This window comes from Camellia sinensis, chromosome 1 (genome assembly GCF_055761805.1).
Source record: "Camellia sinensis isolate YWXY chromosome 1, ASM5576180v1, whole genome shotgun sequence".
NCBI lineage: Eukaryota > Viridiplantae > Streptophyta > Magnoliopsida > Ericales > Theaceae > Camellia > Camellia sinensis.
This window is the reverse complement of record NC_138961.1, coordinates 17,350,678-17,494,856: the sequence shown is the minus strand read 5'-3', so window position 1 is coordinate 17,494,856 and position 144,179 is coordinate 17,350,678. Positions and strand designations below refer to the sequence as shown.

Genomic DNA, 144,179 nt, shown 5'->3' with positions numbered 1-144,179 from the left:
TGCTGGTGTATGCTGTTGGTTGGCCACTAGTCTGTTGCATGGCATAGGAGGTCTATTGGTGTATGAAGATGATTGGAGGTTGCAAATAGGTATGCTGCTGCCTACTACTGGTAGTCAGTGGTTGTCATTGTTGAAAATTGCTTTTGCAATTGTTGGAAGCTCAATGGTTGGTTCTGGTGAAAGATCGTAGGGCATAGGGGGACTTGCTGCTATTGCTCTAGTCTTTTGGGTGTGGTTGTCTTTTTTTACAGTTGGTTACTCACCAACTTGTAATGGTGTGCTAGCAGATGAAAGGGCGGACTTATCGGTGCCAACCTAGTTGGGATTGGTTTGTTTCGTTTTAAAGATCTTTGCACTCATCACTTTTTTTATTGATGTAATACTCTTTTGTTTCATCAATAAAATTTACCTTTTGCTGATCAAAAAAAAATGAGAGCCTTGTATGGATGGATTTGAAATAATAAGGTAAATAGCAACTCAAAATCCTCTACCAAAAAAAAAAAAAAAAAAAACTACAATGTATTATAGTTTCACAAGAATTGTTTTAGAGCGGCAATCAAAACAAATTTTATTAAATAATTAAAAGATACAAAAGTTTGGGGGAGGAGTTACATCATTTTCAAAACTAAGCATCTGAACTATGTTGGCACTCAAAACATGACTAATCATGTGCATCACCAAAGCTCCCAAAAGGAGTTAGAGAGATTCGAACTCCAAATACCCCATAACCAATGGCGGAGGTATAGAGAGTCTAGTGGGGTCATGGGCCCCCCAAGTTTTGGATTTTTTTTTTTTTTTTTTTGTAAATATCAAGAAAATATATTAAATAAAAAAATTTATAAAAATATTATTTAGAGTGAAATGTCAATGACATTTTTAAAATTATGAGAACAATAATAATTGTTTTGATTGAAAATAAAGATTACGATAAGTCATATTATTATTTATGAAAATTTCAATATAATGGTGATATCTATCATTATTGACATGCAAACATAATTAATCTCAATGAAGATATGAAATTTATTGGATTGTTAGTTACATTTCAAATGTGGGATTCATCCTCCATGTGTTTCTTTACTATTGATTGGTGATATTACATTTCAATGATGGTGGTATTACTATTATATTGAATTTTTACTTGAATTTTGTATAAAAAATTACTTTATCATTATATTATTATTTTAAAACTTATATCCATGACTTTTTTTGTATTGACCATGATACACTAGTTACAAGTAACATTAATTTTTGTTTGTTTGTTTGTTTTTTTAATCTTTGTTGAAGTCAATCGTAAAAATTTATGTGAAATTTTTTATAAAAATTTTGAATGTTATAATTGGTAAGTGTCCCCTCTAATTTAATTTCTTGACTTCTCCACTGTCCACAAGCCTCCTCCAATACAATTTCAAATTTTCAAGACACCTCAAACGCCCCAAAACATGCACTCTTGTACGCTTCCACCTATACAATATCTAATATGTGAAATGTTGTATAGAAAATCATTGATCGAGTAGTAAAACTCCTTTGTTGTAGCCTTTAACCAAATTGCAAACCTAGTGATGATAAGCTCCTGCAACTCATGCATCTTTAGTTGAATACTCTCAAAAAGACATTCATTCCTGTTACAACAGTTTTAGGAACTATAACAAAATCTATTTTTCTTAATTACCTAAAACTCCCACTGTCACGACCCCATTCCGCCCCTAGTAGAATGGTGCCGTGATGGCCAGTAATCCGAGATTACCGAAGGCCAACTTTCAAAAATTCACACACAATCAGAGTATTACATATGGGGCTAACAAGTGCGGAAGCAATAATTTACAATACAAGTGGTCCATAAGAGCAGTGCGTAGATCAAATGAAATGGCATACATCTTTACATAGCTTTACAACTTGAATACAAATAAAATAAAATACATATTACATCTTGACTAAAAGGCTTCTCAAGCCGACATATACAAAATACATGAAATACAACTAAGAAGCATAATCTTCAAGATTGCCGACATCCTCACTGCCGACATAACATACATGCAAAACACACATCTCGGTGTAGCCGACTTCTTACTTGTTACCTACATATATATAAGGGGAGGGTGAGCTTGGATACTCAGTGAATGGTATAAGTAATAAAGGGGTTGAATGAATGATTACCGAGGTCCTTGCAAAACATACATATCATAGCTTGTACAAAACGTGGGATGAATCTAGTTCATCAACTTGATCTTACAAAACTTACTTACTTACTTACTTTGGATGTTAATAGCATCTACATAATACAAGGGATGACATTCTGGACTTACAAAACCCACGCGGTAAACCGTCAGTGGCAAAATAAGGGAATAATCGACCCGGAATCGATTAGACAAACCCACTCGCACAAGGCAGTCGGTGGCAAGGGAGATATCTCAAACAAGGGTGCTACAAAAGTTTAGAGTCCTCTAGCATAAAGGACCTATGTTACAAAGGCCCGTAGCCCCCTAACACGAGAGTACTGCGAAAGTTTAGAGTCCTCCAGCATAAAGGACTTTAGTACTGCGAAAGTTTAGAGTCCTCCAGCACAAGGGACTTTAGTACTGCGAAAGTTTAGAGTCCTCCAGCACAAGGGACTTTCCGAGAATGTCATCAAAACAAAACTTACTTGATACATAAAAATAGAGGTAATCATTCATGCTTGATCAAGTGCTTTTATCAAAACGAAACAAGGCTTTATCAAATCTTTATAACATAACTTTATTAAAAATACCACTCACATAGTTCTTGGGACGTCGGGATCAAAGCAAAGGTCCAAGTCCTACAAACACATGGCAAAGCCTATTGAATGCACTCCTCAAAACAAGTCTCACATGCATGCAAATGATCTCGGGAAACATGCTGGAAGTCAAAACACTGTTTTACATGTCAGGAAGACATGCTGGGTACCAACTAGGTCTTTGCCGAGGTCCCACACCTCCTAGCAGAGGTGTGGTTACCAAGGCTTCGGCGTACGGTTGCATGCCGAGGTGCGCACAAGACAAACTAAAGGTGTAAGTGATCATGCAAGATAGGCCAAGGTGAGATACGATGCTTGGCCTAAGTGTGAGGCCTAGGTAAGAGTGATCTCAACGACTACACTTAGGGAAGTGAGGTCTGGAGATCTGGGTTTCCACCCGTGAAGAACATGAACATGAAGAACATGAAGAATATGAATGCTAAAATCATAACTTCTTTATTACAAAATCTGGGATTTCATGCTATGAGTTCAAAAACATGGACCTGGGTACCCATACTTGAAGATCATAAGGAAACAAACACAAAAATATGGATCTAGGCATGAGCTTTTCAGATCAAAACATGGCTTTTCTTGAAGAACACATGAATTCTATTTTCTCTTTCTAAAACCGAACTTCAAAGCAATGCATGGCTTACAAATCATATTCAATCATGCAATGCAATAACATGAACATAAAGAACAACATGGGTAGATCAAGAATCTAACCTTAGAACACGGATCTAACGGTTCGATCTCTAGGGATCAAGCTTGGAAATCTACTCTCCCTCAAGAACTCTTCTCCCTCTTCTAGAGCTTCTCTCTCCTCTTCAAAACAAGGATATAGAAATGATAGGTTTTCTCCCTCTGCCGGCTGACTTAACACTCAGCTCGAACACGTGGCAACGGCTGGTTGGTTCTCCTCAAAAAGGTGATAGATTGACAAGACAAGACTATGACAAAGTGTATCTAACAAGCTACCCGGCAAGGCACTCCGGCAAGTGATGACATCGGCTAAGGACAAAGCTTCGGCAACTAAGGTGACAATGACCTCGGCTAGGAAGGACAACACTTGACTAAGTTGTGCCACACCTTGGCCTAGATGTGCCACACCTCGGTCTAGGTCATACCACTCCAGGACAAGATCACTGAGGTGCAAAGATAACATCTCGGCCTAGATAATACACATCTCGGCCTTGGTGATGAACACCTCGGCTTAGATAATGACATCTCGGCCAATATGTCAAGGCGAAGGTGGAGGTCAAACAAAGTGGTTCCAAGATAATTCTAGACTGAAGATGACCTCAGCTTGGAATGATCTAGGTGTGACATGACCTAGGCTTGGCATGACCTAGGCTTAACATAACTTAGGCTTGAGACACCAAGGAAGGAACATAGCATGCACACAACACTTGGGCAAATCACATAAACACAAAACAAGGCATGGACCTTACTTAGGCAAAACAAGTCATAAACATACAAATGCAAGCTTAATGAGTCATAATCATACAAATGCTCATGAACATGACTAAGACATAAATGTGGGTTGTTACACCCCTTGAGGGAGGTCTCTCAATTCAACATTAATAACAACCATTATAATGTGTTTTTTTATACTTGATTCATGGTTTTAAGTATAATTTATTGGATAACATATTTAATGTATTCAAAGTTATTAAACACACTGCTGATCCCAAAAATAAAAAATAAAAAAGTTATTAAACACACACCAGCAAAACATTATAAAATTAAATAAATAAATAAAAAGTGATTAAACACTAATCACCCCAACTATATATATACATATATGTGCTGTTAAAAATGTAGAAATTACAAAAGTTTATGCGAGTTTGATCTAGGCAATATATGAGGCAAGACAATACAAAGTAACTGTCCATGTTTTCATCTCTCACTACCATTGACCGAATAAAGAGAATAGTGAAAAGCAATAACTTAGTAGAACATAACAGTTTATGCACCAAGTGGAATGAATTTGTGTTACAAATTACAATTATCAGATTAATTTAAAAAATAATAAAATAAAAACAAATGTGATAAAATCACATACTACAATTATTGAAATAATTTAATGTTCTATTTTTACTTTTATGAATAATCTATCCACGGAAACTTTAAAAATCAATAGATCAGATTACTAAAATAAGCCCCTATGGTCCACGAAACCATACTGGAACGTGAACAGCCCACAAAGATATGATGGTCAATGATGGAAATAACTTAAATAAAAAAATTATGGTAATAACTAAAACAGAAACTCTATTAACCTATAAAATAAATCAGAAAATGATTCAAAAAATAAAAAGCATATTTAAAATTGTTATTATGGGTCACGTCAATTCTGAATAAATTTATGATTCTTTTTTTCTAAATTCCTAAAACTTCTTTAACTAGAAGTAGGAAAGTTACCTAAATGGTGGACATCCTTCCATTCTGTTCTTGGTACATTTTCATTGCTTAGCTAGGACATAGATATTTATTGACTTTCCATGAAAAAAAAAATGTATTTATAGTAACTTTGGCATTAAAAATTTAGGGGTTTTTTTTTTTATATAGGTTAATTTGCCATAAGTTGAAAAAATTGGAGGCGTTTGGGAACCAAAAGTTGAGACTAAAATAGCCTCAAATACAACAACAACAACAACAACAACAACAACAACAACAACAACAAAAAAAAAAAAAAAAAAAAAAAAACCAAATAGCCTACTAAACTAATAATTTATATTTATAAAAAAAATTAAAAAAAAACAAAAACCAATGCACTGGCAACCAGTAGTGGGTAGGCCCAGCCTAGTCCCACAGGCCAAAAAGACACTTTTGCCCCTATAGAGTAATTTTGGAAAAAGTAAAGTTAGGGACAAATTTGTCATTTCAACCTCAAACATCATTTCAAACACATTTTTCAATACAACAACTCAAATAAAAATCCATCCTATCTTCTCAAATACAAAAACTAAAATAGCCTACTAAAATAGCCAAAAAGCCTCTAAAATAGCCACTTCCCAAACACCCACATAATCACATAGGTTTACCCCATATTCTCTGTGGTCCCTTACAATTTTATTGATTACATACTCACTATTTTTATTTTTATTTTCTTATATATTACATAAAATAATCAATAGAATTGAAAGGACACACAACTTAATTGAAATTTCTAGAAGATTGGATAATTCCGACATAAATTGAGCCTCTTTATCCATAACAATTCACTTTGATTTATCAACAAGAAAAGAAATAGCAAACTTGTGGTTGGAGAAACTGTTAGTCACCGTTACATGTTTTGATACACTTTGATTCCATAATCTTTTATGATGCAACGGTTACTAAATTTTAAAATCATTATTTTTATTTGGCCATACAGTAACCGTTAGATGCTGTGATCTTTCATCATTGTTCATGAGATTGCATTTTGTTATGATTCTTCTAGGTGGCTTCTAGGTAATGTGATGGTGCAAATTATATGTATATAACTTATAAGACTCATTTATTTACTTTTAAAAATAAAATATATATATATATATATATATATAATACAAATAAAATTATATAGCCATACAAACAAAAAAATTCATATATAATGATGATGTGGTTCATTTCACTTCAAAATAACATACCATTAAAGATAAATTTATTTATAATAATAATGTCAATGTCATATATTGTAACGCCCTCAAAATAAAGAATAAGACAACCATTCATAAAATTCATAAACATAGGAGAATTATTATCTTTTCATTCATCAGAGTCTTCTTTACAAAATGTATCACGTACATTACATATTCATAAATATTCATAACTGAAAATCAACAAAATAATGCCCTACGGGCTTACAGCTTTCCAAGTTGTCACTTGGTTACAACAAAAGAAGAGTTCTAACTTTTTTACATACAAAGCCCTCGGCTTGAAATTTTACAGTTAACACCAAACAAAATATACAAAATGGTGCCTTCAACCCCTCAACTTCCCAAACTATGTCCTTGGAGGTGGCATGTCACCTGTACCTGAAAATGGTGTCCCAAGTAGGGTGAGCAAAGCCCAGTAGAGATATGCTAAACAAAATATGAGAATTAACTAAAATATGAGCATCAGATAAATGTGTGATGTTCTTAACCGACATATATATTCTTTCCAAGACCAGTCAATATAGATAACCAATATCTCAATTCATTTCCATTTATCCATTCCGAGTAAATTCATTAACCAAATTCATTTTTATCAAACAACCAAAATAAGACTACAACTCAATGGTTCACCATTCAATACATTCAACAATCCAACACTTCTATTTCTTGCCATTTTACGGAACCACGTTCGAGGGAACCGACACCCATAAATATAAGATTTCGGGACTTTCACCCTGGACACTCCGGCCAACTTAATTATCAATGGAGTCTGTAGACGCGCCCCGAGGGGCTTTATGCTGTGCTATAGTTTGGACTCAAATGTCACGGTTCTTAATCTGATCTCACAATGTGCAATGTGAGATTGATAAATCACCAAAGAGTCCAAATCTGGCAAATCATTTTGGAAAACTGATTTTTGTAAAGAAGTGCCAAACATGGACTGCTTTGCTAGATACAGAGTCGCCACCTAAACATTTTATTTTGGAAAATTTAGGAAACCCTGACTCGTGCCTAAGGCCACTTGTCCGTCATCACCAAAGTTGCCTGGGCTCGGGAACTTGGGTACGATTAGGAAAGGTCATCTATGAGCACCTCCGCTCGCCCGATCAAAGATCGGCCTTTACTAACATGATATCTTGTTTTTTTTTTTGAAAACACATGCGTTCTTATTCCGGTTATTAGCCTATAATTACTATGTGATGCGCACAACACACAAGTATAAACTAGATCGCCTAAGTTGGAACAAAACATCTCATGTTTGTTTGAAAATGGTTTGAAGGTGCTACTCGCAAGTAGGCTAAGACGTGGATTTGCCACCCTCAAGTGGGCTTAGAAAAATATGATTTTGCCACCCTCAAGTGGGCTTAAAACGCGCATTTCGATGAATTGTTCCAATTCAAGTAATCTATCCTTCACCCACAGGCATTCAAACAGTTGATCATATAAGCAGTTAGCCTCATGGTAAGCATGCAATCATATTAACACTCACACAAGTGCAAGATGCTAAAGCATAAAAGCTTACCTAGTACTCCAAGCCAAAACAATAGCTAGTTAGTAATCAATACATGATCCTAGCTATGTTAAGATGCCTAATGCAACACATACAAAATGCAACTAGAAATAGGCTCGGCTATCTAAGAATGGCATGCGAAATGCGACAACTCGATACATGTATTCAAGTTGGAATTGAAATACTATGCGGTTAGTATGATACGCCGAGCCTGGTGCATGCAATACAGATGAATGATGTAAACATGCGAGCATAAGGATGCTAATTGAAACATGACCTAAAACTAACCATTGAAAGCAGGTAAGTAAAAGGGAGAAAGACGTGGGGTTGGAAGACATTCACACACTCACGCACACTTATTACAAAATTTGCCCTCTCGACGGAGGGTCCGAATAAATAATACAAATCAACTAATTAATTAACTACCCTAGCTAATTAATTATTACAGCTAATTAAACAAATTAATTAAGCTATGAAGAATAGGAAAGTGGCCTCGGGAAGAGGGACGAATGCATGCTCGGTCGCCTCACTCAAAAACTCGTTGCCATGCTACATGTTGCCTCTCTTTGCACTATTCTGCGCCTCTGAAAACTGCACAAGTCCCAAATATGCTTCTGAATCACTCCCTGAGCACTGTGAGATGTCACCGGCCAAAACATAAGAACACCGGCCATATGGAGTTGGTCACCGACCATTTGTGAGGATATCGGCCAACAATTTTTAGTCGATCGGCACTGAAGATGGCCGGCCGGCCATATCTTCCTGTAGAATGCTGTTTTGCTGCAGCAGAGAACAAACAGAGCATGGCAATGCATTTGCAAGGCAATGTGTGCACAAACACCTTCCCTATCATGTCATGAGCACAAGGGAGTGTAGTACTCGACCCTCAGGCCATCAAATGTGCATTTCAATACGTGATGGTCAAAGGAGCCAAGTGTGCAAATCAATATGGAATGAATGCACAAAATCACATGAATGCCTAGAGCTCTATCATGTTGGATCAAGAGTATCGGTGATCGAGGATCGAGGCATATTTCGTCACTTCAAGAACAAACGTCCCTCGATCCTCGTGTTTTTTTTGACACCCCAAACTAAACACAATGCAATGCATGCAACCAAGGAAAGCTATGCGATGCGGCATGAGCATGCCAAATGCAATGCAGTTCAAGCATGCACATAAGGTTAAGGTAACAAGCATGCCAAATGCAATGCAACCTAAACAAGCATGTGACAAAGTGCTAACTAGTAAACATGCAAAATGCAACTTAGACATACAAACATGCAATGTAATAGGTATGCCGCAACAATACCAACAAGAAGCATGCAACAACATGCAATGCGATGAGCATGCAACAACACACAAACCGCATGATCCATGGACTTACACTGAAGATGGATAGGCCTCAGCCACACCAAAAACAGTGGCCAAAATGCTAAGGAATGATGGAATGAAATGCAAAATAAGCATGCATGCCAATTGACCTATCACTTAGGCATAAGGGCGCAACTCTCAAACATGAGCAAGAAGTGACAAACATGACAATGTGGCAATGAGGTAAGCTCTGAAATCATGCAAGGAGTGGTGCCAAACCACTCAAACAAAGCAAGCATAGCATACGAAGAGGCACAAAACTCAAGATTGGCAAAGGGACTTACACCATGGCTATGCAAGGCAAGCCCCAAAGGGCCAAGGGAAACTAAAACAGTCCCAAAGCATGCCAAATTGAGTCTAAAACATGCAAAGAATGAGGCCAAAACATGCTAGAAAGGTGAGCACAAAACATGAAGCATGTAAGGCTACAAAGGGGTGTTACACTACACCCACTACAACCGAGCATGGCATGACTTAGCCAATGAAAATCAGAGTTATGACATGTCAAAACAAGCCCAAAAATCCACTTAGATGGTATCCCAAAGGCCTAAGCATGGTGGCATGCACAATGACCTATTCTTAAGGCATAAACACAAACTATCCAAAACATGGAATAGGTGATAAATGCAAGTGTGTGACTATGAAACATGGACTGAAATCACATTTCACATGATGCCAAATCATGAAAATACTTCAAGTAACACATGCTAATGAACTCAAGGCATAAAGCTTACAAGCTAGAATGAACCAAGGCTATGCAAAACAATGCAAGCATGACCAAGACCACACCAAACAGAGTTCAAACATGGTAAAACATGACCAAAATCTCCTTTGAGTTGAGCCAAAATATGCAAGCATGATGGTCCAAATGCATGATGCATGTTAAGACAAATGAGAGGATTGCAAGGCAAGTATATGATGCATGCAAGAGACCATTAAACCACTTAAAACAGAGGTATAGCATGACCAAATAACACCAAACACTTGCTGAAATGAAGCAACAACATGCTAGGAAAACATGCTACTCTTATAAGCCAACAATACAAGCATATAAGACACAAGGAGAGGGGGGGTGTCCCTCTCCTATTCAAGACTCTAAAACCACCTTTCCACCACTAAAAATCCTCTAGATTTCAGTGGTAGAAAGGTCAAACCAAAGCAAGAACAAAGGCCAAAAGAGATGGCTTCAAACAAGGCCAACCCCCAACCAAAAAGTGACCTTAAACAATCATCTAAAGCATACAAAATCAGAAATTTTTTCAGTTTATAGTTAAGCTTAAAACAATATGCAAATAGGTCTAAAAGCTTAAGCCAAAATGAGGAAACAAAAGGTTAGTTGCTCACCCTTGAAGAACACGTTCAAGAACACAACTTCAGCCACCCCCTTGGATCAAAACCAGCCCAAGAACTCTGAAACCAACTTCCTAGTGCCTCAGCAACCAAAGGAAGGTGCTCCACTAGGTGCTCTAGTGCAAAAGTATGAACAAAAACACACTTTAGGTCACAAACACACACACAATATAGAGAGAGAAAGATATAGAGATAGAAGGATATATGAATTCTATATCTATTTTGTTGAACCTCCGGAAAGGGAGGAGACGCTCCCCTCTTATAGGAAATCAAGTTCAAAGCTTCTTAGAGAAGCTAAGCTTTGGTTCAAATCCCTCCATATACGTGTATGGAGGGGAGGGTCTGTGCTCACCAACTGGCATAGCTGGCATGCACAATGCCTGAAAAAGGCAAAGAAAAGGCCTCAACCAGAAAATATGGCCGATCGACCAAAATAATGGTAGGCCGACCAACAAAAGTGCCGACCGGCCAACACTTTTGGCTGATGGAAAGAAAACAAAGCCGATGGCTTCAAGCCTTGGCCGATGGGTTGAGGGGATGGCAAACAAGCCACCCTCTTCCCTCAGAAGCAAAACCACAAGTCCTTAGCCCACAACCAAGCACAAAACAGACAAGTTGAGAGATCCTAAGGCAAGGCGCGCAGCCGAGAACTTCAGGAACTCAAAACGAACACGAGCATGGATGATCATCGAGTGTTTAAAAGATGACGTCCAAGTCTTGAGGACGGTCAAAAATGGGGTGTCTACAGAGTCCATCCCCTATCTCCACCCAAACAATGGAGTACATCCCCTATCTCCTCCTATTCAATAATACATATACAATGCATTTAAACACATGTCATATACAATGACTCATTCATCCACATATTCAATGGTTTAAATCAAACCGTCATATTCAATGACAAAATCCAATTGATTAGTTTCAATTTTCCTAATCCTCATGCATTTTCTACAACAAACATGACTATCCTCCACCGATAGCCCAAAACAGATATTTCTAAACAGATAAATAAATTTATCAACAGATAATTTATCAAATTTTCCATAGGTGAGTGATTTATCAATCCAACTACACCATTTAATCACATATTCCCCCAATTTCATAATTCTCAAACCAATTTCATATTTCCACATTGATTTCACTATTTATACAAAATAGTTTATTTAATTCAAACTAGGGCATTTTTTTCCCTTTTTCCAAATGTTGCACCCAAGGCCAAATTCCACCCGTTATACACAAATAGCCCAATTTTCAAGACCTCACAAACACCTATGGAGTTCAAAAATAGAAAACCCCTCTTTCACAAATGAAAACCCAAACCCTAACTTTACTCAAACTTCTCAAATTCCACCATCTATACAAAATGACCAATATCTAGGTTAAAACTCATAACAAAGAGTAGAATATCCCTACCTCAAATGGAGAAGCTCAAAGGAGAAGAGAAGAGAAACCTAAAGATGCTCCAAATCCCACCTTTTTTTGGATCAAAAGGAAGCCCACGCAAAACTCTAGCTTTTTAACAAAGGAAGTACCATAATATGTTAATTGGTCCTTAACATGAATGTGATTATGTGTTTAATATTATTTTGTGTGCCATTATGTGAACATATGTGGTTTTGAATTTCTATCTGTTCACCGTAAGAATATCTATTTGATTATCTGCTTTGGAAATTAATTGAAGGCCCTATCGGCCACAGAAACTGAAATTGATTACGCCATTGTGGTTGGCATAATTTTTAGAGCCTATGGTGAAGTTTAATTGAAAATTGATTTGGATCAAATTAAATAGATTAAATTAATGGGGTAGTGCTCAATTATTTAAATATTAGGAATTTTGATTAGAGGAGCTTATTTAGTGTGCCACTTTCACCCAAATTCTCTCTTTAGCTTCATTTGACTGATTTTGAACTCAAGAGAAGAGAGAGAGCCGACCTTGAGAGTGAAAAGAGGCATCTTGGTGTATTTTTGCTTATGAATTGTGAATTGGGAAGGCTAGGTGCAAGGGTTGGCCATAAATTGTGACGATTAAAGCTCCTTGGTGAGTAATTCATGAGTTATAGTTGTAATTTTGTGGATTCAAGTTTGATTAATGGTCAAGAACATGAATTAGTTTGATTATAAGGGAATTGAGTTGTGTTTGTTGAATTTAAAGACAATAGATGCATGCATGTAGGAAATTACTATGAATTTCCATGTTTGGGCATAAAGTATGTAATCCATGTTGAGTTTTGATTAATGACCATGTATTTGATCATCTCTTCACCAATTAAGTTGAGGATATTGTGTATATTTCGTATGCAAGTGCAAATCATGGGAGTTTGAGTCTTACATGTTTGAATCTAGTGTGTTGGTGATGAGTTTGAGTTAATTTGAGACATGTATGTGATTAAATTGTGAAATTAAGCTTCATTGTGTTGTAATTTGGTGTTTATACCATGTTAGAATATGTATATGTGAAGTTTGAGCCAAAATCATGCATTTGGAACCTTTGAACATCAAATTTGAAGCTCAAGAACATGTTCTGGATTTTCCAGAATTTTGATGTCCGCTCGAGCGTGAAATTCATGTTCCCAGTATTTTCTGCAAGCATGGTGTCCGCTCGAGCGGGTAAGTTCACGCTCGAGCGGGGAGCCACGTAGAGAGGCCTTCCGCTCGAGCACCATAGTTCGCGATCGAGCGTAAATTTAACATATCCAATACTTTTGCAGGCCTCGTGGGTCCGCTCGAGCGGGAAGTCCACGCTCGAGCGGGGACCCTATTTTTTGAAATTTTGAAAAGACATTCTGTGTTTCATTTTCTGTTCTCTTTCACTTCCAAGGACTCTTGGGCATGCATTGAGCATTGTAAATGAGTTAAAGAGATAAGAATGAAGCCTAAAGAGAAAAATGTGAATTTCGAACGGATCGAATTGTTTGTGACCCTTTTATGTTCATGGAATGTGTAGGGTCGAGCTCCAGGGCAAACCAACCAACCGATCACTGTGAGTAATATCTTAACAGAGATATCTGAAATATGTTGTTGTCCAATTGTTTACTTCTATGTAAGTTTTATAAGGTCATTAATTCGATTGGTGGACAATGTTTACTATACCGAAGGAGTGGGCCAGAGGCTAGTCTGATCTGAATAATAGAATGAATGGGCCAAAGGCCGTTTTGACACGAATGGATAGGCCAGAGGCCGTTTTGACATGAATGAATAGGCCAGAGGCCGTTTTGACATGAACGAATGAATGGGCCAAAGGCCACTTTGTTATCTGAATGGGCCAAAAGCCGTTTTGACACAAATGAAAATTTGAATGGACTAAAGGCCAGTTTGTTTGGAACCGCAGTCACTTGACCTAAATTGTGTATATTTGTTAAATAGAAATATGAATTGGGCCTAAGCCCATTTGAAGCATGTTGTTCTATATATCGTCTGTATAGCTTCTTTAATTGATATTATTCACTGGGCTCTCGCTCACGCTCATTCATGTGTTTGTAGGTGAGCCAAGAGAAGTCCAAACCCAGCCCCAGTGAAGTCTATATGGAACAACAAAGGTTTTGGGAGAGTCAGCCCTTGTGTCTCACGCACGAGACCCGTCTTCTCCCTTTTGTTATGTATTTGTATTCCGTTATGTTGGCGAAGGCTTTGCATCTGTTGTATATAGTCGTGATGGGTTGACTTAGACTTATATGATCCTGTATGTACAGAACCTTATGCAGTACATATTTTGTTGTGAGTTATTAATATGCATATGTATGGTTTGTTATGATGTGTCATGTAAGCACAGCTCTATGGACAAAGTTTTAAATTGCTTCCGTTTGGCCCCTATTAACTCTGTTAAAATACGTTTGGTTTGGTTTGAGGCCGTAGGTAATCTCATGATTACTGGCCGGTTATGTCCATAACCCACGGGGGCGAGTTCGGGTCATGACAGAGTGGTATCAGAGCACGAGTTAATAACTCACACACTTGTCCAAAAGAGCAATAAGCGTCTAGAAAAGATCTAGGATGCATTCATGTGATAAGTATGAATTTGGAAGCATCGAGAATATGCTTAAGTGTTTTGATTTGAACAATTATGTGCTATAAGTTTGTGAATTGCTTGCATTGCAATTGTTTGAATATGTGTGCTTCCTAGTATATGCATACTTGTGTACCTTTTGTATAAAATATAATGTAAGTTTAATCAGATGGTGAGAACAAGAGGTGATGAGATAAATGAATCCTCTACTGCCAGAATAGACAGAATGGAAAGACTGTTACAGGAAATGGCAGAAATTTTGAGACAGCAACAGGAGTGGCAACAACAGTGGCAGCAATCACATCCGCTACCCCCACCTCCGACACCACTCGTGCCAGATAATCAGAATGATGATCGGATAATAGCTCTCACCAAAGAATTCAAAAAGATGAAACCACCACAGTTCCATGGTGGATTAGATCCGTTGAAAGCCGTGGCATGGGTTCACGACATTGAGAAATTGTTTGAAGTGTTCCCCGGCTTGGAGACACAAAAAGTGCTTCTAGCCACTTTTATGCTAGAAGACGAGGCAAGAAGATGGTGGATGTTAATCCGAGAAAATCACAAGGATGTTGACTGGGTGAAATTTTTGGAAATTTTCTATGACAAGTACTTCCCACAATGTGTTCGGGATAGGAAAGTAACAGAGTTCATGGAACTTAGGCAAGACAGCATGACTGTAGCTGAGTATGAGGCCAAATTCACTGAATTGGCCAGGTTTGCACCACATGTAATTGATACTGACTATAAGAAGGCGAGACATTTTGAAGGTGGACTCCGAAGTGACATTTTAGAAAGAGTGAATGTCTTGAAGCTGGAGACCTACATTGGGGTGCTAGACAGGGCTATTATATCATAAGCTAACATTGCTAGACAGACTAAGTCTACAACTGACTGGAAAGGCAACAAAAGGCAAGACTTCTTCTCAAAGAAGAAATTTTCGAAAAAGCAAAACATGGGCTCCTCAAATACTTCGAATTCTTCCCGAGACACAGCTCCCATGTGCAATATTTGTAGCAGAAAGCACCGTGGAGTTTGTTACTGTGTGTCAGGAGCCTGTTTCAAATGTGCGAAACAAGGGTATATGGCCCGAGATTGTAACCAGAACGGTAGAAAACTAGCTGCTAGCTCAACTACATCAATCCTGAAGCCGGGAAATACTATGAGACCTGCCATCACCGGGGATACCGTGAGACAAGGAAGAGTTTTTGCGCTTGTTCCGGGCGATACACGGAATGCCAACGCAGTTGTCTCAGGTACTATTTCTATATGTAATCAGGATGCTTTTGTGTTAATTGACTCCGGATCCACACTCTTTTGTGACATGTGCATTTGCATCTAGACTGAATAAACCCCTAGAATTACTGCCATACCTGCTATGTGTGTCTGCTCCATCTGGGGAATCTGTATTGTGTGAATCTATATACCGATTTTGTGATATGCGTGTTGAGGATGCTATCCTATATGTAGATTTGCTGCCCTCAAATTTTAGACATTTTGATGTAATTTTGGGCATGGATTGGTTGACCAAATATTGTGCCACCATTGATTGTGTGACAAAACGGGTTGTGTTTAAACCACCAGAACATAAGAAAATTGTGTTTGTGGGTAATGGGGTAGTGCCTCCACCTTATTTGATATCTGCAATGAAAGCATGTAAACTGATCAAGAAAGGGTGTCAGGGTTATTTGTGCTATGTGTTGTCTGAACAATCTGCGAATGTTGAATTGAACAGTATCCCTATTGTTAGAGAATTCCCAGATGTGTTTCCAAATGAATTACCAAGGGAATTGGTAGACAGGGAGATAGAGTTCACTATTGAAACTGTACCAGGCACCCAGCCCATTTCTAAAACTCCCTACAGAATGGCTACTATCGAAATGAAAGAGTTGAAAGAACAGTTTCAAGACCTGCTTGACAAGGGGTTTATTCGACCTGGCACTTCGCTTTGGGGTGCACCAGTATTATTTGTGAAAAAGAATAATGGAACCCTACGCCTGTGTATCGATTATCAGAAATTGAACAAGGTAACAATAAAGAACAAATATCCCCTACCCCGTATTGATGACTTATTTGACCAGTTGTAGGGATCACAGGTGTTTTCTAAGATTAATTTGAGATCCAGGTACCACCAGTTGAAAGTAAAGGTAGAGGATGTTGAGAAAACCGCATTCAGAACGAGGTATGGTCATTTTGAATTTCTTGTTATGCCATTTGGGGTGACTAATGCTCCAGCAGCGTTTATGGACTTAATGAACCAAATTTTTAAAACCTACCTTAACGAATTCATTGTGGTTTTTATCGATGACATTTTGATATATTCTAAAAATAGACTTGAACATGAACATCATTTGAGAACTATCCTACAAATACTTCGGGAAAGGAAATTATTTGCTAAACTAAAGAAATGTTAGTTTTGGTTAGATGAAGTTGTCTTCTTAGGGTATGTAATCAACAAGGAAGGAATTTCAGTGGACCCGCAGAAAATAGAGGCGGTTGTGAGTTGGCCTACACCGACCAATGTGACAGAAGTCCGTAGTTTCATGGGCTTAGCTGGATACTACAGGAGGTTTGTGAAGGACTTTTCGAAATTAGCTATGCCTCTTACCCAATTGACACGTAAAGGGCAACTGTTTGAATGGAACGACGAAAGAGAATCTGCCTTCTATGAACTGAAAACAAGATTGACCACTGCACCAATTTTGACACTACCTTTAGGTACGAAAAATTTTGTAATTTTCAGTGATGCGTCTTATAAAGGTTTGGGTTGTGTATTAATGCAGAATGGAAAAGTTATTGCTTACGCTTCCCGACAGTTGAGGCCACACGAGAAGAATTATCCAATGCATGACCTAGAATTGGCCGCAGTTGTTTTTGCTTTGAAAATCTGGCAGCATTATCTGTATGGAGCAAAGTGTGAAGTCTACATGGATTACTAAAGTTTGAAATACTTCTTCACGCAAAAGGAGTTGAATATGCGACAGAGGAGATGGCTGGAACTGATAAAGGATTATGATTGAAAGATTCAGTATCACCCCGGGAAAGCTAACACAGTTGCTGATGCCTTGAGCAGAAAATCAACGGGGAGTATGGCTTGTTTTCTTACTGAATAGAAAGAGATCTTGCAAGATTTTGAAAAATCTAAAATTGAAGTGGTAATGTGTGAACAGAGTGGACTGGTAGCCGCTATTACAACCGAGCCGGCAATCATTGACGAAGTCAAGCAGAAGCAGAAAGAGGATGAATTCCCCAAGAAAGTGATTGATGAATTTGAGACAAGTCCGAAAGCAAAGTTTGGCATTGAGAATGAAGTGTTGAGATTTTGGAACAGAATGTGTGTCCCAAATATTCCGAAACTAAAGAAGAGGGTTTTAGATGAAGCCTACAGATCCGTATTTGCTATGCATCCAGGTAATAATAAAATGTATCGGGATTTGAAACAAACCTATTGATGGCCTAAAATGAAGAAAGAGATTGCAGAATATGTGTCCAAGTGTCTTCAATGTCAGCAAGTCAAAGCTGAACATCAGAAACCAGGCGGTCCACTTCAACCTCTCCCTATTCCTGAATGGAAGTGAGAGCATGTGACTATGGATTTCATTGTTGGCCTACCTTGGACTTCTCGAGGTATGGATTCTATTTGGGTGGTAGTTGATAGACTGACTAAATCTGCACATTTTCTGCCTGTCAAAACTACATTTAATGCTTATAGATTGGCTACTATTTATGTTGATGAGATCGTCCGTTTACACGGAGTTCCGGTATTTATTGTGTCGGATAGAGATCCAAAATTTGTATCTAGATTGTGGAAGAGTTTGCAGGAAACTATGGGGACGGAACTAAGGTTCAGTACTGCATTCCACCCACAGACAGATGGGCAATCAGAACGAACAATACGGACTTTGGAAAATATGCTTCAGATGTGTGCTTTGGATTTTCAAGGGAGTTGGGAAGACTATTTGCCACTTGTGGAATTTGCTTATAATAACAGCTTCCACTCCAGCATCAGTATGGCACCATACGAGGCTTTGTATGGTAGAAGGTGTAGATCACCGAATTGTTGGACAGAGGTCGGGGATAGAGCTTTACTTGGGCCTGAAATTGTGCAAGATACTTCTGAGAAAATCAAAACTATTCGGCAAAGACTCAAAACAGCTCAGGACCGACAAAAGAACTATGTAGACGTTCGAAGAAGACCTCTTGAGTATGAGGTTGGTGACCATGTGTTCATCCGTGTGTCTCCAATGAAATGCCAAGTCAGGTTTGGAAAGAAGGGCAAGTTGTCGCCCCGTTACATTGGGCCGTTTCAAATTTTGGAAAGGCTTGGCCCAATTGCCTATAGAGTTGCTTTGCCACCGGGATTTGAACAAATCCATAATGTGTTTCATGTGTCAATGTTAAGGGGTTACCTCCGAGACCCGTTTCATGTGATTGGTTATCACCGGGTAGCCATTGATGAAAATATGGAATACGCCGAATGGCCGGAACGAATTGTCGACCGGCAAGTGAAACAGTTGAGGAGCAAGTCCATCCCAATGGTGAAAGTGTAATTAAGGATTACGTATGTTTTATGACTTTTGTTATTACTATTTTGGCAATGGGATTTAATTCCCTAACTTATGTTTTGTTTTGTCTATAAGTGAATTATGGACTTAAGTGTTGGTCATATACAAGTATAAGAAAGATTATTTTGTTCATTTAAATCTTCACAACTCATTGGACGATATATTCTATTATTGATTGGCTTCCGCCAGGCCTTTTTTATTGTATTATTGTCATTATTGATAAGCAAGCCTTTGGTAATCACAGATTACTGGCCGATTACGATGCTAAACCCATAGGCGCAGGTTTGGGTCATGACAAGAACCAAATAATGAACACAATTTAGACATTCTGCAGGTAATTTGCAGAATCTTGATGGGCAGAAGATGAGGGAATTCATGAACATGTGAGCACAGTATTTGCCTATGCCAACCAAATAATGTTTTATGTAAGTCTGTGGACAAAGCTATAGTGTGAATTGGTTGGTGGTAGTGGTGGGTTGAAGTAATACCAGTAGTGCATTGGCAATGAAAAGAGTATAAGCGGTGCTTTGGTAAAATGGATAATAGACATAACCATTAGCCAAAAACAGACATAGCCATTAGCCACACACACCAAAAAAAAAAAAATTTGAGAGAAAATGAGAGGCAAAAGCAAAAACAACATAATACTGTACTGAACAGCCGATATTAAAAGTAAACAAATCAATTACCAAATAAACTATCAAACTTTTTAGCACTCGCATTACAACCACAGAAATAGCCTCTCTCTCTACCTTAGGAAAATGGTAAACCGTGCATGTTTTTGTAAGTTATTTGCTGCAGTAAGTGGGGTTGATATGCATTTCAATCAAATATCCTTTACACATGAGTAGTCTTGATTCATTAAAACATATTGATAGCATATAATAGGATACTCACCCATTTCCTAATACTTTAATAATAATGTAGCTCAAAGAGTTTTCAGAGTTTAGTCAATGGGAGAATATGACATACTTGCACCAAATAGCATTTTCAGCATCATAAAATATCGAGATTAAAGAAAATGGCACTACCATCAAAGGTGAATTTGTATTTAGATAAACCAACAATCAAAAACCCAGAAATCGCACATTCACATGTCCCTATGTATGCCCATCTAATTAAACTGACAATGTCAAATATACAATCCTGCTTCAATTTGATTCAACAAATACAACTTTCCATAAACTTTTTTAAAGAATGCCCCATAAAATTCTAAACAAACCCCAAGAATTCTAAACTACAGACTACCTGAAGATGCATTATGGTCCAAAGAATAGGGAGTGAATTCACAAGAAGAAGAAAAATTCCTAAATGAAGACATGAAACTCAAATGAACAAATTTATAGAAATAGAGCATTGATTTCCCAAGGAAACACCAACTTTACCAGCACTTCAACTAAACCCTCAAAAACTTCAAACATTCCTAAACAGCAATCATGAGATAGAACGAAGAAAATCATGAAAGAAAGAGAGAGAGAAATCAAATTACCTTTGAACAGCGGTACAACGATGATGTGGTTCTGGCTGGAACAAAGAAATCTAGGAAAGAAGAGCCATGAAAATCAGGAAATAAAAACACAATTCAATTACCTCATATCCATTTTAAACAAGATAAACAATCAAACCTTCTCTGCTAACCATACCTACTGTTTTCAATGGAGGTTAGTGGACAAAGCTGTAGTGGTGCATTGGTAGTGAAAAGACATGGGTAGTGTATACATGGATAACAGAATGCTTTAGCCATGGAACAGACATGCATTATGGTCCAAGAATTTTTTGTTTTTCTTTTATTTTCAAAGAGTAGGGAGTGAATACACTAATTTATAGAAAATTCAACAAAGAAAATTCAAAAAATTTATAGAAACAGAGCATTGAACAAAGAAAATTCAACTAAGAAGTCAGCGAACCCTATACTAACACTTCAAACAGGAAAAATCATGAGATTGAACAAAGAAAATCATCAATTACTCAAAGGGAGAAAGGAAGAGAAAGAGAAATCAAATTACCTTTGAATAGCGGTACAGCGATGATGTGGTTGTGGTTGGAACAAAGAAATTTGGGAAAGGAAAGCCATGAAAATCAGGAAATAAAAACACAAATTCAACTGCCCCATATCCATTTTAAACCCAGATGAACAATCAAACCTTCTCTGGTAACCATACCTACTGTTTTCAATGGAGGTTAGTGGACAAAGTTGTAGTGGTGCATTGGCAGTGAAAAGACATGGGTAGTGTCTACATAGATAACAGAATGCTTTAGACATGGAATAAACATGCATTATGGTCCAAGAAATTTTTTTTTTTTTTTTACCTTTTCAAAGAGTAGGGAGTGAAATTCAGAAAATTTATAAAAATAGAGATTGAAGAAATAAAATTCAAACAATTTATAGAAACAAAGCATTGAACAAAGAAAATTCAACTAAGAAGTCGGCGAAAATTTATAGAAACAGAGCATTGAACAAAGAAAATCCAACACTTCAAATAGCAAAATCAAGAGATTGAAATGGAAAAAGAGAGAAGGGAAGAGAAAGAGAAATCAAATTACTTTTGAACAACGATACAACGATGATGTGGTTGTGGCTGGAACAAAGAAATCAAGAAAAAAAAAATTCTTTTCAAAGAGTAGGTAGTAAATACACCAATTTATAGAAAATTCAGAAAGTTTATAGAAACAGAGATTGAACAAAGAAAATCCAACACTTCAAACAGTAAAATCATAAGATTGAACAAAGAAAATCATCAATTACTCAAAGGGAGAAAATGAGAAAGAGAGAGAATGAGAAATCAAATTACCTTTGAACAACAGTGCAGCGGTGATGTGGTTGTGGCTGGAACAAAGAAATCTGGGAAAGGAGAGCCATGGAAAACAGGAAATAAAACCTCAAATTCAATTGCCTCATATCCATTTTAAACCCAGATAAATAATCAAACCTTGATGATAATGATGAAACCCAGATAAAACTTGAAGCATAAAGAGAAAAAGAGAGAGGTACCGGAGGGGGTTCGAAGCAGAGATGATGACAGTGGCTGTGGTGGTGGTGAAGTTGGTGATAAGGAACAGAGGAGCCAACTCAGTGAGCCAATCGAAGCACAGTTTCGCGGTTCTAAATCAGAAACCCTACCAAAACACTAAAGCGAGGAAAAAAACTTACCTTGTGAGCAGCGAATGGGAGGGTTACGACTTGAAGCCACTGAAAGAGAATGGGGCAGAAAGGGAGAGGTATAAAACGAATGAGAGAGAATGTCGAGTTCGAGAGGGAGGATAGGAAAGAAGAAGAACAGAGAGGGGAAGAGAGAGAGAGAGAGAGATAAAGAGGGAATGGGGAGGAGACGTGGGTAGATGGGAGAGGGAGAGAGCACATAGTGTTTGAACGGGAATCAAAGCATCATCTGAACCATTGATGTTTAGCAGAATTGATTTGAGCCTTTGAAACTAAATGTATCTCTGATACATTTTATATATTTTCAAAAACCGTTCTACTTTATTATATAGATTTATTTATTTGTATATCAAGATAAAAAAATTTCAATTGTCATAATAATAATTAAATTAAAATATCAATTTTATGAAAGAAATCTGACAACAATAAAATTGAATACACTATGAAAAATATATATAAAATAAGTATTTCTCAAATAAAGTTCATATAAAATTGGCTATTATTATTGAAATTGAATTTGTGTAGAACTTTATATATAAATAAAAAAAGGTTTTAGAATGTGCCACATAAAAAAGAGAAAACACTACTTTTATATATATGATATATATGGTGTGATATTTCAGAGTATCTCCACCCGATACTTCACATATGATGTGGCACTCCAATGATCATAGTTTGGCAATAAGTATCAACTCAACCAGGTGTGCCAAAAGATAACGTGGCATTTGGCATCACCTCTTCATGCCAATTTTGAGATGTTCCTACTTCAAGCATTTTTTTGATATAAAAAACTTTTATGTAAAATAAAAGAGTTCAAATTTAAAAAATTATTTGACATATCGGGTGAAGAGTTTTTATATCAAATTAACATATGTTAATTTGCCACCTAAACTTTTAAACATACCAACTTTTGAATGTTTGAGCGAAAATGCTCTCGCTGTAAATTTTCACGGTATGCCATGTAAAGTGTAGACATAGAAATATTCGAATATCAATCATCTTATTTAGTTTGATTGATTTTTTAAAGATTTTATTATACTTTTTACCTCTAAATTATGGTCAAATTATCTATTTAGTCCATGAATTATCAATTGAATCTATTTAGTCCCTAAAATATATAAATCAAACTCTATTTAGTCCATAAAATATTTAATTCAAACCTATTTAATCCTTAAAAGGATTACAAAACTAAAATATATACTCATACGTATTATAAATTAGTAAAAAAAAACCGTCCCAATTAAAATTTTATTACAAAAAATCTTTTAAATTTTTAATTTGTCTTTAAAAAGTATATTATTTTTTTGTGTGTTTAAATTAATATTAGAGTTTGATTTTTCAGTCTTGTCAATAAATTATATGAATATTAGATATGCTGAAAAGGTAGAATTAGATAATTTAAATAATAACATTTTTCTACAAATAGTAATAGAAAAAAATAATACATTAAATAAGTAATAAAAAGAACTTAGCGAAAAACTTAAAAACAACCAATTAAAAATTATAAACGAAATCTGACATATAATAGTAAATAAAGACAAACAAGCATCCATTGTAGAAGATAAATAAGAAAATATTATAGGACTTAATGGATTTAATCGATAGTTTAGGAACTAAATAGATTTTGATTTAGATACTTTAGGGATATAGTGTACACAATCAATAATTTAGGAACTAAATAGATAATTTGGTGATAGCTTAAGGGTATAAAGTGTAATAAATTCTTTTTTTTTTAAATTAGTTTTTATTTTTATGTTTTATGTTTTTGTTTCTATTAAAAAATAATATTTGTGAAAAAATATATAAACAATTAACAAATAAATAAGAATACGAAATGTGTTGATTTTTTTATATTTTTTATATGAAATGTACTATTTTTTTAAAATATTTTTTGAATATAAAAATAATAGCACCTTTTTATTTTTTGGACATGAGCCTTTTTATTATTTGGCATTAAATTTGAATTTTTTAGTAGAAAATTTCATGATATGCTCATACATATATAAAATTATAATATATTCAACAATGATTCATCCCTCTTTTCCCCCACCCCCTTTGACCCCCTCTCTCTCTCTCATTGGTTACTTTTTTTTTTTCTTTTTTTTCCTGCTCTTCCAATCACCACCCGCCACGTGCCAAAGGGGGGTGAGGGGGTGACCCCTAAAAGGGGGTCCCAAGCATTATTCTAATATATTATGACGTGAAGTACGTACCGTCTTAAGTGCAAATATCTCATGGCAAATTTTTGTAAATCTTACAAGTATAGAATTTTTATAACATATTTTTACATACTATAAATATATAAATTAATAACTTATATGATATATATATCGTTAAAGATAAAATATTAACGACTTACAAAAAAAGAAAAAAAAAATCATAAGATACATTAACTACTACATGCATGGAATGCATGCCATAAACTTAGACTCATGATTCATGAATAGTCAATTCTGTTGGAGTGACAAAGAGACTTAGAGAAAATATTGAGAAATTTCACAAAATAAGATACAAATGTAAGACAAAAGTATATGATTCACTGGTGTGAAGTCCACATGTAGTAATTATTTTTTGTTTCTCATTTATATCTTACTAGCATATCACCCGAGCTATGCACGGATTGTGTTTATAATTATTTATTTATGTGAATTGCGATTTTTAAATGTCTTCTTTTTTTTCTTTTTTATATTTATTAAAGTTTAATATTTTGATAATAATCATATGTGTTAGACTTTTCAAGGAATTAAATGTCTTTTTTTTATTATATTATATTAAAGTTTAATATTTTGATAATAATCATATGTGTTGGACTTTTCGAGAAATTTTTTTTATGCTTGTTCTTAATACATTAAAGTGTTATTATAAGGAATAATAATCATATGTGTTGGGACTTTTCAAGGAATTCATATGGGTTGGATTTCAAAGAATTTTTTTTATACTTGTTCTTAATACATTAAAGTGTTATTATGAGGGTAAGACTTAGGGGTTAGGAGAAGTTAATAAATGCTAATGTTTTTTTTAAAAATCAAAAAATCAAGAAATTTAGATTGAAAGATTGGAGCTCCTGCAAAACTTAGGGTAAAAACTCCCTTTTACTTAATAAATAGTATAGATTTTGTAAAATTTTTGCGTACTCCTAGCAAACCTGCTTCCATTGCCCTTTTGTCTAGAATCAAAAAATAGCTACGCACGAATCCAAAATATTTACAATTATAATTTTAAATGTTTTATCTCACATTTGTGCATTCATACAGCACTTTCCGTGCACACAGTTTTTTGATCACAAATGAAAGTTGATACGTATGTGCATTCTGTCTGTATCTGTCCTAGAAAGTTTCTTGATTACTATCACCTGAAACCGAACATCTTTTCTTGAATAGTAAGATACCACCTCTTCTTGCACAATGACAAATCCATTCACTGGGAAGCCAATTTCAAACTCTTGTTTTAGATTCACATATTACATATTCATCTGCCACGTAACCCCCACTCCACTCCCTGATCCAAAATAAATAAATAAATAAATAAATTTAAGAAAGTGTTCATCAATCCCAATTTATGGCGTAATTTCAAACTCCTGAGTAATAAATCTTATATACACATTTCAAATTTGGTACTTTTTGGGCTAGTTTTTTAAAGGGTAAATTACATTTTTAACTCTTATAATTTTCCTCTTATGTCAATTTAGTCCTTATAATTTTAAATATATATTTTATTTTTAAAATTTTTATATTATGTCAATTCAATTAAATTGATAAAATTTATTTTTAAAAATTGGACTAAATCAAGGGACAAAGTTGTTCATCAACTCTCTTCAAAATGATTGGGAAATTAAAGCCTAATTTAAAAGATTCATTCTCTTTTAAATGAATCATTTTTTTGGACTAAATAGATATTATTAATTGGACTAGATTGATAAAATGTACAAAAATTAAAACATAAAATATACACAATTAAAACAACATAGAGAAATTTCGCATAAAAACAAAATACAAAAGGAAAAAAAAAAAACAATTGCCCTTTTTGAGATATGTGACATTGTTGTACTTATCCATCATTGCATCAAACTCATAGAAAATGATATATATATATATATATAGGCTTGTTTGGAAAGTTGGCTATTTTAATAGGTTATTTTAATTTTTGACTATTTTAGTAGGCTAAAATTTTTGTGTTTGGGAAGATTATTGAATTTTTTTTAGTTAGATGTGATGTTTGTGAAAGAAAAAGAAAAATGATTATGTATTTGATGTGACATTTTATTTTATTAGTTATTTTAGCCTATTTTGTCTTTTTGTAAATTTTAGCCTAAAATAGGCTAAAATAGCCCTTGCCAAACAAGGCCTATATATAGAGGCAGAGCACATGCCTAGCAAAGGATATGTCTATGTGTGTGTTTGGATAATTATGGTATTCACAGAGAGAGAGAGAGAGAGAGAGAGAGAGAGTTCATGGATCCAAGATAGAGCAAAACCAGTATGAAGATTCTAATGTTGCCATGGCTAGCTCATGGTCACCTATCTCCATTCCTAAAGCTAGCCAAGTCCCTATCAAAGAGAAATTTCCACATTTATCTATTGGGTCGGTGGACCCTAATAAGTATTGATCACTCAAACACTAGGTTTTAGGTACTTTCATAATTCTCATGTGCTTCCGTGTAACCCTAATTCTATACTTATAAATAGATGAGGGAGCGCCTCTTTTAGAAAAAAAAGAAAGAGTTGTATATTTCTGATCATAGTGAAAATCGCAGCAGCCATGGACGTAACCATATTCTGGGGTGAACCACGTAAATCTTTGTGTTCTTGTGTGTGTGACTTCTGTTTGATTCGTTAATTTCTTTATTGTTTGTTATTTTATGTCTCACCAATCTTGGTTAGAAAAGGGTCAATTCCTAACAATTGGTATCATATCATTGGTTTGAGTGGAAGCGATGACTACAGACGAAAAGGTTAGAATTGATAAATTCAATGGCACAAATTTTGGCTTTTGGAAGATGTAGATTGAAGACTATTTGTATCAGAAAAAACTGTATGAGCCCCTTTCAGGAACGAAACCAGAAAAGATGAAGGATGATGAGTGGACTCTTCTTGATTGCCAAGCGCTAGGTGTTACTCGGCTAACATTGTCTCATAACGTTGTGTTTAACATAGCGAAGAAGAAGACTACAGTGGGTCTCATGGCGGCACTCTCAAACACGTACGAAAAACCCTTTGCCTCAAATAAAGTTTATTTGATGCGTAGATTGTTTATTCTGAGGATGACAGAAGGTGTTTCAGTGGCTAAGCATCTGAACAAATTCAATAATGTGGTAACACAATTGAGTTTTGTATCTATCGAATTTAATGATGAGGTTAGGGCTTTGATTCTTCTATCTAGTTTGCCAGAAAGTTGGAGTGGTACTATAACGGCAGTAAGTAATTCTTCAGGAAAAGAAAAGTTGAATTACAATGATATTCAAGATTTAATTCTGAGTGAAGAAATTTGCAGGAGGGAATTAAGGTAAACATCAGGTTTTGCCCTTAATGCAGAAGCCAGAGGAAGATCAGCAGGAAAAAACCCGAACCGTAGCAGATCAAAATCCAAACACAGAAGCAAGTCAAGAACTAGAGAGGAACGGAGTTGCTAGAACTGTAGAAAGAAGGGACATCTAAAGGGAGATTGTCTGACATTGACTAAGAACAAAGGTGATCAAAATCAAAAGTCTGCTAATGCTGCAACGGAGAAGATTTATGATGCTTTGATCTTGAGTATTGACAACCCTCTTGAATCTTGGATTTTAGATTTTGGGGCATCATTCCATTTTACTTCACAGAGGGAAATCATAGACAATTACATTGGTGATGATTTCGGGAAGGCTTATCTGGCTGACGATGAACCTTTGAAGATTATGAGTAAAGGGGATGGAACAATCAGGTTGCCAAATGGATCTGTTTGGAAGATACAGAATGTCAGTCATGTGCCTAGTTTGAAAAGAAACTTGATTTCTGAAGGACAACTTGATGATGAAGGTTATGTTGTAAACTTCATGGGTGGTTTGTGGAAAATCACCAAAGGAGCCATGGTTGTTACTCGTGATAAAAAATAAGGCACCCTTTACATGACTACAAACATTAAGGATGCCATAGTAGTTGCTGGTGAGAAGGAAGACTCAAATCTGTGGCACCAAAGGCTTGGGCATATAAATCAAAAATGGATGAAGGTACTTGCATCTAAGGGGAAACTGTCAGATTTGAAATTGGTGGACATTAACTTTTGTGAGGATTGCGTCTTTGGCAAACAAAAGAGGGTCAGTTTTTCAAAGGATGGCAGGAAACCAAAGTCAGAAAAATTGGAGTTGGTTCATACAAATGTGTGGAGACTTGCACCAGTTTCATCTCTTGGAGGATCATCATACTATGTTACCTTTATCGACGACTCAACGAGAAAGGAATGGGTTTATTTTTTGAAATATAAATCCGAAGTTTATACTACTTTTAAGAAGTGGAAAGCCTTGGTGAAGACTGAAATAGGTCTGAAAATTAAGTGCTTGAGATCAGATAATGGAGAGGAATATGGAGACAATGAGTTCAAGAAATATTGTGCAGAAAGTGAAATTAGAATGGAGATGACTGTTCGAAAGCTACCTCAACAGAATGACATTGCAGAACGCTTGAATAGGACTCTGAATGAACGTGCTAGAAGTATGAGGATACAGGCCGGATTACCAAAATTTTTTTGGACAGATGCGATTAACACTGCAGCATATCTGATTAACCGTGGTCCATTTGTTCCATTGGATGGAAAGTTACTAGAAGAAGCTTGGAACGATAAAGATGTAAATCTTTCTTTTTTGAAGGTATTTGGCTGTGTTTCTTATGTGCATATAAATTCTACTGATAGAAGTAAACTTGATCCGAAATATGTTAAATGTACTTTTATTGGGTATGGCATTGATCAATTTGGTTATTGATTTTGAGATGATAAAAATCGAAAAATAATCAAAAGTAGAGATGCCATATTTAATGAGAAAGTAATGTATAAAGATAAGGATAAGTCTGCATGTGAATCTAAATCTGAATCTGTTACTTGTCATGAGCATGTTGAGCTAGAGAAGATTAGTGAGAATGATTTGAATAGTAAGATTCAGAATAATCCTAAAAAACTTATTCCACAAACTGAGCCACAAACTCCTACTCCTAAGTTGAGAAAATCATAAAGAGAGTCTAAACCTACACAGCGTTGGTCTCCATCTTTACATTATTTGTTGTTGTTTGATGTGGGTGAACTTGAAAGTTATGATGAGGCTTTGCAGGTTGATGATTCAATTAAGTGGGAGTCAGCTATGCAATGGTTTCACTTATGGCAATCCGGACATGGGAGTTGACTGAATTATCAGTGAGTAAGAAAGCTTTGCACAACAAGTGAGTTTATAGGGTCAAACAAGAACATGATGGGAGTAAACACTACAAGACCAGATTGGTTGCAAAGGGATTTCAGCAAAAAGAAGGGGTTGACTACACTAAAATTTTTTCTCCAATTATGAAGTTGACTACTATCAAATTGGTATTGGGAATTGTGGCTGCTGAAGATTTGTATCTTGAGCAGATGAATGTGAAGACAACTTTTCTTCATGGTGATTTGGAGCAAGAAATTTACATAAAGCAACCATAAGATTTCATGGCACGTGGCAAAGTGGAGTTTGCATGCAAACTTTGAAAAAGCTTGTATGGTTTGAAACAGGCCCCAAGGCAGTGGTACAAGAAGTTTGATGGGTTTATGTATAGCAGTGGTTTTACAAGATGTAAAGCAGATCATTGTTGTTATTTCAAGAGGTTTGGCAAAAGTTATATTATTTTGCTTTTATATGTTGATGATATGCTTATCGCAAGATCTAGCATTGAAGAGATAAAAAAATTGAAGAAACTTGTGTCTAACCAATTTGAGATGAAGGATCTTGGAGTTACAAACAAAATCATTGGTATGAGGATTCACAAGGACAAGGCAAATGGTACTTTAAGTTCTCAAGAGGTTAAACATGGATGATGCAAAACCAATAAGCACTCTATTGGCTAGCCACTTCAGATTTACCAAAGAGCAGTCTCCGAAGACCGAAGAAGAGCAGGCTTATATGGAAAATGTTCCATATGCTTCAGCTATCTATAGTATAATGTATGCTATGGTTTGTACTAGACCAGACATTGCACATGCAGTGGGAGTGGTTAGTAGGTACATGAGTAATCCAGACAAACAGTATTAGGAGGCAGTGAAGTGGATCCTTAGATACTTGAGTGGTACAATAGACATGGCACTTTGTTTTAGATGAACCAGTATCGGGTTACATGGTTATGTTGATGCAGACTTGACTGGTGATATAGATAACAGAAAGAGTACTGCAGGTTATGTTTACACATTGGGTGGTACAGCAGTAAGTTGGATTTCACAGTTACAGAAGATTGTGGCCCTTTCTACAATAGAGGCTGAGTATGTTACTATTACTGAAGCTAGAAAGGAGATAACTTGGTTACAAAATTTCTTAGCAAAGTTAGGTAAGACACAAGAGATGAGTATTTTGCATAGGGGCAGTTAAAGTGTTATTCATCTTGTAAAGAATTCGGCTTTTCATTCTAGGAGGAAACACATTCAACTAGGATACCATTTCATTCGTTCACTTGTAAATGATAGAGTCTTGTCTCTTGAGAAGATCCAAGGCAGTAAGAATCCAACAGATATGTTGACCAAGACAGTCACCGTTGGCAAACTGAAGTTGTGTGCAACTTTAGTTGGTCTTCAAGATTGATGAAAAAAGATCGAGTTGTTGTGGCGTTCCTCTATGTGATGAAGATGATGGAGAGCTTGTGTTATTAGGTTCCAAGTGGGAGATTATTGGGTCAATGGACCTTGATAAGTACTGTTCACTCAAACATTAAGTTTTGGGTACTTTCGTAATTCCTATGTGCTTCCATGTAACCCTAATTCTGTACTTATAAATAGATGAGGGGGTGCATCTTTTAGGAAAAAAAAGAGAGCTGTATTTTTGTAATCATAGTGAAAACTGCAGCAACCATGGACGTAACCCTATTCTGGGGTGAACCACGTAAATCCTTGTGTTCTTATGTGTGTGACTTTTATTTGATTCATTAATTTCTTTCTTGTTTGTTATTTCGTGTCTTACCGATCTTGGTTAGGAAGGGTCAATTCCTATGTTCTATACCAATCAATTTCACTTCCATCAAACAAAAGCTCATATCAATAGAACTAGTAGAGCTCAACCTTCCATCATTCTCTAATCTTCCTCCTCACTACCACACAACCAATGGCCTCCCACCCCACCTCATGCCCATTCTCAAAACAGCCTTTGATATGTCAAAGGCTATCTTCTCCACCATTTTAGACACCATAAAACCAGACTTGCTCATCTATGATTTCCTCCAACCATGGGCACCCAAAGTGGCTTTGTCGCGCAACATTCCAGCAGTTATATTTCTCAGTGCTGGTGCCACCTCAACTTCTTACTTCATTCATCTCCAAAACAACCCAAGTTCTAAATTTCTATCTCCAACGATCTATATCAAAGACTACGAGCGAGTTAAGATCGATCGTCTCATTAACTCTATTGCAAATGATCTCAAAGATCAAGATAGATTCCACCAGTGCACCGAGCAATCGTCGAATATCGTGTCGATCAAGACTTGTAGAGCCATAGAGGAAAAATTTATTGATTATCTCCCATCTATAACCGAGAAAAGAATGGTCCCGGTGGGTCCACTTGTTCAGATACTAGTTGTCAATGATGACGATGAGAAACCAGAGATCATTCAATGGCTTGACAAGAAAGAACACTGCTCGACAGTGTTTGCTTCATTTGGGAGTGAGTACTTTTTGTCTAAAGAAGAGATGGAAGAGATAGCTCATGGGTTAGAGCTTAGCAATGTTAACTTCATATAGGTTGTTAGGTTTCCTATAGGAGAGAGAATTAGGGTTGAAGAAGCACTGCCTCAAGGGTTTCTTGAGAGGATGAAAAGAAAGAGGAAGAGTTGTGCAGGGGTGGCCCCAACAAGCAAAGATATTAGGACATGGAGGGATTAGAGGGTTTGTGAGTCACTGTGGATGGAGTTCAGTGATGGAGGGTATTGCGTTTGGGGTTCCGATCATAGCTATGCCTATGCATCTTGATCAGCCTCTGAATTGTAGGTTGGTGGAGGAGGTTGGTGTGGGTGTGGAGGTCAAGAGAAATGAAGATGGGAGGGTTAAGAGAGAAGAGGTGGCAAGAGTGATTAGAGAGGTGATGAAGGGGGAAAGTGGAGAGATTATAAGAAAGAAAGCAAAAGAATTGAGTGAGGAAATGAGAAAGAAGAGGAAAAGATGGACGGAGTAGTGGAAGAGCTTGTGGATTGAAATGGGAAGTGGCAGGAAGAGATGGACGGAGCAGTGGAAGAGCTTGTGGATTGAAATGGGAAGTAGCATTATAGTCAGTGGAACCTTGTAAACATGTTTTATTATAATGAAAGGTGTAATGTTTATACCTATTACCCACCTTTAGTGGCAAAAATGTTTATACCTATTACCCACCTTCAGTGGCAAAAAGTTTAATAAAAAAGGTGTAAATTACTCAACCAATTATTATTATTATTTTTTCTCTCTTTTCTTGAATGTCCTTCTCTTATTTTGTGTATGAAAAAAAAAAAATGAATCTATTGGTATTTGTGGACAGTAAATAATCAAGAAAAAAGTTTATATTTTTCTAATTCTTTTATGCAGAATATTTTATTGTAGTAGTTAAAAGGCATCATTTTTGGGCCTAACTAGTCAAATAAAGCTCCAAAAAAAGAAAAGAAAGAGAGACATCATTTTTGGGCCTGGTTATGATTTTTGAGTGAAAATACAATTTAAAGAAAGGAAAACTGTAATAAAAAACAATGTTGGGCGAGTGAAAATAATTTTAGTTTATTTGTGTCAAGTAATTTTGTCATCTATTTTTGATTGGTGTGGACACAAAAAAAAAAAATAAAATAAAATAAAAAATAAAAAAGAAGTTGTCATGTAAAAGTAGGAGTGTAAATCAACTGGCTTAATGATGAGTTAAGCTTCTACGATATAATAAGATTATGTGTTATTTCAAGTCTAATCCAACCTAACATCAAGCTTAATATGGTCATTTTAAATCTGGCTTTAAAAGAAATTTTACATATTGCAAGCTCACTATTTATATAAATTATTAATGAATTAATCCTTGAATAATTAATCATTTAACCAGATTTATATAAATTATTAATGAATTAATCCTTGAATAATTAATTGAATTTAGGCTATTAAAAAAATTCAATTATAAATTATTTTGAGTCTTTTAACCATTATTTCAATGTAAATCATTATTGAATAATTAATTGAATTTAGGCTATTAAAAAAATTCAATTATAAATTATTTTGAGTCTTTTAACCATTATTTCAATGTAAATCATTATTTAACTAAATAATATAAAATCATATATAAATTTTTGGGATAATTACAAAAAAGAAAAACCTAAAGTCAGAGCCTTTTAATAAAATAAATCCAGAGTTTTTAATTTTGTCAATTTAAACATTAAGTTTTTAATTTGTTTTTAATTTCAACCATGAGATAATTTTTTTTAGTAAAATCGATAAAAAAGAGCATTTTAGTTATTAAACTTAATATTGATATACATGAAATGTCTCAAATACATTTTTATTGAATTTAATGACTGAAATACAAATTTTTTCGATCGATTTTATTTAATGAAAATAAGTAAATAGTTTAAATTAAAAACAAATCAAAAATTTAGTATTTAAATTTACAAAATAAAAAAATCAGAATTTATTTTGTTATAAAAGTCAAAACCGAAGATTTTTTTATTTTTATTTATTTTTAAATTTTTCCTAATTTTTATTTTTAATAAATGGGCTATTTGAGCCCACAAAATAGGTAACCTCAAAGTCAAGCGAAGCGAGAGGGGGAGAGAGAGAGGGAAGAAGATGCATTACTGGGTTCGAGCTTCGTCTACGGATTTCAGTGGAACTCTTCCCCAACCTCGAAGGCAATTCTCTATCTCTCTCTCTGTTTCTCAATTCTTTTGTTAATCTTGGAAATCTATGTCACAGAGATTGTTCTGATTTGATTTTTCAGCGGCCACACAGCTGTGAATATTGGGAAATCGAAGATCGTAGTGTTCGGTGGACTTGTTGACAAGAAATTTCTCAGCGACATCACTGTTTATGATACCGGTATTCAATTTTCACTCTATCTATCTAACTATCTATCTATTTCAGATTCTTCTTCTACTTGGTTGTTTTTATATTCGTATATCTTGATTTGTGAGTATGTTCTTTACAGTCTAACAACCTTCTTATTTCCCATTGTAATTTCATGCCCTTATGGTGTGTTGTTGTTGCTCTTTGATCATACATACGAACACATACATAACCCCTCAGGGATACAACTTTTTCCTTCTTTGGCTGTTGCTGGGCATTAAATTCTTTGTTGAGCAGTTATTCTCTTTATGTTTTTTAATGTTATAATGTTTAGTGTTTATGTTTTTGTTCGATATTGGTATTTGAAATTTGGATTTTGTTGCATGTTTTCCCATTTCTTTATGGATAATATCTGGAATGTTGGATGCATCATGTTTTTTAGAATTACTGAGATTTTTATTTTTTTTTATTTTTTTTTTATTTTTCATGTTATATAGTTTTAGAAAGAAATATCCTACCCTAGCATTCGCGTTGCTTCAATGAAGCCATTGCGTTTGTCTTTTAGCCTCGCACTTAGGGTTTGTTTGTGAATTTGGTTTTTTAGTAGCTTTTTACATAAAAGTAGAGATAATGGACTGATTTTGTTGCGGCTTTTTGACTTTTTGGCTAAAACACTAACTTCCCAAACAACTCCTTAGGCCTCGGGGGCCTTGTTGCCTCAGATCAATTTTCACCTTAAAAACACACTAATTTTGGAAGTCCAACTCTTTAATCCTTTTGGAACTAGAGTTATTTTAAGACTATTTAAAGCTATGTAACTATCTTAATTTGATAAAGAAAATTTTCAGAATTTCTGGAACCTTTTTGAGAATGTGTGATGCAACCTTAATGCTAGATCTCTAATGCCTACTGAATTCTAGGTGTGATGCACGGATTCTTCTTCTTTCTTCTCCTCTTTCCCTTTTCTCTTCATTTTATGCAGTTTAGCCTTTAAGGCACTCACAATCAGATTTGAATAACCTTTCTTTTAATCTTACCTCTGTTGGTCAAGTGTATCTATCCCCATTCAATTTGATTTTTTTTTTTTGATAAATAAAATAATGTTAAAAATTCAATTTGATTTATTAGACGAAGTATGTCTACTTTATAGCTTAAAGCAAAGCCTATGGCCTCTATACCCCGCAAGAAGATTGTTTGGTGTAAAGTGAGTTGTCCTTGGTAATGTATAGAGTTTTAGTTTATATAGAGTTAATGTACTACTTCTGATTACATTTGTTCTTTATTTTGAGAGTTAAGGTTATTTTGGTAGTTTTACAGTTGTGGACATGGATTTTAGTTGTTGTCCATCAGTTGTTATATGAGTCAAGCAACTTCTGGCAATTCAATATACCTTGCATCAAGATATTGTTGAATCATGTCCATCCCTCTCAGCACTATTGTTGTGTGATCATGACTTTTGAAAATGTACTTGTGAATATATTTGACACATCTCATTCCTACACCACATTAATTTTCACATTTATATGACAGTGGAACTATTTAGAAAGATATACATTGTACCACATCCCTATTATCAACTTCTACATGAATTGCTACTAAAGTTGATATGTGTAATAAAAAAAGGCAGACCCTCCTATCTAGCTCCCTAGTGGGTAGGGGCTACTATGCTCGTACCCAGATACGTTTTCCATGCACTAATTACTCACTCCTACCATTTTGTCTATTCATTACCTTGAAAATAATGCCTTCAAGAAAAAATTGTTACTTGTAAAAATAGTACTTATTGTTCTCCACTCATCCCTATGGTGCTAGCACTCACCTGCATAGCACATACATTGGTAAGCTCACTCACATTTGAAATGTCAGCCAGCTCTTGCTCAGCTACACAGGTTGCTCCTTGGAATTTAGGTTTCGGACAGACTGCAATAAAACTATCATTGATTGGAAGTTATGTTATTTTTTCTCACATGCTGACACGCAGAACAATTGATTTAAAAGTTGTCCACAGGTTCTCAATTTGTGCTTTTTGTTGAATGTTTCAGACAACAAATTATGGTATCAGCCAGAGTGCACTGGCAGTGGAACCGATGGGGAGGTGGGACCTAGCCCACGAGCGTTTCACATTGCTGTTGCAATTGATTGCAACATGTTTATTTTTGGTGGGCGTTCTGGTAGTAAAAGGTCTGTACACATCCACTACATATTTGTGTCTTTGCAAATCTATGTTACATTGGTAATATTACATGCATGTTATTGATGATAATGCTGTCCTTCAGGTTGGGTGACTTTTGGGTCCTAGATACTGGTAAGAAACTACGATGCATTAACAAAAATACATGTAATAATAAACAAGTGTTATTAACTTATATATGGATAATGTTTGTTTCATCTCCTGGTACTGTTTTGTTGAGGAATAATTAGTTTATATCTGTTCCAGATATATGGCAATGGTCAGAGCTTACTAGTTTTGGTGACTTGCCTTCACCACGGGATTTTGCTGCCGCTTCAGCTATTGGAAACCGTAAGATTGTTATGTGGGTATTGATAGATTTTGCGGATTTGATCAATTTTTTGATATGGGTTTGTGTCCACCTTGCGATTAAAAGGGCATCAATCTAATGTAGGTATGGAGGGTGGGATGGTAAAAAATGGTTGTCAGATGTCTATGTCTTGGACACAAGTAAGTTCTCCCCAGTGATTTATTTGTTTATTTAATGTCTTACACATGTAATTTCTTTATCTTTCTGTTTAATCTTTTCTTTTATTCCAAACAGTATCACTTGAGTGGATGGAGCTATCAGTTTCTGGGTCATTGCCACCACCTAGATGTGGCCACACAGCTACTATGGTTGAGAAAAGGTTGCTGGTCTATGGTGGGAGAGGTGAGATAATCCCTTCCTTCCTTCCTGATTGTTGCTTGCATCCATCTATTTGGTCTTCAATTGACACGGCAGTTTTTTCAACTTATGTAGGAGGTGGAGGGCCCATCATGGGTGATTTATGGGCTTTGAAAGGTCTTATTGAAGAAGGTGTTGTGTTACTTAACCGTCTTTTCTTCTAATTATAAATTCATTTTTAGTCTATTTCCGTTTCAAGCTACTGCACGTGGGATATATTCTGTGTTTCATCCCATAGTTTTTGCTTCATGCTATGTTTTTAAAAGTTCTCTTCCTTCTCTTCCTTCTCTGTTATTCTATGCTTATTGCATGTCATGCCTTGATAAATTATGAAGTTACTTCTTTTTTCAATGGAATTTAACATGATATCATCATTTCTATTCAAGAGGCGTGACACACTCATGTCAACAATAATGTGATTGAAAGCAAGTGAATTGTGCGACTAGCGCATCTTCTATGGTCTTCTTTATTATTTGAATCTAATTAGAAGCTATAGTAATGATTCCAAGTCAAGGATTAAAGATTACCTTTAAATTGTCATCACCTCAATGCAGTTGATTGTAAAGGTAAAGTTCCATTTTCATGGACAAGTTTGTTACATGATGTTGACTGCCTCAATGAAAAAATGATCGTAAGAGATTGAATTGGAGGCATTTCATGATTATTGAACTGATCCTGGCAGCTGTCGTGTGAAATTCCATTTCTTTACTGGCCTCATTCTTCATGACAGATTTGTGCCGTCCCATATACAAAATCACAATGGTCCCATCAGATTTTCATGTTGTCTGATTTGTGAGTCCCTATGAAGGGTATAAGGATATGAGTAGAACACCTTATCAAAAATAAAAAATAAAAAATAAAGGGGTAGACATAGCACACAATGACGTTGGGCCTTATATGTACCTATCAACCGGGGGCAACAGATGCATGAAGAAAATAGTCCTCCTTTAGATGTATGAGTTACTTGGATCAGATCAGTTATTTTTACCAAATCCTTTCATGCCTCTTTTATCTTTTCAATATAAAGTTTAAATAATGTCTGATATTTAGTTACATCTGATCTATGTCTATCTTCTATTCTATCTGGATGACACATTTCTATTGTTTTTATTGTCTGTTTGCCTGTTGCATATATCCGACAAAATTCTTTTCAGTTGTCAGTGTGTCTATCTCTTTCTATGTATGTGTTTTTTTTATTAACTTATTGTTTCATATTTGTTAATGTTCTAGTGTCAGCTAGATAGCTTTGGGTTGTTTTATCTTCGAAAAGAAAATCTTGTGCACCTTTGTATTCTTTTTGTTGCCTTCTTGTTGTGTCTTTGTTGAATTATGTTTAATGTTTGTTGGGTAAGGAAGAAAATGAAACTCCCGGATGGACCAATTTGAAGCTTCCTGGTCAAGCGCCTTCTCCTTGCTGTGGTCATACTGTAACGTCTGGAGGGCACCATGTAACTTTCTCTATTATAACCCTTTTCTTTTCACTATGATGTGTCATTTTACTTGCTAATTCTCCAAGTGTAAAATAACTTGATATTGGTGTTGTACGCATTGCTGGCAACATTTGAAACATCAATAGCAGTAGGAATCTTGCTTTTTGTTTATTTTATTTTTCTTATCTTATAATGGTCCAAAAAATGTGGTATTTTATTATACACATTGTCATGTCTACTGGTCTTCTAGTTCACTTCATCATATTCACTTCTACTCAAGGTTCTGAAAAGCGGTTGCGGTCGCCGTAACGGTGGCGGTGACGCGGTTGCGGTTGCGGTTGCGGGGTGTAAAGGCCGTAGTGTAACGGTTGCGGTAACCGGAACCGTGAATTTTTTTATTTTTCGCACAATTTAAAAAAAATTTACCGATACGCATATTTTTTTTTTCCATGATCATATTTATTGGGTTAAAAATAAATATTGATCAATTTTTGTAAATTTTTAAGTATGATCCAATATATTTCATATTTTTAAATCATTATAAATTGAGTTTTTTACATTTTATTTTAATAATTAATAACTTTATATTATACAAAAAATCAATTACTAACTATTATATATAAGATAAACAATGACAAAAATAAGAGAATAAATAAGAGCCTAAATATATATATACATATTTTAACCAAACTAAATAGATAATGACCACACTTATTATTATTATTATTATTATTTTCAAACAATATATAGATAGACACACACAAACAAAATGGTTTAGTGATAGCAGCTAAATAGAATAGCATAGGTCTTACAGTTTCAACAAATCAATAACATGTTCTTCATCTTCCCTCTTCTCTCTCTCTATCTCTTGCTCCTCCATTTTCTCTCATTGTCTTCCCTCTTCTCTCTATCCCTCTTCCTCTATTTTCAGCTTTTTTTGTGTGTTTTTTCGAAAGAAACAGTTTGAAACCGTTACGTAACGGTGCGTAACAGGCCGTTACGACACCGTTACGATCGCTATGGCAGCCGCTACGGCCGACATACCTGTGAATCTCAATCACACTGCAAAAGCGGCCGTAACGGGTGGCGGTAAACGCCAAAACCGTTACGTAACGGTTGCGGCCGCTTTTTAAAACCTTGCTTCTACTTCATAGACTCAGATGTTTTTTAACTTGTATTGTTTTGTCTTAGAGAAGTATCATGTAATGAATTAACAACGGGTTTCAGTGGGGCAGTTAGCGAAATTTAAATAAATTAAATTGATTACAGGTTTACAAATGACCATACTAAAGCAGTGAGCTAGACTCAAATCTGCATCAAGCAGCATGAAGTCAGGAAAAAAAAAAAAAAACCTCAAGAATGGAAGCAGTCATTATAATACAGCCAAGTTTGATTTGCTTGTAATTTCGAATCTAGGTTACTGTATGAGTCTTTGTTCCTAATTGGTGATAGTTCCACTGTAATTATATTGAACTACAGTTGGTTATAGACCATATCCATTATGTTTGCAGTTCTAAACTTGGAAATTCGACCTTAATGGTGGTCTTGCAAGAATGTTCTGGTGATTACAGTTATGTTGGTTGGTAGCAGTTGAATTCAGTAGTTAACAATTTTGATTCTTCCTGTGGCCCAATGAGAGCTGATGATCTCCTTTGAGATGAGACCACTGCCTCTATGGTTAATCAATAAGACATAATGAGGTATAATCGTGTAGCTTCTTTTTTGGATGCTCTTGAAACTGTTTTTGGATTTGTAGAGAGATTGTGGAGATTGGCCCCTTTACCCAATATTTCTGGTGAATGCAGTTGAAATAGCAACTTCTCTATAAATTATAAGCCCTTACAGATTTATTTATTGTTCTTGGCAACTTGGAGAGAGGGGGAAGGTTTGTTTAAAGAAAACTAAGTAAATTTTGTTCACACATAGATGCATGTGTCACCATTTGTATGCTGTGACAAATTATTACTTGTCACTATTTAATCTTTCTTTCTTTTTTTTTTCTTTTTTCTTTTTATTTTTATTATCTTCTCACTTCTAGCAACTGGTACCCAGCTCAGTAGATTTTTTTTTTCCCTTTCAGTTACTGTTGTTATTATTATTCTCATTATTTTTGCAGCTCTTGTTATTTGGAGGGCATGGGACTGGTGGTTGGTTGAGTCGTTATGACATTTATTACAATGACTGTGTTGTCTTAGACAGAGGTGAGTGCTCCTATTGTACATAGTTGGGATCAAAAGTTTTTGTTCATGAAAGTTGTGTTGAAGATGAAAAGTTTTAAGTGATACAACTTGAAGGAAACTAACAAGTAACAACAATTTTTTCCTTCTGATTGTTTAGTTTCTCCAATGGGTAATCAGAAGAAGCCGTGTAAAACAGTCCAAACACACTTTTAACCTGAATATTGAACGGTCTAAAGTCTAAACACAATTTAACATGATTATGGAAACAGTCCAAACATGTTAGATTTGTAAAAACAGCTGAAACATCTTGGTTTGTTGAGTCGAACTGCACCATGTGGAGGCAGTGCAAACAATCTTTGACCTAAATATGCAGTTGGAAAATTATAATAGTGCATGCCATAATTGTTTTTTGGTTACAGTGTAAGAATGCCCATGCCTGCAACATGGCTTTATGGAAAGCTTATAATGGAACTGAAAACATGATATGTTATTTTCTCCTCCGTAACTAGGACTGGAACCCCCTTTAAATTAGATATTAACATGGCATTAGATGTTAAGTCTTATTTAGCTTTCATATAGTTGCAGTAAATGTTGGTTTAAACTTCGTTATGTTGCTTTGGTTGTATTTAGTTTCTGTGCAGTGGAAGCGCCTACCAACAAGCAATGAACCCCCTCCTGCACGAGCATACCATTCTATGACATATATTGGCTCACGATATCTGTTATTTGGTGGCTTTGATGGCAAAACAACATTTGGTGATCTGTGGTGGTTGGTTCCTGAAGGTACCTTGCTTTCAACTAGTATGCTAGTATGTTTTTAGTTGTTAAAATTTCTACTGGAGCTCAATACTAGTGTAATTATCTGAAAAGATAAAAGGTTTTATTGAGGGTGCTTCAATCCATTCCTTGTATACTAAGAAGCATTGACACTTCTAAAAAGGTAGCATGTCGTGTTCAACACAACACAACACTCAACACATTATAAGTTTGAATATAATAACTTAGAATTCAATTATAAAAGAAAAACAATGTAAATTTAAACCTATTCTTCTCCTTTTAACTTTAAAAATTATTATTTTTGTCTTAAATATTTATGTATATTACGTATAATAATTACTTATCATTATATATGACATATAATAAATATATAAAATTATATATTTTGCACATGTTCCCCGTGTGTCATGTCATATATTTTTCGAAATTTGCATGTCGGCGTATCTATATCATGCCCATGCTTCTTAGATGGTATACTTATTATGTTTCAATGTTTGGGCATTGCTAACATGTGATGTGGCATTTGTCATATGCATGATGATTCATGATATCCGTAGAACCTTGGAAAATGTCAAATCAATTAGAATGGATGTTGATGTTTCAAGTGTCTTATGGAGCTTTTGGTTTTGATTCATGTCACCTCTTTTATCATTTTGAACATAGAATATCTAGTGTTTGAGGCAGGTCCTGTTATGAATTGACTGACTTTCATCTTTAAATTCTTTCAAAGTGAAAATATAGAAGAGAGAAGGCTTCAAATGTGAGTTTGTTGAAGGGAATGAGAGGTGAATGGATCGGATGGTGGAATGGATGCTTAAAATGGAAAATGTAGAGCAATGCCATGAAAGGAACAATTTTGAGAAAACAAGTAGATGGTGCCAGAAATTTTCATTTCCCAATTGATGTATCCAAGACATTGCATGCATATGTATTTATTTTATTGTACTTTATTTTGAGGTTTCCTGTGGAGTTTACTTCAAATCTAAAAACTGGTTATTTTTTCTTGATATGTAGAGGATCCTATTGCAAAACGGTCACCGGCATCACCACAAAGAAACGTTCTTGAAAAAAAGGATGTTGCAATGGCAAATGATGCCCTCCAAACTGCAGTCAAGGTAATGTTGTAAAAAAGTTTACGGGACCCTACATTTGTTCTTGTTTTGTTCTTTTGGTACTGCATCAATGAGTTGGTCAAGTTTTCGATTGGCTGGTGGAAATCCTATTTAAAGGCTCATTCCAGGGTATTCTTGTATCCATTCCGTACCTCTTGAAGAGGATTCAATGACCATTCCAATATTTTGTGGGATTGGGTATGCGGTCGGTTTGGCCAACCAAATGAGGAAGCTGGGATAGGAGTTCCATTACAGTGCATTCCCATGTATGAAATGTAGGAACTTAATTTGTGATGATTTTGCTTACATGATTTTGACACGACTTTATTATATCTTTCCAGACTACTTTTATCATTTTATAAGAAAATATGTAAATTGTTCTCTGTATCTTCTACAGGAAAGCGGAATGAAAGAATCTGCAGTCTCAGAGTTACAGAAAAGGTTAGAAATTTCTGTCTCACTTTCTAGCCCCGAGATTCAAATCATAGAAGAATTGGAAGACAAAGAATTTCTTGAACTAGCATCACGGTTGATTGGAGAAAATGTTGCTGGCAATGAGCAGATTTCGCATAGTCTGGTAAGTTTTGTGTATTGTGTAATGTACCTGCCTCTTCTACAACTAATTGCACCCTATGTGGTGATATAAAGGCAGCTGAGGCAGTTCGTGACCATTGGAGAAAATCCACTCCACAGTCAATACAACTGAAGGAGCTCAGCCCCCTACTTCGTGACTACCAACGCTTGATTGCACGCCATCATACGTAAGGATGAACTTTTATGCATCATTACTTTTCTTTTTTCCATTTTTTTTTTTTTGATCAGCAAGAATGAATTCATGGAGGTTTGGTGATCAGTACCATACCCTACTAGTCAAATCAATTTACCTTCTGGGGATCAGCTCAGTCCCAAATAACATGTTTTCGGACAAGTTCAATGCCTGTAAAATTGTCCTTGAAGTGAGGCATAAATAGTTTGGTTTTGACTAGCTTGTGAACGCAACTATAGGGAAAAGGAAAAAAATTCACAATAACAACTGCATACTACAGATAAACAAAAACCATCAGAATGGTATATCTTTCCACCTCCAAAGGCAGAGGTGCAAAGCGTACTGTACTTACCAGAAAGAAGTATGAAGCTCCGCACGAATAGGGCTATAGCAAAATCAATTGGGTTGATCATGTCAATCAGTTTCTTAATTCAAGCTTACTTGACCATTGTTTATACCTGTCTGCTGTCCCCATTTTTAGTCGGTGCAATTCACATCAATTGGAACTATGGTAATGTATATGATTTCCATAGTTCTTCAACCACAAACTGTGTCTGTGTTTGACACGGGCTTCTAATAGTAATGATAGTAATAAAAGAGAGGAAATTTGCAGCACTGTCATAAGGTCTCTCCAGGAAGATCATCCTCTTACCTGTTTCTCATAAATTTTGTTGGTTTACTAAACTATGAACTTGAACTTGTTTATGGTTTTATTTTTCATTCGGCAGCTAAAATTAATAGTTTTGTTTACTGCGTCATCATGACTGTGGCAGAATGAAGGTTGGCTCCAATTTACAATTGGGTGAAGTTGATTTTCCGGGAGAGGAGGCATATCGTTTCTACCATATAAGAAAAGCTTCTCAGGTACAAGTCATGTATGTCTCTTTAGAGTTTTTCAGTTTTTGCTTTAAGATGATTTCTTGTTTATATTATGAAGTTAATGCATGTTATGTGGAAACTCTCTTCCTCTCTCTGATTAAACTACAAGAATATGTGAAGGTAACTTGCACTAGAGAAACATAAAAATCTTAAATTGGAGTGCAAACAATGACAGTCCAGTTTAGCCTTCTGCATAGATCACTTATGGTTAGTATTTTGTCAACTTATGTGAATGCACTTGCTAAAACTAGTATTAAAAGATGTCAGTACTCAAAAGGTGTTCAGTTTGGAATTATAGCCCTACAAAAATATCTTTTTAATTGCTCTTTGCAGAAGAGTAGTCACAGTTCCATAAACATTATGGGAAAAAAAAAAAGAAAAAAAAAGCCATACCCTTGGTATAAATTATCTTTGCTTGGATTATAGAAAAGGAAAATTTGCCCAGAAGTCCTCCGATATAGTTTTGTAGTGATAAAAGGACAACTAAATGTTTTTTTTTGTGTATAAAGCTCTTAAACATTGATTTCTCATGCATTAAGGACATATAAAGCACACGCCTCTTTTTATTAGACAATTTTGCCCAATATATCTTCTCTCAGCTCTCTTTCCATGCATGTATGTACTTGTGTCTATATATATGTATCATCCTTGTTTTTCAAAGTTGTCTCACACACGGAACCAAAATTAAGCCATGTGCTGCCTTTAACCTGATGCTGATTTGCTTCTCTTGAACTCCAATACTAGCAAAGTTTGGATCATGGGTATCTCTTTTTTTTGTTTCCAGTCAGTGCCATGATTGATAGCAAATTAGCTATGGCTCCATGTCAAAAAGGTAACGAATGCTGGGTTTACTTGAATAGGAAAGGAAATAGTAAAATATTTGCAGGTTAATCATATGGTACCATGGATTTGTTTGGAAATTGTGAATATGGTATATGATGTGATTGGAAAAATTATTAAATAGTTTTAGAGTATCATTGCCTACTTGGTGCTCCCAGCCAATGGGAAACCGTAACTCGCACTATTTGGGTCATTCTTTATCTCTCAATTACCTAACAAATGTGAGTCACTATGTTCCAATTGTAAGATTTTTCGCTACACTATTAGTTTAGATCACTACATAGACAATCCCCCATCGTGTTCCGGAAGTAACCCAAAAAACATACAGTAAAATTTGGGTGTAATTGTATTTATAGACAATAAAATTTTATTGTGTATTTGTTTAACAAAAATAATTTAGTATTTCACTATTTTGATTTTTTTTTTTTGTACATTAATATTTCTATTGGTGATATTGATTGTGGTATTTAGTGATGGTGATAGAATTTTACTGTTTAAATGTTAAGAGTGTATAGTAAATTTTACTGTTAACGTGGTAAAATTTTACTGAATTTTTTTTTTTATATATAATTTCATAACTAATATGAATCTTATTTGATAGATCTTTGACGATTTAATTTCATAAAAATTAGATATCTACATAAAAAAGAGTTTTAGAATGTAAAATAAGAAGAGGCAATTTCATCAGCATGTGCACGCCTTAGTCCAAAAGCAGTTGCGTATGTCCTGTTTGCAAGAAAGTGTTGTGCTGAGGGAATTGTTATAGAAAACTATCATGGGAGCTTCTTTTATTTTTTTGTGAAAACTGATTACTATCATATTCATGTTGTTAATATGGTATTTTTCCAGATAATTATTATCTAAATTCACTCAATTTAAGGATCAGTGTTCATGCCATCTGGCTAAGACAAAAATGGTGCGCTAATGAACCTCAGAAATTAGCAAAGGGGTTAATATCTGTTGCGTGTTAGTTAAACTGTTATTAAGATTAGCTTTTGGCTATGCTATGATACATGAACACTACGACTACATGAATCCCTGTAGATTGTATTTTTCTGACTTCTTTTAAAGTTTCTATCCTAGGAAGTTTAGAGCCTGAAAATGTTACTTCCACACACTGAACCACTGTACATTATTCTTTGTATAATCCCTTTTAATTAAAAAAAATCCTTTTTTTTTTTTTTTTTTTTCTTGTGCGTGCCGCCGGTATATTATTTATTTTCTGGTCGCCTTCTGCTTTCCTCATTTTGATTACATTTTTGTGACTTTCAGTTGCGTATCGATGATATCCCGAAACTGTTGGCAGAGTACAAGCAGGTTCAATCTGATTAAAGAACGACCTAGGGATCTTTTGTAAGGACAGTTACTGATTAAACAAGAATCTAGGTCATGGGTGGAGCTATACGTAAAGTAGTGGGTTCAATTCATCCCACTCTAACATTTTTTTTTTTTTTTTGACTTATGTAGCATCATATAAAATTTTTGAGAGGTTTTTATAAATTGACTCCATTAAAATTGTTAAAAAAAAAATAGATATATCTACCCAAAAAAAAAAAATGTTTAAAAAATAATTATTTCTATGCTTTTTTTATTTTTATATTATTTTATGTTTAGCACATATAATTATTAATGGTTGAATATGAATATGAATATGAATGTGAATGTGAATGTGAATGTGAATGAGACTTATATAGATATTATTACTGTAAATAATTATATATGTTACCCATTAGATAGTAAATAAAACATTACTTAAGTGAAGTCTTTTTGACAAAATAAACATCATGATATCAATTTTTTTTTTTTTTTTTTATAAATAATAGTATAAAAATAAAGTTCTTACATAATTTCTATATAAATTGATGTAATTTAATATGAAAGTTCATAAAAATGCTTTTGATTTATACCATTATTTTGGTGATTTTTTTTGGTATAAATTTTATATGTAAATAGAGTTTATAAAAAAATTAAAATAATGAAAAATAAACTTCTTTTAAAGCATCAAATATTTTTTTAGAAGCAAAAAAATAGATTATATATTTTTTTAAAAAAACGTACTTATTTTAAAGCACGAAATTTTTAATGATTTGTTTTTTTTCCTCAAGAACAATCATTATTTTAGACAACCTATTTAAAATTGTACAAATTTTTATCTCAAATTGTACCTTTCATTTTTATTTTTTTTTTTGAGCTAATTACACACAGTATTTGACAATTTTTCGCCTATGATATCTAAAAATATTTTTAGAGAACACCTCTGAAAATTACATTGGCTGAGCCTGTCAAAATTATCAACAAGTAATAGAAATTGTATTATTATTTTATCTTTTTACAATATTTAATTTTCATTACTTATTTATTAATCTTTTCCTATTTTAACATATATTCTCTCCATTTTAAAGGTGAAATTGAGAGCTTCATTCCATTCGATAAAATTGTAACACATAATTAAATTTATAAGGACAATTTACACATACATCCCCTAAGATTTTTTTAAAATACGGATTATCTTTTATAGTTTAAAAAATTATAAATATTTTTTTGTCAGAATTTTTTATGTAACAAAATTAACTAAAAAAATAAAATTCTTAACTGTTCTCTTATATAATAATAAAATTATTTGAATTATTAATTGAAATAAATTTATGAAATCATTAAAACTGTTAATTGACTTAATGATTTATTAAAAAAGATATAATTTGTTATAAAATAAGAAATTTTAGGGGAGGAGATATAATTTTTATAACTATTGAAAACAATTTGTATTTTAATAAGGTGTATTTATAATTTATCCAATTTATAATTAACGGTCAAAATCTATCGTATTGTTTTAAGTTTAAAAGCTTTTTTAACCATTTTTTAATTTATAATAAAAAAAAATTGTTAATGTGAATACTTCATAGTCATAAATCATTGTCATTCTATTCATAAAATGAAACAAATTTTATAATTACATGGTAGCCATAAATTATTACCTAAACAAACAAAATCACCTCCAACAAGATACTAGAACTACTACAAATATTTCATCTTTGTCGTTTATGCTGATGTCAAATACTCTATAATTCATTTCACTTTCAATTATTTTTTCTACGTTTCGTTCATTCTTCATCACGATCAATCATAATTTCCGTTATCTTTCTCCATCTCGTTTCCTTCTAGGACCACCACCACAAGCCATACCCTCATTTGCCATCTTATTTCAAAATTTAAAAATAATAATTTACTTTTAAAATTATGTTTAATATATATATATATATATATATATTTGGGTAAATTACACTGACACCCCCTGAAATTTATATTTATTACAGTTCTCCCTCACGTTTTGGAAATTATATCTCCTCCTAAGGTTTAAAGTTTCATTACAGATTCTCCCTCAGTAATTTAATTTTTTTAAATATCAATTTTGCTCTCACTAGGTAAATTACATTGACACCCCTCACATTTTAGAAACTACAATCCCCTCCCTAAGGTTTAAAGTAACATTACTAATTGCTCCATCGGTTAGTATTAGTTGGGAAAAAAAATTCATTGCAAAAAAAAATTAATTGGAAAAAAAATTAATTGAAAAAAAAATTTTGTTTGTAAAATTTTTAAATTTCTGTTTAAAAACTAACGTAAGCTTATTTTTTGAATTTACGTTTTTTTCTCAAATTTACAAACTGAGATAACCATTTATAAATCAAAAAAAATTATCAAACAAGTTTTTATGGCAGTTTTTTTAATTTTTGTAAATATAAATTAAAAACTGAAAATGAAATAGTTACCAAACAGATTTCAAATGGTAAAAATGTCATAAAATTAACAAATAATTAAATAAGCTACCAACGTAAGAAATGCCTTATCAAAATATTCTTAGGTTATGTATTGTTTGATTTTTAGAATTTTTTTTAAAAAATTAAAAATTAATTTGGTTAAGAAATAAAAAATAAAAAAATAATTATCATTTTTATATAATTTTTATCTTTCGAGTGGTTAGAAATAATTTTTTACAAATTAAATTGAAACAGTCACACGTATGTATATAACCTGCTCAAAAATTAAAATGATAATTATTTTTTACCCTTAAATGATAATTATTTTTTATTTTTTATTTCTTAACCAAATTAATTTTTAATTTTTTAAAAAAAAATTCTAAAAATCAAACCACATAGCCTAAGAATCTTTTGATAAGTCATTTCTTGCGTAGGTAACTTATTTAATTATTTGTTAATTTTACGACATTTTTACTATCTGAGACTTATTTGGTAACCATTTCATTTTCCGTTTTCAATTTATATTTACAAAAATTTTAAAAATTGTTGTAAAAATTTGTTTGATAATTTTTTTGATTTATAAATGGTTGTCTCAGTTTGTAAATTTGAAAAAAAAACGTAAATTCTCAAAATGAGTTTACATTGGTTTTTAAACAAAAATTTAAAAATTTTACTAATAAATTTTTTTTTCAAATTAATTTTTTTTAATGAATTTTTTTTCTAACTAATACTAACCGTGGAAGCAATTGGTAATGTTACTTTAAACCTTAGAGAGAGGATTGTAATTTTTGAAATGTGAGGGTAAAATTGACATTTAAAAAAAATAAATTATTGTAAAGAAAATCTGTAATAAAACTTTAAACCTCAAAATTTTCAAAAGTTAAGAAAAAAATATAGGCTTTGTTTGGTTTGTTTCTTTAGGAAAAATTCTCTACAAACAAATTTTCAAAAGTAATCAAACCAAACAAATTTTTTCAAAAAAAATCTTAAAATTTTATTTGGTTATCTACTTTTCAATATCACTCTTTCTCTCATTAACATCAAATCAATCACATTTTTAAAACTCTCTCCCCAAAATAATTTTCCAAAACTATTTCTAAAAAAAGGCAAACCAAACAAATTTTTATACTTTTTATCTCAAAAATTACTCTATAAACACAAACCAAACACATTCATAACATCAGACGACGTCAGGGTAATTTACCCTATATATTTTATAAAATGTGATATAAAATGAAGTAGAGTAGGTAGAACCACTAAAGTGAAGCCTAATTTTTTTTTTTTTTTAATTTTTATTATTTATATAAAAAGTCACTATGACCACCACTTCTCTATCTTTTAGCGAACCATCGCCGAGAGGAACTCTTCTTATTCTTCCTCTTCTTCTTCTGCAAAATTAATCTATTGAAATCAACATACATGGATTCTCAAAATTCACTACACAAGGTTTGAAATCTACCTCAGATCCTCTCTCTCTATCTTTTACACACTCCAATTTAGCTTATCTTGTAAGCTATACACATGGTGATGATATGAATTGCAGTATTGTGAATTACTTCTAGGGTTAGGGTTAGGGTTTGGAGTTTGATCTCTAAGCACCTGTGACACTTTAGGGTTTTGTATAACAAATCTCATTTGGATCGGTAATCGAAGCTTTTTCCAGATCAGAATATTAGTGTATCTGTTTTTGAACTTTTATTGGTTTGTTGAATATGCAATCTCGAAGGCATGACGACTTTACGATCCCATCTGACCGAAGGGATCGTGGAATTGAATTAGGTCTTGATCCTTATGATCGAAGGGATCGTGGAATTGAATTAGGTCATGACTCTTACGCCATGCCTCGCCGTGATTTTCTGGATCGGTCACCACGATCTCGGAGGAGTTTGAGCCCTCGGAAAGTGGAGGGGTCGCGGAGGCTATTGGGTGTGGATGGGAGGAGGAATTCAGTTGAAAGGAGGGATTATGGTTGGGATTTGGGTGGTGGTAGAGGTGAGCGATTGCTGTCAAGGTCGCCCCCTTTTGGGCTAGGGCATAAAAGGCCTCACTATGATGAGGGGGTTTCAAGTAGGGATTTACTAACTCCAGGATTGCGGCAAAGAAATGAATTTGTTGACTATGTGGATACGAATGCTGATGCTGATGGGAACATTGGGTTGAAGCCTGAATTTAGGTTTGAGCATAATGCTTCTAAATTCTCTAGGGAGAAGGACTTTGATGGTAACAGATTGTTGGGTGCTAGTGTACATGGGATGTCAGGTCAGAAACTGATGGTTTCAAAAGACGATGCAGTACGTGATTCGTTCAGGTTGCCTAAAGATTTGGGAACCACATCAAAATATGAGGAAGGTGACGGACGTTTCTCATCATCATCTGCAAATTTGGATATAGGCCGGTTCAAGGATGAAAGGGCTCGGTATCCAGACCCATTGCTAGGAGATAAATTATCAGCTATGGAATCATACAGGGAAAGAGAAGATCCCATGTTTTATTCAACGGACGTTTCTTATACCCAGGTGCCAGTGTCTCAGTCCAAGGATCGTATTGGTACCTCTCAGTTTGAGGATTTTACTGGCCCATCACCAGGAATTTCCAGGGCCAATTTCCACACATCATACCAGGATGGTATGACTTTGCTAACAGATGAATATCCTAGGAACTCTGCTAAACTCAAAGAACCTTCGGGCTTCGGTGGCTATGGCCAAAGGTCCATTTTAGACTCTGGAAGAGATGCTAACATGGAACATAAGGATCTGGCGCACTATCGGCGGGACGCATTTAGTCCCACCAGGGCTGATCAGGATTATCTAAATCCTAGAGCTGGAGGAAGAGATAGCGATGAATACGGATATCCATCTGATGAATTCTACAGAAGGATGGATACACATGAGCGAGTAGACTATGATCATACAGATTATTTAAGACCACGTATGAGGGATCCTATTTCAGAACGTGCTGATAATACTGAATATACTTACAGAAATCTAAGAGATAACAGTTTTTTGGACCGCCCTTCCATGCAAAAGCAGACACTGTCAAACTACCTTGGTGCAAATGTATCAACTGCATCAAAAGGTAGGGAGTATTTAGATTCTGGAAGTGCTCCTGTTGAGTTTGGGAGGAGAGTGCCAAGAGATCATGAAATACCACATTTTGGTGTCTCAAAGGAGCATGAAATCTCACACTTGAGATTAGGTTATGGTTTTGGAAGAGATGCAGGTCCAGCATCTCACAATGAAAGAATGAGGAATTCACCTGAGTACAACTATGAGCTGGAAATGCGTAGACCTGCTGTAAGGACACACGAAATGAAAGCGGAGGAGCTTGGCACATATGACTCATCTGACAGGTCACTCAAGAGAAAGTACTCTGCAGATGCAGAAATGAATAGATATAATTCTAGAAATATTACACCAGGTAAATGGTATAATACTAGTAGAATAAGGGATCTAAATAATAGGAATGAGGAGTGGACTGGTGAAGATTCAAGTGTTTCATTTTCATCTAGAAATGCGGGTTATGACAAGAAACAATATCAAAGGGAAGAGAGGATGTTTGTTGGGGCAGATCGTCATAGAGTTTCTCCATCTGAGGATTGGTTTTCATCTCATGACTCTATGGAGCATGTGCAAGAGTATTCTATCAAACCGTATAAGCCTGGTGGTAGATATTCAAAGGGTCACCTGAGGCCTGGTCCTGTAAGATCATACAATTCATATCATCATAGTAAAAGGCATGTTCTTTCCAAACGAAACAATGTTTGGATTAGAGGCAAGGATGATAACCAAGTGGATGTGCTTGAAAATGAAGTTGACCAATCTGAAGATTGGGTGAGTTCTGCAAAGTCTGAGCCACCTGAGGATTCTGAGGAGTTTAGACAACTGGTACATAAGGCCTTCTTAATTTTCAGTAAAAAGTTGAATGAGAACCCTGGTGTTCGCAAAAGATACAAGGAACAAGGAAGAGCTGGGAGCTTGTTCTGCATCGTATGTGGCAGAAGGTCTGTCTTTTAGTTTACAATATCTTTCAAAGCGAAGCACTTTGATTTGTTGAGTTTGAAGTCTCATAGTCTTGTTCTTACTGCTGCAATTGAGTGAGCTATGAGGCACCGACACTTCAAAATGGTTGTCATAGCCGTGTTGGACACATAGGACACCGACATGGTGGGGACACGCAGGCACACCACTTTTTTAATAAAAAAAAATTCTTCAAGAGACACGGCGGTGATACGGCAGGATTTTATTTAATTTTTCAAAGCTAATTTCAGGGTTAATATTATACTATTTGGAAACATGAGTGTTTCATTTAAATATATATATATATATATATCAAACCATCAACAACACAACATTGATCTAACCACAGTTGTGAAGGTGAGAAGACTGTCGTCTTCTAGTGATCCTTGGAGGCTAACACAACATAGATCTAGTCTCCAGCTTATTTAAATTTAGTTTATTTTTATGTTAAATTAGTATTGGCTTTTATTAATTTTGGTTGTTTATGGGTGTAATAAATACATAGCAAATAAATAAAAAAATTCGTATCGCCGCCGTGTCCATGCCTTGACTTTTTGGAATCACCGTGTCCCGTGTTTGTATCCATGTCCGTGCTTCCGAGCAGGTGAGTATTTGCTAACTCGAAGTTCTTGTTCTTTTTGTTTTATTTGAGACTTTTGGGAATGATTGATGAATATAAGAACTGAAAAAATAAAATAAACTAAAAACAGAAAACATTGGTTGGCTGAGATAGACAAACTGGGTATAAATCAGATTTTTTGTTCAGTAGCGCAGTTGCCTTGTGAAGGTAAGGTGAAAGGTGGCATTCTTTTGAAACTAATTTTGAATTAGTATTCCTTTGAGTTAGATTTTAAGAAGCATGTGGACCTCACCTTGTTAATTTCAGGACATATTCAAGCAGCCCCATGTTTTAACCACCTGTGACATTCTGTTGGTTGGATAAGTTTGAAGGTGGATTGTTTAGTGGTATCAGTGGAATGTGTGAAATTTTAGGTACACCATGTTTTGTAGACATAGGTTTCCTTTCAAGGTAAATTCTGCTGTTCATGGGATGTTGGATTATATTTTAATTGACTGCTGCTTTTGTTTTTAAGATTAATTGGCCTAGTCAGGTGGTTTTGGTGACTGGGGAAAATGCTTACATGATTAATTTTTTAAGGTGTGATCATTAACACTATGAAGACATACTTAGGCTATAGTGTAGGAATGACACCATCTCGCTGGTAGTTTATTGAGTTGAAGTCCAGTGGTTGGTTAAGCAGTCAAATTGCCTTTAAGAGTTAGTTACTACCTAAAGAAACAAATTCCTTGCTATTTTGGTTTTAGTTGGGACTGACGTAGGGGTGATTGCCAAAAAAAAATTACATAAGGTAAAACACCAGTTCGCTGAGCTAGAGCCAGCATGGGTTAATAAATTAAGTCAAATTGTTGGTTCAGTGGTTCAGTGGTTCAGTTGCCTTCTAATCAATAGGTGAAAGCTGTCATTCTTCTGAAACCAATGTTGAACTAGTATTCCTTGTTAGATACTATGAAGCGCATGGACCCACTTGGTCCATTTCAGGATGTATGCAAGTAACCTCATATTTTGTCACATGCAGGAAGTAATTTAATTTTGTAGTATTGTGTTCATCAGACAATGATCATGGTTCTGGTTAATCGAGTTAGTGTAAGGTACTCATGGTTGCTATTGCCCAAGGTTTGTCATGATGACATGGAAAAAAGCCATGCTGTCTATCAGTTGCTCTTTGTTGTTCATGAATCTCTGCAGAATGCTATGATTACACTAGAAAACATGGAACTTGTGTCATTGCTTATGAACTGGCACCCCCCCATGTATATGCAATGGTCACGGAGCTACTTGATTAACTTTTGTGATGTTGGATTAGGTGTGGTGCTAGCAAAAGTCTGTTAATTATGGTCTCTAGTTAAAATCCTTAAGTTTCATATATAATATTACATGATTTATTATATTGGTGAATTCAGTTTCTGGTTTTAGGATTGTGGTATGATAGATCACTTATCAAAACAAATATTTTTTTTTTAGGATAAATCAGTTGCGATATGTTGGTTATAACTTATAGTTATAATATGAAATATTTTGCTGTTTTCCGTTCGAAAATTTCTTATGTTTTTGTCTTGTATAAGATTCTTTGAAACTTGAAACTGATGAACAAATGGATCACCTGAGGGAAAAAAATAGACACGCCATTAACCCAACTCAATTGTAAAATTCTAATGGCGTCAAACATGTTGCCAGGCACTTTTTTACATCATTTTTCTTTTTCATTTATAAATCATATAACCATTTTAATTTAGGATTAGGGCTATTTATTCAGTTATTTATGAAGCTTCCAGTGGTTTGTATTGTCTTCCAAATGAGTGTTTATCATTGGGACATCGGAGTACTGTGATTTCCTTCTGTTATTGCTCTTTTTTCTTTTTATCAGCCTTCTGTTTTGCTTTTGAATAGAAGGGATGCTTGTTTACTGTGTGCCCTGTGGCAGTGATAGAGTCCTTCACTTACTCATGCAATTGCTCGTCTATGTGTTCTTTCAGCCTATCAAAAGATTTCATGGACACTCAACGTTTGGTGATGCATGCATTCATGTCTCACAAGGTTGGACTGAGAGCACAGCACCTGGGTCTTCACAAAGCAATTTGTGTTCTGTTAGGGTGGAACAGTGTGGTGGCTCCTGATGTTATCACATGGGTTCCAGAGGATGTTCCTGATGCTGAAGCTAGGGCTCAGAAAGAGGACCTGGTTCTCTGGCCACCGGTTATCATCATCCATAACAGTTCTATTGCAGAAAATAATGTGGGTGAGCGGAAAGTCATTACTTTAGAAGCACTTGGAGAGTTTCTTAGAGGTGAGTTTATAGTATCTGTGGTCAATATATTATATTTGATGCTTCAAAACTAAATTGCAGTTTTCAGGAAAACCAATTGAGTAATCTGATAATTTTTTACAATTATTTCTATTGCCATTAACCAGGATGATTTTGAATTTATATTAGCACACTAAAATGTTCTAAAATATTTCATGACCACATTGGATATGTCATTAATAATCGGGATTTTGAATTATGGCTGCATATATTGCTTTATTTTCTTCTTTCTTGTGTAATGGCAGGTAAAGGCTTTAGTGGGGGAAAGATCAAGACGTACCTTGGAAAGCCAGCAAACCATAGTGTCATGGTGGTCAAGTTCTTGGGCACTTTTTCTGGTCTGCAAGACGCAGAGAGACTTCATAAATATTTTGTTGACAACAAGCACGGAAGAGTGGAATTTGAGCAAGTGACTTCGAGTTCCAACAAGGGTAAAAGCAGCAGCAATAATGATGTAGGAGTAATGCAGGGGCACAGCATGGAGGAGCTTGTGCTTTACGGATACATAGGGATTGCTGAGGACTTGGATAAGGTTGATATGGATACCAAGAGAAAGAGCTTGATAAAGAGCAAGAAGGAGATTCAGGATCTTGCTAATGCTGCTGTGAAACCCGAATGAGGGGGCCTATGATTACCTCAACTGAAAGATGTTGCCGCTGTTTGTGTAATTGGTCTTAGTTAAGATCGTTGTTGGTTTGAATTATTGGTATTATTCTCTGCTTTCGCTAAGAGTCCAAATGAAGACAGTTTTTGTTATGGAAACAGATTTTGAATCTGCAACTTCATCTTTAATATTTAGGCCTGAGGACACTCAATTATGTTATTCCTTGTTTGCTTTTGATGGTTTGGATAGAAGTGGCTAGTTAAAATCCTTGTGTTGGTATTTACCAAATCACCTTCAGAAAATTTTATGCAAGAACATTGTAGCACTATCCGAGTAAAATCATTTCTAGGGCCAAATTAACCTCATATGGGCCACACCTGTGACATCTGTTTTTGTTTTTAGTTTGCTTTTCTAGTTCTGTTTTGTTTTGTTTTGTTTTGTTTTATGTTATTTTGCTAAATGTAAAGATCTTTGTCCAAAGAAAAAACATGATACTGTGATACATTCTGAGTTTAGGGTTGAACACTGAAAACTGGGGGCACATACTAAACTTCTGAAACAAACTCTTCGGAGGAAGTCCAGACTTGAACCAGAGGCCTGTCCTGGGCCGAAGATCACGAGTCTACAAGGGATGAAGATCACTGTGAGTACAATGCCGTTGGAAATGAGTTAGGAGAATGAATTTGGCTAAGCACTGGGGATAGGGGTTACAAGATCAGAATGGAAGACAACAATTGAAGCCAAATGCATTGAAAGGTAATACAAATCTGAGATAAAAGGCCAGAAAAGTGATGATGCTGAAGACTCACAGATTTCAACAGCCAAGCTGTTAAGAGCTTGATCAAAATGGAGACAGCAAACAATACTGGCTGAAAATGGAAGCTTCGACAAGCATGTGTTCAACCATTTCTTCATATATCTTCTCAACTAGGCAAGCAATCGTGGACGACCGGCCTAAGGAAACAGAGGATCTTATGAGGTAAGATGAGTTTGTTTAGTCTAGAATCTAGATCATACCAAAAGCAACCTTGAGAGACTGGTTGTTTTTGTTAATTGATGTACATATAAGGAAGATTAAAGCATCGATTATGCTCTTTGACAGACATTCCACCACAAAACCATATTGAAGCAACAAAAAAAAGTGGTTGGACATAAGAAAAGTAAATATGGACATCCACACAAGCAAATCAGCTTTTACTTAGAATGGAGAACAACAATCAATGACAAACATGTATTGACTTTATCGGCTTTGACACTGAACAAAAAAATTTAAAATACAAACAAATTATTTTAGAATCAGATTATTGCTGCAAAACCTTGTACACCAATGTTTCTCGAGTTCTAAGGTTCCCTTATCTCCTTTGGAAGTTGAAGACCTTGATCGCATAGACAAAGACAAAGAAGAAGAGGAGTACCCAACCAAGATGAACCACGGCAACAGTTCCGAGGAAATCATAATCATAGCCACGATTCTGCTTGAAGTAATCTTTCACTCGCATATTACCAATTTTAGGTATATCTATCTGATTCATACTGTCACCCAACTGAGAGCACAGAAGGCCATAGATAGTCCATGCTATTGGTGAAGCCCAGTAGTACCACCTCCACCATATGGGTATTTCCTGCAAATTTAAAAAGGTTGAAGCAAAAAAGTCAGATTTATTTATTTTCAAGAGTGAACTTGAAACATATATGAACTTGAAAGCAATCCTTTTAATTCATCATAGCATTTAGAATGGATGTGTTTTATTTCCATAATATGAAATTGATTGGTTTTCTTAGTACTATTCCATTTTAATGTCATCTCCTAATTCATTTTCTGTACATATCATTAGAAATTTTGTGGAAAATATTTCACTTATCTGTGATTGTAATCACCTATTATTTTTCTCTTAGAAAATGTTTCACACGATCTCATTAGATTCATTGCCTACCCTAAATGCTAGACTTTGCAGCTTTAATTATGTATACATACCGTCCTAGGGAGGAGGAAACCGGAGAATAGGTTCCAGAAGCTGAGGAAGAACGACATGGCAATGGAAGCGATCTGAATGTTTGGAGTGAGTGCTACAACCATCATTCCATACAATGTCAAGTAGATAAAGCACATAGCGATGTAGTAGTAGAACGAGATGAACTTCTCCACATGCCATGGAAATCCAATCATTACATAAAGGATAACAGCGTAGACCAATGTTTGGATTGCAACATAAATTGTCTCTATAGCCACCTGAAGAACATAAGGTATTGTGAATTAGTTCACTATTACTAATGTTATTTATTGAAGATTTATTACTGAAATTTGAAACTGTTTCGTTTTAATTTTACCTGAGCAAACGCGTAAGGCAATGGTGAATACATCCCAGCTGCTCTTTCACGGTAAAAGACTGTTCTTTCTACTGCCACAACAGGCTGCACAGTGCACGTGTTTGTGGCTCCGAGGAAGAAAACTGCAGCATATATAGCTCCGAGCAAGTTCATTAGGTCCTGTTCTTTGTGCCTGTTTTGAATAATTAGTTTTTAGTAAGATGAAGTTCCATATTCCAATTGAACAAGCAAAGATATACAAGTGTTCTAATGGTACTCACACTTGAGTTCCTTTCTGCCAGAAAATGACTCCAAATAGAATACCAATGGCCATTGTGACGTAAAACCGGATGGCATTGTATTGAGGATTCCTCCAGTAGGACCAGTATTGTTTCCAGAAGCAAGCCTGGCATTGAGTGATAAAAGATTGCGAATACTTAGTGGGGAAGAATAGGTCTTGGGATCCCGATGCTGGAGTGCTAAGCTCTTTGATGAGTTTTTCATTCCTCCTATACATGAAACAAAATGACGAGTATGAGAGTGTTGTCACATGCAACAAATTCCAAGATTGTGTTATCATATGCAACATACCGGTATAGATCAGAGTTGGCATAAATTTCTGCGAAGTCCACGTTAAGCTTAGCCTCAACCGCAGTAGAACTAACTTCCAGCATCCATGTAGCTGGATTACAACCATCTTTGATCTTGGGAACCCCTTCAATAGACTGCAAGCAATCACAAATATCGGTTATGATAAACATAAAATCCATTTTATGTTAAAATCCCTAAAATCCACTTGGTTTCAAGACAAGACTTTGTACTCACTTCAAAATATTCTACCAACAGGTGTGAATTGCAGCCAAGAGGTCCGGCATAGATGGCTTGTCCTCCTCTCTTCATCAAAAATAGCTGCACGGGGAATTAAATTTGATCAAAGGAGAAAAAAAAATGAAGGTCTATAAAAAAAAGGAATACCATGAAATCAAGATATAATACCTCATCAAAAGCTTCGAAAATGTCTATGCTCGGTTGGTGAATAGTGCAGACAACAGTTCGCCCAGTATCCACCGTGTTTCTCACAGTTCGCATCACTATAGCCGCAGCTCTAGCATCAAGCCCCGATGTTGGCTCATCCATAAAGATGATGGAAGGGTTTGCAACCAATTCAACAGCTATAGTGAGCCTTTTTCGCTGTTCAGTCGAAAGACCATTCACTCCTGGAAGCCCAACTAGAGAATCCCTCAGTGGATTCAGCTCAACCAAATCCATCACTTCCTCAACAAACATCTACAACACAAAATAATTGAACAAAATCAATAAACTTTGCTCTCATGGGGCAAAAATTTAACTGTGATTTTAGACAGAGAAAGCTATACCTTTCGTGTTTCTTTGTCTACATCCTTGGCAAGGCGCAGCCAAGCAGAGTATACGAGAGATTCATAAACAGTGACATGTGGGGAATGGATATCATTTTGTTCACAGTAACCACTGACACGAGCAAAAGTTTCTTGGTTTTTAGGGTAACCAGAAATGCTGATATTTCCTTCGATGTAGCCACCTGTTTTTCTTCCCGCTAGCACATCCATCAAGGTGGTCTTCCCGGCACCACTAACACCAACCAATGCTGTTAGAACACCGGGCCTGAAAGCACCACTGACATCTTGCAACAGTTGGAGGCGAGTCTCCTCAATTCCTTCGCTCTTCATTTCCTGATGAAAATACCATAATTTGTACTCATTTAGAAATTTCATTTGGTTTGAGACTTGTTTGGGCTGTTAAAGTTGAAGCTTTTTTGAAATTCAAAATGGCGAATGTTTGTTTGTCAGTCTTTGTTATTCATGATTTTGTTTTTATAAATTGACTTACAGCAGGCATATCAACGTAGTAATTCACATGATCAAATGCAAGGGATAAGGGTTGGAAGGGCAGCACCATTCCTCTTTTACTATTTGTGTTCTCCACAACGCTCAAGTTGGTTTTCTCTGCAGTTCAGGAAGTATATCAGTAACTAAAGGAGGAAAAAAAATGTTCAATTAACCCAGTTAAAATACTTGATAGGCAAACATATGGATATGTCTCAAACCTTCAAATCCTGGTTCTGTTGATGCAGAAATCTTATCTGTAACCTTCTTGTTCTTATTTTCATCAGCCTCATCCACAATAGTGCGTTTAGAATCTCCAAAGGCTGCATTAAATTTCCAAAAAAAATGCTTTTTTGTCAAAATTAGTTTATGATTTTCATAATGAAACTGAGATTGGTTTGAGAAGTTGCTCACGTTTCAAATACGTTAAAGCTGCAATAAACAAGACATTGAAGAGCAGAGAAAACCCGAGGAGTGCAGCAATACAAATCCAATACCAATATTCCTCCACAAACATGCCCCGAGCTTTGAGGAGGGCTTTTCCGACTGTGGATCCAGGAAATAATATGTCGATATTGGGCTGAAAAAGAACAAACATGGAAGTGTATGGTTAATCAAGATCGTGGGAAATAAGCTGAAAATAGTAACAGAAAAACCGATTTTAGAGGTTACCGTGCTCCATCTTTTATCAAGAAATTCAACACCGGCTATGGCATTTTGTCCATACATCATGGGAGATAAATAGTAGGCCCATTTCATCCATGGTTCAAGATCATCTGTAACAAGAAATGGAACAACTCGTCATATAATGTGTAGAATATGACACTACCATGAAAATCTTAGTAGCTTTAACAATAAGTTCAAATCTTATGCTAAGGAATTCAAACCTTTGGATATGATGAATCCACCGAGGATAAAGATTACCAAGGTTGTAAAAGTACTAATTGTCTGTGCAACAATTTGTGCTCTTCCGAGTACTGCAATGAAACGGAAGAGGCACAAAGCCATCTGATGTACCCCAAAGAAAGCCAAGAATTGGCGGAAAAACCTGAAGAATATCAATGAAAGTCAATCATTCCCAGTTGGATGTAATTAATTTATATATATGTGTAATTCAATGCAAAAATACTAAATGATGTCGCAAAGTAGAGGTGAAAGAACATACCTACTAGGAGCAGGAGCGAAACCAATTGTGTAATATGTGAGAATGATCCATATCGCTGACTCCATAAGCGAGAGAGGGACTCTAAGGAGACAAATTGGCAAGCCAAACGCCCAAGCGGGGTAAAACATGGAATCCCTCTGTTTAAAGAACACGGGAAGCCTAAAGATAGTCATTGGAAGCTCGGCCATCCCATTAAACATCACATTAGTGAGACTGAAAAACAGTGCACCGAAATATTTATATCCATCGTTTAGTTCACCATACTTCATAGTTGTTCTAAGGAATACCGTGAAGGCAAGTACAGCGGTTATAGTGATCTGGGAAGTCTTGAAAATGTACACAAATGAGTTGCGTTTCATCAATAGCCATTCCCTCGACAAGCACGCCTTGAAGAGGTCCATGTTGGAGATACCGTACTTTTCAGTCACCAATGCTGCAGGGTGGGCTTTAGTTTTATCGTAGGGTGTTTCAAGCTCATCGAAAAGCTTTTGCCCAATGTAGAAAGATTGAAATTGTTGCACAAACTCGGGTACTGAGATATACCGGTAAGGTTCATCTTTTTTGAACCAGTACTGTTCTTGGTCCTTTCTAGACGTAACCTCTTGTAGAAAATCTGCAACACCTTTTCGATCTGGGCATTTGAATCCCATACTCTCAAAGAACTCTAGGACATTCTGGCGCGGACCTTGATAAACAATTTGTCCCTCGGAGAGCAAGATGATGTCATCAAAAAGCTCAAAAGTTTCAGGAGCAGGCTGCAGTAGAGATATTATCATGGTCACATCCATGATATGAACCATCTGCCTCATACACCTCACGATTTGGAAAGTGGTGGAACTGTCTAGACCTGTTGAGATTTCATCCATGAAATACACTTTTGCTGGTCCAACCAACATTTCCCCTGCATTCCCACCCAAAAACAAAAACAGAAAAACAAAATCATTGGACTGTTTTGACATAATCAAAATTGGGAAAAAAGAAAGCATGGCATACCGGTCGTGACACGTTTCTTTTGACCTCCAGAGATGCCTCTAGTCATCTCATCACCCACCATAGTGTCAGAACAGATATCCAATCCGAGTATCTGATAAGTTTCCATATGTGAATTTTTAGATTGTTGAAGTATGATTGGTGAGTTAAAGATCAAATGCTGGCAAGAGAAAGAATGAAGCTGACCTTGAGGACATAGTCTGTTACCAAACTAGATTCTTGGCCAGACACTGCAGTGGCTTTCATGAATGCATCAATCTCGGGGTCAGGTTTGATTCCTTCAGCTTTTTCTCTCCTCAGAAGTTCTGCTAAAAGTTCATATCTGGTTCCAACTCCCAAACAGCGGCCTGAGAAATCCATGGTCTCTCTCACTGTCATTTCACCGTGGTGAAGATCGTGTTGGCTAATATAAGCACAGGTTCTCTGAGAAATAAACTCGGACATTTCACGACCACAGTATGTGATCTTTCCTGTTATCTGCACAAAAAAAGTCACACAAAGCAAACTGAGAATCTTATGATTTAGGAAATTAGGACTATTTTGCTGCCAAGGAATTAAAAATTTTTGTAACTTCACAGTGCATACCCTCAAGTCCTTGTCTGTTTTCCCGGAAAGTGCCTTGAGTAATGTAGTTTTTCCAGAGCCTGGAGGCCCAAGAAGCAGTGTCATCCTGGAAAAGCAAATTTAATCAACCAAATAGGAATAGAAATCAAAAGCAAGTTATATTTGTAGAACTTCATTGACATGTATACCTTGATGGTTTTACAATTCCATTCACACCTTGGAGGATATTAACAACCCTTTTATTAGATGGGAAAAGCTTGAGAAATCCAAGAATTCCCTATTCACAATAACAAATTAAATTGAAATTAATAACAATTTCTATGAGGACACAAATTTGCAAAAGAAAAAAAAAATTCCCAAATTGAGAAGTTGAAAGTTCTATGAAACTAAATAGTACGAACTTTTAACGTCAACATGTAAAGGTCAAAAAGGGTAAACTTTTTGCTTCTTACATGGAGTTTTTTTTATTTTATTTTTTATAATATTAGTAGATATAAATAAGAAAATCTAATCATGGTTGAAAATAAATTAAATGACGAAACTATTAAAAAAAAAAAAAAAAACCACCTCTATCATATTCACTGTAGCATTCCACAAGGTGGGAAGTGCTCTGGTTCCAATATATGCATCACCTTCAATTGCCAAATTCTCAAAACGGACTTCAATCTTTGGGATTTCAATTCCAACCCTGTTCAACACAAATCAAAATATTCACAATAACTTCTAAATCATAAATAATAAAAAATAGAAAATTAATGAATAACATAATGGACTGTGAAGCAAGTTCACCTATCAGTCCTGTCTCTGAGTCTCAGAAGAAATCTCTCATTGTCATCTTCAACAACTTTTAGTATACTCTCCATGAGCTGTTGCTTATCTTGAACTCGAAGGTTAGCCACATCAATCTCTGCATGGACAATCCTTCCATTGTCCAAAACGTGCTTCAAAAATCCCTTTCTCAGCCGATCATATGTTGGAAGTCTCTCAATGGCAGCCCACTTGAGCTCTTCTTCATCGTCTTCTCTCCCACTTCTCTGGAAAACATCCCCTCCTGGTGCAGTAAACGCCTCGCGAATACTCCCCGTGCCCCATCCTCTCTTGCTTGCCGATGAAATGCTCATTCGCCTGCTAATTGACCGTGCCAGGTCATCGCCTGCCAATGCAGTCATGGCCATTTCTGACCACTTCAACAATCACAAAATCAAATTTTCAAGAATTTGCAAGATTCACTACAAGACTGTCACACTCTCAAATATGGTTTTTGTGTTTGAATTGGAGGGTGGTGGATGAGTTTGGAAGAGGTGTGTAGTGAGAGTATATATGTAGGAAAGGGGGGGGGGGGGGGGGGGGGGGTGATAACAAGGCATTTAAATAGGGACAAAAGATGGTATTAGAGTTGTTGGATGAGGATTCTATCAAATGGTTGTATAAGAAATTCTTAGTTTTGTCATGTTTTAAGGCCCAATGTGTCTTTCTATTTCACTTGAGTTTGGGTTTTGGGTTGGGTAGTACTCTTTTTCTATGACAACTGCATCATTGATGTCTGCTCTTTTGGCACCATCTTGGCTTCCTAGATCCTAAATCCTCCCCTATTCTATTTCTACATTTCCTAATATTGATCTTATCATCCTTCAAATTCTTGATATTACCCCAAAGAAGGATGGGCCTTTGGTGGGTTCATTCTGAATCCACTTTCATAATTCATATAGTTTATCTAGTAAAACCTATTGACTACATCACATATGTAAAAGATTAGATTGATGAACTTATTTGTCTTAAAATAATAGACAATCTATTATCAAAATCAGATTTTATATTTATTATTTTAAAACATAGGTAAATCCATCCAAAAGACACAACCAACTCTATTGTGACCGAAGACACATCGAGTAAAGTATCCAAATATAAGGGGGCAAATAATAGGACAACGAAGTTCAGAAGAAATAATTACAACATGTAGTAAATATTATAAATATTAATAATTAAAATTAGGATAAATTACAAACATACCCCTTCAGATTTACTTAAATTATAAATTACCCCTTGTGGTTCTAGAAATTATATTATGTCCCCTAAGATTTCTAATTTCATAACAAATTGGTCTTTTTATTAATAAATCATCAAGTTAATGAACAGTTTTGTTAAAATTTTATTTCAATTAATAATTCAGATAATTTTATTATTGTATAAGTGAAAGGTTAGAAATTTCACTTTTTCAATTAATTCTATTAAATAAAAAATTCTGACAGGGAGGTATTTGAAATTTTTCGATTCACATGAGATAATTCGTATTTTAAGCAAACCTCAGGAGGTGTATTTGTAATTTACCCTTAAAATTATGAACTTTTTTTTTTATAAATTTATAAAAAAATTTAAAAACTACCATTGAATGGTAATTTCTTCAAAATAAAATGCGTGAATCTATTTATTCTAAATGTGACCCACAATAATATCAAATTTACACCAACTAAAAATTTAAACCAATAATAAACCTCTGCGTGAGGGTGTATCTCAGAATTAAAATATAACTACTCACTCTCACATGATTATATATATGTATGTACATGGTAGTTTGTTATTGAACGATCATATAGTATTGATTTTTTTTTTTTTTTGGGGAGAGGGGATAAATTATACAGATTTATCTGAGATTTGACAAAAATACAAATTGCCTCACAATTACAAAATAATTACACTGACCTCTCTTAAAGTAACAGCAAAGTTAACAGAGTTCATGGATATTGTAAAATCATGTTTTTAACGCAAAATCTTTTGTGATTTGTAGACTGATGTGTATCGTTAAATATTTTGTCTAACTTAATAGTAAGGCTTGGTTTGGCATACTTTGAAAAAGTTAAAAAGTTAAAAAGTCATCATCCTATTTAAGTCATATCATCTTATTTAAGTCACGTCACCTCTCTACCACATCACTTCAAACCCAACCCATATTTTATAAAAAGTCAAAAAGTACACTTATTTAGAACATCACAAACAACCCCTTAAGTGTGAAATATGTGCTAAACATAAGGAGGTTATACGCTCTTTTTAAATTTTAAATGGGCAAATCACACACAATAAAGCATAGGGGTTAAGGTGTATTTTGCCTCCCAAGCAAATGACTAAAATATCAATAGTTCACACATTTAAGTTACTTATACATAAGGATATTTTAGTCTTTTTAAATCGTTAGCGAGTCTAACAGTATATTTTCAGTTTACAAATTATAAAGAGACTCTGATTTTTTATCAAATAAGAGGGAGTAATCCATACATAGGTCAAATCACAAAAAGTAAAGTAAAATTTATCTTAAATTTAATAAAAATTTAATATAATTATATTAAAATTTTGAAAATTATTATGCCTTCTTTAAATATGAGAGGATGTGAGTATAATTTGTTCAATTTTTTTCTGTCAACATCATGTGTTTCATTTTCAAGGTGTTTTTAAAAGTAATTTCTATGAAGCACCACGTTGAAGCAGATCCAATTTCCAATGGAGGTACGGCCAAGAGTAACTTGATGATTGTTGGGTGTTTCTAATGGGATATAGGTATTTTTATTGGGATTAATGATACGTTTACCAAATTTGTTTAATCCAAATTTGTTAGAATGAATTTTTTCTTAAGAAGAGACTCCCATACTTGACTCTCCTCTCGATAAAAGACTCATTCAGACTAAACAAATTCCATAGATGTATTGGTACTGTTTCATTGGTAAGGTCCATCAATGGGGAGATACATCCTAGAACATCATAGTAACTTAAGGATTGAGTTGAGAATTAATTTTTTTTAATAATTTTTTGTATTAATTTTTTAATTAAAACTTCAGCTTTCCGACTAAAGGTTCAGGCACTACCCATTTAATTTCAAAGTAACATTCTCAATTTTGGCTTGACTTAAATTTAAAGGCAGCTGACGGTGATATAAATAAACGTTTGTTTGATGACAGGATAGAATTACGGCTAAGGATATCATATTATTGCCCCTTTTTTTCTTCTCAAGTAAGCACCAAAAATTTCAATATTACATTTGCACAATAAAACATTATAAATCATATCAATAATCACACAGATGTGCCCTGCATAATATAGAGAGAGAAAACACCACATTTTGTATTTTGCAAGGATTAACCCCTGGCCTCACTTTTGAAATAAAAATTGTACAGAGATAGCCAATTAAACTAACCCAGGTACCCTAAGCATAGACATTCATCAATTCCTTGAGGAGGGAAAAAAAAATTAACACAAAATTACCTATTATCCTCTGACCATCTGGCTTTTTAAGCAACTGTACAACAAAAATTAAAGTAAAAGCAAAATTTTATCGACAGAATGAGACTATCAAAAACACCAACACCAGATAGAAAGGCATCTGGTTTGCAAACATTCCAGCTATGTAACACAAATTCAGCTGAAGCATTGATTCCAAAAGCATGCCAATTTAAGTTCCAAATTTGCTGTATCTTTCTTTTCTTTTCTTCTTTTTTCCTCCCTTTATCTACTAAATAAATCAACAAAATGCGCTTTTACAAATTTGGGTGAGAGGTACAACTAATAATACATAATGTACATCCAATCTGAATCTATACAAAATTACAGTACTTTCTTCAATAAGCTGACCTCCAAAGGGCTTAAAAACACAGCCACTGGGCTGTACTCCCTCGTTAATTAAAAATTGGCCATTTGAGTTAGCATCAGAAATTCCTAAGAAGCTTACTCAAGAAAAAGAGAGGCAGCAGCATCTGCCGATTCTGCAATTCGAGCTGCTTCAGCAATTCTAAGCGCCATTGCAGCTTTGTAAGTTGCCAGGTCAGCATTCTCCATGAGAAGCTGTGCTCTTTGACGCTTCACAGCAGCTGAACTGCCTGATCTACTTGCTGCAGCTTTAGCTTCTTGGACTCTAAGCAAGGCATTCTGTTCTTCCAAAACATCTTGTTCTGTTGCCATGGCTGTACATTTGTGGAAAATAGGTCAGATTCACTCATAATATACAACAGAACAAAAATTACCAACTAGGTGTTTAGCCAACCCAAAACAAATCACTTTAATCACCAATGAATTATAAATATATGGGGCTGAAGCATCCACCCAAATATTACAATAACCTATAAAGCATACACATAAACATAATACAATTTTACAAGCCCAGAACTTCTGAGGTTCAGATATAGTATAGTTGGTACTAGAAAATGGAGTAACACCATAAATAAATTTGTATTTTTCTTCATTTTCAATTCTGGATAATAAAGTACCCAATATTAAGAACTGAAAGGTCATCAGGTGATTGACAGAGCTACAAAATACGCACCTTGCAAGAGCGTTCGCTGCTTGCCTCTCCCAGAATTGCTTGCCTGTCGTTTGAATGACCTTTTCTTACGAAAAATGGGCTTCGGGAGCAGTTCAGCTTTCCTTGGCTGAAAACACTGTCAGGAAATATCATCTATTCAGACCACCCACTCAATAGGGCAACTCAAAACACCATCACAATCCCAACTGTATAAGACACGGCAAAAAGAAGTACAAGGCAAACCACAAAAATAGAATAAAACAAGAGAAGCGAGACGAGGGGGTCACAAGGAGTAGCTGGCATTCTTCTCTTAAATAGTTCAGAACACAAGTTTTCTGAAGGCACGTGCACAATATTAACGCTAAATACACAACCTTGGTTTGACTGGTAGTAGGTATGACAGCATTAGCTCCACAGGCTTATAGTTCATTTGTATCACAACGATGCAAACAGTTCTCAGCAAATTTCTGCCCAGATAGTTTAGTTTCGCTTTGATACATAGAAAGCCAATGCAAGAGAAACAAAATAAACAAGGTTATGCCTATGGATCTTTTAAATCTAGAAGACATCTTCTCTCTATTGAACACAAAGAAAAAGAAAAGGAATGAAAAAATAAGTCACGTCAAATCACTGCTTGCAATCTAACTCGGATTATACAAAAAAGTTCCCCATCATACTTAACAGCACATATCACCATCCACATCAAATGTTAATAAATCCCACAAGGGCAACAAAATTTCTAACAGGGAATATCTGCACTTGAAAACAGCAGAACATTCCAAACGCCATCCTGCCATAAGCACAACTGACTCAAACTCCTGACTCAGCCCCAAACTGTTGCTTGGCACAACTTTTAATAACTTGATCGGGTATAATCTATACCAGATTAGAATAACAACAGAAACCATTGGAGGTGATTTTATATGGCTAAGCATGCACCGTTTTTTGAGACATTGGACATTAATTAAAGGGGAAATTACTCATCAGTGCTAGTTTTCAAAAATTATTACACTTCAATGAAAATTTGTGATTTTAATTATTAATATTCATGCACTTTTTGGTAATTAACTGTTCTGAAACCCACTGCACTGTTATTTCCCCTAAATTAAATGGCATACTGGACACAACAATAGAATAGAAACATTCAAGGGGAGTCTTTGATCGAAGAAAAATAAAAGCACAATATGAAACAATTCTATAATCAACATCTTACACGTAATACTGATCTGAAGTGGTAGATTGGAGATTTTTTTTTTTTTTTGGTATAAATGGTACATAATGGAGATGAATACGTAATAAAACCGCAATTTATACATATCAGACAGAGAAGAGGAACTCCAATGGGGCAACTAAATAAGAATAATAAAGATAAATATTGCCAATACAAAATAATATTCCCAGAACAATTTGCTTTTACCTGGAAAACCCTAATCAGTGCTGAACGTTTCTGCTTCCGTCTTTTCAACCAATAATTATACACAGCTTCAACAACCTCCTTTCTCTCTAGATCCAAACAAAGATCCACTGCTGCTTTCTCATCAGAGTAATCATCTGGACTGCAATAGAAAGCTTTCTCAAAAGCATCAATTATTAACTCAAAAATCTCCTCTGATATGTGCTCCCACTGCTCATTCCCTGCTGCAAAAGACTCATTGTTTAATGTTCTGAGCCACTCCTCATCGTCAGAGTCCATGTCATAATTTGCTGTCCTCTTTGCCAATGCTCTTGACAACTCATCATCTTTCACACTAATGTATGAAATTGGTCGCCTAAAGTCTACATTGCTGCTATCAGCATAACCTGATACTTCATATACCCCAGGAACAGGGATGATATTACCACTTGGGACCTGCACATTGCGATTAGAACATTCCTTATAAAGTTCCTTAAAAATCAACCAGTCTCGCCTATCAGGAAACTCTAGCTTCCAATTATTATTATCTTCTGTCCATATAATGTCATTAGTAACACGATTGCAACTACAGGGTCTCATAAGTTTTAGTGCAGTAAGGCTGTGTCTTGTTATCCCGTCTTTCTTAACTGCAAGAGACCACTGTTTTGAAGCAGAAATTTCCAGCTTAACAATTGCACCTTGTATTCTGTAACACTTGTGCGATTCAACAACCAAAATGTTTGCGGAGCAGCAAGTTGAATCAATGTCCTGTGTCAATGCCACCAATGAAGATTTCAGTTCTTTGATGTTTGGTGTTGAACACTTCTGAACAGAACTCCTCAGTTGACGATCAGAAGGAGCAGGAGCCAACAGATGACCATTTTTTCTAGAACTAACCAAAGTCGAACCCAAAGGGCCATTAACTTTACGCCGGCGGAAAATAGAAGGATTTATCATTCTCTTAGACCTCAGAGAACTCCTCCTCTTCCGGATATTGTGAGCATTAACACCATTCCTAAATTGAACAGCTCTACCAGTTAATTTGGGAGCTTCAACAGCAGAGTAAAATATGTCCCCCATCCCATAATTATTATTTCCAGATATTAAAGTTCCAAATCCAGGAGTATCTTTCTCAGAAGAGATGCATGGCAGGTGTTCCACAACTTCAGTCATTCTATCATCCATCACGTTTGAATAAGTTACGGTAACATTAGACAAGCATGCAGATCTAAGAAGCAAGCTTGAATGCAAATACATGAAGCAGAATGGAACTGCAGAAAATTCCACAGTAAACAATGGTATAAAACACCTGGCTCCAAAAAATTTGCAATTTCCAGAGCTTTTGGTGGAAAGATTGGTGGAAAGAGAATCCTGAAAGAATGACAAAACAGAAAAGCACAAGAAAAATATGAATGGAATGATCAATTCAAACAATATCAAATGAAGCGTTAGATTAGAAACCACAATGAATGGAATGATCAAATCAAATAATATAAAATGGGGCATAAGACCATCTCCAATCCTTCACCAATTTTTTTTTTTATCAAAAAGCTTGATTTGATATGATCTACTCTAATCCAGCAAAATCTTTAAAAATTCCCCTCTTATTCCAAATTTCCCTTTTCATTAAATTTGATGAAAAAAAAATCATCTACACTGCTTTATCTTTTTAAATTTGAATCAAATTCAAATTTGATGAACGATTTTAGGAGTTATCAATTTGATTAAAAAACGACTGTCCTTGATTTGATGAAATGATTGGAGATGATTTTTGAACACTTTTTCAGCAAATTTAAATTTGACGAAAGAAAATGTGAAGGATTGGCTATGCTCTAAGAACCACAAAGTTACAAAATACAATTTCAATTTCTGCAAAATATAAATAAGTACCGGTAAAAAATGAATTCCTTGTGATGAGAAAACATGAGCAACAGGTTCAGAGCGCACAAATGCAGAAAGCTGTAACAATTTCAGCTTGGCCCTCTTCATGTACCTCAAAATCAAGCTCAAAAGGCAAGCAAACTCATCAATACTGCAAGAAGAAGGTTCAACAACAGCAATCAGAACCCTACTTCTAGCAAAACCTTGCCTCTCCCCAATTCTCTTCCTGCTCCGTTGCTTCCTTACGAACTGCTTCCCATACTTCCTATCTTCCAAAGCAATCTTGTTCTCAGAACTACCTTCAAAATCTGAACTTTTTGAATCTATTCTCTTCCTTTTCCTCTGGTAAACAAAACCCCAAATCCTATCTACACTACTATTCTGATTAACTAAACTCCTATTCCGATTTCCCACCGATTCGGGCTCCGATATTTGTTCATCAATGTCCATTACTGCAAATTCTTGCCGCTTCAAACCAACATCATCATCAAGTCGCCACCCATTCTCCTTGCAATGGCTACCGCCACCGCCGCCACCGTCCTGAGAATTATCGAGAAGCTCAATCCACTCCTCCCCATTGGAAGTGGCGGCGGCAGTGGCAGCCGCCACTCTCGTGTGCTTTCCCTCACCGGGACCGGTCCACAACCGCCTTCCCGACCTCAAAACCCTAGCCCCGAAAACCCTCGTCGTCCTTCTCATCCCAACTGAAGGCATCTGCGCGTGGTTCCGATGAGGCAAAACACCGGACTCAATCTTTCCCCTTCGAATCACAGCTCTCCAGACTCGTCCCAACCCAACCACACCACTCACTCACTTCAACTCAGATTTCTCACTCACTCTACAAAGTTCCACAGTTTAACAACATCGAATCACAGAATCTCCAACGAATCAACCATAAAAGGCCTGATTCATAATTAAAAAAATCATTCAGTAACGCATCGTATACAAGAGAGCGTACCTGAGAACATAATCGAATCGAAGCCTAAAAATCAGACTTTAGATCGAACAAAACGAGAATCCAGAGGTTCAGACTATGGATCTAACATAAAAGTGAGATTTAATTGTCTAGAAAATCGGATATCGAAGCTTTCGAGTCTTTCTTGTGGAAGAAGAAGAGAAAGCTGCGGAGGTAGGGATACGTAGTACGTTCTAGGGTTTATGATGAAACTGTGTGGGAGGCGGGAGGTAACTACTAGCCGACCTTTGGGAGCCGTTGGATGGATGGAATGGATGGTTGAGATTTAATAATGATGGGAGAATATTTCGATGTCACCAGCGGGACGTTTTATAAATAGAGGGAGATTAGGATTGTTTTGGGAAAGTTAAGTTAAAGTTGATTTTTTTTTTTTAAATGTGTGTTATTTGGAATAATGTAAATACATATATTTTTTAAAATTTTTATTAAAAAAATATAAAAAAAAAATAGAGGGGTAATATAATATAACCCTTCTCTAAAGTGTACTCATACCTATCATGCCAAACAATCCCAGCTATTTGATGAGAGAATAGTCGGATACCAAGGCATGTTTTGGGAGGAGGGTTTGGAGGTTTTTTTTTTATTAAAATAGTCACAAAAAATAAAATAAATTTTTTAACTCAATAATATAAAAAATTATATTCAATTTATAATCATTATATTTTTTCTTTCACAATAAAGTCAAAAGTCCTTCCCAAATTAGATTTTTTAGTTTCAGGCTAAAATAATAAAAAAAACTGAAAAGCCAAACAGCCAACCCATTTCCCAAACCATGCCTAAGAGTTTTTTTTTTCTAAATATTTTTTTTTAAAAAAAAATTTAGAGAATTGATCTATTTTTTAAATTATTTGGAAAATTAACCCACTTTTTAAAATCACATTTTGAAAATATAATTTTAAATTAAAATTATATTTTTAATATGTAATTTCACTTTGAAATCGCATGTTGAAAATACAATTTATGATGACATAGACTTCACTTTTTGAAATTATATTTTCAACATGCAATTTCAAGATGAAATTACATGTTGAAAATGTAATTTTAATTTAAAATCCCATTTTCAAAATGTAATTTCAAAAAGCAAGTTAATTTTCTAAATAATTTAAAAAGTGAGTTAATTTTCTAAATTGTTTTTTTTTTAAAAAAATATTAAAAAAAAAAAACTCGGGATACTAATGCCCTTGGTTTTATGAAAGGAGGATTATGCCCTTGATGAACGGATATGGAGGATAACAAGAAGGAATAGCAAGGGTTTTTAGGTCTTTTCCAGATATTATTACCAAGGATAGCATGGATAACTATTTTTTTAAAATAATTTTAATAAAAATATTACCAAGTTTAATAAGAGAGATTATTATTTATTAATAGTCCTAATATACTTTTCTATAAATTTGAAATCTAAACCTCCTCTTCCAAATGGATTGAATACAACAACTTTTTTTTTTTTTTTGTTTTTTTGGAACACCAAATACAACAACTTAGTTCGAAAAAACAAGAGCAACCATATAGAGTCACCTTGAGGACCATTTATTTTTAGAGTTAAATTAGGTAAAATTATTAGTGTAAAAATTATTAATTAAGAGATTGAGGAAAATTGTATTTATTTGTAATATATTTTAATGAGGGAATTGACTATATAAAATATCATAGATATCCTCTGGTATTTTTGATATATTTTAATATTAAAAATCATATTTTATAATTTTTTTTGGTACTATATTATATAAAAAAAAAAAAAAAAAACCCACACACACAAACACACAACACAGACACAACACAGATAAAATAGTGTTTTTCTTTAAGCTAATCCCCTCACAAGTTTTGAAATCCAATACTTTTGCTAATCCTTTCTTTCAAGACCCATGCTAATTTGAACAGACTATCAATTCCAAATTCTACTTTGCAAACAAATATGATTTTTTATGGTCCCTTCTCGCTATGAATCCAATCCTCTCATTTATCTCCCAAAATAAACAGGGCTAAGTTTTTTTTTTTTTTTACCATGCGGGACATTTTAGAGAGAGAGAGAGAGAGAGAGGATATTTTTTTGGATACTAAGCCAAGCCCTTTGTTTTATGAAAGGATGATTACGGCCTTGATGAGATAGATATATATGGAGAATAAAAAGAAGGAATAGCAAGGGTTTTCATGTCTTTTCGAGATATTACCAAGGATAACAAATTTTTTAAATAATTTTAATAAATATATTACCAAGTTTAATAAGTGAGGTTATTATTTATTAATAGTCCTATTTTTATTTTTATTTTTTTTTGAAATCTCAACCTCCTCTTCCATAGTTTGAAAAAAGAGCAATTAAGTTCATTTTTTTTAAGGATTAAACAGTGACAACATTCGGATTTAAATATTATTATTACAAAATAAATAAATAAAATTAGATGGTGTGCATATTGGATAAGTGTTATGAACATCACCGAATTCAACATAGATTGAGAAATTTTTTTTTAAAGAAGTTACCAAATTTTTAAACTTAAAATTCAAAATAATTATATAAAGGAGGTTGTATAAGGTAATTTAATTTAATAATAGAAAAAAGTAATTAATTGGATGTGAATACAAATAAATAAATAAATATGAAAAAAAAGCCCTTCATTCATGAAGCCCAACTGTTCATCCAAAAACAAAAACAACAATGATTTAGACCACTAAAAAATACACTATTAATAGCACTAATGCATTGGAAATGATAAAAAAAAAAAAAAAAAACAAGGCATAGAAAGTGAGCGGGACCCACTGCCACATCATTAGTAATCCTTCTAATGCTCCATTTCTAGTGCTCTCAAGCATTTTTCAAACAAAAAACGTTTTGGGACCATAACAAAGCAAGCTGTCATCAACCACAAGTTGGGCTCTTCTTATATAAGTACATTTTTTATATTTTTTTTTATTCATATCATATTTCTATTTTTTTACACATCTTTTCATAAAAAGTAAAAAAATATATTTATTTACATCACCCTAAACATATATTTGTCAAGGCAGTAAAATTCATAGCTTTGAGTAATATTAATACTTATATGTATATATCTATATTTTATTATATCTTTTAAATATAAAATCCACTAATTTAAATCAAGGGAGATTTTCCATAGATCATTTTTTACCTACTTATATTTTATTTAATTTATATTATTTTTTTATATTCCAATAAATTCTATAAGTGATATAGTTATTAAAATATCCCTAATAATATTCACATTTACAAGGTGAATATTTCATGATGTGAATGTTCACACCGTCAATGTGAATGTTTACATTACCAAACTGCTAACTGTTAAAAAAATATTTGTAAGGGAAAAAATATCCACAAAATACCTTAAATATGAGAATTAGGATTTGATAGATTAAATATCCAAATAATATGACTTATTAAAATATAAGAATATTTTATGAACTAATTAGAATACAAACATTTAAAAATGAATTTTCTAATAAATTTTCCTTAAATGGAGGGAATCATTAATTATATAATATTTATCCGGAAAATGTTTGGTGGCTACAAATTATGTGGCTCAAACGGTCCAAAAATCTCAAAACGACGTCATTTTGACATTTTCAGAATTATTTTGTACCAAAAACGATATCGTTTTGACATTTTTAAATCATTTGAATTACAAAATTTGTGACCACCAATCATTGCCCATATTTACCCCCTCGTTAAATATGTAAACAAATTTAGGGTTGGTTTGGGATATTCTAAAAAATTATACTTTTTGACTTATTGGCTTATATGAGTTGGATTTGGGTTGTGTTTGATGTGATGTGTTAGAGAAATGATGTGATTTAAATAAGATGATGTGACTTAAATAGGATAATAACTTTTTGACTTTTTGTATTATTTAGGCCAAGTTTGGAAAAACTAAAAAAAGTGCACTTTTTGACTTTTTATGAAATATGGGTTGGATTTGAGTTGGGTTTTAAGTGATGTGTTAGAGAGGTGATGTGACTTACTTAAATAGGATTGTGACTTTTTAAATTTTTTAAAGGATGCCAAACTTAACCTTAGTAGATGCCAAACTTGACCTTACTTTTGATCAAAGGTAGATAGGCGTGGTCCCATTGGATGTGGGATTTACTTTTTAAAAAAAAAAGAAAAAAAAAAGGGAAAAGAAAAAGTCGTATGACACGTGATGAAAACGGAAAGAAAAAGCCTAGCCTAAAAAATTCTATATAGTACATATATATTATTATAATTTTCTTCACCAAACCTCAAGTATGTGAGGTCAGGAATATTTGTCATTTCTTGATTTGTTTTAAGAAGTTGATTAAAAATTAATTTTTAAATTTTTTTTAATTTGTTTTAAAAAAATATATAAAAAATATATAAGATAATATAATTCAAAATAAATTAAAAGCTATAAGATTCTAAAATAGCTCTTTGTATCACACAACATATAAATTAGGTGCCAATTTTAAAAGAGTGATGCGGAGACCCCCAGTGACTAGACACCCCCAGCACCCTCCAGTGTCACATGACACACTGCCAGTGGCTGAAGTCCAAAAAAAAAAAAAAAAAATTATTTTCCAGCCAATCAGCAAGGACCCCATCACCCCCATTGGGGTCCAACGCATTTTCTATTTTAAAATTATGAATATTAGTTGTTATATATCATCCAGGTTTTAGTTAAATTATTTACCGTTTATATGACTGAAAAATTGACAAGAAATTATTTTGATTTATTAGATTTGTAATGGTTATTTCTAGACAACAAATAAATTAGGGTGATGCAAAATGACGATAGAAAGTTTGTCTTTCATTTTTACCATTTTTACCGTTTATAAGACTGAAAAATTTATCATTTTTTTACCTCGGTTTAATTTTTTTTTCTCTTTCATTTTGGCCGTTCTTGTTTATAAGGTTATTTTTTCAATTTATTTTTAAAACTAGTTTTTTAATCAAAATTAAACAAAAAATATCACATGTTGACATAAAATATATTATTATATTTAATCTATGCTTCTAATTCATACTTCTCAAATATAATAATATATTATTTTAAGGTTATAAAAAGTTGATAATGAGAGTTGCTATATAATTTGATCTAACTATATAAAACACTGTTTCTATTGAGTGATTATTTGTTGTTTTGTGTAGTATTGTTCTGCATCATTTATCACTTTGGCCTCGTTAGATAACAGGTTTTTTTTAGTAATTTTTTAGATTTTTTGATTAAAATATGATATAAAAAAAGTAGTTTATTTGGGATGACTTGTTAATTTTTAACAAAAAGATATAAAAAAAGTAGAGAAAAAATAAAATTTTTAACTTTTTGATATAAGTTATCCTCAAAATTCTAACAAACAGTACTAGGTTCAACACTTTAACCAATAAATAAAAGTTAGGGCAAGACAACCGCATATATATGTTTTTTTGTTTATATTATCGAGTTATATGATATAATATTATTTGTATTTATTATTTAGAGAAATATCACATCATTGAAATTTTAAAAAAGTAATTACAAATTATTGAAAAAAATTATAAATATTAATAATAACAATTATTAGTTTTTTCATGATTTTGTTTTATTTTCTATCAAAATAATAAATCAATATAATGATATTCTTTCACATGTGCCTATCATTTGTGCATTTCATCAAACTTAACTAAAGATTGTGGGGAAATTCTATATCACCTCTAGTTACCACTTTGTGTATTTGGTTATGATTTGTTGTATTGTTAATTATAATTTATTATGATATTAGTTATGATATTATTTTGATTATAAAATAAGACTTCTTTGTTATGCTTTACGTGTTGTTTAATTATAATTTTTTTTTAAGTTATGATTTTCATAATATTAAATTATGTCATTTATAATAATTAAATTTATAAATGACATAACTTGCCTATGATACACACCTTTACTCTACTAACATAACTCCATAATTGTGTAAACAAACTTGGAAAGTATAAATACATATGTATTTTATCTTTGCCCAAAAAATAAAAAATAAAAAAAGTATGGGACCTATACTTTTTTTTTTTTAAGATAAGAAAGTATAAGAATGAATATATGGTACATTTGATAATAAATCGTTTAATAAAGGCTTATTTTGGGAAAATGGTAAAAAGTGATTTTTTGGCTTTTAACTAAGTTTTTGGCTTTTTTAGACAAATGATTTGAAAAGTTGGTAAAAAGTGACTTTTGACTTTTTTCATTAATATTTATTTATAATGTCAAATCATAATAAAATGATTAAAGTATCCCTAGCCAATTAAAAAATTACACATTTTTACCCTTTCATTTTCCATCTATGGAGGGTAATTTTGTAATTTTTCTTTTGACTTATAACCAACATCCCAAATTAATTTATAGCAAAAAAAAAGTCACTTTTTACGTTTTGACTTTTTGCCAAAACGCCACTTGTAACCTTCTTTCCAAATTGAACCAAAATATATCATAATATAAAATAGATTTTAAAAGTGATAAAGTGAACCTCAACGCAAGGACAATATGAGTCTCACTCTCACATATGAAAAGAAAAAAAAAAAAAAAACAAACAAACTTCCATGAAATGGATGTATACCATATCAAAAAAATATAAAAATAAAATACGGAACATGTACTTTATTAATAATACTATAATATTTAATGAAAAAGAGAAATATTAAAAAAACAAAATGAAACACGGTCTGTTGAAAAATAACCGCAGAAGAGCATCTTGTGATCCGAGTCCCACCATCACCTAACTTTCACAAACACAACACAACACAACACAAAAAATTATCACACGTGCTTTTTGCTTCTTAAAAAGCCCGATAACGATTGTTGTACTACATTCACACACCATTGCTTGTTTCGCTTCCCTCTCTGATTTCCAATTTCTCTTTTGGAAGAGTCTACCTCTTTTGTTTACGGATCCAAATTGTTTCTTTTGCCAGTTGTGGGTAAATTTTTTAGGACCCAAATTGTTGTTCTCTAGCATTACTCTCTCTCTTTTTGTTTCTGAAACTACCCATTTCGTTTCTCGTCTCTATTGTTCTTCAATCAGGTAAAGAAGGCATTTTTGTGTTAATTTTTCGGAATATATTTGTGTATTTAAGTCTAAATTTGTTCTTTCTTCTGCAAATTTTATTTTATTTTGTTATCAATGATGCCAATATATGCTTTCAACTTTGCCATGAATTGGGTGTTTTTGTTTCCTTCATTGGGTTAAATGTTGGTGAATATGAAGTGGGTATGCTTCGATGGAAGAATTTTTTAATTTGTTTTTAGCAAAATGAAGCAAGATTTGGGTGAAAGGGATATGGTTTTTATTTTTATTTTTATTTTTTATTTTAAATCGGTAGTGAAACTGGTTGAGTTAGTGAGTCTGTTATTGATTGTTCTGCTGGTACGGCAAATTTATATGAAGTAAGATTAAAACGGGTTTGCTGCGTGTTTGTGGTTATCAATATCTTGGAATTTTTTGAACATGTTAAACTGTTGTTCTTTCATGCTTCTGATTAATTTTGTTATATTGTCATTCTTGTTTGTTTGATGGACACAGCTCTTTGAAAGTGTAGATTCATGACAATCTGATTTGTAAATTCTGTCAAGTATGCGATTGATAAATTTGCAAAGTTGTTCCTTGGAACTTGAGCTAAATTTTTGCTGATCTTGATTGGTTGGAAGGAAAATTAATGGAAACCATAGTAAATAAAATTTTGTCTTATGTTTTGTGTTGTTGTTCTTGGTCCAACATAAAATAAAACTCACCTCATGAAAGCAAGTAGTTATCTTTGGCTCAATCTTGTGAGATTAGCTTTCTCTTATTTGGAATTACTTTTATTTTTCCTTTGCCATCATTTTCCTTTGATTAAAATGGAACACTGCATTGTTTATATGTACTAATGCATATGTATGTTTATTTTCAACATTTTACATTAATGTACTGTGATCTCATTCTTCTAATTTTGACAATATAGAAATCCTCCTGGCCATTTTCTAATCTTGAAATTTATCTTCTTATTCTTTTTTGTTGTTTTCTAATGTGTATTATTCAGGTGTCCCAAAACAAACCAGAGATCTCGTGTTTTAAAGGTTTAATTTGATCACTATTAATTTCACTAGATAGTGGTTATAGCAATGGGCACTCCTGAAGCAGTTATGCAAGTTTTGGGTGGGGCTTTGCCTCGTCTTTTCTTTTCTGACAAATGCTTTAGCATATCAGACTCAGATTTTCTTTCTAAATCCTTTGTTAAATATAGAAAGAGAAGGGGCTCAAAGTATATGCAATTACTGAATTGTTCAAGCAAGCTACGAGGTAGCTTTGGTAATCATTGGTTTCCAGCCATAGGCAAGGTTCCATTTGGAAACACTTTAGTAGATCGATCGGTACTTATTAGTTGCAATTGTCAGCAGGCTGAAAGTGTGAGTGGAGCAACTTCAGCTAATGGAAATCGAACATGGTATGTGGATAATGCAAAGAAATTAAGTACAATTAATGGTATTGTGAATGGACCTGACATTCTAGACTTTGAGAAGGTTCAAGAATCAAAACAGGAAACAGAAGTCTTTACATCCAATGGCAATGCACCTGCAGCTGAACCAGTAAGAGATACCTTGCACAAGGTTTGTGTTGACTCTATTGAGGACGAGGCATGGGAATTGCTCCGGGAATCTATGGTTTATTATTGTGGTAGTCCTATTGGAACAATAGCTGCGAAGGACCCAACCAGTTCCAATGTTCTGAATTATGATCAGGTCTTTATCCGTGACTTTATACCTTCTGGTATAGCTTTCTTATTGAAAGAAGAGTATGACATTGTTCGCAACTTCATCCTTCATACATTGCAACTGCAGGTAAATGGTTCTATTACGCACTTGATCTGACAGACAAATTATTTGCATATCCTGTTTTGTAATGGTTAGAACTCTTTCACTCATAATTCTGTTTTGGATTTTCCCGAAGTATCAAGCTGTTTGTTGCTATGACTTTTTGTTAATAGTGTAGTTGTTCAAAATGAACATGTGTGGTTTACTAGTCTTCTTCTTCTTCTATTCTATTCTTTCAAACTAGTATGTTGACTCTGTTCATGATTTAAATACGTGATCTGAACTTTACCTTTGAAGAAATAAACTTGCAAATCGAATGTACTATGTTATTTGTCCGTGGTAGTGGTCAAATACCAGTTTGCCTTCAAATGGTTTGTTGAAATCTGAGAGATGGACCTGTCTTGATAGTTCAGTTGGCTGAGGCAAGCAGTCAAGAACTAGAGGCCTCTGTTTTTAACTCTCCCTGGGCTTGCCTGACAGTGAATGCGTGCATCTGTACGCCTTAAGTTTGGGTCAAAATGATTTGCTATCATAAGATGCGTTTTCTATAAATTAAAAAAAAAAAAAAAAGAGTTAAATAAAGGGTCATAGAGCATCAATGACTTAAATCACATGAGATACACTTTCTGAATGCTCATGTTTTTGGAGACTAATTCTAGTATAAGAAAGTTTGAGCACGATAAACAGTGCATTTACATAATATTATTTCATTATTGATGACATGTTAAAAGAAAATCACTCTTGCATTTCTTAAAAAAGGGCAACAGTTCTAATGAAACTTGGCCCGAAAAAAGAAAAGAAAAAGAGAACTAGTATGATAACAAAAACCCCTCACCAATTGGAACTATGAGACTTGTACAAGGCTGCATCTAGTGTACTTTGTTTTAGGATATGCAGCACACCATGTTCTCGTACTTACCAAAGAAGAAAAGAAGGGCATACTGTGTTCTGCTACTGATTAAATAGAAGGAGTGGTGTAGCTCATCCCCTCTCACTAAAGCAATATGCTTTCCATGTAACATAGTTACACGCTCCTTGCATGCATTTGTATGTAAGATGTATAGTTGAATAATAGAACAATGGTGCCTATGCCATTCTGGATTTCATGTCATATGGAAGCTGACTAGTTGCAAATACACTGCATCTATGTAATCCTCAGTTGTGTATTTGGATCCACAGGTGTTTACTTGTAATGCATACAACTGACATAGTTAATTATGTGATTTGAATATATATTGATCATTTTAGTGTAGAATTGTGCATGACTCGTGTAGTCCTTATTTTGTAGAGCTGGGAGAAAACTATGGACTGTCATAGTCCTGGTCAAGGTTTGATGCCTGCTAGTTTCAAGGTGCGCACAGTTCCCCTGGATGGTGATGACTCAGCAACAGAGGAGGTATTGGATCCTGATTTCGGGGAGGCAGCAATTGGTCGTGTTGCACCTGTTGATTCTGGTAAATAAACATATCATTTCAAAAAGCCTATTAAGCAAAATATACATATCCTGGTATTAGAATTTTATGAACTTTCTTTCTTTCTTTTTTTTTTTCATTTTATGATATTAATTCCAGGATTGTGGTGGATTATACTGTTGCGTGCATATGGAAAATGCTCTGGAGATCTCTCAGTTCAGGAGAGAATTGATGTCCAAACTGGAATTAAAATGATTCTGAGGCTATGTCTTGCTGATGGTTTTGATATGTTCCCAACTTTATTAGTGACAGATGGTTCTTGTATGATAGATCGCCGCATGGGAATTCATGGTCACCCTCTGGAAATTCAGGTTAGTAAATCATTCATATTATTGTGTATATCTATGAAAGACATTGCCAATGCTAATGTTAGAAATGATTGTCCTAGAGAGGTGGTTCTTTTTAGTTATGGTTGACTATGCTGAAGGTTGATGATTTTAGAGAAGATACAGTGGTAGTCAGATGATTCTCTAGTTGACATTTGAATCTGATAAAAAATTTAAATCTAAAATTTGATACAAATCTTTACATCTATGTGGCACTGATTGTTCTTTAGATATCACCAGCAAAATGTTGTTGATATTTATTTATTTATTTGTTGAAATGTTTCTCTTATATGCTGGATATACGTAAACTGTACCAGGGTGGATTTTCTTTTATTTTTATCATCTTTATGCTTAGTAAGATAAAACAGTATTATTTTGGTAGGGTGTTTCTTGTTGTTGTTGCAGGCACTATTTTATTCGGCATTACTTTGTGCACGTGAAATGCTTGCTCCGGAGGATGGATCAGCTGACCTAATCCGAGCACTGAACAATCGTCTTGTGGCATTATCGTTCCATATCAGAGAGTATTATTGGATTGATATGAGAAAACTCAATGAGATTTACCGCTACAAGACAGAAGAGTACTCATATGATGCTGTGAACAAGTTCAATATCTACCCAGATCAGATTTCTCCTTGGCTTGTGGAATGGATGCCTAATAAAGGAGGTTATTTAATTGGAAACTTACAACCCGCTCACATGGATTTCCGTTTCTTTTCTCTTGGAAACTTGTGGTCTGTGGTGAGTAGTCTTGCAACAGCAGATCAGTCACACGCAATATTGGATCTCATTGAAGCCAAATGGGCTGATTTGGTAGCAGACATGCCATTCAAGATATGCTATCCTGCCCTTGAAGGTCAGGAGTGGCAGATTATTACAGGCAGTGATCCAAAGAACACGTAATATTTCTACCTTGAAGAAGTGATAGTTCTTCATCCTTGAACTACGTCTTTAAAAAAAGAAAAAAAATTGCATCTCACCATCCTTGTGGTTTTTGGTGCAGTCCTTGGTCCTACCATAATGCAGGTGCCTGGCCTACTTTACTCTGGCAGGTAGTCAGTTGCCTTTGATTTTTGACTGTGGTGCTAAATGCTCATGTTTTATTGCTTCTTTAAGTTTCTTGATTCAATTGATGCTTAACAGAAACCATGGTGGGTTGAGTTGAGGAGCCTATTACTTTGTTATATTAACTTGTAACTGGCACCACTTCATTTCTAATTTTCGGTGGGGTTATAATTTACTTCTCTCTGGACTCATTCTTAATTCCAACTACAGCTGGATTATAAAAACTGATCTACTGGTAGAGTGGGCTTTCTTTGTGAGTTATTTGTCACGTTTTACACAGTATATGAAATGAGTCTGTACTGCTTCTACATAACATCCTCAAGATGCCAGTGATGTTAGTACTACCTCTTTTAATGCAGTTTTCACTTGTTTGAAACCTAGCCCCCCACCCAGTGTTCAAAAAAATAAAAAATAAAACCTGAGCTCCACCCCACCCAGCAATCTGGTTGGTGCATTTCTATAACTGTCCCACTAATTTGATGAAACATTACATAGCATGGAAATAAGCCTTTCATTATGTTTAATTTTATTTTTTGTAGGACTAGTATTATCACCAAATCTCAACATGTCCATGCTTGCACATGACTATTTCATTGTATATGTGCGAAGTTTGCACTTGTTATTGATTATTAAGATTTGATGTACAGCTATCAAATGCTGTAGGAAACATTTTGTTTTGCCTATTTTTGTGGTTTCCAAGTGCTTAACTTCAATGGAAGACCTACTCTTCTAATGTAACACACAAAATGTTTTGTTATTTTTTAGTACTTCAATTTTTTTTTTGAAACATGCATCTTTGAAGAAACACCAGACAATGCTAAATTTACTATCTATTAGGGCCGTTTTAGAGTTTTAGAAGGAACTATGTTATATAAATTTACATCACATCTTCACAACCCTGAATAGAATCCTTGTCGCATCCTCACAGCCCTCACATCCTCACAATCTGAGGTCTCTGTTGCTTTAAGATACTTCTGAACCCTCAACATATACTCTTTATTAGTCAGAACATGAGTTTGTAGTTTAGGATGTTTGCTCTTTTCCTTTCTAATGATGCTTAGTGAGCACCGGGCTGGATGACCAGCTGGGTACACACTATTTTCATATATGTGGATCTGCATCATTGTTACACTCACATATTTTGGGTATCATTCTAGTAATAGTTTAGTGTTGACAATGCTTTATCTTTTTGATGATAACGGAAATTATGGTTAAATGGAGTTATGCTTGTTTAATTTGATTTTTTAACATAGTCTATAGTAGTTCCTGTGTAAAAATTAGAAACAGTATGTTGCAATAATTTAACTGGTCTTTTGCAGCTCACTGTTGCATGCATTAAGATGAATAGACCAGAAACTGCTGCAGAAGCAGTAGAGGTTGCAGAGAAGCGCATATCCATAGACAAGTGGCCTGAATATTACGACACCAAAAGAGCAAGGTTCATTGGGAAACAATCGCGGTTGTTCCAGACCTGGTCAATTGCAGGATTCCTTGTTGCCAAACAACTCCTTGCTGACCCTAGTGCAGCCAAGATTCTTATTACTGAAGAAGATTCTGAGCTTGTCAATGCCTTCTCTTGCATGATCAATGCCAACCCACGAAGAAAACGCGGTCCAAAGAGGCCAAATCAAACCTATATAGTGTGAGCAGATTTTGAGAGTCTGCCACAAATTATTTGGCAAAAGTCAATTGATCGTAAACCTTGGGGTTTATAATATACACCCCAGCGAAGGTTTTAGACCGTCTTCCATTGGTCATTGTTTCTTGGCTATTAATTGTAATATAATTTTCATTTTATTTTTTTGTCTCGTTTTTTGGATGGGTAAGCTCTGATTCAATAGCCTATCCATGTATTATTATTATGTTTTGCACTGCAAATATCACATTATAGGGATTATGAAACTATTTCTTGTTGAAAGCTTCTATGGCAGACACATCACTGCAATGGATAATTGAACCTATTTCTTCTGTTGGGGGACCCTATAAAATAAATGATTTGAATCATCCAGATGATCTGAAAGAGACCGACAATCCTAAAAATTCTTGAAAAATTCCTCTGATATTGATTTGTGATTATAATTCAATTTTAAACAATAAATAGTAATCTTAATCAAACAATCAATAACAAATCGACATAACGATTTGACGTGGAAAAAGTCACAATTGGACTTTTCTAATTATGATAAAAAAAATCATGAGCTAAAGTCATAAAACAATTCACTAAAAAGACAGAATTATACACAAGAATTCTTAATTACTTTTACGTCCGAATTGAACAAATTCGATGTGTCTCTATCAACACCGTCTTCACCTCGGAATTGCTTTGTCCAACGTTGAATCCAATGTTAATGTCGAATCTACGACGATAAGGCACTCCAAAATCCATCAAAGTTTCAGACCTAAGTTTTTCGGAATTCACCGATGAATACCTCTCTCTTTTTGTGAATGAAAGTATGAAATAACTCTTGATATTTGTCAATATATAATTCGTTAATCAATCAATTACCTTATATATATATATATATATATCAAGGAAACTCATATAAAACACCCTCCAATATAGAACACTTTGTATTTTATTACTATCTGAGAATCTGAACGCCTTAAACCTTAAAAATGACAAACAACGTAGTTTATATTAAGTAGAGCCGCGAAGATCGCTCGAGCGTACACTTTACCATTCAAGCGGTTTGACTAAAGGTAGTGCTCGCATATAGGCCAACCGCTCAAGCACAACATCCACTGCTCGAGCGATGAAACATCTTTTCTTGAAGTTTAGAACACATCCAGATATACTGGATGAACCATTCACCACTCAAGCGCACAAAAGACTGCTTGAGCGGTCAAACAACTTTGGACTCTTCTTGACTTCGGGGTCGCTGTTTAGTATAAAGTGACAAATAAGTCAGTCAAGATATAGAATGTCAGTACAAACTTCTCTGCACAAGCATAACTCGAGTTGGATTTACATCTAAATTCTCATAATTCACATATACAATAGAGCGAATATAAATACAACTGAATAAAGTTTTGTTCAACAAGATTGTCAATTACAAAACCCTAACAAATCCAACCCCTTGTTTGAAGCATGTGGATCATTGATCTTCTGTCTTCGAAATACTTACTGTTTAGTTGGTATGAAACTATTTTTCACCCCCAAAGTGGAGATACCAGTATGTTGTTATGAGCAAGGCATCAAAAAAAAAAAAAAAAATCATATGGTGCTAAGATTAAAGTAAACAAATCCCACACGCAAGAGGACAAAACAAAAAGTGGAGATACCAGTCTACTGTATGAGCAAGGCACAAAAAAAAAATGGAATCACCCAACAGTGGGACCAAAAAACAAAAAATGAAGGGTGCAATTCATCAATAGGGTGCAACTCATTCTATATTTGTATATTTTTTTCTTTTTCTGCCTCTCTAAAAAAAAAAAAAAAAATCATAATACAAAGCATCATTGAAGTAAACAAATGCAACACTCAAAGGACAAAACAAGAAGGATAAAAATAACTACCATGGACAAGGATGGAATCATACGAAAGGGCTGAGCAAATATAAATTGCTAATCATAAGCATTGCATTAGACACTGAAATAGGAACCATCTGTGCAAACTAGCTAGCTAAGCAAGCTTTTCCATCAATGACTTCCTCAATTGAGAATTACCCATTATACCCATACCCCTCGGAGTTTAACGTGACGGATTTTGTCCCCGACAAACTCTCTGACAGCAACTACAAAGAGTGGAAGAAACTGATGCTGGACTTCATTGACAGTCGAGGCTTGGTTGGTTTCATCGATGGCACAGTTGAGGCTCCTCCTTCTGCACCACCTAAGAATGAGGAACAATACAGGTCCTGGAAAAGATCAGACGGTCTCGTACGAGGATGAATTCTCACAACGCTCACCAAAGATATCCTGATGCGAGTTCTGCCCTTTAAAACTGCTAAGGAAGTGTGGACAACGTTGGAAACAATTTTTTTTTTTTGATAAGCAAAAGAGAACTTTATTAATGAAGAAAGCAGAACAAGCATAAAACTTACATCAATAAAGAGGGAAGTGCAAAAGCATCACCGCTGGCCTTAACAATCCCAACTAGGTTGGCACTGCTAAGGAAGCAAAATCATCTGCTAGCACTTGACCCAAGATTGGCGAGAAACCAATCCAGAGAAAGCAAGAGAAAGGGAAAAGAAAATAAGAAAACCAGACCGGCCACCTAAACATTGACTAAACAGAAGCATAAGCATCTTTCTCTAGAGTACAAACTCAAACTGGAGGGGCCTCAGACCATTCCAATTGCAGAGCATCAATGCCACCCTCCAATAAAAAGACCAGATTAGTAGATTATCAATGCACCAGAACCAAGCATGATACAAACCAAACCACACGGTAGCAGCCACAATTCTGCCTTGAGCATAATCCTTCAACCTCCATACTGATACAAACTGCACATAGCTTCAGACCAACAGACAGATTAATCCAATTTACCTTCACAGACAGATCAGACCAGCATCCTACATCAGCATGACTATCAATCTGCATAGACCAGCTTCCACCTTCCAAATATTGGTGACAGACACCTTCCACCTTCACACTAGTAACAAACCAGCCATAATCCTATGTCATACACCCTCTGACTTTCAATCTCTCTACCATCTGTGACTGATAGCAACATCACAGCATCTGCAACTGCAAACCAAGACACTATCAGCCAGCAAACAACACACACTGCAGCAGATCACAGAATTGAGGAATGTGCCTCAGAAGCCAAATACCCCAAAATCACAGCAGGAACAATGCAGAAGCAGAACACAGAAGCAGAGCTCACACAACAGAAGCAGAATACACACAGAAATTACTCTTGGAATCGCAGCAGACTACCTCAACCAAGAAGGGAAGACACACACAGAAGCAGAATTCATCAAATGCACCTCCTGGTCTGGTTGAAGTTAAAAATAAAATCATGAATGGAATAAGAGTATGAGTTCCCAATAGAGTGACTCTTCAACCAAATGGCAACTCTAGTCTTGATAAGCTCACAAAGCTGCAGGGAGTTAGGTTGAGCACTATTAAACACACAGTCGTTCCTGAGCTTCCAAATTGACCATAAAACAGCAAGTGGTAAGGCTTTCCATATTTGGAGTTCCTTCTTCCTGAATTTAGTGCCAATCCACCAATCAAATAAGGCCACCACAGAGCCTGGACATACCCAGTGAAAACCCCACCAATCTATAATGTCAGACCAAATTTTCCAGGTAAAGGGGCAAAGGAGTAATACATGGTTAAGGGACTCAGGTTCTTCTCTGCAAAAGTGACACTCTGAGTAACAGCCTCGCCTCTAAGAACACCAATGCTATGAAGGAACACAGATGTTTTGATTCTACCTTTCTAAGCCAGCCAAGAAAAAAGTTAAACTTTTGGTGGTGTGATGTTATTCCAGATAAGTTTAGGCATGGACACAACTGGACCTCTATTAGACTGCAACCAACAGAATAAGTCACATGATCTAAAGGCACCTTGATTTGAATCTTTCCATCTCATACCATCCTCTACCTCATGCCTTAATAATGGCCCATTACCCAGTAGGACTTGCAAATTGTAACGCCCTCAAAAAAAATAACATTAAACCCATCAAATAAAACATTCATTGACATATGAAATATCCACAATCTTCTATTCATCAGAGTTTCATTACAAAAGTATTACATGTTAACAACAAAAGCAAAATGCCCTACGGGCTTACAGCTTTCCAAGTTAACACTTGGTTACAACAAAAGAGTACTAACTCATCTACACCTTAAGCCCTCGGCTTGAATATACATGTAATACATCAAAAAGGAACTTAAACAACAAAAATCTGTCCGCCTCTAGCCTCCCAAGCTATGACCTTGGAGGTGGCATGCTACCTGTACCTGAAAAATGATAATCCCATATAGGGTGAGCCACAGCCCAGTAGAAATACACTAAACCAAATATGAATAATGACTAAGAGATTAACAGTTGATAGATGGCCAATACAGATATTTTCCCTTATCACATTCTACGGTTTCATGACATACAAGTCCATATTACAGTCTATTTTCCAATTCCTTTCAATTCTCAATTTACAACCATGGCTCAGAACCTGGCCAAACAACTCATATGAGACAGTAACCCATATTAAACACTTCCCATTTCATAATAGATAAGCATATTAGCTATATCACACAACAACAGATAAGCATACAAGCTATATCATTACTTCCACAGATATGCATATGAGCACTATCACACTTCCAATGACAAGCGTATGAGCTCTGTCAACACAGTACTAGATAAGCATATGAGCTCTATCTACGGAGTCCATCCCCTATCTCCTCCCAACAACATCCGGTTTAGAGGTCCATCCCTATTTTTCCCTAAACCGTGGAGTACATCCCCTATCTCCTCCAACACAACACAATGCATATAAACAATAATTATACACATCATCACACAACACATAAATTTAACGTGTTCTTTCAATCAATCATAATCAATGACTCATTCCAGTGATTAGTTTCCGTTTGCCTAATTATCATGCATTGTCTACAACAATCACGACTATCCTCCACCGATAGCCCAAAGTAGTTATTTCTATGCAGTAAATAAATGCAACAAATGGATATAAAATCGACATCTTCAACTAAGTGAGTGGTATGAGGTCCAACTACACCCTTTAATCCCATGTATTCCCAATCTCAACATTTCTATTTCATAACCTCATTTCTCACGATTAATTAACCCAATTAATCAAACAATGTAATTAGGGCATTCTCCATAATTAACATTACAACCCTTAAGGTCCCATTTTCATCAATGATTCAACATTTATTCCATTTCTCTATGCCAAGCATGCATCTAGGTTTATTATAAATAAAGCCCCAACTTTTGTAAAATCACACAAAAGCCCCAAACTTTCACAAAACTACCAAACCAACCCCAACATCTCAAAATACTAAAATCTAAAGACAAAATCCATAGAGAGGAGTAGGATACCCCTACCTCAAATCCGGAGCCCCAAGGGAGAAGATGACAAAACCCAACGTGCTCCAAATCCTGAAATTTTCAGATTAAAATGTAGCCCTCGACGATCAACAACCTTTTTGTAAAGGCCAAAGATGAGCAAATCACTCATACTAGATCAAAACCTAGAGAGAATGTAGAGTTCTAGAGTGAGAGGCTCAACAATGGTGTTTTTGAAAAAGTAGGAGAGAGAAGAGAAAGTGAAAAAGTGATTTGAAAAGTCAAAACACGGAGCTTTAACCCAGTCGCCCCGCTCGAGCGTCCAACGCCTCGCTTGAGCGTCACTCACAGACTCCCGCTCGAGCGGCCAATCCCCCGCTCGAGCTCCGGGTACACACTCTCAGAACTTTTGCAGACAGGTCTCCCGCTCGAACTTCCAACTCCTCGCTCGAGTGTCACTCACACAAACCCGCTCGAGCGGCCAATCCTACGCTCGAGCGTCGAACACTGGACAGGAAATACTGGATGGGTGAAACTCCCGCTCGAGCGCCAAAACCCCCGCTCGAGCGGACAGGTCAAAATCTGGGCAACTAGTTTTAGTTTCTGATCTCAACCAACCTGTAACAAACCTGCCCTGCACATCCTATAACTCAAATACAAAGTAAGAAAGGATGTACACAAGGTAATGATCAACTACTAACATCCACGGACACATGTCCGGATCACTGTATGACAAGGGTAAACCCGGGATCACTATACAAATTTTGAACTTCCTCCTCTTCCCAAGCCAACAGAGGTCTCCTAAAGGTTAAGTTCCAGTTGGGGTAGCTACTTTTTCTATCCATGAAATCTTTAAGAGAACCATCTTTATCAGAAGAAAGACAAAATAGTCTAGGAAAGAGGGATTGAAGACAGTCACCACCTAGCCAACCATCCTTCCAGAATGAGATATTGGCCCCATTACCAACAACCAATTCTGAGTTAACCAAGAAATAGTTGAGTAAGGTAGGGTTATCAGCAGCTAAACCCATAATGTCCTTCCAGATCCCAGAGCAATTAGTAATAGTACCTTGGGAGTGAAACCAACTACCGGATCTGCTGCTGTACTTGCAACAGATCAATCTTCTCCATAGGGCTTGTTTTTCATTACAAAACCTCCACCACCATTTAGCAAGTAAACACTCATTAACTTGACCCAAACTTCTAACACCTAATCCTCCTTGATTTTTTGACATAGAGACAACCTTCCAATTGACCAAGTGGACCTTTCTTTTGACCTCGGTGTCGCCCCACAGAAAAGAAGCTTGAATTTTATCCACCTCTTTGATTACACCCTTTGGCATTTTAAACGGGGAAAGGTAGAAGATTGGGAGGTTTGATAAAACTGACTTAATAAGGGTGAGTCTTCCAGCAAACGATAAAAGTCTTTTTTTCCATCCAGAAAGTTTACTTTTAAATTTATCCAGAACAAGTTTCCAGGTAACTTTCCTTCTAGGATTGGCACCAAGTGGAAGACCAAGATACTTCAATGGTAGCTTCTGAGTGAGACAGTTCAGTTTTGATGAGAAGTCATTGACTAAAGTCTCAGAGATTCCAATACCACAAACAACACTTTTGTGGAAATTAATTTTCAGACCTAACATAATCTCGAAACATCTAAGTATCCTCTTTAAAGTTGTGATTTCCATTGAATCTGCCTCGCAAAAGAGAATGGTGTCATCAGCAAATTGCAGGTGAGTGAATTCCAGCCCATTAGGTCCAACATTAGCACCTTTAATTAAGCCCATAACCTTAGCTCTTGATAGTAAGATATTCAACCCCTCTGCTACAATATTGAAGAGGAAGGGTGAGAGTGGATCGCCCTGTCTGAGACCTCTTTCCGGTTGGATTTCATCAGTAGGTAAGCCATTGACAAGGATGGAAATACTTGTAGTTGATAAGCAAGTTTTCATCCAACCCAGCCATTTTGAACCAAAACCAAACTTTGCAAGCAAATCAAATGGGAACTCCCAATTCACCGTGCCAAAGGCTTTTTCAAAGTCAAGCTTAATGATCACCCCTTGCTTATTTGATTTTTTCCACCAATCTACAATCTCATTAGCAATTAGCACTCCATCCATTAAATTTTTACCTCCAACGAATGCAGATTGTGCTTCATTCACAATGTTAGGCAAAACAAGCTTCAGTCTCTTGGTTAGTACCTTGGAAAGGATTTTGTATATGGAACTAATCAAGCTGATGGGCCTGAAGTCAGACAGAGATACAGGATTATCCTTTTTGGGGATAAGACACACAAATGAGCAATTAAGACCCCTGGCCAAGTACTATTCTCATGAAATTCTTTCATAAAGTTTAAAATGTCATGTTTCATAAAGTTCCAGCATTTTTGGAAACATGACAGATTAAAGCCATCCGGACCTGGGGCTTTGTTTCCATCACAGTCCTTAATAGCAGCCCAAACTTCCTCTTCAGAGAAGGCACTTTCCAGCACGGTTGATGCATTATTGTGCATGTTAATGGAATTAAATTGGCCTCCCAGTTTAGGCCTACACTTCCAATGCTCTGAGTAGAGTAATTTGAAATGATTCATCACAGCAGTTTTGATTTCAATAGATTGCACCACTAAGATCCCATTGACTTCTATTGAATCAAGTGAATTTCTGTTATGTCTGTTTGTGGCAGTAATGTGGAAGAACCTGGTGTTCTTATCACCTTTTAATGACCAGATAAGCCTAGATTTCTGTAACCATAATCTCTCATCCATCTTTCTCAATTTCCAAACTTCCCCTAATAATTCCATCCTTCTAGCAGATTCATCAACTTGGAGAGTTCTAACCTCAGCTAGCAAGTCCCATGAGTGAAGTTCAGCTTCCTTCTCCTTGAGATTTTCATTGATGTTACCAAATACCTCCTTATTCCATTTTTTCAGACACAGTTTAAGAGCTTGTAACTTCTTCTTTAGGATGTAACCTGCCCAGCCCTCCAAATTTAAGTGCTCCTAATTTTGGTTCACTGTTTGATAAAAGCTGGTGTGCATAGCCCAAGAGTTAATAAATCTAAAGGGTCTAGGACCCCAATCCCTCTCATCCTCCATTAGCAACAGAGGACAGTGATCAGACAAGGATCTAGGCAAACCCCAAAGTTTGAACCTAAAAGATTCAAGCCACTCAGGATTTAAAATGAACCTATCAATTCTGCTCCACCTATTACCATCCTGAGAACTACCCCAGGTGTATCTTCTGCCCAGCATTGGTAAGTCTAACCCTCCAATTTTTTCAATAAAATTTCCGAAATCCTTCATCCCACATCCCTTCTGACACAACCCTTCATTTCCCCTATACTTTTGACTACATTGAAATCACCCCCAATACACCAAGGATGAGTGAAAGTGGTTCTAAGACTGCATAATAGTTCCCACAGTCTCCTCATTTTCAGCAAATCATTAGAAGCATAAACATTGACAATAATACAGCTAAAGTTTAGAGAAGTGATACCTGAGAGCAAAATGAAATTCTTGCTGCAACAACAATCTGACAAAGAGAAAACCTCAGGTTTCCAAATACACAACAGCCCACCTGCATTCCCTACTGCGTCAACAGCCATGAACTCCATCTGGTCCCCAGGCCATAAGGATCTAACAAATGATTCTAAAATCTCTGCCTTCTTGGTCTCCTGAATTAAAGCAATATCTACTTTTCTTACTCTAAGAAGCTCCTTTAATTTCCTTCTTTTCTCCGAATTTCCCAACCCTCTAATATTCCAAGAGAATAACTTCATTGATAAACAAACTAAGGCTCCAAAACCACCTAAGCTTGCAGGATCAGGACTATTTAGCAACGTCAAACTGTTTTCTCCTTTCCAGATCTTGGGTTTCAAGCTCCATGATCTTCTCAATAACTTCGGCCTCTTTTCCTTCACAATTGATGCCAAGAAGGTTTCCAATTTGTAAGGTGGCTTGTGCCTCATTTAGAAGGAATCTTCCTCTGCTCGAACTGCTACTCAATGAAATCGAGTCTGACAGTGCCTTAGTGGCAGCTCTGAGAAGCACGCCCTTGTTAAATCTTACACCTCCATTTACCTTGGCCTTTGATTTCTTTGGAACTTTCGAAGGGTGTGTCTTTGCTGTAGAATGATATTTGCTAACCTCTGTTGCTTTACTAGTCCCCCCCTTTAGGCTTGACTGCATTAAGAGAGCAGCTGCTACGGGTTGTTGCAACCCAGAGTCAGTTGGGTCAGTTCTGCTTATAACATCCCTGGGTTGTGATAAGGTATCCATTGCTCTGGGATTATGCAACCCAGAGTTGGTTGGGACAGCACATCCTATTAGGTCCACCCTATTAGGCCCATGGACTATTAGAGGCATGGTGAGGTTTGAATTAACAAACTGGACTGGGCCTAAAAACACCTCCAGATTCACGTTGGGCTGGGGTAAATCAGACCCACTGACGCTTTTCACAAAGCCAGGAGTAGAAATAAGCCCATCAACTAATCGGTTTTCACAATCTGCAACAAGGCCGTTGTTGTCTGACATGGTTGTCACATTCCTCAAGCATGCGTCTCCAACACTCGTCTTCTCCAAGTCTCGAGCCATTTCCTTTATTACAGAGATAGCCATCAGACTATCATTACCTGACAACTCCTTTTCCTTTAATGCTTCTTGTATACACACGCCACCGCCAGAGTTCCTTACGGGCTCCACCTCATTGTTCATTGCCACCTCATCATCTTCTTTCCTGAGGATTACACCATTGTCAACAGAGTGCTCATCCCCCCTGCTTGCATTAACAGAAGTAACCTCCCGCATATGAATATTAGAGAAACTTGGGTTTTCTATGACGACTACTTGCTCTTCACAAACTCGGATCTGGTGGAGTGTGCCTTTGCAATCCAGAGTTATCACTTGGTTAATGCATTCCATTGCTTTGGTTGCTATTTTGACTTTACCACAGCAAAGGTGTGACATTTCAAGTGTGCTTCTATCGATCGCAATGACATCACCTATAGCGATCCCGGATTTACCCTTGTTTTATAGTGATCTGGACGTGTGTCCGTGGATGTTGGTAGTTGATCATTATCTTGTTTACATCCTTTCTTACCTTGTATTTGAGTTATAGGATGTGTTGGGCAGGTTTGTTACAGGTTGGTTGAGTTTAGAAATCAAAACTAGTTGCCCAGATTTTGGCATGTCCGCTCGAGCGGGGGTTTTGACGCTCGAGTGGGGAATACACACATCTAGTATTTCTTGTGCAGTATTGGACGCTCGAGCGGGGGATTGAACGCTCGAGCGAGAGGTTGTGAGTGACGCTCGAGCGGGGACCTGTTGTGTCGAGATGCTGGGAGAGTGCATCCGGCGCTCGAGCGGGAGTTTGGCCGCTCGAGCGGGAGTCTGTGAGTGCCGCTCGAGCGGGGCGACTGGGTTTAAGTTTCGAGTTTTGACTTTTCAAATCACCTTTTCACTTTCTCTTCTCTCTCCTACTTTCCAAAAACACCATTGTTGAGCCTCTCACTCTAGAACTCCACCTTCTCTCTAGGTTTTGATCTAGTAGGAGTGATTTGTTCATCTTTGGCCTTTACAAAAAAGTTGTTGATCGTCGAGGGCTACCTTTTAATCTGAAAATTTTGGAATTTGGAGCACGTTGGGTTTTGTCATCTTCTCCCTTGGGGCTCCGGATTTGAGGTAGGGATATCCTACTCCTCTCTATGGATTTTTGTCTTTAAATTTTAGTATTTTGAGATGTTGGGGTTGGTTTGATAATTTTATGAAAGTTTGGGGCTTTTGTGTAATTTTACAAAAGTTGGGGTTTTATTTATAATAAACCTAGATGCATGTTTGGCATAGAGAGATGGAATAAATGTTGAATCATTGATGAAAATGGGACCTTAAGGGTTGTAATGTTAATTATGAAAAATGCCCTAATTACATTGTTTGATTAATTGGGTTAATTAATCGTGAGAAATGAAGTTATGAAATAGGAATATTGAGATTGGGAATGTATGGGGTTAAAGGGTGTAGTTGAATTATTTATCACTCACCGAAATGAAATGTTGATTGAATATCCATTTGTGCATTTATTTTCTGTTTAGAAATAACTGCTTTGGGCTATCAGTGGAGGATAGTCGTGATTGTTGTAGACAATGCATGATGATTAGGCAAACGAAAACTAATCAATGGAACGTGTCATGGAATTTGACGGTTGATAGAATACATTAACTGTATGTATTGAATAATGGTATATAGAACCAATGTGTTTGTATACGTTATGTGTAGAGCAGGAGATGGGGGATGTACTCCGCGGTTTAGGGGAAGATGGGGGATGTACCTCTAAACCGGATAGTATTGGGAGAAGATAGGGGATGAACTCCGTAGATACAGCTCATATGCTTGTCTAGAGAAGTGAAGATAGAGCTCATATGCTTATCTTTGTGAAGTGTAGATACAGCTTATATGCTTATCTGTGAATGTGGGATATAGTTGTTATACATATCTGTTGAGAATGTGGATATAGCTTATATGCTTATCTGTGAATGTGGGATATAGTTTTTATACATATCTGTTGAGATGATGATAGAGCTAATATGCTTATCTGTTGAAAAAGGGAAAATGAAAAGTAACTTGGACTCATAAGTCGTATGACATAAAATGTGATTTATGTGGATGTATCAGTGTTGGCCATCTATCAATTGCTAATCTTTTAGTCATTGTTCATGGTTGGTTTAGTGTATTTCTACTAGGCTGTGGCTCACCCTATATGGGAATATCATTTTCAGGTGCAGGTAGCATGCCACCTCCAAGGATATAGCTTGGGAGGCTAGATGCGAGCAGATTTTTACTGTTTAGTTTCTTTTGATGTATTACATGTATATTCAAGCCAAGGGCTTAATGTGTAGATGAGTTAGCACTCTTTTGTTGTAACCAAGTGTTAACTTGGAAAGCTGTAAGCCCGTAGGGCATTTTGCTTTTGTTGTTAACATGTAATACTTTTGTAATGAAACTCTGATGAATAAAAGAATGTGGATATTTCGTATGTCAATGAATGTTTTTATTTTGAGGGCGTTACAACTTGGTATCAGAGCCTACCGGGTTCGAATACTTTGGGTACGTGGGAAGTGATTAGTATCACAATGGGCTTGTCTCGCTTGGTAGAGACTTAGATGTAGTGTCATATGCTATGTGTTTAATTGATAACATGCTTATGTGTTTATTTGGGTATGGGATTTAATTTCTAGGATGTTGATTGAATCCTTAGATTTCTGGGAGTCTCGTTGGAAAGGCACTTGATCAATGCCGTTTCTGACCGGAACTCTAGTAACGCCTCGGGACTATCATTATCCGGAAACGAAATTCGTAAGTGCTTATGTGTTTATGTGCTTACGTGGAGTGAATTACAGTTGTCCATGCATTAGGACGTGAGTGTTTAGTTTCGGCATATTTATGAATGTGCTAATGTTCAGTGTTACCTTTATTAGGATGTCAGAACGAGGAAGAGGTGCTAGGCGTGGTAGACCTGCGAGGCAGGAAGTACCTTTACCGAATAAGAATCCGGCAGCGCAGGAGGGAGTTGGCCAGGCCAATGTGGCCGAGCCAGCGGGTCAGCAGGCCATGGGTGCCTTGGCCAGAGAGATAGCAGGAGCTTTGGGTATTCTTAGAGCTGGGAATCAGGCAACTGAGGCGGGACCTTCTTTCTTGAAGAGGGAGTTTTTCCGGTCTAATCTGGATGAGTTTATCGGGGATCCGAAGGAGCCACTGAAGGCTGATGAGTGGCTAGAGCAAATGAGTAAGACGTTCGAGATACTTGGCATCGAGGACGGAGCACTGAAAGTGACCTTGGCATCCTTCCAGCTGAAGGGAGATACGGGTCAATGGTGGAAGTACGAGAAGGCTTGTGTTGGAGGTACATGGGAGGCGTTTGTAAATACTTTTCAGGAGAGGTTTTTGTCTGCAGCAGCTAGGGAGAAGCTGAGGGATCAGTTTAGCCGGCTTAAACAGCAGGGCTTGTCAGTGGCCGAGTTTGAGGCTACTTTTACCAGTCTGTCCAGGTTTGCACCTGAACTGGTGGCGTCCGAGGAACGCCGTTGCTATGAGTTTGAGCGGAAGTTGAGGCGGGGCCTCAAGTTGAGAGTTGGCGGGTCTTACATCCGAGAGTATAGACACCTGGTAGATGCTGCTGCTCATATGGAAATTATGATGCAGGAAGAGGAGGAAGAGCAGAGGGGCTCCAAGAGGGGCCAGGATGTCCAGGGTGATGGCAAGAGACAGAGGGGTTATAACCCTCAGCAGCCTCAGGGTGCAGTTTCTAGATCGACCTCTCCAGTGCCGAGTGTAGGCTCGGGGAGAGGCAATCAGAGGGAGTTTGCTTGTTATAAGTGTGGCCAGCCGGGTCACAAGGTTTCTGTTTGCCCGCAGAAGGGTGGGGGTCAGAGAGCTGCTTCTTCTTCAGTTAGACCGCAGAGTCAGAGTTTGGGCAGGGGGTAACCCTTGTCTTGTTATCAGTGTGGACAGCCTGGGCACTTGAAGAGGTTTTGCCCGCAGTTGAGTGCCACTTCGGGAGCGTCTGGTTCCAAGCAGACGCAGGGATTTCAGCCAGCTCAGTCTGTGCAGGCCTCGAAGGCCAATCCGGGGGCTTCGTCGTCCCAGTCAGTGCAGCAGTCGTATGCTCCTAGAGGTGAGCAGGTAGATCAGGGCCTACCGGGCGCGTGTATGCTGTTACCGTGCAGGATTTAGTACCGGCTCCATCGGTAGTGAGAGGTACTTTTTTGTTTTGCAACTCGATTGCTAGTGTGTTGATCGACACGGGTGCATCTCATTCTTTTGTATCTGCTGCATTTGCATCTGTTTTGGAATTGGAGTTAGCACAGTTAGCATCTCCTATTTGTGTAGTGTCACCTCTTGGGGGTGAACTGATCTTGAAACAAGGTGTTAGAGGTTGTGATATAGAGGTCGCCGACCATAGGCTTCCTTTTCCGTTTGTTGTCATGCCCATGAAGGGCTTTGATGTTATTTTGTGTATGGACTGGCTATCGTCATACCGGGCTGTTATCGATTGCTACCGCCAGAGGGTCACATTATGTACCTTGAGTGGGGAGTGGTTCCATTTCTTGGGAGACCGGGTTGGTAGCGTTCTGCCACCGGGGTATGATTCGCGAGGGCGAAGTGAGCTTAGTGGTCTACTTGCTAGCTTTGAGAGTGGTGAGAGTAGTGAGACCCAGCTTGTATTGCTGAGGGTGGTTTGTGAGTATTCGGATGTCTTTCCCGAAGACCTTGTTAGTTTGCCACCTCACCGAGAGATAGAGTTTTCTATTGACCTAGTGCCCGGCACGGCGCCGATTTCTATGGCACCTTATCGTTTTGCTCCAGCAGAGTTGATTGAGTTGAAAGTTCAGCTCCAGGAATTGCTAGATAAAGGTTTTGTTCGCCCTAGTGTTTCACCGTGGGGAGCACCGGCCCTCTTTGCTAAAAAGAAAGATGGTGCCTTGAGGTTGTGTATAGACTACCGGAAGTTGAATCGGGCTACGGTCAAGAATAAGTACCCTATGCCCCGTATAGATGATTAGTTTGACCAGTTGAAGGGTTCCCGTTGTTTCTCTAAGATAGACTTGAGATCGGGTTACCACCAGTTGAGGGTCAGGGAGGAGGATATTTCTAAAACGGCATTCCGTACGCGGTATGGCCATTATGAGTTTCTGGTGATGCCATTTGGGCTTACCAATGCACCGGCAGTCTTTATGGACTTGATGAACCGGATTTTCTGGGAATTCTTGGATCGATTTGTAGTCGTTTTCGTGGACGACATTCTTATCTATTCGCCTTCAGAGGAGGAGCATGAGGAACACTTGAGAGTGGTGCTTGAGTTGCTTAGAGCCCATAGGCTGTATGCCAAGTTTGGGAAGTGTGAGTTCTGGCTAGGCGAGGTGAAATTCTTGGGCCACGTGATATCCGGGGAAGGAGTGTCTGTTGATACATCCAAGGTAGAGGCAGTGCAAGATTGGGCACAGCCTAAGAGTGTGTTTGAGATCCGCAGTTTTCTGGGATTAGCTGGGTATTATCGTCGGTTTGTGAAGGATTTCTCCAGGCTAGCTTCGCCGTTGACTAGATTGACGCGGAAAGGGGTCAAGTTTGTGTGGAGTGAGACTTGTGAAAAGTCGTTCCAAGAGTTGAAGGTTAGATTGACTACCGCTCCGGTTTTGATTATTCCGGAGAGAGGGTTGGGTTATGCGGTTTATTGTGATGCCTCACGAGAGGGTTTGGGTTGTGTGTTAATGCAAGAGGGAAAAGTGGTAGCTTATGGCTCACGTCAGTTGAAAATTCACGAGAAGAATTACCCCACACACAACCTAGAGTTAGCAGCAGTGATCTTTGCCTTGAAGGTTTGGAGGCACTACCTTTATGGTGAGAAGTTCGAGGTGTTCTCGGGCCAAAAGAGTTTGAAGTATCTGTTTACACAGAGAGACTTGAATTTGAGGCAGAGGAGATGGATGAAGTTCATTGAGGACTACGACTTTGAGTTGTATTATCACCAGGGAAAGGCCAATGTTGTGGCCGATGCCCTTAGTAGGAAATCCATTAGTGATGTAGCTTGTATTGCCATCCGAGAATGGGAGATGTTGGGTGTACATGGCGAGTTTGATTTGCACCTGAGCGAATCGGTTGAGGCTGCGGCCTTGTTTTCTGTTGTTGCGCAGCCTACACTTGTGACTAGGGTGTTAGAGGCACAGAGAGGTGACCTTGAGGTAGAATCCCTCCGAGAGAAAATCTCAGGTGGGAAGGTTGAGAAGGGTTTGACGGTGTATCTCGACCTGAGTGTGAGATACCGAGACCGTTTGTTTGTGCCGGAGTCTTGCCGAGAGGAAGTACTCTGAGAGTTTCACCATTCACGTCTTGCGGTGTATCCGGGAGGCACTAAGATGTATCGGGATTTGGGTCGCCAGTTTTGGTGGCGGGGTATGAAGAGAGATGTGGTCGTTTTCATATCGAAGTGCCTTACTTGCCAGCAAGTGAAGGCCGAGCATCAGAGGCCAGCGGGTTTGTTGCAACCCTTGCCTATTGCCGAGTGGAAGTGGGAGCATGTCACTATGGACTTCGTTGTAGGTCTTCCGAGGACTCAGCGGGGTAGTGATGCTATTTGGGTGGTTGTAGATCGGTTGACTAAGTCGGCGCACTTCATTCCTATGCACGTGAGAAATTCGGTAGATCATCTTGCCGACTTGTATGTTCGGGACATAGTGAGATTGCACGGGGTCCCAGTGACGATCGTCTCGGATAGAGATCCTCGTTTTACTGCTAGGTTGTGGCAGAGTTTGCAGAGTGCCTTGGGCACTAAGTTGACCTTTAGTACGGCTTATCATCCGCAGACTGACGGGCAGTCCGAGCGTACTATTTAGATCCTTGAGGATATGCTTCGGGGTTGTGTCCTTGACTTTAGTGGGACGTGGGAGAGGCACTTACCATTGGTGGAGTTTGCCTACAATAACAGCTTTCAGTCTAGTATCGGTATGGCATCGTTTGAGGCCTTGTATGGCCGACCGTGTAGGTCTCCAGTTTGTTGGGCCGAGGTGGGTGATGCACCTTTGTTGGGTCCGGAGTTGGTTAGGGAGACGACGGAGAAAGTTAAACTTATCCGTAGGAGGCTTGTTACAGCCCAGAGTCGTCAGAAATCTTATGCTGACCATAGGAGGAGGCCTTTGGCGTTTGAGGTAGGTGATCATGTTTTCTTGAAAATATCACCTAGGCGAGGCTTGATGAGGTTCGGGAAGAGTGGGAAGTTATCCCCTCGGTTTATTGGCCCTTTTGAGATCCTTGAAAGGATTAGGGAAGTTGCTTACCGTTTGGCTTTACTGCCGCAGTTGTCCGGGGTGCATGACGTCTTTCATGTTAGTATGCTTCGGAAGTATGAGCCGGATCCATCGCATGTATTAGATTGGACCGACTTAGAGGTAGATGAGAATGCCTCGTATGAGGAGAGACCAGTTCGGGTCTTGGATAGACAGGATCAAGTCCTACGTGGTAAGACCATCCCTTTAGTGAAGGTTTTGTGGAAACATCACGGAGTGGAGGAGGCCACTTGGGAACGTGAGTTGGAGGTCCGCGAGAAATATCCGGACTTGTTTGTTGTTGTATAATCTTGTATTTACATGTTGGGCTATTGTTGAACTTAAGAGCTTTTGTAAGTGTCTTAAGTTGTGAAACATTGAAAATGTTTTGATTTATTGAAAGTATGTTTTGGAACTTGCCTCATATGGAAGTTGAATGTAACATTATATATGTTGAAATATATTGTTAAAATTGGAAAGGAAATACGTAATGTTGATGCATGTTGAAAGTACATATGTTGTTTACATATTGTGAAATGCCTCTTGTTAAAGGGATGGGATGACCGGTAATGGGTCGAGTTTTTGAATGTTAAAATGTAACATTGTTAAAAATGGAGAAAAACCTGTTTTTGAAAACTTGTGCTTAATTTCGGGGGCGAAATTCTTTAAGAGGGGGTTATAGCGATCCCGAATTTACCCTTGTTGTATAGTGATCCGGACGTGTGTCCGTGGATGTTGGTAGTTGATCATTATCTTGTTTACATCCTTTCTTACCTTGTATTTGAGTTATAGGATGTGTTGGGCAGGTTTGTTACAGGTTGGTTGAGTTTAGAAACCAAAACTAGTTGCCCAGATTTTGGCCTGTCCGCTCGAGCGGGGAATACACCCATCCAGTATTTCCTGTGCAGTGTTGGACGCTTGAGCGGGAGATTGAACGCTCGAGCGGGAGGTTGTGAGTGACGCTCGAGCGGGGCTTCGAGCGCTCGAGTGGGGACCTGTTGTGTTGAGATGCTGGGAGAGTGCATCCGGCGCTCGAGCGGGAGTTTGGCAGCTCGAGCGGGAGTCTGTGAGTGCCGCTCGAGCGGGGCGACTGGGTTTGAGTTCCTAGTTTTGACTTTTCAAATCACTTTTTCACTTTCTCTTCTCTCTCCTACTTTCCAAAAACACCATTGTTGAGCCTCTCACTCTAGAACTCCACCTTCTCTCTAGGTTTTGATCTAGTAGGAGTGATTTGTTCATCTTTGGCCTTTACAAAAAAGTTGTTAATCGTCGAGGGCTACCTTTTAATCTGAAAATTTCGGGATTTGGAGCACGTTGGGTTTTGTCATCTTCTCCCTTGGGGCTCCGGATTTGAGGTAGGGATATCCTACTCCTCTCTATGGATTTTTGTCTTTAAATTTTAGTATTTTGAGATGTTGGGGTTGGTTTGATAATTTTGTGAAAGTTTGGGGCTTTTGTGTAATTTTACAAAAGTTGGGGTTTTATTTATAATAAACCTAGATGCATGTTTGGCATAGAGAGATGGAATAAATGTTGAATCATTGATGAAAATGGGACCTTAAGGGTTGTAATGTTAATTATGGAAAATGCCCTAATTACATTGTTTGATTAATTGGGTTAATTAATCGTGAGAAATGAGGTTATGAAATAGGAATGTTGAGATTGGGAATGTATGGGGTTAAAGGGTGTAGTTGAATTATTTATCACTCACCGAAATGAAATGTTGATTGAATATCCATTTGTGCATTTATTTTCTGTTTAGAAATAACTGCTTTGGGCTATCGGTGGAGGATAGTCGTGATTGTTGTAGACAATGCATGATAATTAGGCAAACGAAAACTAATCAATGGAACGTGTCATGGAATTTGACGGTTGATAGAATACATTAACTGTATGTATTGAATGATGGTATATAGAACCAATGTGTTTGTATACGTTATGTGTAGAGAAGGAGATGTGGGATGTACTCCGCGGTTTAGGGGAAGATGAGGGATGGACCTCTAAACCGGATAGTATTGGGAGAAGATAGGGGATGAACTCCGTAGATACAACTCATATGCTTGTCTAGAGAAGTGAAGATAGAGCTCATATGCTTATCTTTGTGAAGTGTAGATACAACTTATATGCTTATCTGTGAATGTGGGATATAGTTGTTATACATATCTGTTGAGAATGTGGATATAGCTTATATGCTTATCTGTGAATGTGGGATATAGTTTTTATACATATCTGTTGAGATGATGATAGAGCTAATATGCTTATCTGTTGAAAAAGGGAAAATGAAAAGTAACTTGGACTCATAAGTCGTATGACATAAAATGTGATTTATGTGGATGTATCAGTGTTGGCCATCTATCAATTGCTAATCTTTTAGTCATTGTTCATGGTTGGTTTAGTGTATTTCTACTAGGCTGTGGCTCACCCTATATGGGAATATCATTTTCAGGTACATGTAGCATGCCACCTCCAAGGATATAGCTTGGGAGGCTAGATGCGAGCAGATTTTTACTGTTTAGTTTCTTTTGATGTATTACATGTATATTCAAGCCAAGGGCTTAATGTGTAGATGAGTTAGCACTCTTTTGTTGTAACCAAGTGTTAACTTGGAAAGCTATAAGCCCGTAGGGCATTTTGCTTTTGTTGTTAACATGTAATACTTTTGTAATGAAACTCTGATGAATAAAAGAATGTGGATATTTCGTATGTCAATGAATGTTTTTATTTTGAGGGCGTTACATCACCCCATAGCATGCCAATACTCTTGAAATTGACAGAGTTCCAGAGATTGAGGGGTACTCCATAACAGCTAATCCATACCTCCCTTTCATGCTCAATGACTGTGTCCTTGGTCCAATGTGTGATGAACTCACACCATTCATAGGCCCAAAGTTCCAGCTCCTTTCTTACACTATTCATTGCCTCTTCTGATTTGAAAGAGAGAATCACCGATTTGCTTCCAATCTCTCTAACGTGAGCATCAGATCCATACCTGCTTGACACTTCTATTTTGAAATCAGATACAAGGCAGAGAGGCTTGAGTTTGGCAACTAGGCTCTTATGTAGCCACCTATTTCCATATTCCTCTGCTTTAACTACTATCCTTTCGTCCTTCGCAGTCCTTGTACTAGTCACCACATCGGCATAACTTTGTACAGTATTCCGTATACTGGGCATACTGACGTGATTTCTATGGGTTGTAATACCTACGCCTCTCTGCAGCACCCGCTGCTTCCCATTTTTGCTTTGGGCTTTGCTGAACTCCGCCATCTTTACCTTGATCTCGCGATTGTCACACCAAGTGCCATGCGCCTTTTGAATAGCCACTCTCGCCGCGACTGGACAATTATATCTGACAAAACCAAAGCGTGAGCTTGTTGCCTTTCTCCTCTTGATCGGGATGTAAACATCCATTACTACTCCAAACTTAGAGAACAGTGAAAACAACCCCTCAGGATCTAAAGTTTCCGGTAGATTATCCACAAAAACGGTGTGAATATCTTGAGATCTCCTGGTTACCCTTGCTTTCCTGCGAAATACTGGAATCCATCCATCTCCTTTTTCCTTCATCTCCCTACACAAATACAAATTATTACCCTTGGTAATCACTTTTTAAAGGTTTTGTTTTTGTAAAGTCTCTCTTCTCTGTTAAAATTAGGATAAATTACATCATTAGTCATGCAGTTTAAATAAAGTGTCACTTTAGTTTCTATAACATATTGAGGTGGTGTTTGGTTTTTATTCTTGGCTAAATAATCACAAAAAAATCAAAAAAACACAAAAAGACAAAAAAAACCTTACTATTTCAAAGCTAAAAAGCCAAAAAAGCCAATCAAGAATACTAAACGAACAAAAAAGTCCCAGGTTAAAAAAGCCAAAAAACTAACTAAAAAAGTCATTGCCAAACGAAGGCTCAATTTCGGTAAAATATGATTCCTCCACCATTTTTCATTACAATTTAAAATGAAAAAAATTACCATGTATGCAATTAAAGGGATTAAAGTGTAATTTAAAACAAATTACAAGAACTATGGGCGATTTGATTATTTTAATTGTTATTTTGGTTAGATGAAAAAGAAGTTGTATTTTGGATGATATGTAATTTTTTTTTTTTGGGTAGTTCAATAGATGGTTGTGAGAGAAAAATTGATTAATTGATATCTTAGATGTGACATTTTGTCTTATTAATTATTTTAGTTAAAATCCAAGTTGTTAAACAAGGCTGTAATTTGTTTTGAATTTCATTTTGATCCATGTATGTGATTTTTTTCCCTTCAAAATATTAATACGGAGAGATTATATGATAATCAAATTAAAAATGTAAAGACTAAAATTATTTCAATTGAACTACGAAAATCAAAGTGAAATTTCACTAAAACTAGAGACAACAGTAGTGTAATATATCCTTCAAAAATGTTTAAAATCCCATTTTTTTTTTGATCAGCAAAGAAAAAGAAACTTTATTGATGAAAAGAGCAAAAACAAGCAACAAAATACAACCATAAAGGAGGAAAGTGCAAAAAGCATCATAGCTAACACTCCACAATCCCAACTAGGTTGGCATCAAGGAGGAAGCACAATCATCTGCTAGCACTAAACCCACAGATTGGCGAGAAACCAATCCAAAACAAAGAAACAAAAACAAAAGAAATAAAAAATCACCCAAACACACAGCCTTCCAAATCTGCCAATTTGTAACCCAAAGTTGCATCAATTTGTAGCCCAAAACTGTTGCACTCTCCTAGCAACACTAAAGAAATAAACACCCAAGATAGCCAGCAGCAGACAGACACCAGTAACAAACCAAAACCAAGACTTCTATACAACTTTTGTAGCCCAAAACTGTTGCACTCTTCTAGCAACACTAAGAAATTAACACGCAAGGTAGCCAGAACAGAACCATAGGACAGCAAAACAGACCAGCAGCACTCCTTCTTTCAAAGGCCAAGACAAACAAATCCAAGGCAGCAACTGTTAGAACAAACTGCTCCAGAAGTAGTACAAAAATACTCCTATTCACCATCAGTTCCGCACAACAACACTACAGCAGTTCAATTCCATACTACAACAGTTCAGCACAAAATTACTCATTTTCAGCTTGCTACACTAAAGCAGATCAGGTCCAACATGCTCAGATAGATCAACATCAGCCAACTGAAACAACAGAGCACATTCCATCCAATGAGCATCAGTGCAGCACAACCTATTAGTTCAACCTACTATTGCATAACCCAACTTCACCACTACTACACCTTCGAGCTGAATAGCAGCAAGTATGCTTAACCACCAACTCCCAAATCCTCACAAAACAAAATTCACCATCATCACAAACACAAAATATCAGTTCAACAATTAGCATATTAGTACAAGACCATTATTGACAGCAACAACTCCAAATTTAACTCCCCTGAGCACCATTTCATCACCCTGAGCCCCATTTAGCAGACCTGAGCACCACCAAATGCCATACTAGTAGCTGAAAACATTAACAGTGAAGGGAGTTACAACCCAAATCAGCAACACCACCCCAGAAAATAAACTTTCACTTCAAATCTGAGCAGGAGCATCCCAACAGCCCACCTTGACACAATAACAGCAAAGCCTCCTCTGAACTTAAGACATATGTCTCACCCATTTTATATTTGACACTATCTCTTGGATGGAGAAGCAACACCCCGAATCATAAATTTTGAACCACATGGCCACTCTAATTTTAATAAGCTCAGACAAAGCATCAGCATCAGGATTAACATTATTAAAAACACAGTCATTCCTATATTTCCACAAAGACCAAACGACCGAAATAAAAACAACCCACCAAACCTCCTTTACCTTTTTCTTGAGCCTCCATCCCAACCACCAGTTCATCAAGCCTTCGAAAGAACCTGGAGACACCCATTGGATTTCCCACCATGCCATGATGTTAGACCACACACGCCACACAAAGTTACAAGACAAAAGAAGATGATTACAAGTCTCCTCCTCAACTTTACACAGCACGCAATATAGACTCCTCGAACCTCTCAAAACTCCCACTCTACTTAGAAAATCAGATGTTTTCAACCTACCCCGCCAAGCAAGCCAAGAAATGAATTTGGCCTTAGGAGGAGCAAAATTATTCCAGACCAGCTCATAATTACCTAAGGCAGGCCCAACTCTGTTTTGGCACCAATTATACACAGAGCCAACTTTAAAGGTTCTTGACTGCTCAGCCTTCCACCGAATTGAATCCCTTTGATTAACATCAAGGCTAGGACCTACACCCAGCAGACTTTGCAACCTAATCATCTCTTCTTCTTCCCATCCGAAAAGAGGCCTTCTGAAATTGAAACACCAATAATTATTACTAATTCTACGATATATCAGATCCTTCAAACTTATCTCCTTATCTACATTCAGTTGATATAACCTTGGAAATTGGGCTTTGAGACTTAATGATCCCAACCAAGTATCTTCCCAAAAATTTACCCTACAACCATCACCAATCCTAATCTCCACATTTTCCCGAAAAAAGTTAAACAAATAAGGGTTTAAACATGACACATCAAGAACATCTTTCCAAATAGAAGAAACTGAACACAAATACTGCACTGGAGGAAACCATCGGCCCCCCGATATCCCATATTTAGCACAAATCACAGATTTCCACAGAGCATCATTTTCAAGAGCATATCTCCACCACCACTTGAGAAGCAAGCATGAATTTAACAACCTGATATCTCTTATTCCAAGGCCACCCTGCTTCTTATTCAGCTGCACCTCTTTCCATTTTAACAAATGTATTTTCCGTTTAGATTCATCCCCACCCCACAAGAACCTAGCTTGAATCTTATCAAGTTGTTTAGCAACACACTCAGGAATCTTAAACAAAGGCATATAATAAACAGGCAAGGAAGACAAGACAGATTTAATAAGTGTGACCCTTCCAGCATATGACAACAGCCTACCTTTCCACCCAGATAGTTTCTTTTTAACTCGATCCACAACAGGCTGCCATGTTTGTTTCCTGCGAGGATTAGCACCAAGAGGCATTCCAAGATATTTTAAAGGTAATTTGTGACTCAAACAGTTAAGTGTTTCTGCAAACTCCTCCACCAACCCACTCTCCACTCCGACTCCACAAATCAAACTCTTATGAAAATTTATCTTCAGCCCCGATACCACTTCAAAACACCGTAAAATTCGTTTGATTGTCATGATTTTTGACCACTCAGCCTCACAGAATATAATAGTATTATCAGCGAACTGGAGATGGGACACATTCACAGCTCTATTACCCACGACCACACCTCTTATAAACCCCAACCCCTTGGCCCTTGACAGCAGAATATGCAGACCTTCAGCAACAACATTGAACAAGAACGGGGACAAAGGATCACCCTGTCTTAACCCTTTTTGTGGACAGAACTCAGCGGAAGGGGAGCCGTTCACCAAAATGGAAATTCTAGCAGATTCCATGCACTCCTTCATCCATCGAATCCATCTTGAACCAAAGCCAAAACTAGAAAGCATATGCAACAAGCAATTCCAATTAACAGTATCGTATGCTTTTTGAAAGTCTAATTTAAGAATAAGGCCCTTCTTCTTCAATTTTTTCCACCAATCTACCACCTCATTAGCTATAAGCACCCCATCCATAATATTTCGACCCCCAACAAAAGCGGACTGAGCTTTATCAATAACAGAAGGCAGAACTTGCCTAATTCTGTTAGCCAAGACCTTAGACAGCACCTTATATGGAGAATTAATCAAGCTAATAGGCCTAAACTCAAGAAGGGAACTAGGATTCTCCTTTTTGGGGATAAGAGAAATGAAAGAACAATTAACCCCATAACCCAATTTACCATTATTATAGAACTCCTTCATGAACTTCATAATGTCACCTTTCAAGAATTTCCACCCTTTTTGAAAAAACATCATGTTGAAACCATCCGGCCCAGGGGCTTTGTTCCCGTCACAGACTTTTATAGCACCCCAAACTTCTTCCTCTGTGAATTCTCCCTCCAAAATAGTCACTGCTTGAGTAGCATCAATCTTCTTAAAATCTCCACCTATTCTTGGCCTCAACCTCCAATGTTCAGAAAATAAATCCTGAAAATGAGAATACACTACTTGTTTGACTGCACTTGGTTCCTCCACCTCAACCCCATTCACCATTAGAGATGCAATCGAATTTCTGTTTTGTTTTTTAGTGGCCATAAGATGAAAAAATCTCGTATTTCTGTCCCCTTTCAAAGCCCAGTTCATTCTAGATTTTTGCACCCACAACCATTCCTTTCTTTTTCTAAGCTTCCAAACTTGACCCAGTACCTCCTTTCTTCTACCCTCTTCCTCCTCAGTCAATCCCCTCAACTCAGATTGTAAATCCAGAGAATGTAAAGTACTTTCAGCTTCAGTTAATCTTGATTCAACGTCCCCAAACACTTCCACATTCCATCTTTTCAGAACCCCTTTTAGAGCTCTCAGCTTCTCCATAATTACATGACTAGCCCAACCATGAACAATTGTTGATTCCCATGCTGTTTTGACTACATCAAGAAAATTAGGATGTAACACCCAAGCATTGATGAACTTGAAAGGTTTAGGGCCCCAATTCCTAGCATCAACCATCATCAAAATGGGACAATGATCAGAAAACAATCTAGGTAATCCCCAAACCTTATATCTGAACCATTCTAACCACTCAGGGTTAACCAAAAACCGATCAAGTCTACTCCAGCTTTGTGAATTACCCCAAGTGAAAAGCCTACCTAACATTGGGATATCCACCAATTCCAGATTATTAATGAAGTTTCCAAACTCAACCATACCTTTGTCCATTCTAACACACCCTTTTCTTTCACTAATACTTTTAACTTCATTAAAATCTCCCCCTAGGCACCAAGGATTAGGGAACAAAGACTTCAGATTAAAAAGGATATCCCATAACCTCTTTCTATTGGAATCTTCATTTGGAGCATATACATTTCCAATAACACAGTTAATTGAAGAATGCATAGTACCTGCCAGAAGAATGAAGTTTCTGGAACAGCAACAATTCTTTAATGAAAAAATCAAAGGGTTCCAGACACAGAGGAGCCCACCCGTACTGCCAACTGCATCTACATTCATATATTCCACTAAATCGATAGGCCACAATGTCCTAACAAAAGCAGCATCTAGACTAGATTTTTTTGTTTCTTGCAGCAAAACCATATCCACCTGTTTCAACCTCAAAAATTCCTTTAACCTTTGCCTTCTATCTGCCCTCCCCAGCCCTCTTACATTCCAGGATAAAATTTTCATGAGGAAACAACTTAGCACTATAGCCACCGACCAAATGCTGCAACTAAGCACCTGGCTCCACCCATGTTACCTTAGCTCTACTCATATCTTCAAGTTCCAATTGAATTACTCGCTCCACAATCTTAGCCTCTTGCCCATTCATTTCCAAACCCAGAGCCTTACCCAACTGAATGGTAGCCTCAGCTTCTTTTCTGATTTTCCTTTTCTGATTTTCCTTTGCCTTAGCACTATTTATTTCTTCAAGTTCCAACCGTATTCGCCGCTCCTCAGTTTCAACCCCTTGCCCATTCATTTCAAGGCCCCGAGTCTTACCCATCTGAACTGTAGCCTCAGCTTCATTTCTGGTTTTCCTTTGCTTACAAAAATTATTACTGATGGATAAAGATGATGAAGATGCCAGTGTAGCTGCACGAACAAGGGCACCACGTTGGAAGCCATTCCTGAAAAGGATCCCCTTTTTCCTCTTCCTCCCGAACTTACCCTGCACTCTTCTCTCATGTTGTTTGGCTTCTGCACTAAAAGCACAATCATAAATACCTGGTTGATTCACTTCCCCTTCTTCTTCACTTGGGCTGAACTCATCCCCTGTACTGGCATTATCCTCATCTTCTACATTCTGGTTACCCTCCACAACAGGAATGGCCTTATCCATCTCATGCCCCAGACTTTTCCCAGCAAATTGGGCTTGATCCAGAACTACTTCCAAAAGTATATTGGGCTGATTAATATCACCAGCACTTAAGCTTCTAATAAACCCATTAGGCCCAGAAGGTGATGGCAGCACCTGAACGCCTCGTCTTTCACTCCCTTCAGCCTCCCTTAATAAAGATGCCTGTACATTTACATTGGGGACAGAATGAACCAGAGCATGATCACAACTTCTCATCTCAGCAACGGTCTCATTAACTACCGATATGGAGGCTGAGTTACACATGTGATTAGAGACAGACCCTACCAACCCCTCAGAAGTCTTATTACCATTTGCCATGTCAATGTTTCTATCCACATCACCCATAGTAATTTCCACGTCATCACCCTTCTTCCAAATACCATGAGGCACTGTAGAACTGTGATCACCACCATCCATGGATTCTGTTAACAACTCCCCAACCTCAACCACACGAACATGGTAGGAACTTCCATCACGTTCCAGAATAACCAACTTATCAATACGTTCCAATTGAGTAGTACAAATTCTAATTTTACCACATTTGAGAGACTCCATGCTCATTACATTGTGATCAAACTGAACAACTTTCCCACATGCATCTCCAATTTTGCGAAAGTTAGTAACATTCCAAAGATTAGGAGGCATACCAAAACAACTTAACCAAACTAATCTTTCATTTTCTAACCGCATACCTTTCTTCCACTGAGTAATTGCATCACACCATTCCAATAACCACTCACCAGGGTTTTCCAATGCTTGCTGTAGCTCCACTTGTGATTTAAAAGTGATAAAAGCATTCCTTCCTCCACCTTCCCTAATCTGTATATCCTTAAAACCTCTGTTATGGCATTCAGTTTTGAACCCTTCAAAGCTACAATGAGGTTTAAATTTGATTACTGCAGTCAGAAGTAACCAACCAACAGCATATTCCTCCGCTTTGATACTAATGTTGTTCCCGCTATCAACTTTTCCACCTTTAAGCACCTCAGCATAGGTTCTTCGCCCTCCAGTACCAGCACTAATAAAGCTTGTTCCTCCACCTGATTTTTGTACCCCAGTTCTTCTGTTTGGCATATCCTTCTCTTTCCCAAAGTCTGCCTTTTTCACCTTCAAACTTTTATCACCACACCATACACCGTTAGCTTTCTGGATTGCAATCCCTGCTGCAACCGAACAATCAAATCTAACAAAACCAAATCTGGTCTTTGTCGTTTTTCTCCTTTTGGCAGGGATGAAAACATCTTTGACCACACCAAAGTTTGAGAACAGAGTGAATAAGCCTCTCGGACTCATTGAATCCGGAATGTCGTCGACGAAGATCGTGTACACCTGACCAACCTCTCCATATTGACCTGGTCTTCGACGAAATACAGGGTTCCAACCACCCTGACGAATATCATGTCTCTGACCAACCTCACCCATCAATGGCTTCATTGATTGAAGATTTATAACACGCTTTGGCTTCTTTCTTCACACAGTTAACAAGCTCCTGGGGGGCTAATCGGAATAACTCCTTACATTGATACTTAATGTTATATAGTGCCTCAACAGCTGCACAAGCAACTATTGCCCACCACTTAAGCTAAGTACACATTATTTTAAAATCCCATTTTCCCTTACCCCTTTTGACTCCCTCTCTTTTTTGATTAGCTAATTTTTTTTTTCCTTCTCCTCTAATCACCACCCCCCACGTGTGTGTGGGGATTGTGGGGGTGGTAATTGGAGGGAGTCTCTATCAATGCTTTTTATCCTTAAAGCTAGTACTACTACATTTGAAACTCTTAAAATTAGTACTACTAAGGTCTCGTTTGGGGAGTAATCATTTTAGTCAAAAAGTCATTATAAGTTATTACACCACTTTTTTTTTTTAAATTTTTTATATATCTTTTTGTAAAAAATCAAAAAATTATTAAAATAATATATTTCCAAACAAGACCTAAATTTGAAGGGATAGCGAAAAATTGTTGTAAAATTTTGTGGCTGAAAACTATTATTTTATTATTTTTTCCCGACAACCTTTTCATGACAATGGGAGTCAATATCCTAAGGTTTTTTTTTTTTTTTTTTTTTTTTTTTTTTTTTAAATAAAATTCTTACTTTGTTTGGAGGCAAAAAAAAAAAAAAAAAAAAAAATTGTTTAGTTGGTAAAATTCTTAATTATTATATGTTGTAGTGACGTACGTGTTGAATGGATGACAGGCGAAGAAACAGAGGAGTTTCTTTTGGCATGTCAGCCACTGCAAATAGCGGCAATCAAAGGTGATTGGGAGAGCGCCATGAAATTCATAGAAGAATTACGAGTTGCAGCCAGGGTTCCCATCACTCGATATTCAGAAACGGCACTCATGATCGCGGTTAGGATTATTCGAAGAAACCATTTTGTGAAGAAGCTGTTGCAGAAGATGGAACCAGAAGATCTTGCTAACCGTGATGTCGAAGGCCAGACTGCCCTTCTCATTGCTGCAGGAGTGGGCAACATTGAGGCAACCAAACTGTTGGTAGAGAAGAACCCAACGCTGTCTAATGTTGATGACTTTGATGGAGAAATAGCTCTCCAGTGCGCTGCTCGCCATGGGAATAGAGAGGTTGTTCTTTACTTATTGGACGCCACAAAACAAGACCAACAGCTTCAACCATTTGCGGATAAATTAGGTGCTGCACTGTTGTGTGATCTGTCTAGTTCTGGACTCTATGGTAAGTGATTACTAACTAAAACTGTAAATTTACAACGTTAGTCCTCTAATAGTTTAAAGGTTAAAAATTATTTTATATGTTCCTTTTCATTTTAGTCCCTTCAGTCATTTTGGTCTTAAAGTTGTCAATTTGGATTAATTTAATCCAATTTCAAACCGTTGTTTAAATCATTAATGGAAAAATTATAAATATTAACTATGATTCATAAAGTATATATTTTGTGTCATTTTGATCCCTAAATATCAATTTTGTCAATTTCGCCTTTCAATACTAGAAGCTTATGTTTCATTTTCTTTAGAGTAAACTAGATCGATAATCTCTATATTTTGCTTATTGTGCCATTTTGGTCTCTATCATTTCAATTAGCTTTGTTTTGACCATTAATTTTAGATTTTTATTGTCAAATTAGTCCAATTAATAACACCGATTAGAGTTTTCGAAGAAAAATGGGCGCTAGTTGTTTGAGATTAACTTAGTAAGTTGAACAAATTTACAATTTTGCCAATAAAAGCGTGACACGTGTTGCTTATATGCGAATTTTCCATCCAAAAAAATTGTAATAATTACACTAAATTGACACGAAATTATAAATTCAAGATCAAAATTGAGCCAATTAAAATTATAGAGATAAAAATGACACAATGACTAAAGTATTATAACTAAATTGATTTGAATTTAATATTTTAAAAAATTAATTAACAAATCAAACTTTAGGGACTTAAACAAAAATGTGTTAAACTTTAGGAACTATAGCTTTAATTTATCCATTATAATTTTTTTTGTCATTGTAGCAGGCTAAAATTTGACATTAAAATTGAATAACTTCCTACTAATTACATATTTTTCATTAATCTTACACACGTTGCTCTAACCTTGCTTCAGCGCTACCCTAATTTGGCATGCATAGAAGAATTCTCTCCTTCGAAGATAAGTGCTGCAAAACGTTCTTCATTTCGAAGTGGAACCTCCTTAAACTTTTGGCAGAATTTAATCTATACGTGTTAGTCTCTTCAACCTCTATTCTTTCTTATCTATTACCTATTCTAAAATTTTCTTTATTGATTTTTTTTAATTTTATCCATTTGTTGGCAAAATGATGGACTAACTATACCAGTAGTTCCCCAATTGTACTTTCTTGCACTTTAGTTAAGGAAAGAGGATATATAATCTAGTTAAGCAAAAATATTCTATGAATTTCAATCGATAAATCATTTTATACGAGCATAATTTGTTGGGATATTTTAACAAAAATAAATTATATTTGATAAAATAATTATAGTTTTATTACAAATTAATATTGTACATAATATCTATTTATTAGAAACTTTTAATATTTATGAAGGATTAAATTTAATTCTATTGATTATACAACTCCAATATAAATCCATCCTCTACACCTGTTTTGAAAAGAGTAACGCTACAGTTATTACTTTTTTATATCATTTTTAATGTACCACCTTATGTGTTAGCACATCATTTGATATAAATATGAGTGATGTGACCCATTACACAAATTATGGATTATCTTGGAGAAGATGAGTGAATTGAAAGGTGGAATTTTTTTTTAGAGAGTTCTACAGTACTTTTATATATTTTATATATGTTTTGGACAACTCTAATTCTTGACGTGATTCAAGTTTTGGGTGGTAATGAACATTGGATGAGAGACGCTATGAGTATTTTGAGTTTTATTTTAGAACTACTTCACTCTAGTTGTAACTTTACAAGGGAATAAAAAATAATTTTAAGATAGTGATAATGCGACTCTCAAAATCTTACATCTATTTTTCTCTACTCATGTTTTTGTCTATATATTATTTATTCTCTGTTACTACAATATTTGTGCTCAATATCTTTGCTAATTAATTTGCTAGACTAAAATAATTCGGTGAACTTTCCACTCTCTCTCTCATGTACATGTTCCTGTGGAATTGGAAAACATTGCAAAGCCCCATAGCGGAGGAGATATTAAAAGAATCCTGTCGACTGCTTGATTTATGGTAACCTTTAATCAAACTCCATCCCCACAAAATACCATGTATTTATAGGGACAAAAAATTAGTGAAATATGGTGTGTTTGGTTGTAGGAAAAATTTGATTTTTTATTAAACATTTTAAGGTAAAATTGGAATTTTGGATAACAAAGAGTGTTGACGTGTACTGTAATTTCAAAAACCTCACTAATCCCCTCTCAACCTGTCAATCAAACAAAACAACCCAAAGAATTTATCATTCTTCTCAAATTTTCCAACTCGCGGCCCTCTTGCTTTCCATGATTATCAAAAAGGAAAATACATTTCATTTTGCACTGTCATCCCTTTTGACTTATTACTAAATCCATACCACAATGCGTATCCACAAAAAAGTAATAATAAAAATTTAAATAAAATTTAAATCATAGCTTGGGAAAAAAATACATATATAATTATTGATTAAAATGATTCATTTTGAGCATTACTTGTGAATGAAAATCTATGTTTGAAATCTTGTCTTTGATTTGGTAGCAGTAAGTTTGCCACCATGGAGGTTGGAGCTTCTTAGCTACAAATTCCTATTTATTGATGTAATTTTTATACATCGTATGCATTTATCATCAATAAAGCTTTTCTTTTACCGTTCAAAAAAAAAAAAAGGTTGCCACCATGGCATTATTGCCTCTCATATGCTAACTGGTTTAGTATTTGTTGTGCAGTGAAGCAAAGATTGCGTACAATGTTTTGGAAAGTTGTTGAAAAAATTGATAGGGATCGGGGTGAATATATACCCTTTTTTTAATGTTTTTGCTAGACTATAATTCATTTTTTAAACTAGATCTTTAAAAAAAGTTCATTTTAATTATAGTGCCACAAATAAAGCACGTCCGAGAAAAGAAATTGGTACACCGTCAAGTACAGAAGCTTGTCCAATGCATTTGCATGAAAGTTGTAAAAACAAAATTCACAGAAGTTGTTAGGATATTTGTACCAGTGTTACAAAAAGCAACATCGGCTGGGATTCATGAAATTGTTGAAAATATTATAGTCATTCCCAAGGTTCTGAAAAGTGGTTGTGGTCGCCGTAACAGTGGCGATGGCGCGGTTGCGGTTGCGGGGTGTAAAGGCCATAGTGTAATTGTTGCAGTAACTGGAACTGTGAATTTTATTTTTCGCATAATTTGAAAAAAACTTACCGATACGCATATTTTTTTTCCATGATCATATTTATTGGGTTAAAAATAAATATTGATCAATTTTTATAAATTTTTAAGTATGATCCAATATATTTTATATTTTTAAATCACTATAAACTGAGTTTTTTACATTTTGTTTTAATGATTAATGGCTTTATATTATACAAAAAATCAATCACTAACTATTATATATAAGATAAACAATGACAAAAGTAAGAGAACAAATAAGAGCCTATATATATATATATATACATATTTTTACCAAGTCAAATAGATAATGATCACACTTATTATTATTATTATTTTCAAACAATATATAAATAGACACACACAAACAAAATAGTTGAGTGATAGCAGCTGAATAAAATAGCATAGGTCTTACAGATTCAACAAATCAATAACATGTTTTTCATCTTCCCTTTTCTCTTTCTCCATCTCTTGCTCCTCTATTTTCTCTCTTTATCTTCCCTCTTCTCTTTATCCCTCTTCCCTCATTTTCAGTTTTTTTTTTTTTTTTTTTTTTTTGTGTTTTTTTGAAAGAAACAATTTGGAACCATTACGTAACGGTGCGTAGCAGGCCGTTACAGCTGTTACGGCGCCGTTACGACCGCTACGACAGCCGCTACGACCGACACATCTATGAGTCTCAATCACACTGCAAAAGCGGCCGTAATGGGTGGCGGTAACCACCAAAACCATTACATAACAACGTTACGTAACGGTTGCGGCCGCTTTTTAAAACCTTGGTCATGCCCTACTGTGATCCATCTTCCTAATGCAAAGATGCAAAGCATATTCCAATATGCAATTGCATGTCGTAGTGAAAATGTGTTCCACCTCGTATATCGACTTGAGGAGTCTACTTATATATATCTGTCAAATTTGGACGCGTCAGGGAACAATGCTCTGCATTTGGCTGCATTGTTGGGACCTCAGCAGCAACTCAGTCTCAGTGTAAGTGCAGCTGGTGCAGCTCTACAAATGCAGCGCGAATTGCAATGGTTTAAGGTAAAATTTTCCGTTCTCCAAAGGAAATAAATAAAATGATCAAGCAATTTCTTTATATTTCATTCTTCTCTTAATTACTTGACTTTACCACACAAGTTACATATGCCCATATTACTACCCATGTTTTTGACTATGACTTTGTCAACTCAGATGTCTTAGGACAGCCCCTACCATACTCAAACTAGAGGTTGTTGACCTTAAAGCTGTGTTGAATCATGGATTTGGATAGAGATTTAGAAACGAAAAGGAAAATCAATTTTTTTTTTCCTTATATGTTTCATTCACATTATTTTCACATTTTCTCTTTTCCTTTTTAAATCCTTATCTAAATCTATGATCCAAAACATCTAAGTCTGAAATAGATGAAAGTTGCTTTCTGATTCCAAAATCCCCAAGTTTTGATGTAAAAACTTTCTCGACTGATATGGCTCATGACAATCCCTTTCCCACTACTCAGATTAAAGGTCATTGAGTTTTTATGTAAATTGCCTTTATCATTTGAAAGCTATTTTTTGTTCATTTGTACAGGAAGTGGAAAAATTGGTACTGCCTGGAGACAAAGAAAAGAGGAACACTAATGGAATGACACCTGCAAAAGTATTTACTGATACACACCAGGAGTTGGTAAAGGAAGGAGAGAGGTGGATGAAAGACACTGCCACTTCATGCACAATTGTAGCTTCCCTCATTGTCACCGTTGTTTTTGCGGCTGCCATTACAGTGCCAGGTGGAAACAACAACAATAACGGACATCCATATTTTTCCAAACATAAAGCCTTTTTAATCTTTGGCATATTTGATGCATTGGCTCTTTTCTCATCCATTACTTCTGTGTTGATGTTCTTGTCCATCCTTACTGCTCGCTACGCAGAAGAGGATTTTCTCTATGCTCTCCCCAAAAGATTAATCATTGGTCTTGTTATGTTATTTGTCTCTCTATTATCCATGATGATTGCCTTTGGAGCCACACTTTATCTAATGTTTGGAGATAATAAGGTCTGGATTCTTGTTCCTGTCATTGCAGCCTTGCAATTTCCTCTCCTTGTAGTGATGATAAAATCCATTTCGAGTTCGGACACCTTTGGCAAGCGAAGTGATCGTATGCTCTTATAGGTAAAAAACATCAAATGTTGAGAATGAGAAAACATATCTTCAGCCAAACTCCTCTAGTATTCAATGGTATTTCAAATTACAATTGCTATTTGATTTGGTGGTACAATGCAATGACTAATAAGAATATTCAGTTGCTTTGTAACTAATGAGTTATTACTGTTTGATTATTTTTTCATTGTCGTCAAATTTCATTAACAAAACATGTGAGTGGTAGTCATGTATGTGAGTAATAGCTGTTGGTATTGGTTTCGCTATTTTCTCTCTATTTCTTTTGTGATGGGATCACAAATGGTATTTATATTTAATTTTTTTATAAAAAAATGGGAAATTTATCAAAAAATTTCTTTCAAGTATTTGTATCCTAATTAGTCCATAAGATATTCTTGTATTCTAATAAGTCATATTATTTTAAATATTTGATATACTAAAACCTAATTCTCATAGTTAAGGTTATAGACAATTTTACTCTTACAAATATTTCTTAAACCCATAGCAACTTAGTGATGTGAACATTCGCATTAAATAAATTTGACAATGTGAATGTTCACATTATAGAATATTCACATTGTCAATGTGAATATTAATACACGTTTCAACATATTATTATTAGGAGTATTTTAGTAACTATGTTAAGACTTATTGGAAAAATAATTTAGACTAAGCGGAACATAAGTAAGTGAAAAGAGATTTATGAATAAATGTCCAAAAAAAAAATATAACAAATGATTATTTGAGTTTTTTTTTTTTGATCGGCAAACAAAAGAAATTTATATATATATGAAAACACCATTACATAAGAAACATCCTGCATAGCTAGCTGAAACCAAACAGAAGGTGGCATCAAAAAGCTAACCCAACACCCACTAACAATATACCAGTTGGTGAGAGACCAACTAGAGGAGCCACAGCATACTAACCAAAATCAGTATAACATAGAGTACCTCACACCACCACCCAAGACCAGAGAACACAACCAAATAGGGGACAAGAAGAAATACACAGAAATACACGGAAAATCAGTGGATTAGTAGCAGAAGTACTCAGAAAACACACAGGCAGCAATACCAGAAAACCAACAGGAATACACAAGCTTCAAATCAGTAGCAGAAAACCCCAGTAGCAGATCAGTAAAAGAAAAACACAGGCCAAGCACAACTTCACACTATTCTACTTGCTCCTATCATCCGAATAAAAGAGTAGTAACTAAGAAATAAGAGGTCAGGCTAATAGCATTCCAGCAGCTGCACACAGCTTCAACCTATCCCTCTTCTACAAAACTTAATTTGTTGTAAGTTAAACAAGAAATCATTAACAGAGAAAGGCAGCTTCGGGTCAGCAGCTCTAACCCACATAGCAGTCCTGGATTTAATTAGATCACATAGACCATGCAAATCTGGTTGAGTTAATTACACTTTTCACTAAGGTAGACTTAAAGTGTAAGGATTAAATTGTTTAAATTGAATATATAAAAACTAAAATAAAATTTAGATTAAACTATTGAGGGGGTGTCCCATAACATTACCCCTTTTTGACTTTATTATTTCTTGTTAAATTGAACAAATAATTCTTTGAGTTAATTACACTTTTCACTCCTATAAACTTAAATTATAGGGATTAAATTGTTCAAATTAAAACTATAAGAACTAAAATGAAATTTAGATCAAATTATTGAGGGTGTGTACCATAACATTTGCCTTTTTTGACTTTATTATTTTCTTGTTAATGTGGGGATGTATTTTCTGAATACCAACACGTGGCAAGGTGACGCCGACGTGTTAGCCGAGGTCCCACGTTTCCAGGTTGTAACGCCGAGGTTATCTCGGCAGGGCCGAGGTTATCTCCGAAGATATCGGAATCCGAGATAAATGGATAAAAGATAAGGGACAAGAGTCCTAGAGTAAAGAGGGGACTTAGCCAAGATAAGGATAAAGCTCTTAGGGAGTTTATCTTTATCTCTTAAGGAGTCCAAAGTAAGTACTGAATTGGAGTCCATAGAAGTCAAGCTTCTAGTGGGACTAGGATTGAGTAAACTATAAAAGAGAGGCACCCCCGTGGGTCTAAAGTACGCAGTTTTATGCTTTGAGTAGTGAGTTTAGTACTTGAATATCTTTGAGAGATATACTAACTTGATCGTCGGAGTGCCCCCTGGTGGAAGAGCCACCGCTAGAGCCTTTTCTTTCTGTTGCAGGTTAGTTGAAGCCATCTATTCTGTTAGTGCTCTCCAGCTAATTACTAGGCGGGCAGTGTGATCAGAAAATTACCCACACAATTTGGCGCCGTCTGTGGGAACTTAGAAGAATAGATGGCCAGTAACGGACAGAAGGAAAACATTGGGGGCGACACTCCTGCTGGGAGTGGTAGACCAATTGACCTTGACGTTGAAGGAGACAACCACAATGCAGAAACTCATGACCAGGGCCACAGAGAGAAAGACGTCGACCAGAAGGGCGACACTTTGAAAAGGATAGACCAAAGCAAGTACTATAACGAAGATAACCTTCAGGTATGGAGGGATAGGTGCCTACGGAGGGATGAGGAAGTAAAAGACTTGGCAAACAAATTGGCAGACCTACAGTCAGTAGTCAACTTCATGATGCAAAACAATGTCATGCAGCCACCATACCTGCTGCAGGATACGCCGATGCCAGCAACTAACACCCAGAAGGGAGGAAGAAGAACAATCCCTGAAGTCCCTCAGCACACCAGGAGCAGAAGGCACTCTCACCGACCTTCCAGGGAAGGCGGACGAGAAGAGCCAAGACGAGAGGAGTCCCGAAAAACGTATCACACGAAGGATCCAGAGCCCAAAGAACATCGGCATGTTCAAGGGCAGGCGCTCTGCTTTGATACAACACATGGAGAGAGATCAAAACGAGCCCACCACGAGGCCGGAAGTAGTGTGTCGAAGAGATTGAAGTCCAGAGATAGCTGAGCTCCAGGGAGGAGTAAAGAAGACTTGAGAGATTACCTTAAAAGGAAGCAACAGAATGCTGAAGCCGAGGTAACTTCCCCGGTTAAGCCGAAGACACCATTCTCGGTGGAACTGGACAAATTTCAAGCACCAAAGAGATTCAGTATGCCGAGGTTCCAAATATATGATGGTAAGTCAGATCCTAACTTCCACGTCGGGCTATACCTGAATTTAATGGCATTATATAGTGGGAACGAGCCGTTGCTCTGCAAAGTATTCCCCTCGTCCTTTGGGGAAATTGCATCAAATTGGTTCCACAAACTACCGAAGGGAAGCGTAAATACTTGGGAAGGCCTGGCCGAGATGTTTGTAGCCAGGTTTGTGACGAATAAACTTCAAACCTTGAGGGTCGACGCACTGATGCATTAAAGATCGCCAAGGATGAAGGCCTTAGGGCCTACGCAAAAAGGTACTACGAGGTGTTCAATCGAATACCTGATTGTAACCAAGAGGTGGCGGTTGTGTCCTTCAAGAACGGCCTGAAAGATGACTGCCCACTACGGAAATCTTTGGCAAAGACATTGCCAAAAAGCATGAAAGAACTCATGGCGAGAATAGAGAAGTATGTCAGAGCCGAGGAGGATACGTCGGGAAATAAAGAAACAAAGCAAGAGAAAGGAAACGGCTCGCCGAAGTGAAGCCGAGGTAACAACGGACCAACCAAACAAGAAACAGACTTGAAGGCAAAACAGACAGTAACGACCATATTCCGAGTCCCGATCCACAAAGTCTTGGATCAAATACGAAACCAGCCATATTTTAGAGGACCGACAAGAACACCAGAGGAATTCATGGGAAGAAATGTCAGTAGGCGTTGTGCTTACCATAATGAAGAAGGGCATCCAACTCAGGGTTGCAGAGCCCTAAAAGCACACTTAGAAGACTTGGTAAGGCAAGGGCATCTGAGGGACCTTGTTGATGAGGCCAGGACTAGAGAAGAACAGGCAAGATTGCCTCAAGCACCAGCAGCTTCGCCTCCCCCAGCACAGCAACCACCCACAGGAGGACCACGGGTGGTTAACGTAATTCACTCAAAGGTGAACGAAAACGACATATGAGGGGAGACCCAAAGGGTAAAACACCTGTAACATGTGAACCAGGTTGGACATAAACGACCTCGGCCTGAAGAATGCCAGGGACCGACGATAGCATTTACTGAAGCCGACCTAGAGATGGTCCAGCATCCACATAACGATGCCTTGGTAGTATCCCTCCAGGTTGGGGAGTACCAAGTAAAACGTACCTTGATTGATCAAGGCAGCTCTTGTGACATCATGTATGTTAGATGTTACAAGGAGCTGGGCCTTCATCCTGACGACTTGGAACAATCCAATAACCCAATGGTCGGCTTCAATGGAACGCCGACGTGGCCACTGGGCGCAACAAGCTTGGAAGTACAAGCTGGCATTAAGAAGATCAGGACAGAATTCATGGTGATTGACACACCTTCACCATATAACATCATCTGGGAAAGACCATGGTTGCATGCAATGGGGGCAGTTCCCTTAACATTGCATCAACTACTGCGGTTCCCAACAGAGCATGGGATTGAAGAAGTCAGAGGAGATCAACTGCAGGCAAAAAGTTACTCCATGGCAGCAATGAAGTCTACTTGCAGCGTTCGAGAGCCAAAAGAGGCAGAAATTGAAGATGAGGACGTAGAAGTACTAGAAGACGTCGGCAAAGAACCAGCCGAGAAGAGCGAAGAGGCGCTAAAAAAAATCCTCGTCCAGGATGGAGACGAAGAACGCTTCTTTCTTCTCGGCTCGGGCTTAGCCGAAGAAGAGTAAGAATAGTTGGATACTTTTTTAAGAGCCAACATTGAGGTGTCCGCCTGGACACCTTACGAAATGCCTGGCATTGACCCCGAGGTCACTTGCCATAGACTGAATGTCGACAGGTCGGCAAAATATGTGATTTAACAAGCCAGAAGACCAACGTTGATACACGTCGAAGCAGTAGAAGAAGAAGTGGACAGACTTCTGGAGGCCAGGGCCATCCGAGAAGTTCATTACCCAACATGGCTATCCAACACAGTAGTGGTAAAGAAGAAGAACGGTAAATGGCGGGTCTGCGTAGATTTTACAAGCTTGAACAAAGCTTGTCCCAAAAACTGCTTTCCTCTACCCAAGATTGACCAGTTGGTAGACGCCACATCTGGACATGAAAGGATGAGCTTCCTGGACGCTTACAGAGGATACCACCAGATAGCCATGTACCCTCCAGACAAAGAGAAGACATCGTTTATCACCCCGAAAGGACTGTATTGTTACAAGGTAATGCCTTTTTGGTTGAAAAACGTAGGAGCAACTTACCAAAGGTTAGTAACCAAGATGTTCAAAAATCTGATTGGCCAAATAGTGGAAGTCTACATTAACGACATGGTCGTGAAGACCAAGGATCCAAAGGGCCATCTTGCTGATCTAAAAAAGGTCTTCGATATACTCAAAACACACCGGCTCCGACTTAACGCATCGAAGTGTGCATTTGGAGTTAGATCAGGTAAGTTTCTGGGGTACCTGGTAACAAGAAAGGGCATTGAGGCCAGCCCAGATCAAATCAAGGCCATCCTAGAGTTGAAAAGCCCGACGTCGGCAAAACAGGTTCAGATGCTTACTGGAAGGGCCGCAGCCCTAAACAAGTTCATCAGCAGAAGCTCAGACAAATGTAAACCCTTCTTCAACCTGGTGAAGAAGGCCACGGACTTCCTATGGACTGAGGAATGTGAGGCCGCTCTGGCCGACCTAAAAAAGTACCTGACCATGGCTCCAGTCCTCTTAACACCTGAACCTGGGGAAAAACTGTTTTTGTATTTGGCAGTTTCAGAACACGCAGTAAGTGCAGTGCTAATCCGAGAGGAAAATGGGGAGCAAAAGGCTGTTTACTATGTAAGCAAAACCTTGGCCGATGCAGAAACAAGGTACCTACCACTAGAGAAATTAATGCTGGCCTTAGTAATGGCTTCAAAGAAGCTGAACCATTACTTTCAAGCACACAAGATTATAGTGCTAACTGAGCACTCATTGAAATCCTTGTTACAACAAGGAGACTTAACAGGAAGAATAGCAAAATGGGCAGTGGCCTTGGGTCAGTACGACCTGGAGTTCAGGCCTAGAACAGCAATTAAGGGCCAAGTTTTGGCCGACTTCGTGGCCGAATTCACGCCAGAATCCATCAAACATCAGGCTCCGTTGAGCCAAGACGAACAATGTCCAAGCAAACAAGGAGAAGCCCAGCCAAAGATAAAAGCACAAGGAAAAGAGAAACTAAGACCCTGCAGCATTTACATCGGTGACTCCTTTCGCCTGTTTGTCGATGGGAGTTCAAACCGGCAAAGAGCGGGGGCAGGAGTAGTGTTAATATCTCCTGATGGGGAGATATTGGAATAGTGTATTCGATTGGGGTTCAAGGCCTCAAACAATGAGGCAGAATACGAAGCACTGATTGCAGGACTGAAGCTAGCAGTGGCAGCAGAAGCAGATGAGGTAATAATTTTTTGTGATTTACAACTTATAGTAAATCAAACAATAGGAGAGTTTGCAACCCGAGATGAGAGGATGTCGGCATACGCAAAGGAAGTCATTAGGCCGGCAGCCTTGTTTCGCAACTGCCGACTTCTTCAGGTTAGCCGAGATGATAACAACCACGCCGACGCATTGGCCAACTTGGCAAGCTTAATACAAACTGGAAAAACAAGAACAATAATGATTGACTATTTGTCAAGCCCGAGCATAGAACAACCATCACAGAGCAAGAAGCAATGTGTATGGACTTGGGTCCAAGCTGGATGGATGTAATTGTTGCATTCCTAAAAGAGGGAAAGCTGCCAGAAGACCACAAGGAGGCACACAAGATCAGATTGAAGTCGGCAAGATTCGGTCTGACAGCGGATGGACATCTTTACAGAAGGTCCTTCACAGGACCCCTTTTGAGGTGCGTACACCCTTTGTAGGTTGAAGATTTTCTATACGAAATTCATGAAGGGATTTGTGGAAGCCACGCTAGGGGTAGATCGCTAGCTCACAGGGCCATTACCCAGGAGTATTGGTGGCCCTACATGCAAAAAGATGACGAAGCATATGTGAAGAAGTATGAACAATGCCAGAGGTTTGCACCTTTGATACACCAGCCAGCTGCTGACCTGAACCCTGTATCCAGTCCTTCGCTATTTGCCCAATGGGGCATGGATCTCGTTGGGCAATTGCCCCAAGAAACTGGACAAAGAAAGTACTTGCTGGTAGCAACAGACTACTTCACGAAGTGGATAGAAGCAGAACCTCTTGCCAAAATCCGAGATGTGGACGTCAAAAACTTCATATGGAGAAACATCATCACCAGATTTGGCATTCCAAGAGCAATAGTTGCCGACAACGGAACGCAGTTTGACAGCAAACTCATCAAGAACTTTTGTGCAAAATTCAAGATAAAAAATTACTTTTTAACACCAAGTTTTCCCCAAAGCAATGGGCAAGCAGAGGCATCCAACAAAGTAATTTTGGATGGGATAAAGAAGAGGCTGCATGCAGCAAAAGGAAAGTGGGTGGATGAGTTGCCCAATGTACTCTGGGCATATCGGACTACGCCGAGAAGATCAACAGGGGAAACCCCCTTTGCCATGGCTTACGGCACAGAAGCAGCTATCCCACTAGAGATCGGAATCCCATGGATCAGAACCTAGGGAGTAGAGAATGGGACTAATGACATACTTCTAGCCCGAGATCTAGATCTCTTAGAAGAAAGAAGAGAGAAAGCTACAATTCAGCTCGCAGCATACCAGCAGCAGCTTGCTAGAAATTACAACAAGAAGGTCAATCCAAGGGATTTTCAGGTCGGCGACCTAGTCCTAAGAAAGTTGTTGGCAACAAGAAGGACCCCAGAGAAGACAAGCTTGGACCAAACTGGGAAGGACCCTACAGAATCACTTCGGTATTGGGCAATGGAGCATACCGGCTTGAAGATAATTAGATGTTGCTTGTTACTTTTTTTCCAAACATCATCAATAAAATCTTAGCAGAATTCTCCAATACCTGTGAATTGATAAAAGATACAGGATGATTGTTTCAGAATAATGAGAACCCAAGTGGAACTCAGGTTCATATTAGGGGGCAGAGAGAAGACGGTAATGCTTAATGCTTAAGCCGAGATAATTGTTTATCTTCACTCGTTGAAATTTGTAGCAATTTACAAGTTGAAGTTAAGCCGAGATAATTGTTTATCTTCACTTGTTGAAATTTGTAGCAATTTACAAGTTGAAGTTAAACTAAAGTAATGCTTAACGCTTGTTGAAATTTGTAGCAATTTACAAGTTGAAGTTAAGCCGAGATAATTGTTTATCTTCACTTGTTGAAATTTGTAGCAATTTACAAGTTGAAGTTAAACTAAAGTAATGCTTAACACTTGTTGAAATTTGTAACAATTTACAAGTTGAAGTTAAGCCGAGATAATGCTTAACACTTGTTATAACTTGAGAAAAATTTATAACCATTATATGTTTATCCTTGTTGAAACTTATAAACAATTTACAGGACAAATACTTGCCAAGATATATTATCGGGTGGCATAATCGAGGTGTGTTACCCCGAGAAGATTGCACAAAGAAGAAAGAGTACATACGATATATGCAGAATATTCTAAGTATAGAATCATACAAAGAAGAGAAGACAGGAGTACAAGCATTCAATAAAAGAGAAAAGTTGTATTGACATTCAAAGTAAAAAGGGGGGCACATCGGCCATACAAAGAACATACATCCTTCCCTAAGATAAAGAAGCAAGAAAATACAAGTAAAAAGAAGACTTGGAGCTAAGGCTCCTCTCCGCCAGATTGTTGAATTTGAGGATCAGACACGACCTCGGCCTCCTTCTCTGCTGCTATCTCGACATCAATTTCTTGAAGAGTTTCTTCAACCGACTTGGCCTCAGAAGGGATGTCGGCTGGTGCAATCTCAGGAACAGTTTCTATGGGAACCAAATCACCTTCCTCGTCCTGAGTCAAGTCTAGGACTTGATCATTATGAGGAAGGGACTTGGCCCCATCAGCATCTTTTGATTTTCTAATCAAAGTCTCGTCCTTTTCCTCCTCGGCCTCATCGTCAACATTAGATTCGCCGATATTTTCACTTGGAATTGGGGCTGGAGGAAATGGCAAGGAATGGTATCGGCCTTTTGCAATGGAGAATCATCAAGAATATTGAGCTTTTTAAGAAGGGACATCCAACCAAGGGTGAAACCCTTGTTGCATGCCTCATTCACTTGTTTTTCATAGGCCTCAGTGACATCGGCCATACCCTGTGAATATGCCTTTTCGTCGGCTTCTTTGATTTTAGCTTCTTTGGTGGTCAGGGCCTCCTGAAGCTCTTTCTCAGCTTGACCCATCTTTTCCTCGGCCTCTCTCCTTTGAGATTCAGCCACCTTTTTGATAGCCTCAACAGCCTCAGCCTTCTCTTCAGCATTATTCTGAGCTTTAATTGCAGCTTCGGCTTGATCCTCCAACTTCTTCATTTTTTATTCAAGGCCTTTATTGATCTTCTGAATAGAAGAGAACTCATTTTTCATGTCGGCCAGCTTTTGCCGATTCTCAAAAGACTGCATTGAGAAAGAATGGGCGTGCTGGATGGCCTGAAAGAAAATAAAGATATTAAAATTCAAAGTGTGAAATAAAGAGAAAGAGAAATTTACCAAGAAGAAGACGTTTACCTGAACAGAGTGCTGTAACATCAAGGCATAATTTTCATATTCACTGTACTTGGCGTTCCGCTCCAAATCGCCAGGGAGAAGTAAAGCGGTACTGAGTGCAACGCCAACATTAATATCGTCGGCACTGTCACTTGCCATTACAGGCTTATCCTCTAGGGTGATCTCGGGGGCCCAGGGGACAGCTGGTTTCTTTGACCCCGAAGTCGTTGCAGATGACCTCTGCTTTTTTGATTTGGAAGATTCAGAAGGAGGTACTTCGGCAGACCTCTTCGAAGGGACAGAGGCAGTTCTCTAACTTGGAGCCAGTTGTGAGGCTGGCAGAATGTCCTTAGTCTCAACCTGAGCCACTTTCGCCTTCGGTTGAGCTTTCTTAATTCTTTTTGGTTTTTTTGGAGGTTGGATTTGTGTTGGTTGTTCATCAATGGATGATAGAATGTTGGTTAGGAGGTCTTTAGCAACTGGCTTTGCGCAACCCATCTCAGCTGCAAGAACAAGACGTCGGCGACGCTTTCTTTGGGATGGTGGGATAAGGTATGGAGCCGAGGTCGACGGCTGTTTTGCTGGATCAGAGGTTGATCCTTGATCTATTCGTGATGATGAAGCAACTGGAAGAGTTGTAGCAGAAGGAGGAGATGAGCTCTTCTTCTTCTTTCTCCTAGGGACGTCGGGGAGAGCTGATCTGTATGTTGGGATGAAGTTAAGAAGCAAGGGTGCCTTTCGCTTCTCGATTGGCAAATCCAGAAGTCTCTTCAAGTCTTTGCTGGGGACAAAGGATTGGCGAAAATTTTTTGGTGGCTGACGAACTGCTGCAAAAAGAACAGACGTCAGAAACAGACAAAATATTTAAAACTTTGAAAGAAAACAGGCAAAGCTAAATGCTGGGCTCTTACCCTTGCCCTCTAAAACTGATCGGGGAACAGGGTAGAGATGGATGTCCTCGTCTGGAGCAAACTCCCAATTTCCCGAGGTAATAAGATAGTCATCTCCAGCCCCCTTGTTGGAGTCTGGGAGGTCGGCTATGATTTTGAATTCTGTAGACCTCGGCTTAAGATAATAAATGAAGCCTTTTTCTTTCAAGTTAAGGGCACACATGGTATAGCAATATTGGATGTCGGCAAGGGTGATCCTAGCGTTTTCTTGATTAGCCAGGGCTATGATACCAAAGATCACTCGATAAGAATTGATTGCTAGTTGTATGGGGTTCAACTTATAATAATGAAGGATCTCGCGAAAAAGGATGTTGAGTGGGAGCCGGAGTCCACACTCAGTAAATGCTATAATGGGAAGGGGCATGGCATTTTCTGTAGACATGATGGAGTCATTATCCCCAGCCAGTCTCAGATAGACATCGGCAGGGATGGAGAACTCCTGCCTAAAGTACTCAAGTTTGGTCGAGGTATCTACCCTGTGTCTCCACATACCCATGATATCGGCCTGAATTAGAAGGGTTGAAATTCAGAAGAAAGATGTTTCTTATAGATGGGATCTTGGCAAAAACTTAGGTTTGGGCTGGTACAGAAATTTGTAAGGAATGTTTCAGTTTTGCCCTAATTCGTGGGTTCTACAAACAAATCCCAAACCTAAAGCTATAAAGATGAAGATCGAAGGCACAGATCTGGAAAAGATACAAAAAAAAAAAAAAAACAGAAAACAAATACGAAGTTTCAGAGTCAAGAACAGAGATGGACTATCAAGAATATGAAGAATACAAAGGGTTGAAGGCCAGGAAACAGTAGCAAGACGTGCAAGAAACACTAAGAACTACATGTATTCAGGGCATAAGCAAAAAGCAAAATCAACGCATTCAGATGTATGATCTACAAATTGATTACTTAAGCAAAGCAGTAGTAAAACAAGAAATTCTAGGAAAGATCAAGAACTGGAATAGAAAGAAACAGATGCTTACTAGAAAAAGGGAGGTCAGAAAGGGATTTGCCGACGTCCTACGACGGTTGCAAGAGCAGAAGACCGGTGGAAATCTCGCCGGAAGGGGTGAACGGAGAAGGATGTAGAGCTTTGGAAGCTTGAGCAATGGCGGATTTGAAAGAAAGAGTTTAGAGAGAGAAAAAGCAAGAGATATCGAATGCAAAAGTGAAAAGACAGAAAAAAGAGAGAAGAGTTTTTGATTAAACAGAAACAGCGACAAAAACAATCAATACGCCTAGAAGAACGAAGGTGTCAAACGGCGCACGTGAGAAAAAAGGTAGCTAACAAAACGCGTCACCTGTACGGACCAATAGGAGGGAAACGCGTGTCTAAAACAGTCGGGTTAAAGTACATAACAGCTCATGCGCGTGAGAAGTCATTAAAAATCCTGATTTTTTAGGGAAAGCATGTCGGCCTGAAATGAATGATCTCGGCTGTCAAATTTTAAGCCGATTTACTGGAAGAAAATACAGATATAGGTTCCATCACTTCAGAATGCCGAGGTAATAGAACCTAGGGGGCAGTTGTGGGGATGTATTTTCTGAATACCAACACGTGGCAAGGTGATGCCGATGTGTTAGCCGAGGTCCTACGTTTCCAGGTTGTAACGACGAGGTTATCTCGGCAGGGCCGAGGTTATCTCCGAAGATATCGGAATCCGAGATAGATGGATAAAAGATAAGGGACAAGAGTCCTAGAGTAAAGAGGGGACTTAGCCAAGATAAGGATAAAACTCTTAGGGAGTTTATCTTTATCTCTTGAGGAGTCCAAAATAAGTACTGAATTGGAGTCCATAGAAGTCAAGCTTCTAGTGGAACTAGGATTGAGTAAACTATAAAAGAGAGGCACCCCCGTGGGTCTAAGGTACGCAGTTTTATGTTTTGAGTAGTGAGTTTAGCACTTGAATATCTTTGAGAGATATACTGACTTGATCGTCGGAGTGCCCCCGGGTGGAAGAGCCACCGCCGGAGCCTTTTCTTTCTATTGAAGGTTAGTTGAAGCCATCTATTCTGCCGGTGCTCTCCAGCTGATTACTAGACGGGCAGTGTGATCAGAAAATTACCCACACAGTTAAATAAAACAAATAATTATTTAAGTTAATTACGCTTTTCAGTCATGTAGACTTAAAGTGTATGGATCAAATTATTTAGATTGAAAATAAAAAAATTAAAATGACATTTAGATCAAACTATTGACGGTATGCACCATAACCATAGTTCTAAATACCGACCCATACGCTACGTATTAGCCGATACGTATCGGAAAAATAGGGTACCGCGACGGATACAGGCCAGTATACCGCTGAAATTGAAAATTGTAGGAGTATCGGCCGAGTCCCGGTACGTATCGGTCTGTAACCGTTACACAAGCCGTTACATAAGCCGGTTCAGGCCGATATTCACCAGTTCGGACCGATACGGGAAAAAAAAAGCTGAAAAACCTGTGAAATGATTTTTAAAATTTCACCGCCGCGACACCCGATTCCCGATACGTATCAATTGATACTACTGATACCAATACTATACGATCGCTGCCGTTATGTTACCCGATACCGCGATTTAGAACCTTGACCATAACATTACCCCTTTTTGACTTTATTATTTTCTTGTTATTGTCTCTACACATCACATGTTAGACGAAATGCTGAAATAGTTGAATGCTCAAGGTGCTTCACCAGGTTTTGTGGATCATTTGCTGTTATGGTGGGCATGAGGGAGGATGAAGAAGATGGAGAGGAAGATATGTAATGCTATCCCCTTGGTTGTGTTGTGGTCAGTTTGGAAACATAAAAATGAGTGTTTTCAGAGCATCTAAGCCAAACCAAACTGAATTGTTTGACTTGATTAAGATTAGGATAGCTTTGTGGTTGAAACCACTCTTTAAGGATTTTCAGTTTACAATCAATGACTTCATTCTCAACTTGAGGCAGATCAGGATGTGCTTGGGAGGAGTTGTGATGCAATGAGTTGGGGGTGATTTGCTAATGGGTGTGGCCTAGGGATTGGGCTAGTTTATTAGCTTTGCTGTTTGTTTTCTGTTTTGCTTTTCTTGGCTGTAGTGTTGGTCACTCACCAACTTTGGGGTTGGGCTAGCATAGGATTGGGTAGGCTTCGCGATGCCAATATAGTTGGAATGACGTAAGTCTATTGTAATGCTCTTTGCATTTCCTCCACTTTGTTGATGTAACTCAAATGGTTATACATTTATTCATTAATAAAGTTCTTTTTTGACAGATAAAAAAAAAAGAAAAAATGTTAGACGAAAACAAAGTGGTTTTTGAATTTAAGGATTTGAGACGATTTGTTGCGGAAAATAAAAATTCTATTTTATTTACTTTTTTATTTTTATTTTTATTTTATTTTTTCCCTATAAATCTCAAATCTTAAAGTCAAACATAATTTGAAAAGAAAAAAAGAAAAATGTGGGTAAATATGAATGAAATATAGTTACATTTCACTTATATTTTTTTCTTTTCTTTTCTAAATCCTTATTTAAATCTAGGGCTGGACAAACATCCATTCAACCTACTAAAACCGAATTACCCGAATCAATCCGCTACAGAATGTACGATTTCAATGATTTGAGCGGATGAATGTGGATGCATTTTCCCAATCTGCCTAAGTTTGGACGAATGGCAAGCCACCCGATCTGCCAACACTCCTAAGAAAATGATGTTATAGCCACTCGACCCAACCCGATCCGGCGAATCCACCTGACCCAACCCAACCAATAGACATCACATGATAAATATGCTAATGGCATCTAATAGAACCTTAACAATTCAAGAAGGTCCATATACATTTTTGCCACAGAATGTTATCTACTGAGTCAAAAATGTTTTGAACTAGTTAGGATTTGGGTGGATTTGGCTGTAAGAGGTTTATCAACATTGATCACTGCTAAAAAGACGTTGCATTGCATGTGAAGGATGGTTCATATGCTCTTTCCTTATTAATTACTAGGTCTCATATTTTTTTTAATTTCATTCATGTGTAACTATCAGATGTTTTTTGTTTTAGAAACAACCCAAAACTACTCGTTTTTAACATTTATTTTTGGATTAATTACACTAAGACTCTTTAACTATTAAAAAATACTATTTTATCGTCTTTATCTCTAAACTGATTGACTCCTCTATTGTGCCTAGGACTCAGAAAGAAACATCAAACATAGGCAGAAAAGAGACACACAAAGATTTACGTGGTTCGATAAATTGCCTACGTCCACGAAACTCTCACTAATTGAACAAAGGGATACAAGTTTTTCTCTATACTCAACCTCACCTTACTCACTGATCTCACTCTGTTTTTTAGCTCATATTTGCTCATCTCTCACCCTCCTTATTAAGGGAGGCCATTTTTTCCTCTTCTTTTCGGTGCTCCTTTTGACAAACTTGAACATGCAAGTCTTCAACCACCTCAGACTTTGAGCATCCTTGTTTCGGTGCCTACTCCTTGACTTGGAGTATCCGAGCCAACTACTCCAACATCTTCAACTATGAAAATCATACATATAGACCCTTTTGGGAGGTGGCTTAGAGAAGATTTACAAGGGGTGAAAGTAATACATTTTTACAGTTGAGTGGGTCAAAATATATATGGTTCATATATGAAGAGAGTAAAGTTATAGTAGTTAATAGTTGAGGGGTCTTGGTGTAAATAATATTTTTAAAAAAATAATTTGTTATTTATGTTCATAAAAATTATGGATAAAAACTTGTTTGATGTTTATTTTTGTTTTTATAAAACTTTAAATCTCAAAGTGTTTTACAGTTAAAAGAAAGAATAATTTAAATATTAGGGACCAAATTAAAACACTTATCTTCCCTATGCTTGTCTTGCCCAGTACACCTGCGACTTTGTTCGTGTTCCTGCAATTTCCTCTCCTTGTAGACATGTTCAAATCTACCTACTGTACCATTTTTGTTAAGCAAGATGTTGATATGCTCTACTAGGTCAAACATCAAAACAAGTTCAAAGACTCCATATATATAATCTTCAGCTCAACAACTGTTTATATATTCAGTGGTTCCTACTCTCCTTTTTTCTCTAGAATTCTCTCAATAAGCACTCGTAATATTACTTGTGTTATTAATAATAATAAAAGGAATAAGCTTATATCATTATAGAATTATATAGAACTTTTTATAAAATAATGTAACAATGGATATATAGTACTGTAATTTTAATTCAGAAACAGAAAAATAAACCATTTTTTTGGGTGGATAGTTCACAATCAATTGTAGCATTATTTTGGGTGTTGGGAAGAGCTAAATATGTAAGAAATTATTAAAGGCGACAAACTCATCTTAATTGTAATAGTAAATATGTAAAATAAATAAATAAATAAATAAAATAAAATAATTAAATAATAAATTTGACAATTTAAAAATAAATAAATATGATAAATTATTCAGATATATAACAGAGCTTTATTTGAAATTTCTCCCAAGTCTCTAATTGGCTTTGTTTCCACTCATGTATGTTTGGATTGAGATTAGAGGAGATATTTGGGAAGAGAAGAAAATGTAAAGGGAAGGGAAATCAAGAACTGGCATGTATTAATTTGATACACAAAATTTCAAAATTGTGTCAATTTTATCTTTTAATTTTTGATATATTATCAACTAGTATATCACTCGTGTTATACACGGGATAAAATAATATATTATTTAATAAAAATATGATAATTATATTTAATTTTTTTATATTTTGTAAAATAAAAGTTAAATGGAAGCTAGTTAATCGGTTTTTTTTTTATTGTTTAAAATTAAGAAAATTAAAAAAATTAGTATGAGATATTGATCATGAGGTTTCTCACTAAAAAGCTCATTTTGCTTATTTAAGTGGGAGCATAAGATTTACTTTATGTAAGTGAAATAATTCATTTTTTCCTTCTTTTCTCGATGGGAAATTATAAAATAAAAGTTAAATAAAAGCTAGCTAATAGAGATTTTCTTAAGTGTTTAAAAATTGACAATTGTTTGGGCAGGAAATTTATTTCGAATTAAGCAATCTTACTCATTTAATTTTAATTAGGTCAATCTTTAATTTATTTCGAATCAAACAAATTTATCCAATATATTATGATAAAACCGTTAAAATCACAATTAAATTAGTGAATCAGTCAAACCGAAAACGGTTCACCCTATCGGCTAGGTCAAAGGACCAACCAACTTACACAAAAACTAGTTAATTAAAAATTTTATATTTTATTTTAATTTTAAAATTTAAACTGTCTTGAACTAAAACATACACAACACTACAATATTAACTGAGAGCATAAAGTTTATATAGTAAAACAACTATTTTTTTTTCTTATTTTCTAGATGTGGGATTGTAAAATAAAAGTTAATAGTTGTTTGGATGGGAAATTCATTTCTAATCAAGCCATCTCAGTCGTTCAATTTTTCATAAGGTTAAACTTAGTTTATTTCAAATCAAACAAGTCTAAGTAATATATTTTGATAAAACAGCTAAAACCATGGTTAAACCAGTGAATTAGTCAAACTGAAAATGATTAAGCCTAATCGGTTAAGTCAAAAGACCAACCAATTTACAACAAAATTAATTAATTAAAACCTTTAAATTTTATTTTAAAATTTAAATCATCTTAAACTGAAACATGCACAATACTATAATATTAAATGAGAGTATAAGATTCACTTTATATAAGTGAAACAACTCACTTTTTATTTCTTTTCTTGATGTCGGATTGTAATTATTTTAAAATTAAATATTATGAGAGTTTTAAAATCTTATACAAAATTATTTTTAAAATCAAAATATCTATGTGGGATTGTAAAATAAAAGTTAAATGGAAGTTAACCAATGAAGATTTTTTTAATTGTTTAAAATTAAGAAAATAAAATAAAATGGTATAGATTTTAGGGATTCTCACTAAAAAAAATTTTTGCTTATATAAATGGGAGCGTAAAATTCACTTTATAAAAGTGAAACAATTCACTTTTTTCTTCTTTTCTCGATGTGGGATTGTAAAATAAAAGTTAAATGAGAGCTAACCAATGAGAATTTTCTTAATTGTTTAAAATTAAGAAATTTCAATAATTTATATAAATTGGAGCAAAAGATTCACTTTATGTAAATGAAACAATTCACCTTTTCCTTCCCCCCCCAATTTGGTATTGTAAAATAAAAGGTAAATGGAAGTTAGCCAATAGAGAATTTTCTTAATTATTTAAAATTAAGAAAATTCACTAATTTTAGAATGAGGGTTTGGAACTTCTAGAATACTTCTCCGTTAAAACTCTCATTTATAAGATTCATTTTATATGAGTGAAACAACGTACTTTTTCTTTATTTTCTTGATGCGGGATTGTAACACTTTATACTAGTGAAACAACTCATTTTTTTTTTCTTTTCTCGATGTGGAATTGTAATTATTTTAAAGTTAAATATTATGAGAATTTCAAAATCTCATACAAAAACTTTGTGGGATTGTAAAATAAAAGTTAAATGGAAGCTAGCCAATGAAAATTTTCTTAATTGTTTAAAATTAAGAAAATCAAAAAAATGAATATGAGATATTGATCATAGGACTTTTTACTAAAAATCTCATTTTACTTATATAAATGGGAGTATAAGATTGACTTTATGTAAGTGAAACAATTCACATTTTCTTTCTTTTTTTCGATGTGGGATTGTAAAATAAAAGATAAATAGAAGTTAGTGTAGACGTCCCCCGAACGCCCCGGGAGGGCGAGTCCCCCGTTCTGTTCGTTTTGGGCTTCACTACAGTTCAGGACTCTCAAATTGTCACGGTTCTAAATCTGAACCAAAGAGTCCAAATCCGGCAAATCGTTTTGAGAAAACAGATTTTGAAAGAAGTGCCAAACATGGACTGCTTTGCTAGATACAGAGTCGCCACTTAAATGTTTTATTTTGGGGAAATTTAGGAAACCCTGACTCGTTGCCTAAGGCCACGTGTCCGTCATTACCAAAGTTGCCTCGGCTCGGGAACTTGGATACGATTGGGGAAGGTCACTTCGTGAGCAACCCCGCTCGCTCGATCAAAGATCGGCCTCTACTAACCATGATATCTATTTTTGAAAACATTATGCGTTCTTATTCCGGTTATTAGCCTAGATTTACTATGTGATGCGCACAACATACAAGTATAGACTGGATCGTCTGAATTGGAACAAAACATCTTGTGTTTGTTTATTTGAAAGTGGTTTGCTACTCGCAAGTAGGCTTAAAATGCAGATTTTGCCACCCTCGGGTGGGCTTAGAAAATATGGTTTTGCCACTATCTAGTGGGCTTAAAACTCACAATTGATGAATTGTTCCAATCCAAATAACCCAACCTTCACCCACAGACATTCAGGCAGTTATATCACATAAGCATATAGCCTCATGGTAAGCATGCTATTCATGGCAGTCACTCACACGCATGCAAGGATGCTAAAGCACAAAAACTTACCGAGTACTCCAAGCCAAAACAGAAGCTAATTAGAAATCCATGCATGATCCTAATCATACAGAAATGCCTAATGCAACACATGCAAAAATGTAACTAAGATAGGCTCGACTATTCTAAACATGGCATATGAAATGCTACAGCTAACATGTATTCAACTTGGAATTGAAAATACAATGCAGTTAGTATGATGCGCCGAGCCCGGTGCATGCAAAACAAATGAATGAATGCAAACATGCTGTCATACTGTATGCTAATTGAAACATGCCCTAATCTAACCATCATAAGCGGGTAAATAAAAGGGAGAAAGACGTGAGGTTGGAAGACATACATCACACACACGCACACTTATTACAATATTGCCTCGCGCAGAGGGTCCGAATAAATAATATACAGTCCTAAATGAATAATTACAGTCCAAATATGTACAAAACCCTAAGTAATTAACAAATTAAATTAGGAAAGCAATAAATTGGCATGCAAGCCAGGGCCTGCCTCAAATCTGCTTCGGGTGATGAATGATGCATGCTCGGGTTGCCTTGTGCGGAGAATTCCTCGCGATGCCCCGGTTTGCCTCTGTTTGCAATTGTTCTTGGAATGCGTGTCAAGCTCCGGAAGGCTGCCGATTTCTGATTTGCTGCAACAGAGAGCAACAAAGGGGCATGGCAAAGTATTTTCACATATGTATGCATGACTACTCTTCAGGGAGTGTAGTCCTCAATCCTCGTGCCACCAATTACGCATCTCGATGCATGATGGCCGAGGAGTCGAATTGCACGACTCAATACGAAATGAATGCACATATAAACACAACAAGACCTAAACTCCATCATGGATGATCCGGAGTGTCGGTGATTGGGAATTGAGACACGTTCCGTCTCTCGAAGTACGAAACGTCCCTCGTTTCCCGTGCTCGGGCTAACTCCTATCCCAAACACAATGCAATATGCATGACATGCATGAATGCAATTCTAACATGCAACCTAGCGTACACAATGCTATGAAATGGCATACACGATGCACGAGGTAACATGGCATACACAATGCGCTAACATACAACCTAGCATACACAATGCTATGAAATGAAATGGCATACACAATGCACAATGGACTTACACCAGCATGAGTAGACCTCAGCCACACTCACATCAGTAGCCATTAGATGAAAATGAGACACTCGAAATGCGTGCACACATGCACGCAAACCGAAGACCAAGCCAAACGCATCAAATGCCACTCTACCCAAAGCATGGCAAGGCATGGAACATGATATGCAAACATGCGAATTTCAGCCCTGAAATATGATACAAAACAGCCCCGAAACATGGAAACATGGCACCCGATGCATGGAATGAACCCCGAAACTCGAAACTAGGCACATGGAATGACTTACAGCTATACAAAGTATGCATTATTTGATCATGAAGCATGAATATAGATGCAAGACAGTCCCAAAAAATGCATATTTACAGTTTATAACAAGCCTAAAAAATGAACACAAATAGGGCTAATCTATCATGCAAAAATGGCCCTAAAAGAGAGATTAAACACAAAGGGACAGCAGCTGGCCCCAAATGAAAAAGATCCCTTCAAAAAAGTTTAAGAGGGGCTCAAAAAAAAGCACTTTACAGTTTACACCAAGCCACGAAAATAATCACAAATAAGGCCAAACTATCTTGCAAGAAAAGGCCTAAAAGAGGGGTAAAGAGACAAGTGGTAGCTGTTGTTCTCAAACAGAGGAGAGCCCTTCAACAAAGTTGAAGAGAGGCTCAAAACAAGATATTTCAGAGTTTATGGAAAGGTCCAAAACAGTTCACAAATAAGCCTAAAATACTATGCAAAAATTGGCCTAAAAGAGGGATAAAGAGGCAAGTGATAGCTTCTGGCATCAAACAGAGGATAGCCCTTCAACAAAGTTGAAGAGGGGCTCAAAACAAGACATTTCACAGTTTATGACCAAGTCCAAAACAGCTCACAAATAAGCCTAAAATACTATGCAAAAATTGACCTAAAAGAGAGTTTAAACACAAAGGGTGAGGAGGGGACCTCAAACAGAGAAAGACCCTTAATCAAACATGGATATGAGCACAAAATATGACCATTTACAGTTTGGGTCGGAGCCCAAAAATGCTAGCAAGTATGGCTTAGATACAAAGCAAAATAAGGCAAGAAAAGAGGAAAAGAAGACTTACCCTTGAAGACTAATGAACCAGCAGCTCTTGGACCAAATTTCTGAGCCTTTAACCTCTCCAAAACAGTCCCAAAGTGCTGGAATGAAGGATGGAGGCCTTGTGCTATGAGGTGTAGGGTAAATAGTGTAGGACTTAAGGGGTTTTGATGCTTGGAGTAGAGAGAGAGAGAGAGATTGAATGCAAGAGCTCCAAACAAGTTTTTGTAACCCTCTGAAATGCAGCTGAGGGGCTGGTTTTATAGAGGAGAGGAGAGGAGAAAATGGGGGAAAATGAAATTCAAATTTCCCCCCCAAAAGACCCCCCATCGGATACAGAATCTGGGGGGAAACAGAGGGTGCAGCTGTAAGGAACCAGGTGAGAGGGTCATGGCCGGCCAGGTTTAGAAGGTTCAGGGGGCCGGCCGACCACCTCCCATGGCTGGCCGACCAAGGGTCAAAAGGGTCAATGACAATTGCTGGTCGGCCACCCCAAAAAAGTGGCCTCCCACGTGTGCACAACACAACTATGTAATCAAAACTCAGAAAAAGTGAACCAGGAGAGAGAAAAGTCAACTTTTTAGAGGGGTTCAAAAAGGGTGAGGCATAATTACTGGTTGGCCACCAAATATTGGTGGCCTCCCAGGTGTGTACAACACAAATATGGGGTTTAGGGTTCAAGAAAGTGGCCCTGGGGTTGTCAACATTGGCTTTTAAGTGAGGAAAACGGGCATCGGAGAGCGATGAAGAAATAAAGCTGGCTTTTCAGAACAATTTCTGGCCTCCCACCCTCCTACAAGCTTCCTAACAATGAAAATAAGGCCTCTACCAAAAATGAATCGAAACGGATGCAAAAAGGAGGTTCGGGGACCGAAACGCGCGGCCCGGGGCCCCGAAAATGGGTTGTTAAGCACCGGAGGTGGTGTTCGACCACGAAGTTGGTCCCTCGGGCCACAGTGTCCCTCAAAAGGGAGGAAATAAGGTGTATGCCAAAAACCGGAGCAAACGGAGGTGGTTAGGTGGTCCCGAACCGAGGCACACGGTCGTCGGCTCCGAAAAATCGAAAACCGGGCTCCAAACGGGAAAAATGGCCTACGACCCCGAAACGTAGCCTACGGCCACTGAGAGATGATCTACGAGACCTCTCCCTCCCTTCGGGAAGAGAAAACAGAGCCTGGTTCGCAAACCGAGGCAAGGCACGAAAGAGTCCGGAAGTCCAGAAGCAAGGCTTGCAGCCGGGACTCTGAAACTTCTGGACGAGCACAATATGCAATATCACCGAGCGCTTAATTAGTGACGTTTGAGTCTTAAGGTCGGTCAAAAATGGGGTGTCTACAGTTAGTTAACGAGAATTTTCTTAATTGTTTAAAATTAAGAAAATTCAATAATTTTAGAATAAGGGTTTGGAGCTCCTAGAAAGTTTCTCCCTAAAAACCCCATTTTCCTTATATAATATATAGATAGATAGTGAAACAAACTTTGTTTTTTCTTCTTCTCT

General features: G+C 36.6%; 7 protein-coding genes across 13 annotated transcripts; 5 read left to right on the top strand and 2 right to left on the bottom strand.

The window, feature by feature from the left end:
* The first annotated feature begins 34,255 nt into the window (after positions 1–34,255).
* On the top strand, positions 34,256–47,100 carry LOC114273829 (Galactose oxidase/kelch repeat superfamily protein). 7 transcript variants are annotated; one of them, XR_014331203.1, is made up of 17 exons: positions 34,256–34,391; positions 34,481–34,578; positions 36,588–36,726; positions 36,822–36,850; positions 36,983–37,079; positions 37,170–37,225; positions 37,320–37,427; positions 37,518–37,574; positions 38,799–38,890; positions 40,989–41,073; positions 41,683–41,835; positions 42,844–42,944; positions 43,339–43,518; positions 43,594–43,702; positions 44,481–44,571; positions 45,371–45,418; positions 46,699–46,759. XR_014331203.1 is itself a non-coding variant. In XM_082872346.1 (17 exons), exons 1-16 carry the CDS (start codon positions 34,330–34,332, stop codon positions 45,380–45,382), a joined length of 1,473 nt encoding a protein of 490 aa, XP_082728472.1. In that variant the 5' UTR covers positions 34,256–34,329; the 3' UTR covers positions 45,383–45,418; positions 46,699–46,759. The 7 variants fall into 7 exon arrangements, 4 of the variants coding, with proteins under 4 accessions (XP_082728472.1, XP_028071446.2, XP_028071444.2 ...); XM_082872346.1 differs by having other exon boundaries at positions 43,590–43,702; XM_028215645.2 differs by having other exon boundaries at positions 43,590–43,702; positions 44,481–44,582.
* A 3,324-nt stretch (positions 47,101–50,424) lies between these two features.
* On the top strand, positions 50,425–56,908 carry LOC114273828 (uncharacterized). Its single transcript, XM_028215642.2, has 3 exons — positions 50,425–53,184; positions 55,757–56,067; positions 56,331–56,908. Exons 1-3 carry the CDS (start codon positions 50,897–50,899, stop codon positions 56,702–56,704), a joined length of 2,973 nt encoding a protein of 990 aa, XP_028071443.2. The 5' UTR covers positions 50,425–50,896; the 3' UTR covers positions 56,705–56,908.
* A 948-nt stretch (positions 56,909–57,856) lies between these two features.
* Positions 57,857–64,865, bottom strand: LOC114273827 (pleiotropic drug resistance protein 2-like). The gene is made up of 19 exons (XM_082872333.1): positions 64,367–64,865; positions 64,145–64,265; positions 63,766–63,854; positions 63,200–63,683; positions 63,017–63,107; positions 62,024–62,924; positions 61,746–61,906; positions 61,531–61,634; positions 61,273–61,438; positions 61,080–61,181; positions 60,863–60,978; positions 60,373–60,705; positions 59,993–60,283; positions 59,822–59,905; positions 59,588–59,721; positions 59,278–59,505; positions 59,018–59,189; positions 58,665–58,919; positions 57,857–58,311 (listed from the first exon to the last, which is right to left on the bottom strand). The coding sequence occupies exons 1-19, from the start codon at positions 64,750–64,752 to the stop codon at positions 58,042–58,044; spliced, it is 4,488 nt and encodes a 1,495-aa protein (XP_082728459.1). The 5' UTR covers positions 64,753–64,865; the 3' UTR covers positions 57,857–58,041.
* Positions 64,866–67,974: 3,109 nt separating this feature from the next.
* LOC114273841 (Enhancer of polycomb-like transcription factor protein) lies at positions 67,975–73,459 on the bottom strand. Its single transcript, XM_082872327.1, has 4 exons — positions 72,145–73,459; positions 70,279–71,625; positions 68,883–68,997; positions 67,975–68,523 (listed from the first exon to the last, which is right to left on the bottom strand). Exons 1-4 carry the CDS (start codon positions 72,847–72,849, stop codon positions 68,288–68,290), a joined length of 2,403 nt encoding a protein of 800 aa, XP_082728453.1. The 5' UTR covers positions 72,850–73,459; the 3' UTR covers positions 67,975–68,287.
* Positions 73,460–79,804: 6,345 nt separating this feature from the next.
* On the top strand, positions 79,805–86,672 carry LOC114303856 (neutral/alkaline invertase 3, chloroplastic-like). The gene is made up of 7 exons (XM_082872323.1): positions 79,805–80,125; positions 81,120–81,918; positions 83,180–83,345; positions 83,463–83,674; positions 84,095–84,588; positions 84,693–84,741; positions 86,074–86,672. The coding sequence occupies exons 2-7, from the start codon at positions 81,202–81,204 to the stop codon at positions 86,398–86,400; spliced, it is 1,965 nt and encodes a 654-aa protein (XP_082728449.1). The 5' UTR covers positions 79,805–80,125; positions 81,120–81,201; the 3' UTR covers positions 86,401–86,672.
* Positions 86,673–107,122: 20,450 nt separating this feature from the next.
* Positions 107,123–116,390, top strand: LOC145791862 (uncharacterized). The gene is made up of 2 exons (XM_082872317.1): positions 107,123–107,144; positions 115,698–116,390. The coding sequence occupies exon 2, from the start codon at positions 115,775–115,777 to the stop codon at positions 116,198–116,200; it is 426 nt and encodes a 141-aa protein (XP_082728443.1). The 5' UTR covers positions 107,123–107,144; positions 115,698–115,774; the 3' UTR covers positions 116,201–116,390.
* Positions 116,391–119,947: 3,557 nt separating this feature from the next.
* On the top strand, positions 119,948–121,657 carry LOC114273833 (uncharacterized). The gene is made up of 2 exons (XM_028215648.2): positions 119,948–120,369; positions 120,898–121,657. Exons 1-2 carry the CDS (start codon positions 120,001–120,003, stop codon positions 121,480–121,482), a joined length of 954 nt encoding a protein of 317 aa, XP_028071449.2. The 5' UTR covers positions 119,948–120,000; the 3' UTR covers positions 121,483–121,657.
* The last annotated feature ends 22,522 nt before the right edge of the window (positions 121,658–144,179 follow it).

Bases quoted from the DNA above. Each gene is read 5' to 3' on its own strand.
- LOC114273829 (XM_028215643.2), top strand. From the start codon at position 34,330: ATGCATTACTGGGTTCGAGCTTCGTCTACGGATTTCAGTGGAACTCTT. The intron at 41,074-41,682 runs GTGAGTGCTCCT...GGTTGTATTTAG, and splicing joins CTGTGTTGTCTTAGACAGAG to TTTCTGTGCAGTGGAAGCGC. The intron at 43,703-44,480 runs GTAAGGATGAAC...TGACTGTGGCAG, and splicing joins TTGATTGCACGCCATCATAC to AATGAAGGTTGGCTCCAATT.
- LOC114273828 (XM_028215642.2), top strand. From the start codon at position 50,897: ATGCAATCTCGAAGGCATGACGACTTTACGATCCCATCTGACCGAAGG. The intron at 53,185-55,756 runs GTCTGTCTTTTA...GTGTTCTTTCAG, and splicing joins TGCATCGTATGTGGCAGAAG to CCTATCAAAAGATTTCATGG. The intron at 56,068-56,330 runs GTGAGTTTATAG...GTGTAATGGCAG, and splicing joins ACTTGGAGAGTTTCTTAGAG to GTAAAGGCTTTAGTGGGGGA.
- LOC114273827 (XM_082872333.1), bottom strand. From the start codon at position 64,752: ATGGCCATGACTGCATTGGCAGGCGATGACCTGGCACGGTCAATTAGC. The intron at 60,706-60,862 runs GTAAGTCAATTT...TATTTTCATCAG, and splicing joins ACTACGTTGATATGCCTGCT to GAAATGAAGAGCGAAGGAAT. The intron at 59,506-59,587 runs GTATGTTGCATA...TTTCATGTATAG, and splicing joins GCCAACTCTGATCTATACCG to GAGGAATGAAAAACTCATCA.
- LOC114273841 (XM_082872327.1), bottom strand. From the start codon at position 72,849: ATGCCTTCAGTTGGGATGAGAAGGACGACGAGGGTTTTCGGGGCTAGG. The intron at 71,626-72,144 runs GTACTTATTTAT...TCATTCTTTCAG, and splicing joins AAGGAATTCATTTTTTACCG to GATTCTCTTTCCACCAATCT. The intron at 68,998-70,278 runs GTAAAAGCAAAT...ATTTCCTGACAG, and splicing joins CACTGATTAGGGTTTTCCAG to TGTTTTCAGCCAAGGAAAGC.
- LOC114303856 (XM_082872323.1), top strand. From the start codon at position 81,202: ATGGGCACTCCTGAAGCAGTTATGCAAGTTTTGGGTGGGGCTTTGCCT. The intron at 83,675-84,094 runs GTTAGTAAATCA...TTGTTGTTGCAG, and splicing joins GTCACCCTCTGGAAATTCAG to GCACTATTTTATTCGGCATT. The intron at 84,589-84,692 runs GTAATATTTCTA...TTTTTGGTGCAG, and splicing joins GGCAGTGATCCAAAGAACAC to TCCTTGGTCCTACCATAATG.
- LOC145791862 (XM_082872317.1), top strand. From the start codon at position 115,775: ATGAAATTCATAGAAGAATTACGAGTTGCAGCCAGGGTTCCCATCACT.
- LOC114273833 (XM_028215648.2), top strand. From the start codon at position 120,001: ATGAGTCTCAATCACACTGCAAAAGCGGCCGTAATGGGTGGCGGTAAC. The intron at 120,370-120,897 runs GTAAAATTTTCC...TCATTTGTACAG, and splicing joins GCGAATTGCAATGGTTTAAG to GAAGTGGAAAAATTGGTACT.